This window comes from Vicugna pacos, chromosome 12 (genome assembly GCF_048564905.1).
Source record: "Vicugna pacos chromosome 12, VicPac4, whole genome shotgun sequence".
Lineage (NCBI taxonomy): Eukaryota > Metazoa > Chordata > Mammalia > Artiodactyla > Camelidae > Vicugna > Vicugna pacos.
This window is the reverse complement of record NC_132998.1, coordinates 27195414-27321307: the sequence shown is the minus strand read 5'-3', so window position 1 is coordinate 27321307 and position 125894 is coordinate 27195414. Positions and strand designations below refer to the sequence as shown.

Here is a 125894-nt window from a genome sequence, read left to right as displayed (position 1 = left end):
GATACAGAGTAATAGAATAGAGTCCTCTGCCCTCAGGAAGTTTCTAATACCTTCCACTGGTATCTTGCTTTACAGTTTACACAATGCCTTCACACAAAAGGTTTCTTTTCATTCTCATAATGATGTTTTACTTGGGACTAGAGATTTTTATTTTCCCCACCTTTCATTCGATGTCCTAAGAGATTGAGTACTTTATCTAAGCTCTCACGGCTCACAGTCAGGGAGCCAGGACTCAAGCTCAGGTATTCTGGCTACACCGCGGCTAGTATCCAAGCAACGTCACATCGCGCAAACAGCAGTTCTATAAAAGTCACAAAGTCAGCTCACTGAAAGATAAAGGCCATTTGACTGCATGTCTTATGGCTCCAAAAAGAATTGCATGTTATGTATGGGGAGGAGCAAGACTGACTCTCCCCAGCAAGACAGAAGGGGGCATCTGGGAAACTTCCAGAAATTTGGATGAGTTGGGAGCCTCGCCAAATCTGTCCATGGCTTCTCCCATGCAAGCATCCCACTCAGGATTCCTGAAACCCCTGAACTCAGAGCCCCAAGTGCCGAAATTACCAGAACGTGGACAAATGCACACGCATTTGGAGGAAACACACGCACAGCTATGAGCCACACCTCTTCTCCCCCAACCCCGAAGCGCCATTTCTCCCTTTAAACCTGAAGTTCTCTGGGAGAAACTTCCAGGTGGCTTTATGAGAAAAAGCCTTTTCTCACAGCACCACCAAGTGGCTGATTCTGTGCCCACTGAAATCTCTGTGAAACAGGCATAAGAATCTAGTCCCCTTCCAAGCGAGCCAAGGCACAAAATATCTGATGACCAGGACTGAGAGGAAAAAAATGGCAAAAATGGAAGCGGCGTGGAGAAATTCGAGGAAGATCCAAGGACATGGATGTCCTCAGGACCAGGAGGAGGCAGGCAGTCAAAGCTCTTTATCAAGAAGCAGGTTAGCAGAAATTCATGGGGAGGGCTGCAAGTGGCCAACCCTTCCTTTGTTACAGAAGGGGAAACTGAAGCCCAGGGAAGGCCAGACTCTTCCAGCCTGATGTAAGGGTGATGTTGTCGTCTGTGCACAGCGCATTACCTGTATGACATCATTTAATCCACTCCAAGTCTCAGAGGCATGACTTCTCCCCAGTTTTACAAACAAAGTAGAGCAGGGGCCCGAACACTGTGGCCTACCACTTGTTTTTGTGCCTTACACAAGCTAAGACTGGTTTCCATGTTATTAAGTAATTGGGAAAATCAAGTAAGAATAATATTTTATGATATCTGCAACTTATATGGAATTCTGATAAATGCCATAAAGACTAATTGAAACACAGCCATGCCCATTTATTTATGTATGTGTGTGGCTGCTTTTGAGCTACAAGAGCAGAACTGAGTAATTTTAACAGAGACCATATGATCATCAAAGCCTAAAATATTTACTGTCTGGCAGGAAAAATGACCAGCTCCTAAGAAAAGAGACTCGGAGAACTTGAGGAACCCAGGGAGAAGTGATGTGATGGGTAGAGAATAGAACACAGAGTCAGGGGACCAGGTCTGTCACTAACTGTGTGATCTGTAAAATGGGAGATAACAATACTCTTTATCATATATACATTGTCAAAATAGAAAAAAAAAAAAGGCCAAGGGGGAGGCAAGTTTGTGAAAGCCACTTGTAAAATACTTCCTATATGGTCAGTTGCAGGGTCTTGAGGTCCTTTTTTATAATGGGATGGACTGTGCAGAGCTTTCAGCCTCCAGATTGGAGTAGAAGGAGCCAGAGAAAGGACAGGACCAGGAACCCGGGTCTGGCTTCAGCTTGACCTCCTGCTCTTTCGAGAAGAGCAGCCACCTTGATGTTCTTATAAAAGGGCCGCTGACTGGATTCTCTGCATCTTCATTGTGCTGGAAGGGCATTTAGGGAAATTAATATGTCCCTGGGGTGTTTTCACCCAGCAGTCAGCCCCCCTTCCAGCCTCGCCCTCTGCTTCTCACCAGCCTTCTCCCATAACAGCGGGCTTTCTCTTCGGCGGCAGAGCCAGCCTCTCCCATCAGGCATGGTGGGTAATGAGTGGACTCTGGCCCAAGGGACTTGTCCCCACACTGACAAAGAATGGACCGTGGGCAGTCCCCCAGGCCGTTAGGGAAGAGAGACAAGGTCTGCTGCGAGGCAGGAGCCGGTGAGCTGCCTGCTCCACCTACAAGCACCCACAGCAAGATATAGCAATTATCCAGAGAGTCTGGATCTCCAATACCTTTGCCTAAAATGTCCCAGCAGCTCTCACCAAATTACTTGGGTCCTGGACCTTTCTGCTGGCTCAGCACTTCATTTCACTGTGTAGCTCCTTAGTAGCCAGCTGCATCTACCTAAAACAAGCCCAGCCAAAGTCAAAGGGAACAAAGCACAGAGGAAGTCCAACATAGCAGAAGCCACATATATGGAGAGCTAAAGCTCTGCATTTGAGTTAAATCCCAGCTCCCTCTGTTGCTAGTTGTGTGACCTTGGACAAACTGCTTGACTTCTCTGGGCCTCAGTTTCTGCATCTAGAAAATGGGAACAATACCTAAAAAATAAAACTTGGGGAGGATTATATTGAAGTATGTCTTGCATCTGACACATAACAAGGGCTCAATTAAAGGGAGGTATTTTTACATTTTACTGTTGGAGTAGTAATTTCTCCTCATACATCTTGGTAGCCCCTTGCCCTTCAGATGAGAACTATGAAGAACCACTTGCTAAATGTGAGTGAAGTAACTAACAAGCAAAGAGCAGCGTGCTTCATACAGTCTTCCTGAAAACATCCGAGAGGTGCTATTGCAATATTTTGTCAGTTTTCACATGAGCAGCGTGAGACCCAAGAGCCCACATCACCCGTAGAAATCTGGAGTTTAAGCCAAGGGTTTAAATTTTGGCTTCTGTTTGGGCCTCTGTTTCCTCATCAATTAAACAGCTATAATCATCAAACCTGTCTCACTGGGTTACCAAGGGCAGCCAGTCAGAGGAAGGAATATGAGAACATCACTTTTGCGGCCAGTAAGTGTAAAGGTTCACTCTCCAAGGAAAATATTTAACAAGGCACAAATTGTTTGACTTTCGTCAAAAGGATGAAACTCTAATTATAGAATTTCAAGCACACCCGAATGAGCTTAAGAAACATCAGTGCACGTGAAGGACTTCCCATCACTTTCACAAATGCGTGCCATGTGGCGATGTTGGGGGGGTGAGCTCGTGCTCTAAGGGTGTCTTCCTGGATTTGTAGAGCCCAGCCTTCACCGTGGTTCTGGCCTCCTGCGTGAAACCTACAGACAGCAGAGTTGCAGAGACAGTGGACCCCACAAAATCCATCCGCATTGCTTTAGCAGTATCCGGAATAGTCCCCGTTAACAAGCACCCTGTCAGAGTTACCTGTTTATCTGTTTGTTCTCGCCTCTAGACTGGGCCGGGTCTGGGCCTCCTTTTCACTGTGCGTCACTAGTGCTATTACTGTGCTTGATGCAGTTGGTGCTAAGTAAATATTGAACTAAGCTGAGCTGAAGCCCAGGTGTGTAACTATAAAGGAATGAGACTATTTTTTAATACCTTAAAACACATAAATCCAAAATAAATCGTGTTTATTTCCGAGTAGTCACCATAAGAGGGGGTATGCTTTCTGGACCTTTTTTGGGGAAGAATGTGGCACATTCTTTTGACCGGCCTCAGTGCTAGTGCACCTTCCTTTTGTAACGGGAGGGTTTATATGAGGACGCTTTTAACAACAAGGAACAAAACAACCAAGTAAAAGTGACAAACAATAAAGACATGTAATTCTCTTGCATGACAAGAAGGCTGCAGGTACATTGTTCCAGGGTTGGCTCAGCAGTTCAACAAAGACATCAAGGACACAGGCTCTTTCTATTCTTCTACCATTCTTAGTTTATTGGCTTTTTTTTTTATTTCCTGGGCTATTACCTGATAGACATAGATGGCTGCCATAGTTCCGGACATCATATTCTCACACTATTGCTTTCAAAGTAAGTTAGAAGGGTTGGGGTGGAGTGAGCTCCTTCATATGTCTTTCTCCCCCTTTTATGAGAGATGAAAATAATTCTCAGCCCAGCCCCTCCACCAGAACTTGGTCACATAGTTACATACAGCTGCAAAGCAGGCGGGGAAAGCAAATGCCGGACATTTGCAGGATCCATAGAGGGAGGCAGGGAAGGAGAAAGAAAATTGGAGAAGCAAGCAAGAAGGGTTCTCAGAAGTTTGATTTCCATTAGATTCGAAATTCACTTAGAGCCCAATCTGAGGAATCAAGTAGCTAATTTCAAGGTGGAACCATAAATAATGATAACTTGTTGAACACTAACCATATGCTAGCTTTGTAGTAAGGAGCAGGAGGACCACATCATCCTCAAAGCCAAGCGGAGACCTCTAGTCCACCTCTACCAGTATAAAACTGATCCTCTCACCTCTGAGTCCTGTGTTCATTTCTCAGTTGATCCACGAGTAAAGGAGAAGAGAATGGAGTAGGATCTCACCAAACCCCCAACAGCTAGAACGCGCTGACCCCTCCCCAGCCCCTATCTGGCTAACACTTACTAATTCTTAATAATAATAATAGCTAACACTCATACAATGTTTATTATATGTTAGTCACTGTTATAAGTACTTTGCAAATATTAGTTCAAAACTCATGCAAACACTGTGAGATGGGCACTACTTTTAACATCCACGTTAAAGATGAGGGACCGGAAGTGTAGAGAGGACAAGTGACTTGCCCAGGGCCATACCTCGCATCAGAGCTGGATTTCAACTTGGGCAACATGACTGGAAACTATGTCCTAAACCACTGTACTTTCCTGCCTTTGGCTTCCCTACACTCCACCCCACTCCTAGGCTGGACGAGGGGAGTCCGTGTCTTCTTAGTGTCTGCAATACTCCATCTAAACTGCTAAGGCCACCCTCACCATGCTGTATTAGGGTGATCTGCTTATGCATCTGTCTTCCCTCTTGGCACTGAGATTCTTGAGGATGAGGACTGCATCTTATTGTTACTTTTATGTTCCCTGCCTAATAAAATGCTTTTATTTATTTATTCAACATTTCCTGAGCATGACTGATGGCAAGCACTGTACTATGTGCTGTTTCTTTATTTCTCCCATTCACACGATGTCCCAGATGATAGCAAACTTGTAAAGTTAGAATGATAGGTTGTGCAAAAAACGGCCTAACATCATTCTCCTCCTTGTATCAGTTTCCCCAATCTTTGAACCTGGGCTCAGTGTGACCAATAAAATGCAGTGGAAGTGACATCCAGCCAGTTCCAAGTCTGAACCTCAATGGACCTTTATCTACTTCTACTCTGTCTCTTGAGGCCTTGGACAGTTGCCACAGAACAAGCCTAGACTGGGTCAGCCTGTTGGAGGGTGGGAGGCCACATGGAGCAGAGATAAGCCAACCCACGTGAGGCCATCCTAGACCAGCCAGCCCCCCAGCCATCTTGCAGCTGACCACAGATGCATGAATCCAGTAGGCATAAGTCATACCTGGTCCAGATCAGAGAAACAGCCAGTCACACACAGTGTAATGAGCTAAATAAATGGCTGTTGTTTTAAGGCACTAAGTTTTAGAGTCATTTGTTACACAGCAAAGGCTAACTAATATAATTGGCAACACTGACATGCATAGGATGGTAGTGAAAGTTGCAAGAACCATGCACAGACCCTCATAAGAATAGAGTGAGGCAACAACCTCATTAATTAAGTCAAAGACCCCAGTACTGCCTTTTCCTTTTTGTTCTCATGCCAAAGACCTGTCATGTGGTCTGCAAGATGAGAAGAGATCACAATGGCTCCAAATACTTTATGAAAATAAGCCAAATAGGCAAACAGGTATTTCATTCCAGTCTCCCAGGGATTTAACCTACTAGCTCTCAAACCCTGAGATAAATCATGCTCTGCCAAGAAATGACTACTGTGTATCCCCCAAATTAGAACGTTTCAAGGAAGTGCTCAATGAATACAACAAAGTGCCAGGGAAGCCTCTTATTCCTCTTGAGGGAATGAAGCCAGTCTCTTTGGAAGTGACTTGAATCTTGGCAAGGATACTTGTCTGTTTTTCTGGTTAGTGATTAAGGACTCAGCATTTCTAGAAGGGAATGAGAACCTTGCTGTTGTCTCATCAAGTCTTGACTCCATTGGTGAGAAGGCAGAGCCGATGAGGGCGGGGAGATATACCTGAGTCAAGGCTTCCTCTCTTTCCCCTGAAATCACACTAGCAAGAGGGGGGCCTCCCCCACCTTTGCAAAGACACTTCCTCAAGCCCTCTCACGGCCGTCAGGGAGCTCTGAACCCACCCCTGCTTTCCCACCAAGGCTACTATGAGGCCATGAGCACAGTAAAGGCCCTTAAGAGCCCTTCTATGCCCCCAAAATGGCCAGAAGCACCAGGTAGCCCTCTGCCAGGGCCCTTGCCCCACCAAGTAGCCCTTGAGCTCAGGTGTGGTGCCCCCCCCCAAATCTCCTGCTCCCCATCTGTGAGAAGAGTCAAAGAGGGACCCAATTCTGAGGACAGCCCAGACTTCTCAGGCAACCTAGGAGTCAGGTCAAGATCTTCGGGCAAGAAGGGCAAATGCCAGGCAGGGGCTGCGCCCACAGAGCCCACCAGCCCTCCCTGGAGTCATGCAGTGAGAAAAAGGAGTTCCCTATGACCTGGGTCCTCACTTCCGTATTCTCCCTGCCACCCCACCCCCACCCTACATGTGTCCAGTTCAGTCCCCTCTCTCAGGACCTGCTCTGACATCGGAGGTGCTCTCTGGCAACAATAGCAAGTCAGATGTAGAAAAGTGTTGCCGCTCCCAGGGGTATTTACATTCCAAATAGAGGCATCGTAGAAAGGCAGCCCCAAAGAGCGCCTTTTAATGACATGTCAGGCAGCGAGTGTCACCCTGCCCTTGCACTAGACCATAATCAACTTTCTTCTGCATGTCAAAGTAGGGTCAGCCAGGGCCTGTCAGGTCACTGCCCATGGCTGCTTCTGAGAAGCCAATCTAACAAGGATCTAGCAACACTCAGAGGGAGGAACCAGCTATTAGATGGGAAATTGGGTCCCAGCAAATGAGCCCACCCTCCACCCCACTCCCCAAGTCTGCTGAACCTTCCAGGAAGCAGCAGTCAACAGACTCTGTGGGTGGTAAACAGCCCCAGGCTTGGAAGTTTAAAATCCTGTGTTCTGCACCCAGCTGTCTCCTAATTTGCTGTGTGATGTTAGGCAAGACAAATCTCTCTGAGCCTTGTGTCATAACTGGCAATAGGAAGAGGCTGGATTAGATGGCTCCAAGTTCCCCTCCAGCTCCAGTGTGCTGTGATCTCCCTCTCCCTTCCCTCCCTTCCCCTCCCCCTGTCCTTCACACACCCCTGCCCCAAAAGAATACAAATCAAGACAGAGGCAGAGAGGCTTCTGGGAACTGCAGAAAGCCTGCAGCTCACATTTGGTGAGCCCTGGCCAGCTGTCTTAGGGACTAAAAGAGCTTCTCTTCCTGGGTCACCCAAAGGTCCAGGCTGAGATAAAGGGCCTGCCCCACACTCAGCGTTGCAGCCCATCTCCAGGATTAAGCAGGGCTCCTCTCTGGCTCTCTGGTTTCAAAACAAAACTTTTGAAAGAGAACTGCATTCAGTGGAAAATCCCCCAGTAACAAGGCTCCTGGGAGCATTATGGGAACACCATCTGTCAAGCACTGGTTCACACAACCTGTGACCAAAAACAGACTTTTAGTGTCAATACCAATCAAGATCATCGCACCTTGCATATTTAGACAGCACTACTGACCTTTCGAAGCCCTTCATCTGGGTTCAATTTGACCTCACGCAACTTTTGAAAGTAGGCAGAGCAAGGGGCTTGCAAACAACTCAGTCCTGTGTTACAGCAGAGAAATTGAAGCCCAAAAAACAACAGAGCTGGGAAAAGAGACATTCAGAGCTGGAACTAAGTCCCCTAAGCAAAGCTCAGTGAATTTCCCCCACTCTAGTGCCTCCCAAATGCCATTTGCAGACGGCTGCCCATCTGGGCCCCACCACGAAGACCTTAGAGGTCCTGGATGTAACCCCAAACAAGTATTTTTTTAGTTTCCCTAGTGATGCACAGACTTGGGGGACCACTGCCGCAGACACTATGCAGTGTTCACAGAATCTGGGGATCCTGGAAACCCCAGGCTGGAGAGATTGTCAGAGCTCCTTGAACATAAATACCAGCTCAGTGCAAAACCCCCTCCACCTCAACACGTGCTCAGGAGACAGCTTCTGCTGCAGTGAGAGAGACCACAAATAGCATGGGCTTGAGTGGAGGGGGGGCTTCTTTCTCAGGTCACAGTAAACAAAAGAGGGCTGAGAGGGCAGCTCCCTGGGGTCAGGGACACAGGATTCTTCTCTGCTTTGGGTTCTTTAGGGTGTGTGGCAGTTTGGACCTCCCTGGAAAGAGACTCAGAAATGGAGGTAAGCAGGCAGGATGACACTTGTGGAAAAGGGTACACGCTCAGCTGGGCAGAGGGAGGAGTTAGGCTGTGATGCAGTCACAGCCAAGGCCTCAGCCAACGCCTTGTGGTGCCCTGTAGCTGCGATGGCTTTTCGGAGTTGTCCAAATTGAGGTCATGGAGTTGGGCCTTTAGACACACACACACACACACACACACACACACACACACACACAGACTGGTCATCGGATATGATCTGTGCGTCCCACCCCTCCATCCCTGGAAGGCGTGTGACTTTGAAGCAGAAGACTCTCTTCAGCTGAGGGCAAGTCACTGCAAGGGGCTGATAGCTGAGGGCTGGCAGCTATGAGAATAAGCCCCTCGGTCCTGAAAAGATAATCACAGCACAGCATCCACTATGAGGTGGTTATGTGTTGAATTGTGCCCCCCTTCCCCCAACTCCACAAATTCATATGTGGAAGTCCTAACCCCCAGTACCTCAGGATGTGACTTTATTTGAAAATAGCGTCATTGCAGATGTAATCTGTTAAGTTTAGATGAGGTCATCCTGAAGCAGAGTGGGCCCCTAATCCAGCATAACTGGTGTCCTTATAAAAAGGGGAAATTTGGACCCAGAAATGCACACAAGGAGAACACCACTAAGGCAAAGACTGGGGCAATGCTTCTAAAGCCAAGGAATGCCGAAGACTGCCAGCAAACCATCAGAAGCCAGGCTGGAGGCACGGAGCAGATCCTCTCTCATACCCCCAGGATAGACTAACTCTGCTGACACCTTGATTTTGGACTTCTAGCCTCCAGAATAGCAAGGCAGTAAATTTCGGTTTTTCAAGCCACTAAGTTTGTGGTACCTTGTTATGGCAGCCCCAGAAAACTAACATGGAGTTGTTGCCTTCATCTACATGGTCCAAAATGGTTTACCGCCATGTCTACATTTCAGCCAGTGGAAAGGATAAAGAGGAAGGGGAAGGCAGGCTGACCTCCTCCGTCATATCCCGTCACATCCCATTGGTCATAACTGGATCACATGGCTACATTTGCTGCAGGGAAAGCTGGGAAATGAAGTCTTTATTCTGGACAGCCAAGTGCCAGGTAAAAACTCTATTAAAAGAAGAATGAGACCACAAATAAAGTGAAGTTAATCCCTTCAAGGAGCTCAAGTGAGCTTAGGGAGCCATACATAAAAACAAACACTTCACTTTGACTGCCTTACCAAGAGGTCTCCAAGAAAGGAAAGAACAACGGACAGTGGGAGCACAGGAGCAATTTGGCCTCACTCTGCCTGAGAGCTGGGCAGGCTTCCTGAAGGAGCTGGCACAGGAGCTGGGCCCTGAGGGACAGAGAAGACATTCACATAGTGTAGCCAGAAGAGAAGGGGATTGCAGGAAAGATGAAAGCATGCTCAGCAGGCAGTGTACGAGGAACTGTACATCCATTACTTCATTTCATCCTCAAAACAACCCTGCAAAGCAGCCTCTCTTCTCTCCATGTCACAGAGGAGGAATCTGAGAGCCTAAATAGAGAGGTCTCTTGGCAAAGGTCACACAACTAGTGTGACTAGCAGAGCAGGGACACAAACCTAGGTCTTCCAATTCCAAGCAATGGCTTTATTTGTAACCCAGGACGTGAACTGGGGCCCCAACCCTTGAGCTCTATATAGGGCTGCTGTTGGGAGGCACAGACACAGCTAAGAACACTAATCCTGTCCAAATTGTGGGCACATTCCCAGGGATTCATTCATCCATGGTCTCCTGTCTCTGCCCCAGAAGTCCTGGGCCTTTGTGGGTGGTCTTGACCCATCCTGGCATCAAAATGGACTTAAACCCTTCACCTGTTTCCTTCATAAACAAGTAAAATGTTCAGCTTGGAGAAGCTGGGGGTAAGGGACAAACCACTTCTCCATGACCATCTCTTAGTTTTCCCCAATGTTCTCACCACCTAGCTCTCTTTCAAGTTCCACCACTTTCTTTGAAGCTCTGGTGAGCCAGTAAACCCCTGTTCAAATCTCCCATTGACAGGGCAGGCCCACAATTTAGTGTCTGATTCTCAGCCTTGCAGCTCTCTATTCTGTACACCTGGAGTGAGATGTTTGCAAACTACATTTCCCAGGCCTCTTTGCCAGATGGCTTCCTGCTCAGCTCCACCAATAGGAGGTGCTGGTGGGAAATAAGAGGGCAGGTGGGAGGAACTGAGAAGTTTCAGGCTCTGGCACTCAGACGGGTGGAATTGCTGGGGCCTGCTGCGGGGACAGCAGCGGTTAGGTGATCTGGACTCCAGCCCCTCTGGCAGAAGCAGCTCTATTTCAGCAGTCCCAGCCCAGACTGAGGTGGCACTTCATAAAGTGACTCATATCTCACCACAACAACCTCCCCAACAGTGCAGTGGCTCCTGCCAGAGGTGCCAGCAACTCGGGGTGCCCAGCTGTCTTCCCTTTTGTTCTCCCCCCTACCTCCGCCTTCTCATTTTTGTTTTTCAAGCCCTTTCTAGATCTTTACAACAATGCCCTGCATTAAATTCCCTCTATTAGAAATACCTAATTTAAAAAAAAAATTTCCTGATTGAACCTCTTCAAGCTCAACATACATTTTAAGATTTTTTTCCCTTTATCTTTTGGGGGAAAAAATGAAAATATATTTGACTATTTCCCTTTGCCTCCAGTGAGTCACACTAAGATCTGCGTACATGTTTCTCAGAAAGATTTGTATTGTTAAAACAAATGGAACATAAACTACTTGGAACATTCCTATAAGTAATAGTCATCCAATAATGGGGCCATTCTTGTTTAATATTAATTTTAAAAACTTCAGAGAGACCCATTAGAGCTACCTCAGTTGAAGTTTTAGAGTTATGATCTGATGGCATCCCTCCAATAGTATTTTCCCCAGGAGGTTTATAAAAATGTCATCTCCCTCTTTGAAGCAGATACCCATCTGCGGACAAAACTCTCTAGCTACGCCCCCACCTAAGGTGGGAGATCCCTTCAGACAGACCGAAAAGGAATACGTGTCCCAAGCTGAGGACAGACATGGCGTGGTAATAGCTGAATATTGGTCCCGTTAATACTAAAAGGCTGGAAAACTGTCTTTGAGTGGTTGTTACATCTCCTAGTGTCCAGAAGCTTCTCTGTTGCTTATTTGAAAAGATCAAAAAGTCGTGCCAAGCCTAGAAAAGGGAGCCACCCTTAAGTCTGGTGAATTTCTAATATTCTTGGTATGAGATCCAAGGGGTCTCACCCCCATCAGTTTCATCAGTTCTCACAAATAAACAGGTTCTCCTCCCAAAAGGAATTCTTCTCCTGTCAGTCACTAGGACAACAGTTTTCTCCAGGTTTTATTACCATTTTAACTAGGTCACCTCCACTGCCCTAAGCAAAGTTCCATAAAGGGGGCTGTGTCATGAACACCCAGGCCTGTCTAGACTGCCCTGTGGTCAGGGAACAGCTGTCTCACCTGAAGACTCCCCATCATACAAGGGTCTGGAAAAGGCACAATCCTGTTTGATGAGTCTGATCTTGCCGATTCTCTTGTACTGAGAGGCATAAAGACACAAGTTGGAACTTCAGTGCAGGCTGGAGGGCAGGGTGCATTTGGGGGTGAAGGGGTTTGGCTGTCATTTGAATTGGGGCTGGGATTGAACGAAGAGAGAGTTGGAGAACCAACAGATGAAGTTCCAAGACAGGCTCAAAAAGTGCTTTAAAGTGGGACCCAAGAATGACCCTTATGAAAACCAGAGCATTCTAGCCCCCGTAAAAGCTGGGGAAGGAAACATAACCTTCCCCTCTTCTCATACATCTTTCAAATAACAGTGATTGAGTCACTCATTCCTTCATCCATTCCTTAATATTCAGAGAGGCAACAAATGTCTTACAGGCAATAGTGCCTAGTGGTTACACTTGCCTACTCTGGGTCAGCTAGACCGGAGTCTGATCTCGGCCCTGGCTCTTATCACTAATGTCTTGAGGAAATGGTTTAATCTCTCTAAGCCTCAGTCTCCTCATATTTAAAAAATGGGGGTAATAATGCCTCCTTCAAAGGGTTGCTGTGAAGATGAAATGAAATGAGTGCCAGGCACAGTGGCACAGATCATGGCAGTAAGCACACTGCCTGTACTTAAGGGATTATTAAATGCGATTGACTGCTTTACCTGTGGGCCCCATGATCTCTCTCCAAAAACCCTGACCCAAGCAAAGCCAACTGGATTTTGTCTTTTTAAAATTTGTAAGTGGTACTCAGAAATTCGGGTCCTTCTCTGTTGGTGTTTGAACTAAGAAGACAGGTAAGAGCTGAGGCAGCCCCTGTACATCCCGTGTCCAGAGAAGCCGAGAATGTCTATGGGAAGAGGGAAAGAAGAAAAGATTCAGCAGAGGGAGAAGCAGAGACTAGACGCCATTGAGAGGGTAGGGGTGGGGGTTTGGGGAAAATCAAAGGAGGAGTGCGGAGAGAAAGAGAGCACATACTTGGTTTTCATGAGACACTCCAGAATCCTTCCACCGAACATCCCTTTTGCTTAGACTTCTTGGTGAGCCTGATCTAAGACATCTTCTTTCAAGTCTCCCCTTAGCTCACCGACTCTTCTCCCATCCCTCTGGTTATAGGCATCCTAGGTCTTCCTTCTACAGGTGAAGACGTGAAGTTTAGAGCACACATCTCGTAAGCATAAGAGTCAGGACTCAGCCCTGACCACTCTGTCTCCCTGGGGAATGAGCATGGCTCCAGGAGTCAGGGGACCTTGGGTGGAAGGGTAGTTCAGCCCCTCACCAGCCACAAGACCTAATCCAGCCACTCAGTCTCTGAGCATCCCACCTGCCTGTTCTCTGAAATGGGAATAGCAATGTCTCCTCCTCAGCCCTCCAGGGCTGTGCATGAAATACTCTACGTGAACACACTTTTTAAACTGCAAAGCACTGCAAAATACTAGCCACTTATTTATTCACATATTTTCTGTATCTGTGCCTATCTTAGGAGATTTTTAACTCGAAGATCCCATGTCTACTTGAATGCCCCCAAAAGCACCTGGAAGTCTGCTGGTTCTCGGAAAATGTTAACTCCAAGTTGAGAAATCACAAACGTTTATTTTTCTAAAGCAGAGGATACAGATTTCATAAGGAAAGTAAATATGCTAAGAAATTACTCAATTTCTTCACTCACGTTCCCAGATGTTCTTTGGAAACACTGTGGATGGCATTTGGGGTGATTAACAAAGGAGAAATAATTTATGTGACTGTCTATGTGTTGTTTCTTAAAGTAGCTATTAAAAACACAAGTGAATAGCATGTGTTTTTCCATTCTCTGGAAAGCAAGAAATACAGAGCTGTTTTTGCTCAAATTTTTCCAAAACAAATCACCTTTTGTGATGGAAAGTGTTGCCCTAAGGAGAGAAATTTTCAGAAAAATTCTGAGTGAGTAAAAGGAAACAGCACCAAGTGGGAGTTCGATCTCATGAGAACAAGAACCCGGGCCAGTCGGCCTGAGTCCGTTTGCAGCCCGTGTCACTCAGCGGTCATCTGTGTGGGCGCTGAAGGCAGACAGACCTGGGTTCAGATCCAGCTGTGCTTGCTAACAGAGCAGTCTGGAATATCTCGTCACTTCTATAAGCCTCAGCTTCCTCTTCTGTAAAATGGGGATGAAATACTTTCCTCACAGTCTTCTGGAAAGATTGAATGAGTTTGTGTATATAAAGTACCCACCCTGTTGCAAACTTTGAATATGTCATCATTTCTCGGGTTGCACTGGACACGTTTAATCCCATGGAACATATCACACTGCCCCATGCAGCATCTTCTAGTCTAAGAAACCTGCTCCTCCAAGTGATGCCTGCTAGGATAGTTTGGTCCCCAAAACTGACATTTTAGGCCTCTCATCCTGATATCTAACAGAACAAGGATTGGACGTAGAAAAGTAAAATGATTTTTTCTCATTTTTATTTATTGTTGAAAATGACATTGCCCTATAAGCAAGACAAAAAGAGAACCTACAGAATGGGAGAAAATATTTGCAAATGATGAGACAGACAAGAGCTTGATTTCCAGAGTATATGGACAGCTCAGACAACTTAATAACAAAAAAACCAAACAACCCAATCCAAAAATGGGCAGAAGAAATAAACAAGCAATTCTCCAGTGAAGACATGCAAATGGCCTCATTTCAGCACTTACTTCTGAATCCTTAGAATAAGGATGGCTTGTGCTTTCTAATCCTTATTGTAGAGGTGAGAAACCAAAGTGCTGAGGGGGGTGAGATTTGTCCAGTCACCCAGCTACTAAGAGGTGGAACTGGGGTACGGCCCCAGTTGTCTGACTCAGAGATCTATCATTTTGTCCACTAACTATAGTCAACTGCTTCCAAATTCTAGAGACCTAGACTAAGAAGATAATCTCAAACTTGGAAAAAAATTTATTACATACAAAATTGTTCACCCCAGAACTAGGTACACTATTAGAGAAATGAGCACAACCTAAGTGTCTAATGGATCACATCGTGCCTCACCCAGCCTAAACCCTAAACAAACATCTTTCAAATGAACAAAAGGAAATAGTTAAAGAAATTATGGGGGACCCTTCTTGACAGAGTATTAGATGCCCTTTACTAAGTGCATTTAAGGAGAGTTTGTGATAATAGCTTAAGTGCTTATTATAAGGTTATAGGAAAAATAAGGGTACACAATTATATGTTCTATGATCCAAATTATGTTCAAACACATTTCATGTAGACAAAAAGAACATGAGAAAATATGGTATTACAGCCACTGTACTTGGCTGTTAGTTTTAGACTAGTGAAGATTTAATTTTTTCTTCTTTCCTCATTTTCCAGATGATCAGTTAAAAATTTAATTGCTTTTATAAAAAAGAGGAAACACTTTGTTTTATTTTTTGTTATTTTTAACAGCTTTATTGAAATATAATTGACAAAATTATATAGATTCAAGGTGTACATCTTGATTTTTTAGGACCTTACTTAATTTTCCCCCCTCAAGATCTATTAAGGTACAACTTACAAATAAAAATTGCATATATTTAAGGCATACCACACTTTATTTTATTTAAAGAAAACCTGACTTTCAGAATTCCAGTCTCAGACAATGAGGACATGGAAATGGAGCACACTGGGAAAACTGGAAAAGGGGCCCAGCCGAATGGCCAGGCCAAGAGGCAGGTGCTGGTGATGGGAGGGGGGGCAGGGGGAGCTGCTCTGGGACAAAGGCTCCAAGGGAAAAGCACAGCGGACAACACAGGCAGCAGCAAGGGAGAAGGCTGTTTTTCTGGGGAATGCGGTACAGAAAGGACTGCAGGTTAAACAGGAACGGGCAGCTGCACTAACCACACAGAGTAAGCAGACAAGCGTGAACTGGGCACCTACCTCGTGCTACTGTTCTCTTATCAAGCATTTACTATGTACAGGGCATAATTCACATTACCTCTTAACCCTCACTGCCAGGCTGTAAGTTTTATTATTTCCATGAAAAAAAAATAGCTGATTGGAAACCATTTTAGAGGTGGAAAATACCAAAGAGTTGATTGGCACTAGGGATTTCCAGTCCTAACTGTATATTACAAACTCTGGGATACTTTTTTAAAGTATGGTGACATCACTTGACCGGCTCACTCAGCTAGCAAAGTGGCCAGGCTGATTCAAACCTTGTACCACTAAGCCACACGGTCTTCTCAAGGTATGGCACAGCATCCGGAGTTGGGGCAGCACCTCTAATTCTCTAGGTTGATGGAGAAGAGCTTGCTTTCCCACAGACCCCCACCCCTAGTGACCCCAGACCCAGCACCCCAAGTCTACTCTCACCAGCAGTCCTGAATTTGTATTGTGTATTTATTTACCCCATGCACACACAGTAAACTCATAGTTACGGAATATTAGAGTCAAAAGGCGTCTTAGAGAGGACCTGATTCAGCTCTCTCCTTGACGAATGAGGAAACTGATACCCAGAGAAGTAAAAGGACTTTCCCAGGGTCACACAGCTACATGGTGCCTCTAGTCCTAACTCTGACTTAGCTCTGCTAGAGCTAGAACCCAAATGCTTTGGCTTCCTGTCCCCTTTCCATTTTTCCTCTCTAGGCTTAAGTCTCCCAAGTTCCATTTCATTCTTCCAAGAAGAAGAAGAATTAGTCCCACATGGGAAAGAAGGCAAGCTTTTTTGTTCCCAAAAGATTTTATTTCCAGTATTCAAGGGATTATTGCAAATGACAATAAGTAATATCAAGTTATTAAAGCAACCCCATGAAAAACAAAAATGTCATCTCTCAGAAACTGGCTCCAAAGTCATCTTTCAGAAATTTGATGGGGTAGGGAGGGGAGACAAGAACTGGGCAGGAAAATCACAATTGATCCAAACTGAACACATGAAAGTCCAGCACTCAGCCAAAAGAGGCAGAAATAGCCAATTTCTTTCAATTACCCCCATTTTCCATCCCCTAAAGTAGGAGACTGTCATTTTATTGGCTTGTCAACCTTTGGGAAACTTGACCTTGTTCTTTATTCAATTATCTCCCCAGCCTCAGCACTTAGCCAGAGAAAAGCACGTGGTCCAGCTAACTTATTTTCCCCCTGGGGTTCCTCTATTTACACTTCATTGCCCAAGGAGCTTCTCCTTTCTCTATTTGGTTACTTTTTATTTCCTGAAATCCCTGAATTCTGTGCTCATGCCACCACGCCAAGCGTGTGGACTTTGGAGTCAGCCTGAAGTTGGGTTTTAGGCCCAGCTGAGTCATAAATTCTACAGGTTGCCTGGAATATTTGAGGTCTCTGAGCCTCAGTTTCCCAGTCTATAAAATGAGGATAATAAAATTACACATGACTTTTGTGAGAAATAAATAAGATTATGCATATAAAGTGACCGGCATATAGTAAGCCCTCACTCAGTAAATGCTGGTTTTAGCCCACATGACACATGGCATGACACATGTATCAATCATCCTTTAGCTCAGGATACCCGACTAGTTAACATTCAGAGTACCGTAAAAGATGCCAGGTACGCTAAGACTTAGAGGACACAAAGGAGAATTAGTTATCAAAAAATAAATAGGAAAGTCATCTTCCTTTTTAAAAAAATCAGAATTGGTAATCCTCAGAAACAGAAATGGAGAGAGTTGGATAAGAACTCAAGGCACTGAGAAGTCCTGTAGAAAGAAATCTGTGTCCCTTGCTTAACTAAGCATTTTCTTACTTATTTGGCCAAGAAGCTTTTGTCAAGTAATACCTGTTATTTCTCTCACCCCACCCCCTAAAACCCTGTATTTTCTTAACACATTTTTGGAATTGTTGTGAACTATTTTAAGAGTATTAATGGGTATCACTGGTCAAGTTGACCCCTATACGTTACGTGTTTCAATGACTTCGCGCTCACACGTACCTAAGAGCCACTGTTGTCCATGTGAGGCAGCAGTCTCTAAGGAGTTGCCCAGCATTACAGAGGCAATATAGGAAGAATGTGCACCCAAGTCTGCCCAATGCTGAAGTCCGTGGCCTTTCCCCGTTTCCATACGCCCTCCCACCTCTAACTGATTTCTACCTCTTTCTTCCCAACCCGAGCTGCAGCTAGCCCTTCTCTCTCTTTAAGTTCTGCTAAATCAAACATTTTACCAAAACTCCATGATCAAGCAATGGAAAGAGTTTGCCTTTGGTAAACAAATATACACTGCCCAGATTTCACCTACCTCTGGATCCTTCTTTCACAGAACATCTCATAGTTCATGCTTCCAGAAATATTTCATTGGAGCCTCTGTTAGAAGTCACAGTGGAGAGGGAATTCTGGTTGTTTTAGCACAGTTGAGTCCTGAAATTTTTTAAACATGTGATTGAAGTAGAAGTCAGGGACTAGGTTCTTACCCAGCTCCATCTCCAGTCATGGGTATGACCTTGAGCAAATCCTCAAGACTATCCTCTCTAGATTTCTGATGTACTGGCTATGCAATGAACAGGGTATACCCTCCTGCCAGCTAATCTTTGAGTCTCTCAACATGCACATGAGATAATCTGGGTTTATTATTTTGTAAAGACTTAGATTCTGAAGTCCACCTGCTTGGGTTGGAATCTTGCTATACCGCTTACTGTGTGACCTTGAGCAAGTTACTTAACCTCTCTGTTCCTCAGTACCCGCATCTGTCAAATGGTATTAAATCAGAGAGCTGCTTTGAAGGGTAAAGTGATTAGAAAAATATCATGCACATTTTAAGCCCTTGGTAAATGTTAGCTATTATTCTTAGCATTAGTCTTGTTGCAAAGTGCTGCCCAAGAGCTTACAAATCCCCCAATTCCCTGGTTTCTAGACAGAGCTGACTTCTCACCCACCAAGGTCATTCCCTCCTCCCCTTCTCTCCTTCCTACTCCTGACTCCCTCCAACTCCACCTCCACCCCCTTCTCAGCCTTAGAGTCTGAATCCCTCAAAGAGGAGTCTCCAATAAGCCTAAATGGACACCACCCTGCCTGAGGGTAGAGAGGTTGACCTCTCACAGCAGGACCAGGCTCACAGTGACCAGTGGAGCCACGCAAGGTCGGGGGCTGCAGCAGGGTCAGCAGAGAGATTGTCCGGGTCGCCAACGCATTCACTAACACCTGGCGCCTGCCTGTCCGCCAGCCTCGGGGGCTCCAGGGCTATTGGGAGAGAGGAGCCCTCCTGCTCTGCGAGGCTCAGCCACCTGGACCCCACAAAGGCGCTGGCCGCCCAGAGCTGCCTCCAGAAGGAACTCACACCAACGGGCGGGGGCAGGGAGGGAGGATTTCACTGCTGCAGCTGGACCAGGGAGAAGCTGGCGGGGGGGGGGGGGGGGGGGGACAGAGATGGGGGTGGGGAAGTGGGCAACAGTTAAACACGCTGGGATTTTCACCAGGAGCTGGGGCTTTTTACATGACAGGTAAGAGCGAGGGCTGGGAAGCAGGTGAGCTCAAACACAGCTGCACTGCTGTGCCAGCTTACTGCGTCCCCATGTCACCCAGATGCTCCGTGCCTCAGCTCACTGAAAGGACTAAGTAAAAGGACACATGGAAAACACTTAGCAGACATGGCAATAAACTCGCAATAAATCTCAACTGTTACTATCAGCAATTCTTCATTTATGCCTCACAATCCTCTGAGAGAGAAATTATTACCATTTCCATTTTCACAGAGCACATAAGTTTTGGAGCCTGAGTTCAGATGCAGCTCTGTCCCCAGCGTCCACGCTGTTGCAAAGTCACCTTCTGCCCTGGGGTTTCAGACTGCCCCTCTTTAGCACATTCTTCTCGGGTAGAGACAAAAGCTGTAAAGTTTGTCCACTCGGGCGGTATCTGGGATGTGCCAGGCACTGATTACAGGGTTCTGGATGCAGTGGGCAGCAGAAGAAGTCACATCTACCCTTGTGGAGCTCTTGGTCTGTGACTGAGACATACAGATCAAGCCAGCAGGGGTGGGAGAGTGTAATTTCTACATGAGGTGAACACTCCAAAGCTGTGCTGTCCAAAATGGTAGCCACTTGCCACATGTGGCTATTTTAATTCAATTTTGAATTAATTAAAATTAAATAAGATGAATAATTCAGTTCCTCAGTCACATCAGCCAAGTGCCCAGCAACTGGTGGGGCTAGTGGCCACCCTCCCGCTCAGCACAAATACAGAGCATTTCCATCATCACAGAAGCTTCTACTGGAGAGCCCTGCTCTAGAGGAAAGGAAACAGAACTATGGGTTGCAGGGGTTAGGACACCAAGAGGTTTCCCTGAAGAAGGGGCATTTGAGCTGAAACCAAAGGATGAAAAAAAATCCAGTGGTAAAGAAGGCTAGGGAAAGGCAGGAAAGAACACCCAGCAGGGGAACCAGACCCTTAAAAGCCTGTGATGGGAGGGAACCCTGTGACTAGAATGCAAAGAGATGGAGTGGTTAGGAGTGGAATCTCTGAGGAGCCGGCTGCCTGGGTCTGAATCCCAGCTGTGTGCTATTAGACAAGTTACTGGACTTCTCTGTGCCTCACCTTCCTCACCTGTAAAGTGAGGATAATAGTACCTTCCTCCCAGGGTTGAGTATCAGCAGAGCCTGGCACAAGTTGCGCCCTGTATGGACGTTTGCTGTTCCTGCTCCTGGCATAAGATGAAGATGGAGAGGCAGGCGGGAGTCAGACTCTGCATGCCTGGTGGGCCATGGAAAGAATGTTGGTCTGTAACCCAAGAGCTATGGGAAGCCTGAAGGGTTTTAAACACGGAGGGCAGAGGGTGACTGGGCAGTAGAGCATCCCAGCCATCCGAAGGCAGCAGCCACTACTACTCAACACCATCCAGGCTGTGGAATTTGGGACAGTAAGTCCAGTATCGCCAGGCCTTCCAATTTTCCAAAAGAGACAGGAAATTCAGATTTTTTTTAATGAAAATCTTCTAACTTATAAAACTAGGCCTCTTATTCCCAAACATTTTAATATCTTGAGGGCCAACCCAAGCACCTGCCAGGACTTCTGGAATACCCCACAATCTGTGGCTCCCCAAACTTCCATAAACCAAAGTCTGTAACTAAAGCCACCTCACCTGGTGAGCCAGGGGGCTCCAGGAAAAAATCAATGTATTTCCTAGAACCAAAGTGGCACATCAGGAGTCACCAAATTAAATCTGATCCAAATGGCTACACAAGCAGGCTAGAGGCCCTCAGGGCCTGAGTAAAAGGGCCCAGTGATAAAAGTATGTGCAAGCTGCACCACCCTTTTATTTTTCTTTTTTTTTGGTGGTAAGAAAAAATACATATGAAAACCAACATTCTCTTCACTCTGAGGTTGTTAAATGAATGTTTTCTCAGCCCCTCCACAGAGTCCGTCAGTCTTTTCAGCCCAAAAATATAAGGAACAGGTGTTCGTTTGGGGGAGGGGGGTCCTGTGGTTCCTGTCATTTCCTGGTGCCAGGTTATAAAGCAAAACCACTAAATTAGGACACAGCATTGGGTGGACGAGCAGGAGAGGACATGAAGAGGAAAGACTGGTTTGATGAATAAAAACACGGGAATGAAAACCTTACAACTGAGCGAGAATCGGGTATTTGAGGTTCTCATTCTTGAGATTGTAACCTTCATTAACCATTGTTTTTTCATAGAAATTTTTCTTCTAAAAATATCGAATGTATACTAAGAACTGGGACACAGAGCCCTGGGCCTTATCCTCAGGTAACTTAGTCAAGCAGTTGGTTATTACTGTACCTTCAGATTAAGCGAGAGATGCAGCAAAGCCCTTGCTCTATGTGGTAAAACATGTGTTACAAAGACAATAAAGAAAAATCTGACTGGCTTGGCATCTTATTAACCACCCACCTTCCCTATCCACTCCCCTAGTCGGGAAGGAAAGGTGGGCCTTGGGTTCCTTAGGGAAGATTTTATGAATACCAGGAAAGTAGAGACATTGTCTCTTGAGACAGGCTTCTAGCCCTTCCTCCGAGGGTCAAGGGTCAAGCTCAAAAACCTGTACTTTAGAAACACTAGATTGCTCTCTAAGAAGGAAGGGGACTTATCAGGTGAAGTATGCCAGTTTGGGCTGGCACTGAAGGAGCTAGAGGCTGGAACTGAGGCTGAGGGCTGCCAGCAGAGGTCCAACCTCCTTTCCACATTCCCCCATTGCCCCCATCCCTTCTGTAAGTAGATGATGGAAGGCCAGGATGTGGGCTGGCTGAGGTTGCCCACGTGTCTCAGTCCAGCTTGGAGAGCAGAAGATACAGAGACATGATACAGAGACAGAGACAAAATGCTTCCCGAGCTTAGGTCAGGGCCATCTAAATCAAACAAGGGCAGAGTTATTAACTTGCAGTCAATAGATCAACTCTTCTAAGGGCTCCCTGAACTTGGACAAGAAATAATTTTATCTTAATTTTCACCAACCTCTAACTGAAATGAAGAAGGCCCTTCTATGAGGAGTGAAGGCAACAAACCCCAGGGGCATGAATGGTACCTCTGATTTTGCCACAAATTATGACCATAGATATTCTCATATCACATTTCATTTGTGGCGGAAACCTTGAAAGAACATTTACACGCATCATGGCATCAGAGCCATGGTAGTTATTAGACTCGCTGCTGGATCCTGTTATCTAAGGCATTAATAAAGAAGCACGTACAGTACTTTACCATTAACTCATTTTTTTCAGTGGGGTCCAAGGCATAAAAAGATGAATGGCCCCTGGACTAGGGGATACAAGTGTGACCTGTTGCTTAAATTTAAAGGGCATGTTTAAAGTAGGCCAAGAAAAGGGGCAGGGGAAAGGCATTTCAGACTGGGGAACAGCATTTGGAAAATTGTATGCTTTTCAGGCACTGTAACTGTTAGGTGAGGCTGCAGAGGGTGTCTTAAACTGGGGACAACTGAGGGGGTTCAAAGGTTGGAAATGAATCTGGAAGTCTGTTCACCTTGGGCCTCCCCATTACAGAGGGCCCCAGATTCAGGCTTCTGATCCAAATCATCAGATGAGATTGTATCACCACTGAACTTTTCATGTATGTGTTGAAAAGTGTTAGTTAACCAAAACATTTTTTAAAACCCCAATTTCCCTTACCCTATTTTGATGTCCTCATTTTGCTTCAAGGCACCTCTGTGAAGTGAATCTGGCCACGAGGAAAGGATTTACTGGAGGTGGAGAAGGAGACGCGGTCGGTGAAGTGAACAAGGGCCAGATCAGAGTTGTGACTTGATCCTGAAAATTAAGGGATTTTTTTTTTTGAAGGTTTTTTTTTCACTGTCATGCAAGTGACCTAGTCAGTATAATGCTCATTTGCTAATTTCCCTGCCAACAGACACCCCCTTTCTCCCAGCAATGGCAGCTCAGGTTTCTTTTGGAGAACCACCTCTGTACATCTCGTGAGACAGGGGTAGGAAGTATGGCCCTCACCCAGTCAGTCAGGGCACAGAATTCCCCCAGCCCACAGTGACTGATTTAGAAGTAAGCCTATCACAGTAACTCTATCCTTCTGACTTCACAGGGATTGTTTCAGGAATGGATGTTCACCCAAGTTGGTCCAATCACAGTGACTCTTGGGATTTTTGTAAGCACTGTTGGTAAAAGAGGGTCTTTTTTAGGCTAGATTGGACCTAGAAGGGTTTAAGCCTAGAGAAGATGGCTAAAATAGCCATATAAAGCCTGAGAATAATGCAAAAAAAAATGGGAAAGCAAGAAAGCAGTGTCAAGAGATGGAGAGAGATAGAGCCCTGATGATAACACTTTACCTCTGGGGAAAGCTGGACCAAATTTATCCTGGACTTTTCAGTTAAACTATTAAGCTGCCCCCCACCATTTTTTTTTTTTTTGATCTTGCATTTGTTGAGTTGGGTTTTCTGAAACTTGCAACCAAGAGAGCCCTAGTGGATACGATCAGATCCGGCTTTAGGATGGGCATGCCATCTGCTGGGAGGGGCATGGTCAAGGGGATCCTGCACTGGAGGCAGGAAGCCCCAGAACTTCAGAGTTGGAGACTGGACTAACCCACCTTCCATAAGTAGGACTGCAATAACGGACAGCCACACGCTGCCAGTGGCCAACAGCAACGATTCATTTCTCACTCCCACTGCTTGTTGGCTGCAGGTTAGCTCTGGCTCTGTGGCTCCACTCCAAATGTCTTCCCCATTCCAGGACCCAGGCTGAGGAGCTGCTCCTTAGTCTCATGGCAGAAAGTAACAGAGCAGGAACTGAACTGCACAGGGGCTCTTAAAGCTTCTGCACAATGGTGGCTCTGTCACATCTGCCCACATTCCATTTGCCAAAGCAAGTTATTGGCCAAGCCCAACATCGATGGAAATATCGAAAGCCATGTGGCAATGAGCAGGCATATATAATCTTCTCATGAGAAAGGCAGTGACTAATCAGAACGATAACAGGATCCACTGCCAAGACTTTGGAGGTGATCTGGTTCAAGCACTTCATTTAACAGATGGAGAAACTGAGTCCTGGTTAAAGGAACTTGCTCACAGTCACATAGGTCATCAGTGGCAGGGAGAGGGCAAGGACCCAGGTTTCCTGGCACCCAGTTCAGAGTTCTTCCTGTGCCCCAGCTGGTCCCCTGAAGTTGCACTTTGGCAGGTGAGGAGAGATGTTCACGGTCCTCTGTTTTTCCTCTTCCAATTACTCACACAGTATGTCTCCCACACTGATTGCTGGATGATGTTCAGGGCAAAAGAGAGAATTCTCCAGAATCGTTATTTGAGCTGGTTTCTCCCAGTAAGAACAGAAAGCCAGTTAGGGGTGCTCAAACAGAGCCTAAGGAAATACAATTCTGCAGCATTTTTGGACTTTAAAATGCATTTAGATTTGGAATTGGGGGCCTGGGGCTCCTTCCTTTTATTCTGATTTGGATTTTTTTTTTTACCACTTTTTCATCCTGCAGAGTAGAAGAAAAAGTGATGACTCTTGACCATGTAGAAGGTGTCAGACACTGAGAGACTGGATATATATGTAACCTTTATTACATGAGTTTCCTTGGGTCATTAGAAATTTTTAAAAATATTTCTCAAGTGACGTGTCTCTCTCCTCTCCCTACCCTCTTTTTGTAGCACTCCTGAGGATACACAAAATAAAAGAGAAGGCTTGTCATCACATGGTACAAACATTCAACATAACATATTTCAAACACCTAAGTGTATAAACTGACTGTAGACATTAAGAGCTTGGAGAAGTCACAGTCTGAAACACCCATTAACCTCAGTGCCACCAGGACTGGCCTTCCAGGTCTGGGCAGGGCATTTGGGTTTGTGCCGAGACTTCCATGCCCTGGGATTCTATTGGCCCCGAAACCACTTCCAGCAGAGATGCCCTTAGCAGAGCTGAGGAGCCCTTGTACCCCAGACTGAATACTAGAGCCAGGCAGGAACCTTCTCCAGCCTCCCTAGCTGGACCTCTAACTCTCCAACCGGGAAAGAGAGAGGGGACTAGGCAGCCAGTAATGGTTACTAGTTAAGGGAAATGGATACATTCTGTACCCTTCACTGGCCCTCAGCATACCTTTGCCTCTCTTCCCAGTATCTCCTCTACAGTTCTGTTGTCTCATTTTAATTTCTCCCAGAGTCACCATCGATTCTCTGAGGGTCTCTCTTTACTGAATTTTTTCATCAACTAGTACATTAGCTCATCGAACCCTCAAGATAAGCTCAGTGTGATTGATACTATTATCTCCACTATGCAGATGAGGAAGTGAGGCTCAGAAAGGAAACTGATCGATTTGGGTCACATGGTTGTGGAGCCAGCATTTGAAACCACATCTGGCAGAACCCAAAGCCATAGCTGCTGAAATTCATTCATTCACAAATAGGATAGCGTGTCTACCATCTCCAAGTCCTGTGTGAAACTGGAAATAAATGGTAGACAAGACCCCATCCTCATGTAGTTTATTCCAAATTCACTCAAATGATATTGTCTGAGCTCCCACCAAGTGCCTGGGCCATAATGGTTTATAAACTACTAGCAAATGTGGATAATTCCCAAGCAACTAACAGTGCAACTGGCTAAGTGCTGCCATGATGGTAAATCAAGGGGTAGTGAGTGAGCATCACCTTCTCTACCACTTGCTTCGTACTGGGTTTGACAAACCTTGGAATAAGCCTACTCACCCCACTCTCTGTAATTCTAATCATCCCCTTACTTAACAGCTCATCAAAAGCAAGGACCTGCAAGGGTTTAGGATATACTGGCCTTTGGCCTATCCTTTGAGCTATAGAAAAATGTACTGGAGCAGTGCCTTAGGAGAGAATTAATTTCCCTCCACGAAGCCAGGCCATATACTTACAGCTCAGTAACAGGAGGGTGTGAGGAGAAAGCCTGAGATGGGTCTGGAGAAATCTGGAGACGGCTCTGCAGTCAATTACTGATGGTGAGTGAAAAATGAGGTCAGCTCCCTGACAGCAGGACCAAGAGAAGCAGCGAAATACCACAGAACTCCCATTCTCTGTGGCCCCGAGAATACAGCATCTAAAAATAGATACACAATACCACTGGATCTGCTGTGGATTTCACAACTGCTGGCCCAGCACAAAATATCTGGCTTGGGCCAAGTCAAGATGCAATGAAAACCAGCCGGGAAGCTGAGCATGACCAAGATCAACATTCACCAGGACGACAGCAACCCCTCTGTCCATCAGGCCTTGACCGTGAAAGCTAAGTTAGCCAGTGCCCCAAGTTCTTGTTCAACTTGCTCTGCAACTTACAGAAAACTTGCCTTGCAGGGCAGGGACTTTCTAAGACATTACTTCTCAGGGACACTGGGGTGGAGGTACTGGTGGACGTTTGCCCCGAGAACTGGAAAATTCGTTAAGAAATGTCCATGATTTCAGTGTAAGGAGAAACACAGCTACAGGCGTGGGTTGTGGGTGGATGGGATAAGAAAATATTTTAAAAAGAAAATAATTACAAACACATGAGAAGGAGAAAGGGTATGGCCCAGGCTAGAAATGTGTAAGGAAAGAAAACGAAAACAAGAAAAAATTTGACATTAGATTTGTGGGTTTAAAACCAGTTTTGAGGTTGACAGTTCTTCTCTACTGGCAAATATCGAGTTTACAATTTAGGAGATAGTATTTACCAAGTAGGTACCATGTGCCAGAAGCTGCTCTCAACCCTACGTACTAGCTCATCTAATCCTCACACCCACCTATGGGGCAGGCACTAAGAATATGCTTTGTTTTTTTAGATAAGGAAAGCAATTCGTGCCTGTTAAAGCTTGAGCAGGCCTTACAATCATCTTAACCAGTGGTTCCTAGGCTGATTTGTACATCGGAATTATCTAGGAAACTCCAAGAATCTGGGGCCTTATTCACCACCCGCAATCAGAACAGGGAGAGGAGGGGGCCCAGGAATCTGTGTTTACAGAGCCCCCCAGATGATCCTCATGTACAGCCAAACCGAGACCAGAACGCTGGGCTCGCGATACAGCCACCCGATCACACACTCCTCACGGGCTCCTGAACGCAGGGAAGGTGGTTTCTTTCTCTCCCACTAAATCACCAGATTTAGCATCACATTCACCCAACTCTTGCCCAAACCCTTCAGCCTGACTCAGTGCCATTAAATAAAATTTTGCTGAACACCTGCTGTGAGCTACACGCTGTACTTGGTGCTAGGAATCCCACGGCAAGCAAGGCTAACACGCACTCTTGCGCTCTTAAGAGCTTCAAGTGCAGCAGAAAGGAACCATCTTTTAAAACGTAACCAGCTCCTGAATGAACTGGAATCAGTAGCAATTTTCTTTTCTCACTGCTGCTTCTTCAGACCTGCTCTATCTTCCTATCCTTTGGAAGGCTTAGGTATCTTAGATGGATCCTCTGTTTATTCTGGCCACACTTAGGTATTAAAGAATAACCTCACCTTTCTATCCCTTCCATCAATACCATTCCAAAGGTAATTTGTAAAGACCCATTTAGTCTAATGGCAAAGTGCCAGTCTTTCATCCAGTTACAAAGTTCTCCCCCAGCCTCGTCTTGGGACTGGCTCAGATTCGGAGGCTGCAGTGGAGAAAGGGATTGTATGGGCTTCTTTGCTGATTCCTGCGCTTCTCCCCCACCCACTGCTTCATTAGCAGGAAGGAGAGATGGCCGAGGTAAAGAAGGTGAGAAGGTCTTATGGAGCCAGGGTCTTCTGCACTAGCTGAGCGTCCTCACTAACGCAGATGTTCAAACGCGGCTTCTTTCTCCCCTGGGGACTTCCTCTCTACTCCCTTCTGCCAGAGATGGAAATGGCCTCCTGTCATTCCCTGATAAGGGCCATGCCTCCCGCGGTGACCTCTCAACCCCTCGCTTCCAGCCTTCTATTCTATTCAGACAGTCACCTTGTGCCTCACAAGGTATCTCTTGGATGAGGACCCCTCTCAAAATGACTCAAGTCTGGCTTCTCCTTCTAGGGGGACCATATCCAGGCTCCCATTGCCATTGGGAAGAACTTTCAGACCAGCATGGTCCTTCCTCTCTTTCTCATCAGGGCAATTCCAGTCTGACTCTTTTTAGAGTCCTCCAGGGTACTTGTGCAGCAGTCACTGAGTCCCTTCGATGCCAGGGATTTTTCCAAGTGATTCTCGGAAGCCCTCCTCATCTGATTTGGAGGAAGGAGAGAGGAGCACGCCCCTCCCTTTCCCAACTTTGGCTACTCACTCTCCAGTCTCTCTAGATTGCTCCCCACTCCCACTCCACTGTTTGTCCCCCATGTGTCTTAGCTTATGTGGGTGATGAGCTAAGAGTTTTTTTAAATAAAAACTGGATTTCACAATCTCTTAGCGTGTACTACACAGATGGTCTCAACCCTTGAGTACTTGGCCAAAAAACCAAAAGTCGAATTTAACATCCTGTTACACGAGAAATTGCAAATTCAAAGTGCCAAGGGGGCATACAGCAAGGATGTTTGGGGCCAGCTCACTTTAGTTTATTGCGATCTTTCCCTCACAGCCCTCAGCTAAGGTACCAAGTCCCTCCTTCTCTAGGCCTCAATAGAGACTGGCTTTCCAGAGAACAAATGAGTAGGTCTTTGCTATAGTTCATGATTCATCCATTTCACTCCCCAAAATAACCACTGCTATGCATTTAACTTTATACACACATGGACTCTATGTACTTCTGTCCCTATCTTTAAAATCATGGATGGTAAACTTCTGAGTTTTACCTATGAGATAGTCTAGGATATCTCTAGAATAATGATGATGATGATGACAACAGTGACATTGATTATGTCCTTTAACAATGATGATAATGATTAGGGGTGAAGGAGCAAAGAGAAATGATTGGCTCATATCTTCTATCTTTTCTAACTATTCATATATTTTCTAGCCTTCTAGTTGTAACCCAAAAATCAATCCCTTCCATCAACACCGTTCCGAAAATGTAAAATATTTTATTGAGTACTCTCTGTGTGTTAAAGAGTACATTGTAGTAGCCAGCCTACAAGACAGTCCCCAGTGACCTTCATCTTCTGGTATTCACACCTTTGTGCAGTTCCCATCCATGTCCACCCTGAGTGGGGCTGCCCTATGTTACCAAAAGAACATTGTGGAAATGATGTGTGACTTTTGAGGCTAAGTCATCTTTTTAAACTGCAGTTTCTGCCTTGATCTCTCTTTGAACATTCACTCAATAGAAAGTCAGCTACCATGTTGTGAGGACCCTCAAGCAGCATATGGGAGAGGTCCACAAGGCAAGGAACTAAGGCCTCTTGCCAACAGCCAGCACCAACTTGTCAGCCATGTTCTCAGACCATCTGAGAATTGAGTTGTCCAGCTTCCAGGAAGGCTTCAGATGAGTGCAGCCCCAGCTGAAATTTTCACTTTGACCTTATGAGAGACCTTTAGCACCCTGAACTCCTTACTTATAGAAACTGTGTGAGATAATAAATATTTATTATCATTTTAAGCTGAAAAGTTTTGGGGTAATTTGTGACACAGCAATAGATAACTAAAATATTATGGTGGTTAAAACTCAGTGTCTGGGTTCAAATCTCATCTCTATCACTGATCACTGTGTGATCTTGGACAAATAATTTAATGTCTCTGAACCTCAGTTTCCACCTCTGAAAGAGGAGGAAACAAGAACACTTGCTTCATACACTTGGCAAAGACTAAGTTAAATGTGATGAGCCAGTAATGCACTTAGCATAGGATCTGGCAAATAGAATCAGGGTGTGTGTACGTGCACATGTGTCAGTGCACGGACAGACACACACACACATACACATACACAATGCTGAAGAACAGAGTGAAACAGAGTGAAAACACAGCAGAGAGGGTCCAGGGCGATGGGCCAGTGTTCTGGGGGAAGGTTGATTCTGAGCATTAGCTTCTATTCCCAAACCATCTCTGACTCATGCCTGAGCCCCAGAAACAAGGGGGCTGCATTGAAAGTCATTAAAGGAGCTGTTTTACTGAAATAATTGCAAGACTCTGAGAGTCCACAGTGGCATTGACGCAGCAGCTCAGACTGAAGCAGACAAGCCACCGAGAATGGAGAGAAAAGCAGAACATGGGGAACATCTGTGGGCAGCTAGCTGCAAGGACTGCATGAACACAGGCTTGATTTGGGGGGAGCTATTCAGAAACCATTGTGGATAACTCAGAACTGGTCTGTGGTTCCACAAAATACAAGGGGGAAGGAGTAGACAGATATCCTTTGGGACAATTTGGTGACATCGTTTTTCTCCTGCATTGAAATGGCTTGGAACACATGGGTTTTACAACCCAGGCAGAAGAATTACCCTTTTGCAGGGACCCCAAAAGTTTCAGTCACTTAACCAAAGGCATCAAGGTGGTAAATGGCAGAACTGGGATTTGAACGCAGGTCTGCCTGGCTCCAGAGTGCACATTATTTCCTCCAAGCTGGTCCTGTCTCCCCTCCTATCACTGCTTCTCAAGTATTCTTGATCTTCTTGATCACATCTTGAGTTCCCAAACATCTGTGTCTTTGTTCATGTTGTTCCCTTTGCTGAGTGTCCCTCCCGACTCCCTCCTACTCCTGACTCCCGCCCCTGAAAAATCCCTTTCACATGAAACTTCTTCTTGCTCCATCAGAAAAACTGATTGTTCTCTTCTCTATGTTTTCATAACCCTTCATTCATGATAGATCATATCACCTTGTGAGATTTGACATTTGTCTCCCTGACTAGATAAATGATAGCATTTACTACCAATAATTATAGCTAATACATACTGAACACTTACTGGATACTACTCCACAGACCTAACATTTAGGTCATTTCATAACAATAACCTGTAGCAAAGGTATTATTATTCTTATCGCTGTTTTACAGACATAGAAACTAAAACACAGAATTGGATCAACTTGCCCAAGGTCACCCAGCTACTAGAGGGCAGGTCTAGGATTTGAACTCCCCAGCTCAGGTTTTTAAGCCTAGCTTGCAAGGCAGAGATTGTGCCTTATCGGTCTCTGCCTTCCCAGCACCTAACCCAGGGTCTGGACCTCAGTGTATACCCAGTAAATAGTCACTGCATGAATGATGGGAGAAATACCTCATCTCTCTCTGTGCACTGCTGCATCCCCAGTTCCAGGTCTGGTGCCTGGACAAATGGAAGATGCCCATTTATATTTGTTTTTTGGTTAACTGACTTAATCATTTCATTTTCGGCTCTGATGCCCTGTGATGATGGGGCAGGAACACAGAAATGAAATCGTCCTCCCAGATAAGAGTTGCCACAGCTTTTGATTCCGAAACCTCTATTCTTTTCTGGGGCCATCACCACCAACAACGATTTTGAAAAGCCTAACGGGACCCAAACCCTGCCAAGTGCTCGGACTGGCTCCCCGGCACCCTGGGGAGCCCAGTGAGCGAATCCAGGAGGAACTGAGCAATGTAGCCTGTGAAGTTCATGCTGAAATTATTTTCCAAGGCAGCCCCAGGGGCCTGGTCTTGAAACGAGCCAATGTTTACAAAGAGCAGACTTAGCATTCTTGAGCCACGACTTCAATAAAACAATAATAATAGTGAGTTGAGAGAATAAGTGCTTCTAAGCCATTATGTGTGAACCCTGTGGCCAGCCAGGCAGCTTCAGTGTAAAACCCAGCCGTCGCAAGTGACGAGGAAAGATGAAGTGTGAGTACGGACGAAAAAGGAGGCCCGCTCGGCTCTCTCGGTGTTGGCCTTTTCTGGTTTTGCTGGAGGTGCTGGTCCCAGCCAGACCCACATAACAGCCCATTTTTCCTAACCTGGCTTTAATCGACGACCGCGGTCCCAGGAGCACTTTTTTACCTGCCAGGTGTGCTGCTAGAGGGGACAGAGAGAAGAAAGGGGAGACTCGGAGGAAAAAGAATGGCGGGGTATGCAAGTTGGGATTATTTTGAAATAAAACAACATAGACCATAAAGTTAAATTAAATAATAGGCCCAGCCCAGGGCTGGTACTAGATGGAATTCTTAGTAGGTGTGAGTTACGCCTTCCTTCAGCTAATTACAGAGACATCAGCCCTGGTGATGGCTGTTCCCGGAAAGTGTGGAATACGCTGCAAAAGGAAAAGTCTAAGATTCTCAAAGGCTGCACTTGGTGTCCCACTCAGGGCTAATACTCAGCTAAATGTCCCATAAGACTGTACTTGCTGTTTACAGTAAGCATCCATCCCAGCCGGATCCCGCCTCTGCCTTCCAGTTATGACATATTTTGAATACTGTATTTGGTTCTAAATATTCATTTATTTAAGATGTATGTGTTGAGTACCTACTAAACCCCAACAGGCATGTGGCATGAGGACAAATAAGACTCCGTTGGTTAAACCACTGAGATTAGCAGCTTGTTTGTTACTTCAGCATAACTAACCCACCCCAACTGGTAATGAGGGTGCTATCACAGGAGAGATCTGTGGAGATAAATGAGTAAGCTTTCTGGAAACCTGGGGGAAGAACAACCTAGAGGCAGAAAACGCAAAGGCCCTAAACCAAGGCAGGTGCGTGAGGTGTGAGGAGCCGTATCTTAGGATGGAACCTCCAGAAGCACACCCTGAGGCAAGGATTCGAATGGAAGCGATTTATTTGGCCGTCAACTCCAGAAACACTGGAGTGAGGAAGTGAGACTGGGAAAGGGAGGGTTCCTTCATGAGAAGGTTACCCCTGGGGCTTGGTCCCACTGCGGACGTCAGGAGACGGTGTGGGATCGGCCTCGGAGCTGTTCCCCTGGGTGCAGGGAGGCTGGGGTGCCTGCCCTCCAGCACTGGCTACTGGCTGATGCTGCTTCCTGGGTGTGAACCCCCAGGCAAGCCAAGAGCTGTGGGTGCCTGTCCCTGCCGGGTGCCCCAGGCGTGAAGTGGGATGCGGAGGTACAGGAGCTATGGGAGGGCATGAACAGCATCTGCTACAAAGAGCAAGGAGACCAGTGGGGCTGGAGAGCCACATGTCTACACGTATACGTGTATGTATTACAGGAACCACCCTCCAAACCACTGGCAGCATCCCCAGATGTGAGTCAGGTTCTTACCCCCTCATCTGGACTATGCAACTCCCTCCTACTCTGTTATCCCAGCTCCAGCCTCGCCCTGATCTAACCCATTCTTCCCACTCAACCAAAGTGGGAAATAAAACACGAGACCCCAGCAGTGACACATCCCTGCCTAAACTCCTTCCACAGTTTCCATCTCTGTCAGGATAAGCCCTGGGCTCTCTGGGTTGGCAGGCTCACAGGACTCTGTGAGCTGGCCCTGCCTGACTCAACAACCATCTCCTCCACCCTCCGTCTCAGCAGTGATGGTCCGGCCACAGCAGGTGGCTGACCACCCTCGCCGCCCGCTGCTCCCTCAAAGCCCTCTGCCTTTGCAAACACTGTTCCCTTGGCCTAGAATTCTAGTTATGTCTCCCCTCCATCTTTGTTCACTTTGTCAACTTTTATTTGTCATTCAACAAATATTCGCTCGGGGCATACCCTGTGTCAGCTGTGAGTAATCAGACCAGCCCTCCTGCACTCGGTGAAGCTTACTGGGAGGACAGGAATAAAGACCAATAATAAAAACTAAGCAGGAAAATCAAGCTGCAGTAAATGCAGGGAAGCAAAAATAACAGTGTGACATGACAGAGAGCGATGATTACAGGTGGGAAGTAGTGTGATAATTTTGATTGGGTAGTCAGGGAGGACCTCCTGAGGAGGTGCTGTTTGAGGTGCCTGGTTTGAATGTCAAGAGACTGTCAGCCATGTATGAACAGAGGCAGTGTGTTCTAGGCAGAGGGGTAACAAGTGCAAAGGCCTTGAGGTAGGAAGGAATTTGGAGTGTTGGCACAACTGAAAGAAGGCCAGTGTGGTGGGACGTAGCAAGCTGGAGAGAAAGGTAGGAGATGTGCTCAGCAGGTAGGGGCCAGGTCATCATGGAGGGCTTTGTTGGTGGTGGGGATGGTGATGAACTTTATCCTACTATCTTCAGTTCGGGTGACACCTGTCTGTGTGTCCTTCTCTAACCTCCAGAGAAGACTGAGGGATGGAGAAGCCAGTTCTCGTATGCCCCTTTCATACCACAAATAATCCTCGACACAGAGGACCCCACAGATGCTTCAGGCATCTATTCTTGGCCTTGTCTCTGCCTGGCTGTGTGACTTTAGACAAGTTATTCACCTCTCTGTGCCTAGATTTTCTTCATAAATGTCTATTCTATCCTCTGAGTGGTACTGAATTAACAGCCTCACAGGCAAATTAGGAGGGACAGTTCAAATCTCTCCCTCCAGGAGAGTGTTTCATAAGTCCTCACTTTGAACCACAGTCACTGAGAACCTGGGTTCTAAAGGCAGACAGGCCTGACACTGCATCCTGGCTTCATTGCTTTCTTGAGCAAATTACTTAATCTCCTTTAGCCTTGGTCTTCTTGGTTGCAGAATGGAGCTAATAATTGTCCCTACTGCAACGCGTTTTGTCAATGATTTTGGTGAAATAAGGCCTTTAATCACTTACTATAATCTTTGCTCAAAGTGGAGCCCAATATATAATCTCTAAAACTTTTCAACCAATCCTTCCAAGGCCATCTGGGCCTTCTCATTGCTTCCTCTCCATGATGACTAAGATTTGCATCACAAGAATCCCCATCCACCCTCAAAAGTTCACACCAAGTGCTGTGAAAAGACAGGAGGTCCTAAACTAGGACACAAGTCCATCTCAGTCGATGACAGGCTCTCTTACTTAAAGCAAGTCCCCTCTGTCCTCTGGGTCTTACCACAGGACTTGAGGCAACTGCCTATCCAAAAGGCCTGTGGCAGACAGAATAACAATCCCCCAGAGATATCCACATCCTAATCCGTGAAGCCTGCGAATGTGTTACCTGACATGGCAAAAAGGCTCTGCAGATGTGATTGAGTTGAAGACCTTGAGCTGGGGAGATTATTCTGGATTATCTCAGTGAGTCCAGCATAATTACAGGGGTCCTTAAAAGAGTTCAAGATGCACTGATGAAGCAGAGTGTCAGAGTGAGGCTGTTAGATTCTGAGATGCTACTCTGCTGGCTTTGAAGAGGGATGGCAGGCCCAGGAGCCTCTTGAAGCTGGAAAAGGCGAGGAAACAGATGCTCCTCCAGAGCCTCCAGAAGGAACACAGCCCTGCTGACACCCTGATTTAGCCCAGTGAGACCAACCCCAGAGAGCATAGATCTGTGTTGTTTTGAGGCACTGCGTCTGTGGTCATTTGTTACAGCAGCCGTTGGGAACCAAGACAAGGTTCCTCTGGGCACATTCCCCGAAAGCAGTTCTCTGCCTGCCTGCCCCCCTGCCCCTAACACACGACCCTGAGCTGGCACCGAAGGTGAGGGACCTGGCAGGTAGTTCAAGCTCTCGCAAAGGGGAGAAGCACGAACACAGAGCTTTATTACCCAGAAGCCAGGGGTCACTGAACCTTCATTAGACCAGAGCCAGATGGCACTGAAACCAAACCAGAAGCTTCAGAATCGCAGCTCCCCCGGGAGCCCCAGAGCCTGGAGAAGGTCAAGGAATTTATGATCTTTCCAACAAACACTTATTATGCTTTCCACCCTTACTCAGAACCAAAAGATTTTGTCCCAACCAGATCCATCCTGGCAAACACGAGACCGTCCACAGGAATTCACCAGAGCCGTGGCTCTTTCGCCTCCAACGTGAAAAGTGCTAAAGAAAAAAAAGACGACAGCCTCCTTTCACCATCACTAATAGCGCTTCCCTCATCCTCTGTCGTTACCCTGCTGTTATTGTTGGTTTCACGTGTTTTTCCCTTTTTCTCCATAAACAATGTAATTTGCCTTTGCTTTTGAAAAATTTCCTTGGAGAAAGTGCAAAAAAAAAAAAAAGCTGTTTTTTGGGATCCCTTCCCGTGGTTTAAAACTGCCAGGCGCCAGATTTTTCTGGGGAAAAGTTCCATAAACATTCTGCCACGCGGAGAGCTCTCGCCTGGCACCAGGAGCGTTGTTTTTGGCAGCCAGACGGGTCGCCAGGGGCACACCTGCTAAGGCAGTTCTCCCCCATGCTCAGCAAGAGCTGAAGCTGATGGAGAGAGAGGAGCTGGCCATGGCAGGTGGGCAGGGCGGAAATGAGAGCTGGGGGCTGGGCTGGGCTGGGGGCTCCCTGGGCTTAATGGGACACACCTGCTGGAAATAGCCTTGCGAGGGAGCTCTGGAATCAGCCGGGCACTTTATAAGAAAGAATACGTGCTTTGAAACCACAGACCAAGAAACAGTGATAATCAAGAAAAGGAGTCTTGTGTGAGAAGGGAGGGTGGAAGTGGGTGGACCAGGAAAGGAATGGGAAAGAGAGACCTTGGAAGGAAGGAAGAGAGAGAGGGGATGGCTGGAGGGAGGGAGAGAAGGACGAGAGAGAAACCATCAATGTTGGGATATACATATTATTTTCAGAATTTATGACCAGGAAAAAGATTTCACACACAAACACACCACCCCCAAACTCTGACACATTTTGAGAGATCCAGTGGTCCGTGTAGCTCACTTCAGTTCAAGAGCTTCTCTTTTCTGGGACACCTGAGATGCAGTGGTGGGCGGGGGAGAGGAGGGCAGCCAGTCCCCCTCTTCCTGGCTCACCCCTCATTGTGGAGGCCCCGGAATCTGTTGGGAGCTGCTGCAATGGAGCAGGGAAGCAACTCTCAGCCTCCGAGTTTGCCTTCTCTTCGCAGGGCTTGCAGGGGATGGGGGCTCAGGAGAAATGCTGCCCTGAAAAACTAAAACCCAAGTCCCAGACATGCCCCTAACTACCAACATGTGCCCACAAGAATAGGCTAAACAGACCTCATCTAGAAAGCTGCTAGGTGAACTGCTGGTGTTAAATGCCCAGCAGAGCATTCGGGACCTCACTAAAGTGTTTGGGAAGCTGGGGAGAGATGCTCATTTAAGGTAATGAAGCTGGCGAGCCTTGGCTGGGTGGATTACTGGGAAGATAAAGGAGAAAGTATGGAGAATGGGAGAATTCTGTGATTTTTCACAAGAAGAGAGATACAGAGGTTTACTAAAACAGATTTCATTGCCTTCATCTTTCCCAAAAGCAGAAGTCAAGATAATAGGGTTATTTTATTTTCTTCTGGGATCATTTTATTTGCATATATTAGTCTCTAACATATACATTGATGTTTATATTCGACAAATCTTTATTCAGTGCCTACTATGTGCCAGGTACTACAGTAGGGTTGGGGACACAGTACTTATCAAGACAGACATGACTTGCAGACCACGAGATACATCAGGCAAACCAATAACTACATAATTACTGTAGTTCATTGTATCTACGATGGCATTGCTTGTAAGTGGCACCATTGTTTTACATACCATTAAAAAAAACTACCAATGATACTTCTGAGACGCATTTAGTTGTAACATACATCCTGATTTCAGAGATGTTAAAGTGTTTAGAAACACATAGAGAGAATATCAAAGAAATAGAGTCATGATTCATTACAATGATGGGAAGAGCTGAGACAGAGAAATCCAGGATGCCAGAAGACTTTGTATCAGAAGAATCTGCCTTATCCTAGAGAATCAAGGAAGATGTCCATGAGGATGTAGTGCTTGAACTGAGGTCAAAAAGATGAGTGAGTGTTGGCCTGGTGAAGGGGACGGTGGGAAGATTATTCTAGGCAGAGGGACCAGACTGTGCCAAGTTGCTGAGGTGGTGAGGAGTTCTGCATTGGCAGGAAACTGAAAGGTTAGTGTGCTTCTAGTGTGACCCTAGAAATGCCAGTGTGATTTTGGATTGTACCCTCAGGGCAACTCAAGGTACTGTAGGTTTTGAGCAAAGGAGTGATAAAATTAGATGTGTCTTGTTAAAACATCACTCTGCCTTCTGAGGGGAAGTGAGGACATCAGGCAGGAGGCAATTACAAGGGCAAGCAAGGATGGTGGTTTGGACCACAGTCACAGCACTGGAAGGTAGGAAAAGTTCTTGAGAAATATTTAGAAAGATGCATTAGTGAGATCTGGTGACTGGATGTAGACAGTGAGGGAGAGGGAAGTGTAAGACTCATGTTTCTGTCATGAGAAACTGGATAGATGGAGAAGCCATTTACTCTGCTACAGTTCACTGGAGGAGGAGAGGGATTCAGAGGGGTAGATAATGAGCTCATTTGGGGGCACAATGAATTTAACAAGTTTGTACCTTTCATGGGTCTTGGCTGCAGTCAGCACAAAACAACTCTGGGTTGGAAAGGTATCTGGTGGTTCACTGGTTCATCAGAAAGGCTAGAGACCCAGTCACTGAAAATATTCAGACTGGAAGGAAGCAAAGTTCAAGTGAAAACAGCATGTTGGGGATGCTGCCAGGGGCACCGCCACCCCTGGACACTTGCCATCTCAATCCTGGACAGTCAATTTCTTCAATATCACTGTAAATAACTTCTGATTTTCTCTGAACCTCAAAGACTCAGAGCTCTAGGCTGAGAGTTTGTGACTGGCTGAGAACTAAAAGAAAGAATATCTGTGCTTCTTCCCCCAAATAGAAAGTGCTTTCCAAAGACAGACAGCCTGCTGTGAGATCTTTAGACATCCAGAAAAAAATGCCAAATATGCATGTAACTAGAGCTAGTCCAGAACCCAGGACAGAGGTCTGGGCTGGAGATGAAACCTTGGTGTTCTCAGCCTATGCAGGTGACATGCTGAGCCCAGGAACAGATGGCATCACCCAGGAAGAGAACATAGAACAAGGAGAAAGGACCACCCATGACCAAGCCCTTAGGTCTGGTCGAGGAAGGGAAGCCCACACAGACCCCAAGAGGGAGTGGCCAAGGATGTGAGAAGAAACGTGGACACCAAGGAAGGGCGTGGACACCTGTCATGAGCACAGCTGTGAGATCAAGGGAGATGAGGATGGGGAGATCTTAGAGTTGGAAACCATTGGTGACTCCTGCAGGAACCATGTGCACAGAGTGGAATTCAGATAGAGGGGACTGAAGGAAGATAAGGAAACAAGCTTGGGTAACTCCTTCAAGAAGTTTGCCTGTGGGTGGAGGCAAGAGTTGGGATGGGCACTGGAAGTTTTCTTTTCTTGTCTCTTCTTTTCTCTGTTTTTCCTGAGTAGAAGAGAGGGGAACATGTTCAAGGTTTGACTAGACAGAGCCAGGGAAGGAGAGGCTGAAGATACAGGAGAGGAGGAGGATGAACAGCGTCTCATGTTGGGCGGTTGGGATCATTTACTCAACAAATACCACTGAATATTTCGCTACACATTCAGACATGACAGCCCAGTGGTCCAGAACACAACCGATAGAACATTCAGATCTTGATTCTGCCCCTGACTGACTAGCTAAGTGACCAGATTTTATACTTTTGCAGTTGGCTTCTGGGTGAGTCTGGCAGAATTAGGGGCCAATGGAGATGCATGGACGCTGAACCACCGGAAATGCCCATTTGTCTCCTAATGACGCGCAAGATCCTTAGCGCTCTCTTAAGATACAACCTCATTGTCCCTGACTTCTGGGACACCCGATCAAGTGACTTCAATGGCAAAAGACCCTGCCCCAAATCAGCAGGGGCCCCCAAGACTCCAAAGGGGTTTCTAAAGCATAGCAAGGCACGTTCAGTGGCGCGGCTGAGCCAGAAAGGGATTTGCCTGCTCACTTCACTTTCCACCTCTGCCAAGGGGCACCCCGAGGCCACCACAGGCTCTGCGTCAAGTCATTTCTGGAAGGAATTTCCAAAAAGAAAAAGGCTCTGCCACTGCACAAGGCAGAGATGGGCAAACCACCAGTGTGTGGCTTTAAGTGTTTCTTCAGAATTAAGCACTCGGCCCAACAAGAGCAGGAGCTGGCTATGACGCTGGATTCCAAACTACTTGGCGTGGTTTGACATGCTGCCCACTGCAAGCACGTGACCCTAAAAGAGCTGTTTCAAGGCTTTTTCCTCCCGCTGGATTCATTTAGAGTTGGTTTGAGCCCCCACAAAAGAAACTTGTCAGCTGCACACACCACACCACCCCGTTCTCACTCATTCTCCTACCTCACCCCCTATTTCTGATTTCTTACTTACAGAAGCCTACTGGGAGTTCTTGGCTAGTTCATTCCAATTCTCTCCTGACAGGGGCTCGCAGAACCTTAGAGCCAGAGGGGGGGCATCAGGAAAAATGGGGCCGAGTCTATTGTGCAGATCACGGCTACCTCCAAGTAGACTCTGGACTAGAACCTACAGCTTCCTAGACCAATCCCCCTCTGTCCTCTGCACTGCACTGCCCTCTTCTGGCAGTGGAAGGAAACTGCCTTTCTGGTCTGCGTCTATTCAAGACTCCTTGTGGCTCTGACACCACTTCAGAGCAGACTTCTCTGCAGAGACTCCAGGAAATGGGGCTGGCAAATCTCACTTGCTCTCTCTTGCACCTGTTCTTACCTTAGGGAGCCTAGCTCCTCCCTGGGAAGGACAGGAGGCAGGTCGACAGCTGTGGAAGAAGGTAACGTCGAGCTGGAGCTGGCCCTAGTTCTTAGCTAGCAGAGCCCCTGTTCTTGGCGGGGGAAACCACGTTGCTCGATGAGAGAACCCAAAGATCTTCTCTGATATGAAATGCTGTGAAGTTGCAGGCCTTAAAAGAGATTTACAAGGAGCCCAAAATTTCCATTTCTGAGCATGACAGTTTCCATTAATTCATCTCGTACATGGCAAGGGTCAAAATCCCAAATGCCTTTGACAGCCAGACAAGAGTTCCAAGTGGATGGAGAAGTAGAAGTGGGTGAATGATGGGAGCTGAGAGACTCTAGAGGACACAGGCCCACCCGAAGATGCTCAGACTCAAAATTCTAAAGCTGCGTTTTGCTGACCAACTGCAGGCAGGGTCATCTCACAAGACTCAAATTTTCAACTCCCTGCTGTAAGGTTAATTTTTAAATATTTTCTGAGCACCTTATTGTGTGATTGGCACTGTCCTCAGCACCTTAGATGTGGTAACTCTGTTAAGGATCACACAAGTAGGTTTTATTAGCATCATCCCCATTTATAATGGGAAACTGAGGTGTGGAGCCCTTCAGTAGGTTTCCCTATGTCAGACAGACAGTGGTATGGCTAGGATTTGAACTCAGAGAGTCTGGCTCCAGAACCCAGCTTATTAACCATCAGTATTATACACACAGTACAAGTATGTAAAGTTGTATCCTGGCTGTATCGCTATGGCAAAGAGAATGTGATTTTTAGTGGACAGAGAACAGTCATTTGAGACAGACAAATGTGTCTGGATCCTGGCCTTAACAATTACTGTAGGATATCAGGGCAAATTAATGAAGCTTTCTCAGCTGCAGTGACTGACCAGCAAATCAGATACCGCCATTCTTACTCCCTGGGATAATCGCCAGGATTAAGTAAGACAACAAATGTGTAAAACACAACACAAGACATAAAACACAGAGACACAGTTATGGGTGGCTGCTACTTACGCTAATGTCTAAGCAGCGTAGGACTGAGCAGCTCTAGGGGTCAGTATTTGCCCTTCTGAAATAGCTAGACATGGGAAGGGTAAGGCCCTTAGGACTCTCTAGGCTTCTAATAACAAAAGATTCCTACTAACAAAAGATTCCTATGAACAAAGAGAATGATTCCTTTATCATCTAAGTTTTCAGAAGGAGCTAATGGAGGGGAGGAGTATACATATTACAAAAGTGCTCATGTCACATAAAAATACACTCATAGGTCTTTTAAATAGTGGATTTTCTCGGTTTATTTCAATGGTCCAGCTGGGTTTATGCCTCCTTTCTGAAACACCATACCTCAAAATGAAGAAATCATTCCTGTGATCCCCAACATAGGCACTAGATGGCGCAAACTTCTCACTTCAAGCGGCATCTCTGGTTCCTACAGCCACCAACCAGTCCTACAGATTTGGGGCTACACCCCAGCTGAAAGTTCAAGAGTTTGAGCTACTTAAGATTTGTTACTGGTGTATCTAGGCATCTTCTGAAAGTAAAGAGACTTCGGATGAGGTTATACAAGATGTCAGCCTAGCCTGGCAGCTAGCTATCCTCAGTAACAAATCTAACGAATTACTGGCCCCAGCCCAATAAGAAAGAAAAGATTCGAGTGCCTACTGTATGACAGACACTGATGGGAGCTAGGAAGACAGCCGTGGCTAAGACAGAAGTCGCCGCTGCCCCCCAGGGATTTGCCCACCCTCTAGTCCTTTTCCCCTTAGGCCTCCTACTGCCCACAGGATGCTCCCAAAGATTCATATATGATGATAAAGTCGAGGAAAGTTGGAGCTGGAAGAGAAACTGGAGACCATTTTAGCACCCACCCCACCCCAATCCCCCTCACTTTACAGATAGGAGGACATACACTTTACAGATAGGGGCCCAGAGAGAGAAGATAAATTATCCAAAGCAACACAAGCCAGTAAACCAGAACTAAGAGCAGCTTTTCGATCCCAGGTCCTTTTCTGCCCTGCCTCTAATCCCTAAAACTCCAGCTGGGGACATCCCCCAAGGAGAGTAAACCAGGACAATACCAGTTAATGAGACAGACCTATGTTCCTAAAAGAGACTGTGGGACTGTAAGCATCTTAACACTGGGCAGCTACACCCGATTGGTAATAGGCATTTCAACAGAACGTTATCAGGTGTTTAAACACAGATAGGCTGAGGTTTCCTCACAGCTCGTTGCCCAACAGGTTTGTTCCTCGCTGCTCATGACCAGCATGCTCAGCCTGGCCAAGGGGCCACTCTCCCTCCCAACCACAATGCAGTTCACTGCCTGCAGGAACACATCTGCCTTGATTGCTTCTGGGCACTTCAGAAATTTGCTTAGCGCTGGGGTGGAGCCAAAACAAATAGTGGGAGAGAAGAGAAGGAAAGAGGCTCTGCATCCTTAACAGCTAGTTTGTGAGCTTGGGGGAGCAACTCCCTCTCTCTGAGACTCAGTCCCCCATCTGTAAATCAAAGGTGGTAGACTGGAATCCCTCTTCAGTCTTAGCTCTGTAAGGCCCGCCAAATGGCTAGTTAGCTATCACTATAATGAAAAGTACTGAATTGTGTGTAAATATGGTACTTCGTGAAGTATAGGGGATCATCATTTGTTTTTTGATCTGTGCTATTTTAAACAATAAAAGTTTGAGTTTACCACCTCACACCTGTCAAAATGGTTGCTATCAAAGACAAGAAATGAGTATTGGTGAGGATGTAGCCAAAAAGCCCTCATGCACTGTTAGTGGAAATATACAGTGGTGCAGCCACTATAGAGAACAGAACGGAGGTTCCTCAAGAAACCAAAAGTAGAAATACCATATAATCCAATAATTCCACTTCTGGGTATTTATCTGAAGAAAACAAAACACTAACCTGAAAAGATAAACACACCCTACGTTCATTATAGCACCATTTATAATAGCCAAGATATGGGATAGCCAAGATGTCCATTGATAGATGACTGGATAAAGACAATGTGGCATATATATATAATATATATACAATGAAATATTACTCAGCTATAAAGAAGAATGAAATATTGTCATTTGTGGCAAGACAAACATGGGTAAACCTGGAGGGCATTATGCTAAGTGAAATAAGTCAGACAGAGAAAGACAAATACTATATGATCTCACTTATATGTGGAATCTAAAAAACAAAACAAATGAACAAACAAAATAAAACAGAAACAGAGTCATAGAACAAACTGGTGGTTGCCGAAGGATGAGGGTGCAGGGAAAAGATGAAATAGATGAAGGGGATTAAGAGGTATAAACTTCTATTTGTAAAATAAATAAGTCATGGGGATGCAATGTACAGCACAGTAATATAGTCAATAATATTATAACAACTTTGGATGGTGACAGGTTTACTAAACTTATCGTGGTGCTCATTTCATAATGTTTAAGAGTATCAAATCACTGTGTTACACATTTGAACCTAATATAATATTTTATGTCAATTATAATTTAAATTTTTTCAAGTATGAGTTTTTCCTATGTGTTACTTTTGTCCCGAAAAAAATTTAATTACAAAATATTTCTGATATGCAAAAAAGCATCAAGAATATGGAGAAATGGTTATATGATAAGCAAACATAGCCAAGTATTTATTGTAGTATCTGGTAAATCCGAGTGTTCACTGAATAATTTTTTCAATTTTTCTGTTTGAACTTTCATAATAAAATGTCAAGGACAACAAAGGTATTAAGAGTAATATAATGAATGCCCACATAACCCACTTAGCCTAAGAAATCAAATAACCTGAATTTGGATATTCAGTCTCCTAGCCATTTCTTGATACTTTTACTACAATATATAGTATTATTTTGCATGGTTTCTTAATTTCATATGTAAGTTTTCATACTATGCATTTTCTTTGGCTGCTTGTTTTTTTTTTTTTCACTCAGTCTTTTAGTTGAGAGATCCATCCACACGAATACATAGGATTCTGATTTATTCATTTTTATCATTGTTTTGTGGTCCATTGTATGAACAAGTGACAAAGTAGTTATTGATTGGGTTGCTAGATTTTGTAGGTGTTTCCAATTTTTTCAGTCATAAGCAGTGCTGCTTGCCCATCCTTTACATGATTCCATGTCACCCTGTGTACATATGAAAGGTGGCATGGTAGTGTTAGAGTCTATGTGGTAAGAATGGCCTCTAGAGCTTCAGGCATAGCTGGATCCAGGTGCTTATTCTGTGTCATCAGGAACCTGTCTAGTGCCATCTATTGGCTTTGTTTTCCTCTGTGCTGGCTTTAGTCTCAAAAATCTCTCCATATATGGTGGCCCCTAGCAGCTCTGAGCTTATATCCTGCCAGTGGACAAAGGCACCACTTTCTAGAAAGTTCCAGCTGCAGTCAATGGACCAGATTGGGACATTTGTTCATCTCTCACAAGTCAGACCAGGAGAATGGGATTCCTCACTGACCAATCCTGGGTCAAATGCTTATCCCAGTCAGTCTCATCAATGCCCAATGGACTGAGAGTGAGGAAGGGGTGATTCTCTGAAGAAAAATGGAGGAGTTTTTGCCAAACAAGAAAGGACTGGATGGTGGCCAGGCAAAAACAGAGCTCCAGGACCTTGTCAGTCCCTCCTATATGCACCCCTTTACTGATGCACATGTCAGACTGCATGTGATTATGTGCCATTTACCTCTCTGTATTCCCTCTTTAGCTGGGAATCTCCCAAGGAAAGGAGACCTCAGTCTTCCATCTCATCTCCCAGAGTGAATGCAACTCAGTGGCCAATTCATAGTAAATAGCTGTTTGTGGAATCCATCCCTTGACCAAACAGCCTGAGGAGGGGGAAGGGCAGTTGAACCCCCTACCTCTGTGGTTTTTACCTCACCCCCTGGGGTAGCCAGCCACAGGGGCAAGAGGAAGAATGCTTCCACCATGCCTGACCCTCCTTTTTCCTCTCAGAGTCACTGACCGGCAGGATGGAGGCCCCAAAATGCGCTGTCCAGTTCGAAATCCATATGCACACAAACAAGCGCTGAACACCTACTATGTGTCACATATTTTTATGTGACAGGGGCAAGATTTTTCAAGATAGGAATGTGTCCAGCTTTCTGTAAATATACTGCAAACAATTGTACGTTTTAATAGAGTGGATTTCATGGTATGGGGATTATATCTCAATAAAGCTGTTGGTTTTTTTTTTTAAGGAACACCAGGTCTTACATGGTATGATCCAATCTATACAAAATTCAAAGACAGGCAAAAGTAATCTGTGGCAATGGCAGTCAGAAGAGTGGTTACCTTAGGGGGTTATTGACTATGGCGTATAGGAAGCCTCTGGGGTGCTGGAAATGTTGTATATCTTGATCTAGTGGTTAGTATGTGGTGAGTTACGTGAAGATATTCATTCGGCTGTGTACTTCAGACGCATATGCCTTAAAGCATGGAAGTTATACTTCAATAAAAAAAAAAAGTAACCCAAAAAGTACTAGGTGTTTTTAAGTGAAGAAAAGAAATCATAAGAAATCACATCTTGCTGGTTTAAATTATAAGAGGAGATATTACAGGCTTAAAAGAGGAAGATAAACTGATATTAGCCAGTGAAGTGGCAAAGTAGGATCTCGTCCCAGGTACACTGGAATTGAGAAGCACCAGCACTGCTGTCTCTGATATTGCTGCTGCGTCTGGTGTTTTCATACAAGGAAACAATTTGTTAAAACATTAATTCAAAAAGATATATACATCCCAATGTTCATAACTGAATTATGTATCATAACCAAGATATGGAAGCAACCCAAGTGTCCATCACAGATGAATGGAAAAAAGAAGTTGTGGCATATATATATATTACAATGGACTATTAGCTATAGAAAGAATGAAATTCTGCCAGTTGCAACAACCTGGGTGGACCTAGAGAGTATTATGCTTAGTGAATAAGTCAGATGGAGAAAGACAAATACTACATGCTATCCACTTACATGTGGAATCTAAAAAATAAAACAAAGGAATGCATATAGCAAAAACAGAAACAGACTCACAGATACAGAAAACAAACTAATGGTTACCAGAGAGGGGAGGGAAAAAGGGAGGGGCAAGTAAGGGGTATACGATTAAGAAGTACAAAGTACTGCATATAAAATAGATAAGCAGGGGGCGGGGGGTGGGAAGATATAGACGGGATTTCAAAACTGTAGAAAAGATAAACAAGATTATACTGTATAGCACAAGATTATACTGTATACACACAAGATCTTATGGTAGCTCACAGAGAAAAAGAATGTGACAGTGAATATATATATATGTTCATGTATAACTGAAAAATTGTGCTCTACACTGGAATTTGACACAACACTGTAAAATGATTATAAATCAATAAAAAATGTTAAAAAATAGATAAGCAACAAGAATTTATTGTACAGCACAGGGAAATACAGCCATTATTTTATAGTAACCTTAGATAGAGTACAAAAATCTACAAAATTACTGAATCACGAGGCTGTACACCTGAAACTAATGTAATACTATAGGTCAACTATACTTCAGTACAAAAAACAGGAGACACGGCCTACAATTTCTGCATCTACTGCCAGTCTCCTCCCAGCTGGACCATGAGCATCAAGAAGGCAGGAACCATATCTATCTTGTTTTGGTCATCTCCTCCATGTCTGACTAAGAGCTGTGCTTTCTGAGTATTGATTTTTTTTCCTTACAAATGAATGTTTCACTAAATAAAATAAAATTTTCATCTTCTGCCATCCAGGCTGCCACAGAGTGAGGTGGGAAGTGGGTCCAGGGTGCAGGGCTCAAGTCCCTTCACTGCCCCTTCCCCAGCTGCCCATGGATGGCCCTGAGAGGCCAGCAGTCAGCCTTCCGGAGGGGACATTTTCCGCAAATATTGTTGAATGAGTATTGAGTGCACAAACCACATTTCTGTGTTAACAGGTAGGGGGAGCAGTGAGGGGCTGCTGCTGCTGGAATTCCGGCCCCATCTGCGATGGGGTGGAGAGGAGGCTGGGAGAAGTGGGATACGAGAGACTGTGTCAGGGCTTCAACCTGAGTGGATGTGGAGAGACAGGAAAGGCGAGAGGTGGGGAGACGGGGGTGACTCCTGAGCTTCTGGCTCAAGCATTGAGGGAGCAGTGGTTCCACTTACCCCAGGGGGAAATGACTTCGTTTATCCAACCCTCTAAAGTGTTGAGGGCCAGGGATCAGCATGTCCAGATGTTACTGGAAAAACAGATCAGTAGCTCAGAATCATGCTTTGAGGAAGACATAGGGTGATTTTAAAATATTTAACCATGGTAAAGCGTGGGTGCCCACGCATCAGATCTAATGCTGGCCACGAGGCTGGAGCAAGGTCCTAGAGGCCCTACTACACCAGGGTTTTAGCCCGTTAGTTGCTGGACTGTAAGGAGGTGTGTGGTCCTGAGGGAGGGCACTCAGGGGCTCAGGGCTGCACCTATTTACCAAGCAGCACAGAAGTAGTTCAGTCTTTTATTCTCTGGCATGACTGCATATGAATGAGCCCTGGGGCTCTTAGTACATGCCAGATGCTGTGTTAAGCTAAACCCTCTCCACCCATGGCCTCATTCAACCTTCACAACCATTCTGTGAGGTATCATCACAATCTTCATCACCACCCTCCCCATCATCTCTGTTCTACGTAAGATTGGAAGTGGTGGAGCAGTCTCCTTACCACTGTGCTGACAGTCTTGCCTGGGGAATTTCACTGCAACCTATAATCCATACTGATATTTAGTCAATATCTTCAATAACTCATGCCTAGCCTCTGTTCAAAGAGCAGGGCAACCTCACATTTCCTGAGGGCTCCCATCACTCATGGACACATTCCAAGAGACTTCCCACAGGCCTTTGTAAACCTGTTCTAACCAGCCGAGCCCAATCCTAACAGAACTGGCCACTCCCTCCTCTGTGCCCTATTACACCTGGTTGTAACACCTGCAATAATTTATAACATCTACCAGCTTATATGGTTGTCACCCCTACTTGGTTACAGGCCCTTGGAGGACAAGGATCCTGTCAAGTGCATCTTGAATTCATTGATACTTAGCAAAATGCCTGGCTATGGGCTCAATAAATGTGTGTGGAAATGAGTGAGTGAGCAGACACATAAACCAGACTGAAATGTGATTGTTATTTGGGATAAGAGCTACCATAATTCATTCTTTTTCTTTTCACCACTTGAATTTATATCTAATTACTTCTCTGACCCATGCAGGTATTTCCAACTATTAATGTTAAATGTTAAGCCACTCCATAGTCTGAGATCAAAGACTGCAGAAATGATGGTAAAAGGAAGAGTAAGAATATGCCTGATGCAACCAACTGACCTAAGAAGGAACCAGGAGAACTTAATTTGCTCCACATACGGGAGTTTGTGCTGCTCAGTTCCCTCCCCAAAAGTGGGAAAAACAAGTTATTAAAACATACATATCAACTCTTTGACTTTAAAATAAAAATACAATTTATAATACTTATAAAGGGCCCATCCTGATTTGCAAACTGCTTTGGGAAAAACAGCTGTGAAGCCTTAGAGATGCTGCCTCAAGGACGCAGAATGACTGACAGAGAACTTCAGATGAGGGGCCTTCCAGCCAGAAATGAGGCATGAAGCTGCATATGCAACTCAGGTCTTGGCCTTCCCCAACTTCCCAGGTGAGAGAGAAAAGAGCCCCTGCAGCCTCTGGCTCTGCAACAAGGGACAGGGGTGCCACACAAATCAATGTGGCCCTGCACTTGTGCTGGTGGAAGGCGGAAGATGTCACAGTTAAGAGCAGGACCTGGGTTCAAACCTCAGCCCTGCCACTTCCTAGCTAATGATTGTACAGGACGCCTCTCAGCTTGGTGCCCCTCTGTAAAGAGGGGAATGAGACTGCTGATCTCTGAGGAATATTAGGAGGACTAAATAGAAGCCTATGAAGTACTAATAAGCATCATGCCTGGCACACAGGTACTCAATTCAATAAACAGTGTCCCTTATTAAGTGGCATGTGAATGGCAACCTGGAAAGTAAAGGAAATATGCCCAGGTTTACATAGAGGTCAACGGCCACCGAATGGCCCAAGATAGTGGTTATCAAACTTGGCTGCACATTAGAATCAGCTAGGGAGCCTTTGCAATGCTAGTGCCAGCCCTCTTTACACTCACTGAAACCAAATCCATGGGGATGCGCCCCAGCAATTTTTAAAAGCTCCTAAGAGATTCTAATAGGTAGCCAGGGTTGAGACCCTCTGCTGTAGCTAAGAGCTGGAGTCAGGCAATGACCTATAAATGGGCCTGCTAATTGTCAATCAAAGGTATAGCCCCAGGCCTAAGAGGGAGGCCATCTTGGTTTCAGAATTGAAGAAAAAGTGTCTTAAAATTGAAAACTTACCCATCTTTCTAATCCTGTATACTGCACATTAATAAAGTATATCGTTAAAACTTACTAAATTCTCAGAAAGCAACCACTCTGGAAAAGTCATAACAAAGCTCAAGTGTTTATTAAGAATTAAAAATACTGTAAATAAGCCATACAGTTCATTTCACAGTAAACTAAACAAACCTTTTTTTTCCTTTTTCTTTTCATTTTTTACTTTTTCTCTTTTTTTTCTTTTTTTAAAGGGCAAGACAGCCATTAAAGAACAGTACAGCTCAAAGGGAAAGGGAAACAGCAAACAGCTACAGAAAATGCACACGTTCCTCACTGACAGATGGGGCCTGCTGTGACAGCAAACCCCATCATGGACATCATGGCAACATAAAGACGCAGCCTCCATTCCCCAGGGAGGTGGCCCAAGCCTTTATGAGCAGCTCTCGTAATACATTTCCTGAAAGAATCCAAGGACTCCCCTTTCAGGGAGTCTAAACCCTTATTCTAAATGCATTATTTGGGGTCCTTACCGAGAGGTGACACAGGGCAGCCACAGGGAACTGTGGGGTGTTGGGCCTTCACATTCAGAACCGCCTGGATTCTTTGCATAGTTACCTTTGAGATCACGAGAGGATTCAGGAATGGAAAAGACACCCACACCACAGGTGACCCTCAAGCAGCTGATTCTTTTCAACTAAAAACGGAGGGGCCTGTCCCCCTCCCGATTCAGAGCTGACATTTATGAGGTGTAACCAGTTTAAAGTGGAAGACAAGAAGTGAGTGACATCTCATGAAAACTTCAGCCAGAAGTAGTAAAAAAAAAAAAAAAAGTAAAATGAATTTTCCTTAAAGACAATTAGAAAGAAAAGTGCCTCCTCCCCACCACTTTTTTTTTAACTTGAAATCTGCCAGCCAGCCAGGGGTTTTTGAGGTTAATCTGCTTCTGCTAATCCTCGCTTGCAGCCACTATAGTTCTTCCCTGACACCAGACAGAGATCCCTTCTAGAAGGCATCTCTGATTCACAGGGGCCAGGTCTCCAGGAAACCCACCCAAAGCAGAAGCAGAGAACTTGAGCAACCCACGGCGTGTGGTAACAACTGTAAATAAATTAACCGGGCATTGAAACACAAATGGCCCTGGTGGTCCGGGTGGTGGAGCAGGGCCGGCTCCTCGGGAGGGGCCGCACCGCGGGGGGAGAGGCGCGGGGTCGGACAACACGTTTTTGGTCAAGAGAAACTGGCGGGGCCGTCCGCGCCCTGCACACACAATCCATTTAGACCTTCTCGTGAATCTTTTCCACTTTCACGAACAACCTATCCAAGTCATTCCTCAGGTCCTCTAGCAAACCCTTGGCCGACTCCAAGTTGTTCTCATTGGTCTCGATCTTCACTGAGTATGCGACCAAACTGTCCACGGCAGTCCTGAGCATTTTCAAGTCCGACTCCACCTGGCCCACGGAGGCTCTGAGGTTGTCTAGAGAGGAGAGTCTGTCCAGCAGGTCCTGCGGGGGCGCGGCGGCGGCGTCGCGGCCGAGCAGCGCGTGGACCTGCTCTTGCACCTTCTGCAGCGCCTCCACGGCGCCAGGGAGCTCGGCCACGCGGCGCTTCAGCTCCTCCACGTCGCCGGACAGCGAGAGCTGGGCCTGGCCCAGGCCTCGCACCGCGCCGGCCAGGCCGTCGGCCTCCGCCTCGTCGGGGCCGGGGCCCAGGCCGGCCACGCGCTCCTGCAGCTCCGCCAGGCGCCGCGCCTGCTCCTCGCCCTGGGCGCGCAGAGCCTCCAGGCCCTCACCCTGGCGCTCCCAGGCCGCGCGTGCCGCCTGCACGCCGTCTTCCACGCTCTGCAGCCGCGAGTCCAAGCCCTGGCTCTCCTTCTGGAGCGTCTCGAAGGCCTCAGAGGCTCTAAAGGCCCCGTCTTCTTCCGGCCCGAGGGCTGCGGCCTTCAGCTGGCGGAGTTCCTCCTCGAGTCTCCGGATCTCCTCGGGAAGGCGGGAGGCCGTCTCCTCCGCCTGCAGGATCTTCTCCGTGAGCGCCTGCAAGGTGAGATGCTCCGAATCGGCCGCCTCCTTGAACCTCTGCTGCTCCTGTTTGAGGCTCACCAGCTCTTTGACCTCCGTGTAGACATCAGACTCCATGGTCTGCACGGTGCTTCTCAGGGCCTCAATGTCCTTCTCTCTGGACTTCACCGAGGTTTGTATTTCCTCCACAACCTCCTTCAGGGCTCTCAAATCCTGCTTGTACCCCTTTGAGTCCTCCAGAGAGGCCACCTTGGTCTTGACGTCGTTTATTTCCTTCTGGCTCCTCTTCTGGACCTCGGTAAAGATGGCGATGTTGTCGTTAATGGACTTGGTGAGCTCGGTCAGCCTCTCCTCCACTGTGTTCTCCAGGGATGTGAAGTCCCGCTCCCGGGCGTCCTTTACCACGTGGATCCCATCAGAGAGGTCTTTCAGGATCTCATTCTGGAGTTTTTGTAGAACTTCACTGATGCGGTTGATCTCACTCTCCCCTTGCTTCACGGCTTTCTCTGTGAGATCTTGTTTATGTTGGGAGCTTCTCACTATGGACTCAAAAGTCCCAAAAGTGGCTTGCAGAGACTGCACCTGAAATCAAAATCTCGATGTTAATCACAAAGAGCCGGCAGGTTTTATGCAATTCAGCTATATTGCTTTTTGTCTGCCCAGCTTCCAGGTCCCTCCTCCTCCAGAACAGCACCATAATTTTCCTTTGGAGAACCATCCCTGCACACAGTCCATGTGGTTTGGGGGACCAATTGGAAGGCCCCCTCCAAGTGCTCCAGGGTTGGTCTGTAACCCAGGCCTGACCAATCAGTGCTTCCCATCCACCTACCCACCCCCACCTCCTGGAGCCACAGTGATTAGCCCAGGGACCGTCATGTGGCCAAAGCCAATTCCAAAACTTCTCTTAAAACTACTGGGAAAGAAATCCTCTTTCTACTGGGACTGCTAGCTATAGGATGAGGGAAGCCTGGCACAGCTCAGATCAGCACATAACCACTACCAGTCTACAAATCAAGCCAGCACAGAGGGAAGCATAACTGGGAGATGGTAAGATTAAGTTCTGAAGACATAATCTAAATCCCTGGATAGAGCTATACCTGAAGAAATCTACTCTTGAACTTTTTAGTTTGAGCCAATAAATTCCCCCTCCTTTCCTCCATCTCTCTTTAAGCTAGCTTAAGCTGAGGTTCTAGCTCTTGCAACTCTGAGTCTCACAAGTTTTCATAGGAGAAAAGCAGAGGCACATGGGAGACACCAGGCTGGAAGGCAAGAGACAAGGTTCAGATCTGTGCTCACCACTTTTAGCTGTGTGACCCGGAACAAGTCACTGTCCTCACCTTAAAATATGACCAGTAGACCAGTGATCCCTTAGCATTTTCTGGCTTTGTGAACACATTATGATCCTGTTTACCACTACACACTCATTCTAAATAAATTCTACCCTAAACAGGGTCTGACCTGGGAACCACCTTGGGGAGCGGGTTTAATGTACTGAGAGGCTGGGCACATGATGATTAATGGCCTGATGTAGCTTCATCCTGATGTGGCACATGGTACCACATCATGTGCCAAATGCTTTCTTGCAAAGAGAAAGACGGAGAGGGAAAGGGGGAGGGAGAGGGAAGGGAAGGGTAGGATCTGAATCTATCAATCAATTCACCACCAATTCACAGAAAACATACGAGAGAAACATGCCATGAGAATACAATCAGCCAAATCCACAATGTGGAAAATTCTACAGGACAGTAATCAGGATCTTCAACAATTCAACAATGGTATACTTAAAGAGGGAAATACAGGAAACCATTATAGATTAAAAGAAACTGAAGAGATTTCTTAATTAAATGTAATGTGAGGACTTATATGGATCCTGATTCAAATGAACTATAAAAGACATATTTTTGAAAGAGTCGGGGAAATCTGAGTTTGGACTGGGTATTAGAAGATAATCAAGAATTAATGAAATAAATAAAATACATTCCAAAGGGAAAAAAAAAATAAAGAACTAATGGTAACTTTGTTAGGTGTAATAAACTGCATTTTGCCAAAAGAAACAAGGAGAGAAGAAAGGGAAAGAAAGGAAAGGAACTCTTTGTTAGAAATAAATCCCAAAATACTTTGGGTGAACTCATGTGTCAGTCAAAATTAAAATTAGATCCTAGTTCACTATCCACTGGGTTTGCCAGGGCAACAAGGGCCCTTCAGAGGGTTTAGAATTGAACTGCCACCATTAAATATTAGCTTGATTCCACTACTTAATTAAAAGAAAGGTCACTATTTCAGTGGTTTACAGCCAGGTCACTTCCTAAAAATCTGGACTGTGTAGATGGGAAAACTGAGCCCCAAAGAGTAAAGTACTGTACACAGCCGTGATGGAGGAGTGGGAACCAGAAAGGAGAGAATAAGGGAGGAGCAGGGAGAAAGCAGAGAGAAGCAAGCCCAATTTCTTCCACCTGGATTCAAGACCTCCACCATCGGGGCCTCAACGTCACCCTCCCCTCTCATGACTTCCTAAATGTTACTCTGCCACAGGCAGAACAGCCACCTGCTGACCCCCAAATTGCCTGTGTGTTCTTCACTCCTTCTCTTCACAGTTCACCACCATCTAGATCAAGACTGGCACTACCCTGGGCCACCAGAGTACAGGCCAAGGCAAACTCCACACTCTGTCTTCTGAACTCGCACAGCAGTTACCCTCAACTGAAACCTACCTATGTGCTGCTTCACAAATAGGATTTGGGTCTTTTGCACCTTTGCACCCTCCACCAGGCCTATGCAGAGCCACATGACTAGCAGACTTCACTAAATATTATGACTGATTGGTAAGTGGGTAGATGAAAGACAGGAAACTGAGAGGCTAGTGATTATACTCCAGCAGTATGTCTATGTTTTAAGAATGATTTGACATTCAGAATAGGCAAAGCAGCACTGCCTGCTTAATTCCCTTCAAAAAGTCACCTCCTTGGCCTGCAGCATGGAGCAAGATGACTCACTCCAGTTCCTCTGCCAGTCTTAAGAGGAAATTCCTAGTCCTGCATACTCCACACAAGTCAATAGAAACTTGGCAGGGCAGGCAGCATGCTGGGAAAAGGAGGCAGCAGTTCCGGGCTGAGAAGTGGTGGCGGGATTTTTTGTTTCCATCGTGCAACCAACTTTCATTGAGCAATGACATTAGTGCAGGATGGAGGAGGAAGAATGAGACAGAAGGAGCTGCATTTGGTGTGGAAAAAACACAGAAAGGGTGGAACTTAAGCAACTTTGTGTTGAAAGTTGGGTCCATCCATACCTGAAATAGGCCCCTATGGACCCTGAACTGGGCCGTGGCCTGGACAGTGTCATGCAGTCCTGCCACTCACCAGCTGGGGTCTTTTATCAATACACTTAATCTCTAAACCTCAATTTTCTGGCATGGAAAATGGAGTCAAAACTGCCAGACTTCCCTCCCAGAGTTGCTATGAGTATCAGATAGTGAGCAAGCCCTCATATAAATGTGCCTCCTGGTATTAGTCACCAGCAAGACCTAGTATTTTTGGCCTTTCCTTTCCTCTAAAGCTGAAATATGCTTCTTCCAAGGCCTATGCAGCCACACTGGTCCAATAAAGGACAAGGGGCCTAAAGATATTAAATATTTCATTAGAACTTCTCAAACGAGTAAGATTACTAGCTTTTCCCTCCCCAGGTTCCGGGTCTATTAAAAACTGGCTCAAATGTCTCCCACTGGGAGAGCGGAGGTGCGGCCTTGCCCGAGGCTTCCAGGGATGAGCTGGCTTCCCTTCCAACCTCCTCTTCAGACAACTCTGCCCATTCAGCGGTTCCTAATCCAAAAAGAAAGGACTCCCCAGAGCATGCCGGCTTCCTTACAGGTCACCGCTAATGTCCTGTGACAGGCCCTTGGCCCACCCTCCCGGGCTGGCCGGACCATCCTCGAAGCGGTCCATCCCTCGGAGCCGAGTCCTCCGCGGCCATTAACAAAGAGGGTCTGGGGACTGCCTCGCCACTATGGGGCCGGGGCGGGGGCAGCCCGCGCCGCCGGCGGAGGACACGGGGCCTGGGCCGGGCAAGGGGCCCGGCCAGGAGGGCACGAGGGAGCCCGGCTCGGGGTGCAGGGGTCGCAGCCGGGCCGCCGGGGTTGGGGGGCTGGGGTTACCCACCTTCTGCTCGACTCCCTGCAAGCCCTGACCCAGCTCCTCCCTCTGCCGGGAGAAGTCCTGGTGGCTGCGCCGGATCTGCTGGACCTCCTCCAGGACGTGGTGGACACACCAGCCGGAGAAGGCGGCCGCCGCCACCAGGGCGAGGTAGAAGAGAAAGTTGAGCGCCCGGCCGAGCCTGCGCGAGCAGGACGCCGAGGCTGAGGCGGCCGCGGCGGCGGCGGCGGAGGAGGACTTGCCGCCGCGGTGGCCGCCCTTGCCGTGCGCCTGGTTCTGCGGATGCTGCGGCGGGTGCTGCTGCGGGTGCGGCGCGGACGGCGGCGGCTGCTGCGGCGCCGGCGGCGGCTTCTTCGCCACGTCATCCGCGCCGCCCGACGGGTGGGCGCCCTTCTCCGAGGGGCTCGCGGCGCCGTGGCCGCCCTTGGAGCCCCTTTGTTTGGCCGAGGGCATGGCGGGTGCGTCGGCGGGTGAGGCCGCGGGCTGCGAGGCGAGCGAGCGGGGCGCGCGGCCCGGGAAACTTCCTCAGGCTCCCCCGGGGCTGGGCGAGCCGCACGCGGGCGCTGCTGGCGTCGGAGCGGCCGAGAGAGAGCGAGCGGGTGGGCTGGCGGGCGAGGAAGGAGGCCGGGCGAGGGAGGAAGGAGGAGGGGGCCTGCCTCCGCCGCCGCTGCCGCCGCCGCCGCGGCGCCGACCCCGCCTCCCGGGAAGGGAGGCCGGGAGAGCGGATCGGGGAGATCCTGCCACGCACGCGGGGACCGGCGGACGGCCCCTCCCCCTGCCGCCACGACCCCAAAGAGGGAGGGCCGAGCTGCGGGCCGCCCTGCGGGGTCTCTGCGGGCTAGGACAGCGCTGGCGGCGGCCGAGGGGGGAAGGTGGCGGCCCAGCGGGGTCTACGGGAGCCGGGGTGGGATGGGAGGCGGTGGAAAGGAGAGAGGCGGCCTAGCGGGATCTGCGGGGACCGGGGGGTGGGGCAGGAGCGGGGCGGGGAGAGTGTCCCAGCCGGGTCAACGGAGGTCGGGTCCAGCGTCTGAAGTGGCCAAGGTGGGAGGGGGCAGGAGGTGGCCGAGGTGGGGAGCGGTGGGCTGGGTCTACGGAGGCGGGAGCCGGCCGCCGAGGTGGCCAAAAGGAGGGGGCGGAGGCCTGAGTCGATTGGGACCGGGACTGGCGACTGAGCTGGGGCCATGGGGGCCCCAGGGATAGGTGGCCGTGATGGAGGTGGCCAGGCGGGTCGGAGGGAGGAGAGCCGCGGATGACCCGGTGCAGTGGGCCAAGTGAGAGCCCCTGTCCCTTCTGGACCTGTACTGAAAGAGGAAATGAAAGGGGGCGCCCCAGGAGTCCTGCCCCAGGGAGTGGGAGTAAAGGGGAGGGAACAGACCCCCCCAATTCCTTTCTGCTGGGAGTTGGGGAAATCCCCACCCACCCCCCACCCTGCCACCATCCCACCGTCCAAGCCCGCAGAGGGTTGGATCTTTCTGTTTACTGGGGTTTGAAGGCGGAGGCAGAAAGGGCTTTCTACAAGCCAGTCGGCTCCAGAGGCATGCTTAGGGAGGGTGAGCAAAGATTCTTGGACTGCGTGAAGACGGTTCGAGGGAACAGACTTGAGCGTCCCACTTAGCCCAGTCAGTCCGATGTTGACGCTATTTTTTACCCAAGCCCTTTCAACTCCATTTTCTCCTTGGGCGCCCGCACTCTGTCCGCAGCCCCTGCTACGGACAGGCTCTGTGCTGCGTGCTGGGAAACCAGCAGTGGCAGCAGTGAGAGGGAGGCAGATCAGGGGTGTCACCCCTACTTTGGTAGAAGGAAGTGTAATAATGCCAGGCTCTGTGCATAGCACCTTACGTATATGTGCTCAAAACCTCACAAAAACCTTCTAAGGTAGGAATTATTTGACCCCCTTTATAGGAGGGAAGAGGAGGCTAAGCCTCCATCCCAACCCATTGACTCCAGGTCACGCACAGCTATGATTTGAACATCGGCCTGCTTCTTTCAGAGCCTGTGCTGCATAATGGGCCCCAGGGAAATGAAGCAATTTGTCCACTCTTGATAGGCTAGTTGGTGCTGGGGCAGGGACAGAGCTCCACTCTACAACTTGTCTGGTGTGTGCCTGTGCAGTAGGAATGCTGTTTCTTCTGCCTCGGAACTTCCCCCAATTCTATCTTGAAAAAAACATTCCCTATCCTTAAGGCCTAGTTCAAATACCCCCTCTTTCATGATGCCTTCCCTGTAACACCACATGATACCTCTCATGGGGCTTAGAGACAGCAAGTAATTACAATGTGAGGCAGCATGTATGTCAGCTCAACATAGCAAACCTTTGTCGAGGGGCTGCTGCGTACCAGACAGATTAGTACAAACTAGTTTCCTCTCTTTGAGGACAGGAAGCAACCATTGCTTATATTTCTCTCTGTATCTCACTTTATAAGATACTTTTAAAAATCTCTAGTGAATGAATGAACACGTGTGCCTACCCTTGAAGAGCCTGCATTACATTTGGAGAAATGTGCAGAAACATTTGAGGGCTAAATTATGAAGTTGAGAATATAAATGCAAAGGGAACTTGGAAAGCAAACCCCTGGGCTGCTCATGGGGAAGTTTGCTGAGGCAGAAGTTTCTTGAGCAAAGCCTTGAAAAATGGATTTGCATAGGAGTAGAGCAGGGAGGATATTTCTGTGGCGGAAATGGGGTGAGCCCAGGACACCTGTCTGACATGAAGGGTGTGAACTGCGATTAGAAAGGAGAGACATGAGCTGGGTGGAGTGGGTCCAGATTGCAGAGGTCTGTAGAAGCCAGCCAGGCAGGCAAAAGAGTCGCTGTTAGCTTGGGAGGCCAGAGTAGGTTATAGCAGGTTCCGGACTAGCAATGTAATCATTCGCCCCAGACAGAGAGGAACGTTCCCCACTCCAGATGAATACCAGGAGCTCTGGTAGAAAACTCCTAGTTCAACAGGGCATACAACTCTGACCTAGGAGCAGGGGAAAGGTGATGGCAGAGGAAAGCAGAAGACTAACTCATTAGAAGGTGCTGGAAGATCCTTGTTTAAAAACGTCAGCTAAGTTCAGATTGTGTTTCAGATCTCTAGTGCACAAAAAAATAATCATCCTCCTTCAAGCAGTCATCTGTGTGAGGTTAGAGGTAGTAATAATTTGCAAAGCAGCTTTGGGGGCCCAGCCAAGTTCTGGCCTGGGAGGCAGGAGCCCTGTTTTTTAGCCTTAGTTCTGCCACCAAACTAACTTTATGACCTTGAGAAGTATACGTAAAACCTCTTCTCTGGATTTTAAGGTCACCACTTCTGCATCTCTAAAGGCCCTTCTTGTTATTTTATTTCTTAGATAAAATAGAAATCTGATTATTATGAGAAATAATTTAATTCTTAAAATTTGATTCAGAATATACCTCAGATATAAGAATGGAAGGTTTCTCAACTTTCTGCCTCTACTGAGAGCTGGAAGAATGGAGGGAGCGGGCAGAGCACAGTGACTATTTCTAGTGTTTCCCTCTTGCCCTGTTCCTTTAGGAGGTAGTGAAATATAATGGTTAAGACACAGGCTTTGGGATAGACTGACTTGGGTTCAAATTCAGCTCCATGACTCACTGGGGAATGTGACCTCTCTGAACCTCTGTGTCTTCATCTGTGGGATGAGGGTAATAAGAACTGCTCCACTGAGTTGCTGTGAGGGTTAAATGAGGGACACCCAAGGATACTGGGCATGTAGCAAGGCTCAGTGAATAAAGAGTAGCTGCTACAATTTGTAGAGTCGCTGAGTGAAAGTATAGTTGCACAGAGCTTCTATGTCTAGATTTCAACGATTTTCTTTCATCATTATTTCCTCGAGCTCCCAGCACCTTATGTGGCTTATAGACCACAAGCTCTGATGTGTTTAACTTGAAAAGGCAGCAGTGTTTCCATGGAAGTGTTTGGCTACACCCAGAGGAGGAGGTTAGTAAGTCATGGTGAAAATATATCTTCCAGGGCAGGATGGCACCAGTAGTTCTTCTTGGAGATTTTCATTCTTCTGCCCCATTTTCTAAGTCAGCACAATAAGCATTTAGAGAAAGTTGCCCTTCTTTCCTCCTGATTTCTTCTCCTCTATCCCATTTCCTCTTTATCTGCCCTAAAGTGTATTGCATGGTCAGGAATGTGGGTAGAGGAAAGAAAGAGCCAGAGATATTTCTTCCTCTCCCTGAGCTTGTGCAAAGATGCTTCTGAACGCTGGACTACATGGACCTTAAATTACAAGGTAGAACTTTGTAAGCCAGCCCTCTTGGTTTTCTGCATTTCAGTGTCCAAATAGAAAGCCCCTATTACTGTTGATTGCTTCTTCTCTCTTCCAGGCTGGCAAGACCCCCAGAGGCCAAGGCATGAGCCTGAGTGCCCCGCAAACAGGGTGTGTGTTAGAGGTGGGGACCTCCTTGATAGTTTGGTTCTGGAGAGCTAGGACCACCTCTCCCAGTCCCAGGAGCTCCCCAGCTCCAAACCCTATAGCTCCGTGCAGTAGGGGAATTCTTTCTTGGTACTACCAGCACTATGTGTGGCTTCTAGACCACAGGCTTTAACTGAGTCCCAGTTTTTATGGAAGGTAACCATGGTACCTACCTTTTAGAGGCAATGTAAATATTCAGTTGATTTTCGCCTCCACTCAGTCTTCCTCATCCCACCACGTGCCAGTAACATCCATCCAGTTGCTCAGAAGTCATCTTTGCCTCCTCTCTTTCTGTCACCCATCCTCCACACCCAATGCATTATATTAGCAAATCTTGTTGGCTTTACCTTCAAAATATATCCAACATCTCCAACTTCTTGTGACCTGCACCGTTATCCCATAGATCCAAGTCACCACTAACTTACACTTGGGTTATTGAAATAAGCTCATACTGTCCTCCCTACTTAAGCACTTGCTGCCCTGTGGTCTTTTTTCAACACAAAAGCTGGAGTGCTCCCTGAAAATATGTCAGATTATGTCACACCTCTTTTCAAAACCCTCCAATAACTTTCCCAGATAGTCAGAATAAAAGGCAGTTTTCACAGTGACCTCCATGGTCCCTGAGTCCTACCCCCCTGCTGCCTCTCTGATCTCATTCCCTCTTACTCGCCCCCTTGATTATTGACATCCAGCCACACTGGGCTCCTGTTGCTCATCAGTTTGCCAGGTATGTTCCTACCTTGGGACCTTTGTAATTTTGTCCCCTATGCCTAGTGAACTTTACCCCCCAGTTATCCACGCGGTGGTGTTCTTCACTTCCTCAATTCAAATGTCAACTCTGGGCGAGCTTTTCCTTGACCATCCTCTATTATAGCTGCTCAACCTGAGACACAGTCCTTCCTTCTTTCCCCACTTTATTTTTCTCTGACATACCGTTTATTTGCTTGTTTAATTGTTGTTGCTGGTCTCTTCTCTTTAGACTGTAAATTCCATGAGTTTAGCTCACTCTTGTATTCCCAATACCTAAAACAATGTCTGGCTCATAGCAGGAGCTCCATGAATATTGTGAATCTCACATTATTTAAAATTTCTCTGCGTAAGACCTTCTCTTTCATAAGAGAGCCGCAGTGTCTTATGAAAGGAAGGATAGTGGAGGGGAGGAACCCAGTGAGAAATGACTTCCTAGAACTTCAATATCAAGATGATGGGAATGATGACTGTGACACGATGATGATGGCAACAGTGATGGGGATGGGGATGACAAAGACAGGAGGATTGCTAACACTGTGAGGCTGCAGAGGAGCTGCAGTATCACAGTAAGCCGACATTTACTGCTCGCCCACTCCAGGTACTACACTTTACTTCCTTTCATGCTTAGTGAGCCTTTGATGTACGCACCACAGTGGTACTGATCCAGTTTACAGATGAGGGGGAACAATTTACACAAGGTGACACAGCTTAAGAATGGTGGGAGTCAGGCTGGAATCCAAGCAGTTGATCCTGGAGCCCATACCCTCAGCCAACACATGAATGTGTAGACCAATAAGAAGGCAAAGCCTAGTGTGATGAAGTAATTTATCCAAGGCTAGTCAGCCTTCTGATGAAATCCAGACTCTTAATAAGCACCATGAATCTCAAACTGGGAAGGGCAGGGTAGGGCTGTATCTCAACCTGACACTGGCAATTCACCTCCCAGCTGCTGCTCCTCACTGTGCTGCTGATGGACATATTTTTCACCCCTCAGGAGTGTATAGGAAAAGAAAATTATGAGAACCAGTGCCTTAGCATGACATTAAAAAATCCTTGATAATCTGGCCCCTGCTCCTCTCTCTCTAGTCTCATTTCTTCCTCAAATCCCTTCCTACCCTATGTCTAGCCAGACTGAGCTTTCCGGTAGTTGCCCTAATTTGCCATATTCTCTCCGGAACTCAGCCTTCTTGACCTTTTTCCTACCCTTCCCCTAACCGGGATAAGATGTCCCTCCCTGGTGCTCTCCCAGCTCCCAGATGGATGATAGCACTTACCATGATGTATTATAATTGCCTATTTACTTACTGTCTTTCACACTGAAGCTTTCAGGGCAGAGACTGTCATCTGTTCTTTTTCTTATCCCTAGTGCCCGGCAGTTTGCCTGGATTGTAGGAGGTGTTCAATCCATGATGGATAGGTCACTGGTTGGATACGATAGTTTGTGACTTAGAATGCTAGACTTCTGATTCTCAGCACCCCCCTTTCAGGGCACCCACTCTTTAGGGGGTGGGGGTGTTGAGAAAGTCTCAAAGTTTTCAAAGTTTAGAAGTGGGTACTATGTGCAAAAGCAGTGTTTTATGTTAGTTTGAGATAATTTGCTAATTTAACTAAAAAAAGAGAAGAGGAATGTGGACATGGTAGATTCCTTGGTGAATGGGATGGAGAGGTAACAGCAAAAACTCTACTCTTCAGAGACCATTTTCATCCTGCCCCTGCCTTGCTCAGGAATCTCCCCTACCTCCTTATTAGAGTCAAACCACAATGGCCAGGAGTGTGTTGAGGGTATGGGGGTATGAGAAATATGCCTCTCCACCCATCTAGGATTCTACTCAACTGGCTTATCCCTGACCTACAGCTACCTGCAAGCCTTCATTCTTTGTTCAAGCTCTTCTCCCTAGTCCTTTGGCCTGGAAGTCCCAACTGCCTCCTCCTCTAGAAAAATGTAGTCCGTGACCACCTGCCCCCACCCCATTTGTCCCTCCATCATTTCGTTGCTCAGAATGAGGAATAGCGGTAAGAATGATTCACTTTGAAGCTATCTGGTTGTGTCCCTCTGGAAAGTTATTTACTTTCTCTAGTTATAGAGTAGGATGAATATGTTACAGGATTCATTTGAAAAGATACATGTACCCCAATGTTTATAGCAGCACTATTTACAATAGCCAAGACATGGAAGCAACCTACATGTCCTTTGACAGATGAATGGACAGCAAGTTGTGGTATATTTATACAATGGAATACTACTCAGCCATAAAAAAGAATAAAATAATGCCATTTGCAGCAACATGGTTGGACCTGGAGATTGTCATTCTAAGTGAAGTAAGCCAGAAAGAGAAAGAAAAAGCATATGATATCAATTCTATGAGGAATCTAAAAAAAGACACAAATGAACTTATTTACCAAACAGACTCACAGATATAGAAAACAAACTTATGGTTACTAGGGGGAAAGGGGAGGGTAGAGGGATAAATTGGGAGTTCAGGATTTGCAGATACTAACTACATAAAATATATATAAAAAATAAAGTTCTACTGTCTAGCACAGGAAACTATATTCAATATCTTGTAATAGCCTGTAATGAAAAAGAATATGAAAGGAATACATATCTATGTATAACTGAAACACCTATGCTGTACACCAGGAAATTAACACAGCATTGTAAACTGACCATACTCCAATTTTTAGAAAAAAAATTTACTCTTACAAGGAAAAAAAAATCAAGGTTTGAAACCACATGTGTCAGACTCCAAACCCCTCTCATTTTCCACCAGTCCTCACTGCCTTTTGGATGATTAGCACCCAATCCCAAAATAAATATTTGACCCAATTTGTAATGCAGGGAAGCATGGAAAACTGGTCTTAAATGAGTAGTATGGAGAGGCCAGTCCCAAAGCAGTTGTCAAACAGAAGTAATATCAATAAATATTTGTCAAATCACTGAATGAATGTCAATGAAATGAAGTTAAGACAGGTGGATGTTTTGAGAAGAAATAGCATTTTCCATCCTTGAAAAAGGAGATTCTTTGCACTGTCAACAGATTTGCATGGGAATTTTTTTTTTTATAAAAATGACTACGCCTGTGTTATTTTCACAACAGCTGCCCTTGGTTTACAGGCTAAGCTGCCCAGGGGCTGGGATTATCTGTGCTACTGAGCGGGAGTAGCCTGTAGTGGAGCCAGATTTTGCTTTTGCTGAGTTTATGAAGGCAAGTTCTTTGTGAAGTTCAAAGCATCTCTCTATTTCTCTAAGGAGGAAGGGTTCCTCTCCTAAAAGGAACAGCCTCTGAAGGTTTCTGAAACCAGCGGGATTAAAGGACAGCCTGGACCTCTTCGTGTTTCTCATCCTGACATGTATTTGCATGTTTTCTCTAGAAATGTCTTACATCAGTTCATCCTGAAGCAGGCCCAGCGTGAGCCAAAGATTTATTCAAGAGGACGAGGGTAGAATTAATTCATGTGTCAGGTGCTGATCTAGGCATTTTATACTTAATTTCCCACTGAATCATCACAAACCTATTAGGTAAATATTATGAAGTCTGTTTAGGACAGAAAAATAAGACTCAGTGAGGACCAGTGACCTTGCCCAGATAACATAGCCTTCAAGTGGCAAAAATGGAATTGAAACCTACATGTGCCTGAGTCCAAAATCCACACTCTTTCTACTCTCGCCCCAGAGGCTTCCTGGACCTTCAATTGAACTCAATTTGGCATTGACAACTCTCTCAGTCTGCTCCCTACTTATCTGACTAGCTTCATTCTCCACAATTTGCTACCTCAGCAGTGCCCAGGGAGTTTTTAAGAAACACGTGAACACTGACCCCATATCAAAACTGCTAATGGCTGGCACCTTGATCTTGGACTTCCCAGCCTCCAGAACTGTGAGGAACTTCTGTTTATGAGACACTCAGATTATGGTATTCTGTTATAGCACCCTGAATGGACTAAGGCACTCTTCATAGTCTTCCTCAATTTTCACAAAGAGAAACTACTTATTATTTGAAGGCAGATTTACTCCAAATGTGCAGATATACATTAAGATGTGGTTACTAGGCAGAGGATTTGATTTTTTTCCAAGTCCAGGGCACAAAAAGCTACTCCTTTCCTACTGCATCAACTTGCTCCCAAAGAACAGCCTTTCAGCCTGCAAGATTCAAGATTTCAGGTCAAATAGCCAGATTCAGAAACTCTAACTTTTGCTCAAAAATACTTGAGTGTTGGTATATTAAGCATGACATTTTCAAGGGGCTACTGTAGATATGTGAATTATCCAATGAAGTTTGTCACTGTAAAGTAAGAGTTGGGATTGGCATGGTTTAGGATTTGGCATGACATATTGGATATATGATAGAGTTAAAATCTTTGGGCAGTGCATTTTGAATTATCACAGTAGAAGAGAAAAATACTGACCTTGTTGAAGAGTAGTAAGAATTTTTTTTTAATGTTTACATTTCTTATTTTCTTAAAAAAAAAAGTGCTAATGGTAGGGCCCAGGCATGAGTACTTCTTTAAATCTCCCCAGGCAACAGATATGTCCACCTCTGGTTAAGAATCACTACAATTGATGGACCCTTTATTCCAGACAATCCTCCCATTAATGCCTTATATTTCCCCTTTTCCTCACCGTTTCTCATAATTCCCTAAACTGAGCAATCCCAGTTACCCTTCAACAACCCCCTACCTCACTTCTCTGTCAATCACAGTTCTGTCCATCACTTTTACAAATCAACAAAGAAGAAAAACTTTAGTAAGTGTTAAATGTTTGGAAAAAATGGCCAGTTTCGAAGCTCAGCTCACCCACACACTATGACGAGTTACAAATCAATTAAATCATTGAATACAAAAGTTTCAACCTTAGGCAAATAGAAAATAAAGAGAATCATATCTTTAAATGTGGGTGGGGAAATGGAATTTAAACAAGGAAGAAAAAGCTTTTATTAAAAGGAAAGTAGATCAGATTTAATTACATTAAAATGTAAAACTACTATATTAAAAATCAGGAAAAAATACAAGAAAAATGTTTGTTATAAATATAGCAAGCAAATGTTAGTATATTATTATCTAAAAAGGCCATACAAATAGGGTGCTCTGAAGACTGGAACTCTATCTTGTTTGCTGTTGTATTTCCAAAGTCTGCAGATACTTGGACTATAATAACAGATGAGTAAATATTTGTTGAATGAAGAGATTTTCTAAAGACCTTAAAGCCCCAGGAGATAAGTGAGAAAAAGATACGAAAATAATTCACAGAAGAGGAAATACAATTATTCAACACATAGAAGCATATTGCTAACCTTACTTGTGATATAAGAAAAGGAAATATTTAAAATACCAATGGTTAATTTTTTTTTTGCCTATGAAATTAGCTGAGTTTTGTTTTTCTTTTTAAACAGCTATGAAATGTAATGCCAAGGAAGGTAGGATGAAACAGCTCCTTCATGATGTCATTGATTCGGCCACTTTGCAGACTAGTAGAAATGAGAACCGGGTCCTGATGGCTCTGAGATAGTCACTGTAATGGGAATTACTGGTTCTATCTGACCAGCAACTCTCTGTGCCCGACTCTGGGAGACCCCATGATGCTCAGGCAGTGCGCATACATTCTGAACCAAGGGGAAAGGACAAGATTAAAGGCTGGTCAACCCTTCATTGGAATTTTCAAACCAGCACTGGTTGGAGGTGAGCCCTTCTTTTTCTCTGGTTGTGATTCAGGAGGATGTGACTCTGGAAACTGCCAATAGTCATGTCTCTTGAAACATACAGACAGTATATCTGTAGTGGAAAAAAAATAGGTTGGTTTACAGGGAGAATCCTGTTGGCATTAGATTCCCTGTTTCCCACCATTTCCGAGGTCATTTTCTTCCTTTTTTAAAATTGAAGTATAGTTAATTTAAAATGTTGTGTTAGTTTCAAGTGTACAGCAGAGTGATTCAGTTTTATATGTATACATTTTTCAGATTCTTTTCCATTAAAGATTATTACAAGATACTGAATACAGTTCCCTGTGCTATACAGTAGGTCCTTGCTGTTTATCTATTTTATATATAGTAGTGTGTATCTGTTAATCCCAAACTCCTAATTTATTCCTCCCCACCCCCTTTTCCCTTTGGTGACCATAAGTTTGTTTTCTATGTCTGTGAGTCTCTTTCTATTTTGTAAATCTGTTAATTTGTATCATTTTTTTTTTAGATTCCACACATAAGTTGTATCATGTGATATTTGTCTTTCTCTGTCTGACTTACTTCACTTAGCATGATAATCTCTAGGTCCATCCATGTTGCTGCAAATGACATTGTTTCATTCTTTTTATGGCTGAGTAGTATTCCATTGTATATAAATATACCACAACTTCTTTGTCCATTTATCTGTCAATGGACACTTAACTTGCTTCCATGTCTTGGCTACTGTAAACAATGCTGCTATGAACATTGGGGTGCATGTATCTTTTCAAGTTGGAGTTTTCATCTTTTCTGGATGTATGCCCAGGAGTGGGATTGCTGGATCATATGGCAACTCTAATTTTAGTCTTTTAAGGAATCTTCATACGGTTCTCCATGGAGGCTGCACCAATTTACATTCCCACCAGCAGTGTAAAAGGGTTTCCTTTTCTCCACACCCTCTCCAGCAATTATCTTTTGTGGACTTTTTAATGACGGCCATTCTAGCTGGTGTGAGGTGATATCTGAGGTCATTTTCTGTGTCCCTTCTCCCCTACATGTTGATAATGTGAGTATCACCCACCTCCCTTAGTGTATACCTGAGTGGGCTCCTTCTGGCTTGCAAGAGCATATTGTTAAATTTTTAGGAATTTTGTGAACTGATTGTTAAACAGAATTTGAAATCAGCCCTGTTAGAACTATTTACTCTACAGCCACAGGGGATTTTCTAGCCCATGGAAATCTGCAAACACTGCAAATCAAGGCTTTCTTTTCTTTTCTTTTCTTTTTTCTGGAGAGCCAGTTTTTAAACATTTACCAGCACACCACTTTCTGTATACTACCTGGGCTGGATTTCTCTAGCGATCCAGAGAACTTCGGGCAGTGCGGCCAGAGATACTGACAGCACTCAAATCCCACTTGAAACTTTTATTATCCCCACTTTACGAATGAAGAAACTTCCCCAGGTGGTCCCCAAGGGAGGCAAAACCCTAAGGGGGAGTTTTATTTTTAGCTGGGTTTTAGGCTCTGCACCTCAAAGCAGAGCTCTAACGTATGAAACTGTTCCTCCAGGTCATTGCTAGACACCTAAAGGGGCAGACTTCTACCCAGACCTGAGTATTGGGTCAGCCACTTGCAAGGAAGGATGTAGTACACATGCATCAGTGCTGGGTGAGATGGAACCACAGAGAAGAGATCTCAAGAGAAAGTACATTTGACTCTGAGCCTATAAAGGAGCCCCGGCAAAGTCAGGGCGGGCCCCAGGCCTGCCTGCCACATGGGAGTTTTGAGAACAAAGGGAATGTCCAAGTGTCCTCTGGGAGTTCATGCTCTGAGCCACCTTATCTCTCAGACTGCTTTCAACAGATTGCCAGAAAAAAGAAACTACCATCTCCAGACTTCCTTCTGCCTAGTGATTCTGCCAGCTGGCAAAGATGACCCAGTGAGTGCCTGGGCATCTGGTTAATCACATCCCTCTTCTTCCTCCTCCTCTTGGAAAAGAGGCAAAAAGAGGACTATAAGGGAAGAATCCGGAGATAGGGACCCCGCCTCTAGACGCCTTCAGAATTCTCTTGACAAGTAGGAGCATTAAAACTATTCATACCTTCTACAGCAGTGATTTCACTTCTAGGAATCATTTCTAAAGAAACAATACAAAATAAAGGAAAAGGTTTATGCACAGACTTGTCTATTATTGAGTCATTTTGAATTGGAAAAAAACCTGGGATCCACACAAATGTCTAACAATAGAAGAATGATTAAATAAATTATAATACATCAATTCAATTTAATGTATCACAATCATTAAAAATGTTTTGAAGAGAGTATAATAAGATGGTAAAAATTCTTATGTTAACTACATAAAAATTAGGATTTAAATTTTATATTCAGGATGACTGGCAATACAAAAAGAAAAAACGGCAAAGTAAGATATACATTAACTGAAAACTGGAAAGGTATACTCCAAAATGTTAACTGTGGTTTTCTCCTTTACATGGTGGAAACATTGATGGTTTCAGTTCTGTTTTTCTCTGTATTTTTCAAATTCCATTCAATAAATGTACATAAAAATGGATACCATATACTGAGTATCACTTAGTATTTATCTTGTGCCAGGCCCTACACTAAGTACTTTTCATAGATTATTTTATTTAAATCTCCCAGCAAGCCCAAGAGGTGGGTACTTTTAGTGTCTCCAGTTTACAAATGAAGAAACTGAGGCTCAGAGAACTTAAGTAACTCACCCAGAGTCACACAGCTGATAGCCAGGATTTAGAGCCTGGCCTGGTCGCTTTCAGAACCAAAGCCCACTGGGCACTTGCCCCCCTCCCCAATAAGAAAAGAAAATAGAGAAATAATTTACATTTAACTATAAAAATAAAATAAGCTTCTTTTAAAAGGAGGCCCACCCTTGAAAGCTAGTTCAGAGCTTACCTCTTTTGTGAGAACTTCTGCTTTTGCCCCTAACTCTTGCACTGATGTTTTCTCCCCTCTTTGACTCACGTTATTGGCTATCTTTTCTTCTTCTCATTCTTATTCTTTCCTTCTTTTCTTCCTCTCCTTCCTTTTGCATCCTAGATATCAGCTGCAATCTCTCTGCACCATAGGATAAAATGAGCAAGAAACTCCCAAATTCATGTCCTAAGGGAAGTGTAAAAGCTTTATCCAAGATATCTGCAAATTCTCTGCGAGCCTACTTTCTTAAGGCTGTTTCTGCCTCCAACTCCTGACTCCCCTGAACTAGTTCATTCAGGAAATGGTCTCACCTTTCTGTCCCTGACCCAGATGGAAACTCAGCTCCTTCCTCGGTTTCTACAGAAAACTCACTCTACAAGGTGATCTGAACATGCAGACTTTATCAGACGTATTGGAGGGCAGGGAGAAGTTTACACTGCTGAAACTCAAACAACTGCAACGAGCATGTTAAACATCCCTGTGAAAACAAAACAAAACAGAACTAAGCAAAGCCCTTTGGCTATCTGTCCCTGGAGATACATTATTTATTGGCTGCTTTGCTCTATGAGTACCTCACAGGACCCTCTCTCCCTCTCTCCCTCCCTTCCCCACCCTCACCCCTGACGAAGCTCCAAACTGTTCTCTCCAGTACACTCAGCTCCTCAGCTCACTCAAGCCCCAACTTCCAGATGCAGCTCCTGACCTTCCAGGTGCCCAGCTGAACAAAAGGACCTTTCATCGAAGCCATTCCACTCTTCTTACAGGGCAGTTGTATTGGTGGATAGCAAACCCTTTAACGCTTCTTCTGCTCCTCTTAAATATATAAATATAATTGAGAACCTGTTTGGTGCCAGATGCTGGAGGTAGACAATATCAGAAAAATACACAAGCCACAATTCTTAAGAATTTAATCATTAAGTTCCTTAAAACTCACGGCTTATTGAACAGATAATCCCCATGCCAGGTTATTGGTGCTATAAAAAGGTGGGGGCGAAGTGCCATGGGACTCAAGGAGATGGAGCAGCCTGGAGATTGGGGCCCCTTAGAGAGTCAAGGGCCAGACACACAGGAGTCCTGAGTTCCGGGCTCCTTTCATGGCTTCAGCTGGTGTTCCTTATATTTCCCTTCTAAAAGCTTCTCTTTGGCTGTGGCTTCCAAGGTTCTTCCCATTGCATTACACAATATTCAGCATTTGTGACTGACACTAACCCCAATAACCCGAACGTGACAATAACCCCAATTTGAAATGTGTGAAACAATAGTTTCGCACTGCACCACTCTGCAGGGTAATGTGAGCATCTGCAAGACTATTCGGTAGATTGAGCAACAGAGGATATTGAGGGCTCTCCAAAGAAACTCAACATGTGCTAAGATACTCAAAAAAAAGTCCATTTTCAACCTAAGTTTCCTGTTTTTTCCCCCCGTTTCAAAACCAAGTGCAAACCAGAGCTCTTTTGTCAGATTCTTTAAAAATAAATGAGGGTGAGGGAGGGCTGGTGATCTCTGTTTTCACAAAGGATGTTTCCTATCTTGACATTGATTTCAACAGTTCCTTTACAAAATACTGTGACTGTGCTTTATTTAGTCTTAGCTTGAATTTTGAGCATGGAACCATTGCTTGTTAAGACACTCACACTGCTTGTCATAGAAGTTCTAATATTTGTGGAACACGTTACATGCTAGTTATTGTGCTAAATATAACAAAATATTAAATTTAATACCCCAAATGAGCCTGTGAAGTAAAGGATATATCAGATATATATACAAAAAAAGAAGATTAAAGCTCTGAGAATTTGCCCAAGATCACACAGCTAATAAGTAGAAGAGTTGGAGTTTGAAGCCAGGTTCATTTGAGTCTCAACCATGGTATCTCTCAAATGCAATAATCTATAGAAATAAAAATCATATTAGATTTGAAGTCATTTCCTAGTAATCTGAGATTAGAAACCAAATATTTTACCTCTTAAAGATATAATCAGGATTTGCCTTCAGCATCATAATATACTATTAGGTTTAAAGTTGAAATTATAATTATTATTGTGCTCTGGATTGAAATTTTTAAATTAGCTTTATTATAAACAAGATATATAGTCACTAAAAATTTTAAACATTATGAAATAAAAAGAAAAATATAAATGCCATTGGCTGACAAAAATTTGAATAGGCACTGTACCAAAAGAGATTTACAGATGGCAAATAAGTATATGAAAAATGTACATCATTAATCATTAAAGAAATGAAATTTTAAACCACACATTAGAAGACCTAAAGTGAAAAGTCTGTTCATGCCAGATACTGGCAAAGATACAGAGAAACTGGAACATTCACATAGTGCTGTTGAGGTGTAGAATGGTGCAACCACTTTGAAAACCAATTTTGCAGTTTCTTAAAAAGTTAACCATACCAATTATACCTAAGTAAAACTGTTACACAGCTACACACACACACACACACACACACACACACACAGTCAACAGGCCGCAAACCCTCTCTTAAAGTTATCATCTTTCTAGGCATTTGCACAACAGGGATCATGTTGTACACTATTTTACGACGCATTTTTCACTTGGAAATTTTTCCATGTGGGTATACACAAATCTACCTCATTCCTTTAAGTGGCTTACTGGTAACCCAGTATGTGAAAGTTTTGTGATATTTAACATGTCCTCCATTTTTGAACATTTAAGTGACTTCCAGTTTTTGCTGGAGGATTTTTTTTTCCAACCACCACAGTTATTTCCAGCCTTGTGGGCACCTGACTAAGAAGCTTCCTTCTCAGGAGAGCAGTCCCTTGCCGGTGGTTTCTCCTGTTCTTTGTCCACACGCCCCAGCCAGCAACCCAGCCATTCTGGCCTACTTCCTCCACCTGGTGGGAAGTGTGGGAAACTGCCAAGCTTTATTATTTTTCTGAAGAGAGTGGGTCTTCTTGACTCCTGTTCACCAGTCTCAAATCCGTCTTGTCCCTGGGTGTCAGAGTGATCTTTCTCAATACAAATCTGACCCACTCACTCTCTGATGAAAACTCATCACCTAAAATAAGCCCCTTATCAGAGCATTCAAAGTATTCACACTCTGGCCCTTGCCCAGCTCTCCAACCCCAATTCTGGTAATTCCACTCCTGCCACTCTACTCCAGAAGTTTAATTGTAGTTCTCTAAACACCCAGTGCTGCTTCATGCATCCATATCTTTGTATATTCTATTTGCCCTCTCTGGAGTGTCACTCTCCCTGTCCTATTCCATGTTTGCCTTGTAAACTCCTACTCAGCCTTCACAACCCTACAGAAGAGTCCCCTCCTCTCTGCAACGGTGTTTGGTTTGCAGTTTACAGTCTCGTCCCTTTGGAGGCCACAGGGGAACCATTCCGGCAAATGGAGAGTTTCCAGACTCTTTTTCTACTTTCTCAGGTGAGAAATTAAGGAGCCATCGTGACTCTCCTTTTGCCTCACTTGGGATCCAAAGGAAGAGAATTCATCCTTTTACTCATTCACTCAGCAAATATTTATTTGTTGCATTGTTTCAGGCACCAATTTAGGCACTTAGGAGCTTAACAATAATAAGGAAAAAAGATACTAATTAATGTAAGTAAGTACAGTTTGTAGCATGCTAGGAGATGTCAGGGAAAAAAGAAAATGCTGAGAAGTTCAGAGGATTCTATCTATAAAGATATGCATGTCAAAATACGCATACAAACCGAATACTGCTAGACTTCCTGCTGTGGGAGATGATTTCCCCACTGTTTAAGCCAGTTTGAATTGAATTTCTGTTCCTCAAAGCTGAAAGCATCCGAACTAAACTGGGGCAGCCGCCTTGGCATGCCTTCCTTAAGAGCAATGGTTGACATCCACTAGTTCCATTTGTTCTTTGGCAAGGAAAAATGAATCACCAGGAGATGCTGTCATCTCAGATTCCATTGGAGGATTTTCCTGTGGGCCTTTGATGACACTATATTCTCACTCACGTACTATTCAATTGTTTTGGTCCTGGGTAAGCTCCTTTTTACTGTCAGACATGGAATTAAGAAAGCTGCACCTCAAAGTGAACCCCCGGGTCAGAATTCCAAAGAAGTACAGCCAACTACTATCCATAGTTGGAACCTGTGCAAGGAACAAGGCTACCAGCACAACCCCAGGACAACCATCTCCAGCCTCCCAACTACCACAGCCTCCCAGAGTTAATTTCAATCTCCCACCTCTTTTCTCTTAGTCAGTACACTCCAGCCACACTTGCTTCCTGGCTATCTTTTCAGTATGCCAATGTGCTCCCATGCCAGACCCTTTGCATTTTTTTTTCCCTAACATCTTTTCTTTTTCCTTCATTTTGCATAGGATTGAAAAAAAGTAGATTGATGAGTCTTAAATAAAGAGAAATCAGCTAAATAATGTGGAACGTAGCCTTTGGACTTGCTTCTTAAGTCTGTACACATTCCTATTTCTCACCTCTGCCTTTTGTCTTGCTGTCCTCTTACTTAGAACACTGACTCCCTTTCCCCTTCTGGCTAACTCACTAACCCATTCCTCAAGACAGCCTTAGGGTAGCTTGTTCATTCATTCATTCACAAAATATTTATGCAGAATGGAATAATGCACCAGACACTATCCCAGGCGCTGAAGAGACAGTTATGAAGACTGGTGCAGCCCCTACCTTCATGCGGTCCAGTGGAAGGAACAGATTTAACAGGATATTTAATGGACAGCGATGGTTTCAGTTTCATCTGCAGCCCCAAGAAAGTGGCTGACAACTACTCCCAGGTTCCTAAGAGAGATGTCAGACTACTTAGATAGGAATTACAAATGAGGTGGTCAAAAACAAGTTTTGTGATTCATGGCTCCTCATTCACTCAAAGGGAGAAGAAGTTAGAGAGTCCAGGAGAGATGCAGCACATACATAGTTTGGGAAGTCATGGAAGGGGACAAGGGTACCCATGGAGGAGATGTGGGTAGATTGAGAACAAGAGGGACAAGTCATTTAGAGGGCTTGTCAGGGGAAGAAGAACCTGCAAAGACTGAGAAGGAATAGCAAGAAGTAGGAGAGTCTGATGTACAGACACAAAGCAACCAATGCTCGCTCCGAAGACAGAGTGTTTAAATCGTGACATCCACTCCCCTCCTCCATCACGTTCAGTCCTCTTTGTGGGCATTATTTTTTCCATAGCACTTACTGCTACCTAAAATCATCCTATGTATTTGTGAATTATTATCTGTCTTCCTTCCTAAATTGTAAGCTCTCAGAAGCCTGGGGCCCTTCCTTGACTATCTTGTATCTCTAATGCCTACAACAGAGCTTGACCCAGGGTAACTGCTCAATAAAAGCATGCTATATATTGATCACATATTTGTTCTATATGTCATGTATGTTAGTAATAAAAATTACATATACCAAATAAAAGTATATAATTTAGTTATCCTAATATATATGATATATTTTCATTATATATCATATAATCAATGAAAATGTTATCTATTTACTTTATATATTATATATAGAATAAATTAAGTTATATATAATTATATTATTATATGATATTATTATATACATATGTTATATAATTGCACATACATATGTATATATACACACACACTAAATGAATATAAAACCAAATATTCCAAATCTAAATGACAGCTTACTTCTTTCCCTCATAAAGTCCAAATGGGTTTTCCTGACCGACAGGCATCCAGGGACCCAGGTTCCTTCCATCCTCTGACTTCTGTCTTCTAGGGCTTCCACATTATCTGGCACACAATCCCTGGATGGGGAGAATGGTGTTTAAGGGCCAGCCTGGAAAGTGGCACCCATCTGTCTCCTCCCACTCCATTGGCCAGACCTCAGTCACATGTTAACACCTAATCTCTGGGAGGCAGTGCACCAGAAGGAAAAGGAAACACAGATATATGAGTGGCTAGCCAGTCTCAGAGCATATTCATATATACCTACATTCCATTTTGTTTTTGTGAGATTTCCACGTAGTTGGGTATTATTCTTCCCATTTTGTAGATAGAACTGTTCAGACTCTGTAAGTTTAAGCCACTTGTCTAAAATTATATAGCTAATAGATGGTAAGGCTGCAATTCAAATCTAGATTTATTTTTTATAAACCTACCCTCTTTTATGCTAATTTAATTTATAGTAATTTCTTCCCCCACCCCAAGCTACTATCCCCAAAAGAAAAGGCTTACATTGTTGTGTCTTTATAAGTCATTTTAATTGTTTAAAACACTGCTTAATCAAACACCGATTTTCACAAAATTCTGGGTAGTCCTAACTGATCTTTAATCATTCTTGGTTTGCCTGGGGTTTATTTCAGCTTATCCTAGCTCCAGAAGATCTATCTACATTTGCCTCAAGAACCTCTGTGGTCAGCTCCCACATAGTTTTGATCTTACTTAAAGGGACAGTGAGCTCTGTTTCCAATTTAAACAGAGATGAGGGAATATATCTCCTTCCTAATTTTCACAATTAGCTCTCTGATCCCTCTAACTACTTTGTATATTTCTTAGTTTTCAACCAAATCAAAAAGAAAAGGAGAAAAAAGAAATTATATTTAAAATTGTCTGAGTTAATTTTCTCTTGCCTTTCCTTCCCCTGCTCTGCTCTGGGTCCTTGGGGGTTGATCCCTGGAGATTACATTTCCCATTCCCCCCTTGCCAACTGGCTTCAGGGTTCAGCTAATGGGTGGCTCTGGAGGCACATAGAAGGATGGAAAGAGGGGAGGAGCCCCCACTCCTGTCCCTCCTTCTCCTCCCCACACCCACCCTACCACCTTTAGAAAACCTTCAGTAGGGGCTTATCTTCTCTATCGTTCTACCTCATCATCAGTCCCTCCTTCTGTGGGCTCACCTCCCACTGGGCAGTCCTGATGCCTGAGCTCTGCTTTTGTCCTTTTATTCCTTTAGCTCTAGGGATGGAAGTAGTTTTTCACTGATTCTATTATCTGGATCGTTTCACCAGCCCGTAATAGGACTTTCAGCTCTTCCTTCCTGTATATAATTTCTTCTCCCAATTGAATTCTGTCTATTGAACTATGTGGAACAGACTCTTGCTTTCCCAAATGGCTCCTGAGTGACTGGCCTAATGGGTATTCTCACTGATATGTCAATACTGGGTGGTATGTTAGGCTCATTTATTAGCTAAGTTAAATGGCTTCTGGACCACCAACGTATTGTTTTCAAATTTGTCTTCAGCAGAATTTTAAATTATCACATGGACCTTTATTTAAGTGGCTCAGGAAACTGTTGCCCAGTTGAAACTGTAAATATTGGATTCATAAATAACAAGAGTATAATAATATTATCTATAGTTTATTGATCCATACAATGTACCTGGTGCTCTGCTCAACTCCTTACATACATTCTCTCTTCTAATTCTCCAACAAACTGTGGGCTTCTTGTTCCAGTCAACATTCTCAGTGGCAAATTATAGACACCTACTCTGAGCAGACATATCAGGATGCTCTTGGGTGGTTCATGGAATTGAGAGGAAGGCTGAAGAACCAGGCTGTGGAAAGAACTAAAGGAAGTCGGGCAGAGCTAAGACCATGTCACATGAATGATCTGCTACGGACACTATTCATTGGATCCACCACTGCAGGCTCTGAAGCATCCCTACCTGTCTGTGGTGGGCAGCATCCACTAGGACCTGTTTAGGTCCCATGCCCATGGTCCAGCTGGCAGGGTGTGGGAAGAAAGAAAGTCTTTCCCCCTTTCAGTTTCAATAGTAAAATATTAATGGAATTACCATATCACTTCCCACCTTTGGCTTCCGTAGTAAATAGTAATAATGGGATTACCATTTGGGAAGCTGGACCAAAACGACAAATGGCCCCCCAACATCATTATCCCCATTTTACACCTATGAAGAGAAGAGAAGGACATATGTATAATGCATGGTATACATGAGCCCTCTGACATGTGTGAATCTGAAGCACTACCTCTTTCTACCAGAATACATTTGTTCTTTATATACAGTTCATTTATGCCTGAACTGATTTGCTTTTTGAAAACTTTGATCTTCATATGCTTGTAAATTTTTTAAAATTTACAAATATAATCACAATAGCCTTCTTTTAAATAAAGAGTTCAGTTTGAGCATTAAAATTCATTTGTCCACAATTATGTTGTATCCTGATTTTCAGGATTTGCTGACTATATACATAGAGGTGTACCCATAACATGAACAATGTCATGGCCAGGAATCCCTATCAGGGAATTGGCCAAAAATGCTTTGTTTTTGCTCTTTACTCCAGATTTTCTTGCAACAGAAGTTACTTCTTTTTTTTTTTTTTCTGACTGCTTCACATATACATATGAGAGAAGCATAAACAGTTCTGTATTTTAGGAGACTTGGCACCATTTCATTCTTACTATCTGGAAGGCACAGCCACACCAGTAGTTGGTCCAAGCACCCTTCTAGAGTAATGGAATGTGATTATAAATACTTTGGGCACTTAGTTGATATAGTGCTGGTATGCTTGTTGGCATGTTGTTATGGAGGTTAGATAAATACGCCAATAAGTAATAACTTTGCATGTGACACTCCATGTGTCTCTGTGTGTGTAGAGAAGCCATGAAATTAGTTTTGGTTTCTATTCTTGACCATCCAATTTAGTGAGTCACTGAATATCTCTTTGGTCAGTCATAAACTCTCAGTTCCCTAATATAATATCTTCCTATAGAACCCCAGGAACTCAGGTAAAACCTACTATACAGACAACTGAGTGTTCAGGGCTCTCAATTTTTTGTCCTCAAAAAGTAGTATAATTATTTAAGTCCCACCACTTTGGTTTATCATCAAAGGAAAGAAATTCTTAGAGGTTGCAGGTGGGGAAAAACATGTTTTTAAAATGAAAGTAAACTCTATGCATTTTGACTACCTAAGAATTGGGCTTGAAGGGAACAACTTAAAAAGTAAAGATTAGTATTCCACCCCCTCACCCCAGCATAAATAATTTTGACATACCAGAGTGAAGGGCTTTTTGCAAATTGATTCCTTTCCACAGTTTACATAAAAGCTCCTTTTGTTATCATGACTTTTAAAAATATAAATACAAAGGAGATGGGAAAGCTATTGTGTAGTGTTAATAGCCCACCACCAATGAGGTATATTTAGGAGGGCATACAAATATAAGAATAGTATTTTATGACAGTGTGAAATTACATTAATAATGTATGAATGAATACATTCTCACTGTAAAAAAAAAATAAGCAATTTGTATGTCTGTAGAGTAAATCAGAAACATCCCCCAATCTTGCCTCTCAAACAGTTTGGAGGATAACTTTTCAGTCTATTTCTATGCATTTTATATATACAAAATACAAACTTGCACTCTACTGCCAGCTCTCTCTCTCAAGCGTAAGTGTTATCACCGCATAATGATTGTTATATAACTCGTGTTTTTAAGTTGAACACTTTATCTGAAGAGTCACATTTCTTAATCTTTTCCTTTTTGGCTTCTGAGTTTTGCTTCTTACTTTAGAAGCTCTTGCCCCAACACACTGGGTATTCCAATTGATTTTTAAAGTGAGGACCTAAATGTTCATCCATGGTTGAAAGGACTATGAAGACATTTAGAAAACAACTGCCTGCTGACCCAGAGGTGGAGTAGAGAGCTGGCTGTCTTGGCTGAGCTCTGAGCCATCACCTCTTTGGCCTCTCATAGGTGCTCCTTTGAGCTTCAACTCTGCTTGACCCCTCCCACTTCCTGCCCAGAGCCATCTTCATTGCTGGTCCTCACTCTTTTCTGCTTTCCAAGAGAAAACAGTGGTTTCCAGGTAAGTGAAGGGGGCCCACTGAGGGTGAAGGTGGGGGGCAGGAGGGGTTACTAATTAAGAATGGTTTCCTTTTTACTCTGCTAGGTGTGAGGGTAAAGGCAACTGGAATGATTGGCACCAATTCAGTTCAGTGGAGTCAGGGGAAAAAAACTGGTTTGGGTGCATCAACATTTTGATTCACTTCCAAAGCTGGTCAGTGATCTAAATCTGCCTTCTATTCAAGATTAAAAAAAAAAAAAGACAAAATTTGCCAAGAAGATGTGATTAAATTTTGAACATTCAGTGACCAATTATCTAGTTTGTACCTTAGCCAAATTATTTTTCTTTCTCCTACTTTTTATTGCCTTTTTTGCCCTTTACTGCTTTTTTAGCTCTTCCTAGAACCTTAAGATGGTTAGAGGAGAGAAACAGAAATAGGTTCCATTTAATCAATTTTCTACTTACTGTGGAGTCATATCTTATATGAGGGGTTAGGTTCCACAGAGAGAACATAAGGACAAAATCATATGCAGTCAAATTTATCCATGAAATTTCCTTAAATGGGCCATAAGGCCTGGAAAACACCCAGGGTTTTTTGTTTGTTTGTTTTGCCTACAGCATTGAAACAGATATGTCTTTCTTCAGCTGAGTACTAGATAAAATAACTGATTTATATTTGGGGACAGATTAAGGAAAAATAAATACCTTCAAATGCCAGACATATTCTGTGTGGTGAGATCAGGACCAGCTACATAATTTTTGAGGTCCCATGCAAAAGGAAAATGCAGAGCTCCTGGTTTGAAAAATATTGAGAATTTCAAGTTGGCAGCAGTAGAACATTAAGCCAAGTGTGGGCCTCTTCCAAGTGTAGGGCCTTGAGCCACTGCTTGCGCATGAAGCCAGCCATGGATAAGAAGCTTAGAAAGTAAGAAAAAGCTTGGAAACTGACATCGACTCAGGAAGAGAAGCCTCATAATTCCCATGGAGCGAGGGGGTTAAAATCACTGCCAGGATCCCAATCATGCTGTTGTGCTCCCCACCCCATGTCCCATCTTAGTCTGCCTAGTTGAACTTGCCTGATGCTAGATCAGCACAAGATGCAGCTCCACGATAAAAGTTAAATGGTTGTGAGTTTGCAAATCCATATTAAAATTACATTTTTTGGTTTTCTGATTTATTTCAAGGATTCACTGTAATTTAAAACTCAGATTTAAGATGTGTCAAAAGAAAATTAGTATTTATATTTCTTTACAGAGCATAAATTTTGATCTGCCCTTAGTCGTTTGCCAAAGGAATAGATCAGATGTAGTCTGTTGTGTAATTTATAGAGAAAAATAAATTGCTTTATCATGAGTTCTCTAAGTGATTAAAAAAAGGAAAGTTAGAAAAATTAGGTGTGATAGTATGCCTTCTTCAAATAAAAGGCTAATTATTTTACTTACTAAAGAGGTTGCCTTTTAAGACTTTTTTCAGAAGGTCATGAACATAATCTGAGCAAGGAGGATTTTATTCTATGACTGCCTGAGCTCTCTGAGCAAGAATATGATACAAGGCTCTCTTTTTGAAGGAAACTCTCTAATACTTTACAGTACTATATTTCTTCAAAGTACTTTTATATACAAGCCCAGCTACAGGAAGTTGGTCAGGTAATTGATGAAAAGGTTTCCAGATAGCTACTTATTTAATGTTGATGTAATAGAAGATTGTTTTTCCAGGGTATTTTCTTTCTCTGGCAAGGGTCTCTGATGTTACCCTTCCTCTTCCCCTTCAAGGTTCTCACCTCAGCACATGCTGAAACTTGACTCACCTGCTTTGACAAAAATTGCTTCCTTGTAGCTTTGAGAGATACCTATTTGAGCTTTAAAAAAGTGCCATGCCCAGGGTCAGGCAGCTGGTGACCCAGGTAAACTGGACAACTCTCCTGACTCATGCTTACCTGCTTCACATTATGTAATACAGCAAAACAATACTTAACAAACTCCTACAAAGCCAACAAAGGAAACAAAGCCACAATATGTCATTGTCACAGTGTTCAGAAGTTTGATGGATATTTTTAGTTAATCTTTCTATTGTAGAGTTTTTAGCGTGGTGATGGCAGTTATGTGGTGTTTGTTCTTTGGCAAGAATTGAAATTAGAGGCTTCTGTCAACCTGACTGCTAATTCCATCAAATGACATAAACAAGGTTCATAGGAAAGAACATGGGTGGCCATAGCATTTTCTCTTTAATCTCTTGATTTGTGTCAAGTTGTGTATTTTAGGAGAAAGGAGGAGAGAGTGGCATAAGAAGACACAAATACAAATTAATAAATATCACTAGTTAAGGTTGTTCAGAGGGGTTTGCCAAAATAGTTTCAACTAACACTGATTGCTTACTGTGTACAACTCTAAGCACTTCACATGCTTTATCTCATTTCGTCCTCACAATAACCCCTTGAGATAGTTATCATGTTATTCCCATTGACCAAGATCTCATAGCAGTAAATGTCAGAGCCAGGGTTTGAACGCAAGCGGAGCCCCTGTTGTAAAACTGAATGATTCCACCTAGGTTAACTGACTTTCTACCCACCCTTAAAATGTTCCTGGTTTGTTTGTTTTTTTCCTACAACCAATTTTGCCTCCACAATCCAGACATGATTTCAAAACTAAATGGAAATACTCGAGCCTATACAAAAGTCACTTACATTCTCACAAGAAACTATCTCCCAAATAACATCAATTTACACCCAGCAGAAGATACAGGGGTTTTCATGTTTGCGGTAGGGGGACGGGTGTTTATGTACATCCCAAAGCACACCCACAACAGGGCTGAACAGTAGGCCTGACCGCACAGAGGTCCTCTGGGACTGCTTATTACATTAACCTCTGTCGAAACTTCTCTCAGAGATAGGTGCTGCCTTGAACCCTAGGGGAAGTAAGACGCTTTATCTTTTGCATGCTCACGAAGTTTGTCTTCAGAGATCCTGAGTGGGTGAATCCCAGGAGATAATCGCTCTGTCCAGCCATAAGCAAATCTGGGCTCCTGTTTCTGTGGAGGTGCAGACATAAACATAAGTGACAAGTTGGTGGCAGACGTGCGTGGGCAGGCACTTGTCCCGTTGTGGGTTGGGTGGTCTCTGTGTAGACGGTGTGATAGAGGGCACTCAATTTGGATCGCCCGGTCTAGATGAGGGGTGTTAGGGCAGTAAAAGTTCCACTCGCGGCCGGGGAGCTTGCAGCATTGTCTAAGGTGGTGCGCCCCGGGAGCCCAGAGGTGTCAGTCCAGCGCTCCACAGGAGAATCACCAAGCAGCTTCGCCCCGCTCCTAGCGCCCCGACAGGCCCCGCCTCCAACACCCGGGGCTTGGGAAGGCACCGCTGCCCCAGTTCCGTAAACACTTCTCTCCCCGCCCCTAGCAGTTCTCGGACTGAACCATCGCAGCCTACGGGGGGGGCACCGTTCAGCTCGCATCCCAAACACCCCTAATCCAAGCTCGTCTTGGCCTCTTTCATCCGAACACTGAGGTAAATTGCCTGTATTAGGTCAGGTCTGTCAGAACTCTGCTGTCGAAACTGAAGTGCCCGAGACTTCCCCCTATCCCGATTACTGTCTTTCCCCCGCTCTCCCGTTACGGGGTGGCCACGCCGTGGATGCCTCCCTGGAGTCCCTCCCGCCCCTTTAAATGCCGCGTAGGGGACCGGGGAGGCTGAGGGCTGTTGGACTCGTGAGTTTCTGAGGTGTTTGTGCCCTGTTCGGTGAGGGGACACTCAGAGACCCCTGACCCGGGGTCACTCAGTCGCCTTTCTCCTCCGCCTGTCTCCGCGCCGGACCCGGTGTGTACCATCCCAGGGGAGGGGGCCACCGGCTCTGAGGTAATGAGCCCAGGCCAGCGAAGGGAGACGTCTCGCCCCAGGGCAACCCGAGGGCCTCCCCGACCCCATCTCAGAGCTCCGTCCTGGGACGCTGGGGCGAGGGGCTGTAAAGCCCCGCTTCTTGCTCCCTACCCCGCCCCCCTACATCCCCTTGTTTGACCTCGAACCGCCGTCCCGCGTGGGAGCGGGGCGCGGGCACCTAGTGGCCACGGCCAGTGTTGGCGTGGTGTCGCGCTATGGGCCCTGGAGGCGCCGCGGTCGGGGCCGCTTGGCCTCTGTTTACATCGCATTGGGACCGTGCCAGCGAGCGCGCCGCAGGCGGCTTCCCACCATCCGGGCTCCGGGAGGGGGCACCCTGTCGCCTGCGATCTGGGCCGGCTGTGGTGGGCGAACTGAGCTGCGGTTGGGGGCCGGGCGGGGCTCCAAGCGTGTGTTTGGGGTTTGTTGCCGGGGTTTCCTCGGTACGGCTAAGCCTCCGCCGTCTCCTTCCCCAAGGGTTTGTTTTGACAGGAAACGTGCCGCTGGAGGGGAGGGGCGGCCGGAGGACGTGGGCGAGGGGTATGCAGACTCCCAACCCGTCCCCTTGACCGCCCCCTCAAACGCGGAAGAGGCGGGAAATGCCCGTCAGGCCCGGGCTCAGACCCCAGGGCTCTCAGGGATGGCTTGTGCTTCCCACAGCTGCCCCTCTGGGTGGCACCACTTGAGGTAACAACGATGATTTGAGGTGGCACGTGGACGAATATGGTTGTTTTCCTTAGTATTAAGAAAAACTGTTCCATCATACCGAGCGATTTCACAATGATATAAAGTTTCTTTTCATAATAAATGTATTTTAAATGCAAAAATCTAGTCCAGATAAAGAGAGGTGTTTGATAGAGCACAGGTGAGGATGGAAATGTGGTAACAGGCGTGAAGAGTCTTACTCAAAGGGGAAATATTGTCCTCGATGGTTGTCCTGTTACTTTCACCTTGAAGAAACTAGCCAAGTTGTCCTTGTCTCCACTGGGCCCCTAGGCCGGTGATTCCCGTGGTCCCATGGCCTCCAGCCCAGTCAGAGACCTTGCTCTGTCCTACCTACCAAACTTAATGAGGTTATGGCAGTGGTTCCCTCTTTAGGAGGCACCCTGCCTGTCATTTCCTCTTGCCTCCAGGGATTTCATACATCAGTCTGGCAGCCCATGGAGATTGCCTGACTTGAAGCGGCCCAAGGCTGAAGATACCCAGTCATGTATGGAAGCAGCTTCAGTGCCGTTTTGTTGGGGGGTTGAGGGCCCAGAAGGGGAAACAGGTACTAAAACAGGCCAGCCAGGGGTGGGAGGAGAAGTGTTTTCTAGTGTGAAAAGTGCCTAGAAATCCTTCTCCCTGATGCTGTAATGTTTTGTGTAGCGTAAACATCTGCTTTTTTAGACAATGGCTGGCTTTGTTGGCTTTTATCTAGCTCTTTGTTGGCTCTAATTTGATGAAGACCGGTATTCTCTAGCTGAATGGAGCAGGCACCTTCCTCCCTGCTTTGTGGTTTTTGCTTTGCTGTGTGTGAATAGCTTTTTAGTGCTGCTGTTTAGGACTCGTTCTAAAGCAGTATTTTGCAGAAGATGAAGATTTTCCATGTCATCTGCAGTTTTTTTCCTTCAGAGCCCAGTCTTACTCCCCTGCCCTTTACTACAAGTATGTGAATACTTGCCCTTGCACCTGACCTTGATCTGGTCTTGAAGGCTGATGCCCACTAGATGTTTCTTGAAATTTTCTCTTTTCCATGATTTAACCTGAATTGGATGGGTTCCATTCCTCAGGGCCCTGCTGGATAAACTGAATTCACTTCAAAATGCTTTTGACTCATACTAGCTGTAAGCAAATAACCCTTTTGATAATATTTGGATTTTAAGGAGGGATTTTGCAGTGCATAAAGAATGGCTCCCTGATGGGGGATTTTCACTCTAGCAGGGTAATTGAGAATGATTTTGGACAGTAGACTCTTTCAGTGATGCCCTTTATGGTTTAGCTCTTGAGCAGCCACCCCAGGGGTAAGGTCAGCTTGCTACCACATATGCAAGTGTTCACGTGGTGATGGGTAGATCGATTTGGCAGAGTGGGAGTGAAAAGAATGAGTGATACACCAGATTTTCTCCAGCTGTCCTAGAGTGGTAAACAGCACAAACTTTTGGATTTGAGTTGTGCGTCTGCCACTGCCGTGAACCCTCAAGCAAATAATTTAACCTGTCTGTGCCCTAGGTTCTTATATATAAAACAGAGATAATGATAACTTAGCTAACAAGGTTATAATGAGGATTCAAGGAGATAATACATTTTAAGCGCTGATATCATAGGGGCCAAGTCATAGTAAGTAATAACTATTAGCTTCAATTGTTATTATTTACTATCAGTTAACATTAGGAGGGTGGAAAGGCACAATGTAAAAGCTTTTTTAAGCTCTAGGATTGTGAGTCTTTGCTAATTTGAATTATGGATGCCTTGGAAATTTGTTGAGATAGGCACTGGAAATTGGACAAGGGAGACATAGCTTCTTCCCTCAAGGAGCTTAAAATTTAGTGGGGAGGCAGATTTGCAGACAGCTATTGTACTTTAAGTGACTGCATAATACAAATATGAGCAGTGTGAGTGAGGCAGAGAAGGGCAGCCCAAGTTGTCTTGTGAATAGTGTGGCTTAATTTGTTCATCAGTGATGCTCCTTGAGCTCCCCTTCTATTCCAGGCAGTGTTCTGAGATGACTAACTTAAATAGAATGAGTGAGGATGTCAAGGAAGTTCACTTAGAAGTTGTAATGTCTGCTTTCAAATCTGAATGATGACAGGGATCCAGCCACACAGAGATCAGGGAGTAGAACATCCCACTGGGAGAGAATAGCAGGTGTAAGCGCTCCAAAGGAGGAAGTTTAGTATGTCTGAGGAACCCAAAGAAGGCCATTGTGTCTGGAGCACTAAGGGTTAGTGGGAGTATGGTACAGGATGAAATGGGCAGGGTCCCAATCACAGAAGGATTATAAACCACTGCCAAGAGACTTCTTGGGAAAACGGAACCCACCTGGAGAAGAACTCTTGAAAGGGATGATTTCTGCCACCTCTTCTGAAGGAAGGGCTCTGGAAGATTTCTGGAAGATTTCCTGTTTTATTCACTAGGCACTGTTCAAGAAGGACACTGGGATGAGTCTGATTGTCTGGAAGACCTTTCATAATAGAGTGGTATCTAAGCTGTTGCAGTGGTGGGAACAATCAGGACCTAAAAACTGCAGGGGACTGGGCTGTTCTGAATTAGGCTTGAGCTTTTGGTTCAGTACTTCTTCCTCTCTTTTAACCTTTTGCTTGGAAATAATTTCAAACTTACAGAAAAAGTTGCAAGAATGGTACCAAGAACTCTCTATGTCTACCTTCGACTCATACTCACCTGTTAACATTTTGCTCCATAAGCTTTATTGTTTTCTCTTTTTCTCTCTCATTTGAATCATTGGATAGAAAGTTTTATATATTACAGGCCTTTATTCCTAAATGCATAATCACAGTACATTTATCAACTTCAGTAAATTTAACATTGTAATACAGACAGTAGATTCATGTATTGTAACCATGTTGTCAAGTGGCCCAAAAGTGTCCGTTTATAGCATTTTCCCCTCTTCCTGTATGGGATCCAATTTAGGATCATCTCTTGCACTCAGGTATCAAGTCTCCTTTCATCTGGAACATAGCCTTAGCCTTTCTTTGTTTTTTATGACATTGACACTTTTAAAATTCATAATTTATTCTAATAAGAATAAAATAATAGTTGATATCTATTAAGGACCTATGAGGAGCTGAATATTTGACATAGACTATTTCAATTATTCTTCACAACAATTCTAGAGGTAGATACTACTGTTGTTCCCATTTTGTAAATGGTTAAGTTTCCTGTCTCCAGTCAGTAAATACCGAGAGTCGGGATCAAGAACCAGTCCACCTGGCTCCAGAGCCAGTGCTCTTACTGCTTCTGTGCCATGTGCATTGTCACTGGTGGATCTTCGCAATCCTGAACCAGCACAGGATCATCTCCAGATAGAGTCTGCTGCAGAAAGGAAATAAGGAAGTAAAGTAATCTGGACGAAGACTGAGGATTCACTGACAACTTAAAAACTGATCTCCCCTCCAGCTGTGGTGAAACAGAGGACTATCTCCTTCAGGTCTCTGTACTTGCCCCCTCCACTCTAAAATGTTAGTGGTCGTACTGCCATTCATTCATCCATTCATTCAACAGTAAATATTTAAGTGCCTGCTTTCTCTCAATTATTGTTGTTGGAAGGAATGATATAATATTGCCATTAACATTATAAAATGTGGAATAGTACAATGAAAACCGATTATTCTTTTTGAATAGTGACACACTATAGTGTTGGAGGCTTTTTTTGGAGTTAGTGTCTGTCTTCAAATTGACTTTACCTTTGGCCAGTGAATAAATCCTCCCAGGCAGGATGAGATGCAGTGTTCCTGAGAAGTTGTTCGGTTGGTTGGTGAGTTGCAATGATGAAGGTTAAGTAGATCTAAGTTTGTCGGTATGAGAAGCATTACCTTTCTTAAAGAAACAACCTGTTTTCATTATTACTATTCTGAGAGAATCCAAAATAGCTTTAAAAGCAGTCTAATTACCCTCGAGCCTTTCAGTCAAGTAGCTTTGTCCCAAGATGACCTATATGGAAACCCAAGACCAAGAAAGGTAAGAGCAAGTGTGAATGAACTTCCAAAAGACCACTTACACCATGATGAGCCATTTGCTTTTTATTTAATTGAGTTATAGTCAGTTTACAATGTTACTTTTGATTTTTGTAATTCAAACGAATGCAAGACTTCTGTCTTAGATTAACTGCCTGTCTTTGTTGTCTGTAGGAAAACATGCTTTTATCATCATGGAATAAAATTATTTTTCCTTTCAGAGTTTAATGCCTAAAATAATGATGATAACAACTATAAAAGCAAATAATACTAACAATAGCAAACATCTGTGTCCTGTTCACTCTGTCAGACACTATTCCAAGCACTCTACATATATTGACTGAATAAAATCTTACACCAACCCTATGAGTTAGGTACTATTAATATGAGGAAGCAGGCAATTTCTTGATAGAGTAATAGTGGGCATTTTAGCCTCAAACAAAAGTTTCTGCTTGGATCCACTAAAACCCAGTTGTGATATGAAGGCTTCTACCAACTAAACAAGAATTTCTAAACATTTTGAAGCTTTTAAATTTTCTGTTACATCCCCTCTACAAGAAGCTCTCCCTCTAGTAGACTGTTGGAAGAAAGCGTAGTTGCGCATGTTATTAAGCATGTCTGCCATGAGCACATTTAATTTCTCAGAACTTCTAGTGATGCCTCATGGAAATTTGGGTTTATTGCATTTTACCAATTCCTCACTAAAAGGCACCTGATAGCTGGCCCACTGCCCGCCCCCCTCAGAAAAATGAGGTGAAGAGAGCAGATGTGATAAAGTCATGCGGCAAATCAACAATAGACTGGGCCTCACACCTGGACCTCTACCTCCTAACCTAGAGCTTTTTATTTTTTAAATCTTCGTACTTAGCTGCCTTGTTAAACACAATTAAGAAACCTGCAAAGTGTGCTGTTCAGCTGGAGTAGAAAATGAAATGGACAGTTATAGCTATTAACCTAGTTCATAAATTCCAATGGATAAAAGCTTTTATTCACCTTTACTTGGAAAAATAGCCAAAGTGAAGAGAAATTGGGAGCAGAACATACATAGCACAGTTATTACAGTGGAATGACTGGAAAAAATAATCAAGTGGAAATAGTAAGAGCATGACAGGGCCAGGGAATATTGAGTCTTAAGCCTAATAAGGTAGATATAGGTGGTAGGTTCTCTGCTGCAGGCCTCGGACTTTGGCAGTGCCAGGCCAGTAAATGTGTGGTGATATCAGTTTGTAAATGTTCTGGTTGCAGCTGTACTAAATGGGATTCAATGGTTCCGATTCAGCTGACACCGAATGAACACTTGTCGCATACTTGACACTGATGGTGGACAAGACATGGTTCCTGCCTTGTTAAGGAGAGTTGGAAGTAACCTTGAGAGGAAAATAACTACAAGGGACTAAGCGTTATTGTGCGGATACAGGAGATGTGCTGCAGGTGTACAGAGTGCCCTTAGCTCTGGCCACCGTGTAGAGGGAAGGCTTCCTGGAGAAGGTAGCATTTGCAAGAAATACCATCAATGAGAAATAAAATGTTGGCAAAGAGACAGAGAAAGCTTGAGGAAAGGACACACACTTCACTTGGGATTTGGGGTTTGGTGCAAGTGAAAGGGTTAAAGCAGACTCTTTCCTTCTGTCCTCTATCACCACCCCCACCCTCACCTCCTTCAGCAGTTGGGAGTTAAAGCTCTAGGAGAATATAGTTTGCCTGGGGTAAAGGAGGTGAATTCACCACTGAGGATGCAATGGTTCAGGTCCTTTTATATCCTGTATCCGAGGTGGTTGGTTTGGGAACTCTAGGAAAAGGTAAATGTGTCTATGTGGGGGCTTCCTGGCAGCTCCACCTCATTCCATGCCCTTCGGTCTGCAGGGATAACCTCCTCAGAGTTGGTGATTTTCTGTTTGCAAAAGTGGTGTGCTGAGCAAGTGTGCATTTCTACAAGTGCCAGGACTGGAGAAGGTTGTTTAGGTGCGGCCAGGGGCAAATGCCTTTGGGATTTTCACCTTTAATAAGTCCTTCCCAGGTTCATCCATTTTTCTGTCATCACCTAAGGGATAAAAAAATAGCAGTATTTCTTAGGGAAGGGAAATAGCTCAGTGATAGAGCACATGCTTAGCACGTACAAATGAGGTCCTGGATTCAATCCCCAGTACCTCCATTAAAAAAACAAAAAAAATCCATCATTTCTCTCAGCTCAATCCCCCTTGGTCCTAACCCTGCCGCTCCTTTCTCATGTTCCTCAGCAATGCCTTGGCTTCCCTTTTCTTGTCCTCCAGCATCTCACACACAGTTTTAGGCAACTGATCTTGAAAGCCACGAGAGGATGGTCCTGCATAATTTCACCATTACTTTTCCCAGTGCCTGGTACATAGTAGGCACTTAATACATATGAAAGGAATCATTGGAGAAACTGTGTAGGCATTTCCAGGCAGTCTACAGGTAGTTACGGTTTCACATTCTGACAGCTTTAAAAGATCTGAGCACCTCATTGCATGGGCCAGTTCAGGTTTAAAGAGCCTCAGTGAGCCCTTACTATCATTACTGTCCGTTCAGGAATTGAGGTGCCTTTTTCCTCAGGCCCGGATTTCCCCTCAGTGTCAGCTAACACCACACTCATATCAGGGCCAGCCCCTTCATGGGCCTGGCTGAGGTTCCTGCGCTCAGTTCTGAGCATCCCATGTGCCCTGGATCTCCTTTTCAGGGGTGTCTGGGCCCAACTGCCCTTCCCTGAGAAGCAGTCTGATGTCCCCAAAACAGCCCTGGATGTAGAGTCAAGGGACTGGTTTTACAGTAAGTCTCCAGAGTCTGTTCTTTCCCAGCCTGTGAATCAGGATCTTTTGTGCCTGTTTGTTCATTGGGTGGCCGTGGGTACTTTGTAAATTGTCAAGTACCAACCAAATATCAAGCCTTACTCTTCATAGCATAGCAGTTCATGGGAAAATGGAGAAGAAAACCCTATAGACTTGCCAGCCAGAGATTTTCATTAGTCTTCCTCTTTCCCCAAGAGGCTCACAGATAACTAAAGATGATTTCAAAAGTATTTTATTTAAAACAAAGACAGAGGGACAATAACAATAGCTGATATTTGAATGCTGTGTTAAGCACTTGGATAAAGATTAATCGTATTTCATCCTTAAGCAACCTTATGAGGTTAGTCTTTCAGCCCAGTTTTACTGATGAGGTAGGGAGATAAGTGACTTCTCCAAGGTCACATGGCAAAAGACAGAACAAGCTTCTAAAATCCAGGTAGTCTGACCCCAGAACTCTACACTCTTACTCTTACCCTCCCATGCTTTAGCGACCCCAGGAGAAGAGCGTGTGTGTTCTGTGCACTGTTTTTGATGACCTATCATTGCTGAGAGCAGCTCCCTGTTCACACTAGGTATTTCCTGTGTGAGCACACACCTATGGCTGTGGAATCCCTTTCTGGAAGGCAGTCTTGCAGGCCCCATCATAGCTGGCTGGGGTGCCATGGAAAGGATGAAGTCATCTTCTGGGGGCCTTTCCAGTGCTGTGACACATGCCACAGGGCTGTCAGTGCTGGAAGAAGCACGGGCACCACTGGTGGAGGTACCGTGGAATGCTGACGCAGGGTCTGTTTGTCTGTGCAGGTGCTCTCTCTTTCCCCACACTCCAGTGACACAAGATGCCCTTCAATGGCGAGAAGCACTGTGTGGGCGAGGACCAGCCAAGCGATTCAGACTCTTCCCGGTTTTCCGAAAGCATGGCTTCACTCAGTGATTGTGAGTGCTCCAGGCAGAGCTTTACAAGCGACTCCTCCAGCAAATCCAGCTCTCCTGCTTGTAAGTCAACAGGGAGCAGGGGCTGGGAGTGGTGGGAATGGTTCTAGACATATGTGTTGGATTTTAAAACTCAGAAATGAGTGAGAGCAAAGTACCGACTTGCCCTCCTTTCTTGATGTACTGGAATAGCATTGCTAGGGCACTGCAACTATCTTGTACACACCCTCAGCAATAAAGAGACCCAAACTTTACAACCTATCCATTTTTATTTTCATCACTCTGATCTGCTTTGCCTTGACTCTGAATTAGTTCTCCCAACCCCACCTGTCTTATCTCTCAAATAGTGGAAAGCTACTCCATGAGATCATTTTTTGAGCCACATTCAAGGATATATTCAAATTATTCCTTTCTGATTTACATAGAAGGAAACTTGCCACAACTCAAGGGTCAGGCAGGAAGTGAAATAGTCTAAAGGATTTCCTGTGGATTTCAAAATCTATTGTGCAAACCACTCCAGAAAAGTGCCCACAAGGAGAATGACTACACGAGGGGTGTGAGAAGGAATTAAAAGAGTAGCCCCAGTGAAGGGAGACGTCTTTTTCCTTTTTTGTGTGTGGAAACTAGAGAGGTGTGAAGCAGATGTTTGTCTTTTTTTTTCTTAGCTTTTTAATTGGCATTTCGTATTAGGCAATATAACCCTTTAAGCTGCCAAAACCAATGCAGAAAGAAGCAACTAATGTTTAATGTGATCAAATGCCCACTTCAAAAAGAAGTTGTTCATTTTTATTTATTTTAAATTTGTACATTCTCATTAAAAAACGGGACGCTCCTGGGCTCAGATCTGATCATCTCATGTGCCCAGAATCTCCTTTCCAGGGGATAGTTGAGCCCACCTGCCCCCAGATAAGTAGAGAGAAAAGAAAATATTGCCTATAATGTCACCCAGAGATGACAGCTGGCAGTGCTCTGTCACATCTTCATTCGCCACATAGACATATATGTGTGTGTGTATGTGTGTGTGGACTTGTTTCACTGTTCTAACTAAAACATTTGCTCATGATAATGTATTTTTAAAACATTGTTTTTATTACTACTTACCACTTTCATCAAGTGAATATACCATCAATTTATTTAACCACTGATATATCGTTGGACATTTAATTCATTTCCATTTTTTTGCCATTATAAATAGTGCTTTGTGAACATCTTGGTACATAAAGCCTTTCTAGGAATTCCTTTGGATATAATTGGATTGCTGGACCAAAGGATACAGACATTTCTAAGGAGAACCATAATGGGACAAAGAATTGGCAAAAGAATTTATTAGCAGCCACCCAGATTTCAGTGCTTTTTCTCACTCTTTATGCTACAAATGGATTGATGCCTCTAGCAGGGTCCCTAGGCGTCCTGAAGAAGGTTTTGCTAATTGTATATCATAATTCCCTCCTCCCCCTCCTCTTCTTTCTAGAATTGCTTTAGATAGCAAAGTATTGCCAGTCAGTACTGTTGTTTGAGATAATGATTTTTAGTGAACAGAAGCTGAGAGTTCCAACAGTGGTTTCAAAGACATGATTTATTAGAATAATTTTTGAATAATCTTCACAAATAACTGGAATAATTCTTTATTCACTACTTCCTGCTGAGAAGTAGATGATCCAGCTTACCAGATTTATCTTATTTTAATTTATTGAGTTCTTACCATGTTCTTTTTTACTTAAATTACCTTGTTTAATCACTTCAGGACAGCCCTATGAGGAGGTAAGTTATGCTTCAGTGAAGTCAAATGGTAACTACCAACCAGCAAACCTTAGAATTGAACCTAAGCCTTATGCTATACTGCCTATAGTTTTAGAAGTTATGGGGTTGTTTTTAAATCAATTATTTCATATTGAATATGCTTAAATTAATGAGAGTTATGAATTAGAGAATAAAAAGTAGTCATATATATATATATTATGGAATATGACTCAGCCATAAAAAAGAATAAAATAATGCCATTTGCAGCAGCATATATGGACCTGGAGATCATCATACTAAGTGAAGTAAGCCAGAAAGAGAAAGAAAAATACCATCTGTTATCACTTATATGTGGAATCAAAAAAAAAAAAGACACAAATGAACTTATTTACAAAGCAGAAACAGACTCACAGACATAGAAAATAAGCTTATGGTTACCAGAGAGGGAAATGGGTGGGAAGGGATAAATTGGGAGTTCGAGATTTGCAGATACTAACTACTATATATAAAATAGATAACAAGTTTCTACTGTACAGCACAGGGAACTATATTCAATATCTTGTAGTAACCTATAATGAAAAAGAATATGAAAAGGAATACATGTATGTATATATATGAAACACTATGCTGTACACCAGAAATTGATACAACATTGTAAACTGACTATACTTAAATTAAAAAAAAAGTAGTCATCAATTTCCTATGTAGTTCATGTAATAAATGCAGATATCAATGGGCACTAAAGAATGAGGTCATTTAATTTTTAAAAGTAACATAATAGCCTATATTAATAAAGTTTTTTAAAAAACATTTGAGAATTTATTATCAGTACAGTAACTGAAGCTATCAAAGGAGTTCTTAAATTTTTGAAGTATTAAGTATTAATTAGGGGAATCCACAGATTTTTACATTCTTCTTACTTGTAAAATCCTGAGAATATATAATGGCTTAACTTAAACCTTGTCTGCATGAGGAGAATTCATTGGATGACAGCTTCTCTTCCACAGCTTAACTAGTTTTTGTTTTCGTTTCAGCAACAAGCCCTCCCAGGGTGGTAACATTTGACGAAGTGATGGCTGCAACAAAGAACTTATCAAACATGACTCTTGCCCATGAAATTGCTGTAAATGAGAACTTCCAATTGAAACAAGATGCCCTCCCTGAGAGCAGGTAACCCTGAGGCATCTGTTGTTCATAAACTATGCTGCAGACGCTGTGTGTGTGTGTGTGTGTGTGTGTGTGTGTCTGTGTGTATACAGTGAACACAAATATTCACACTGATTCCTTGAAGGTCTCATATAATATCCACTGGGAGTAAGTAGTATTAAGAGTATATAGAGAGTGTATTAAGTTAGTTTTCTAATAAGTTCTTATATTTGTTTTTAAAACCATTCCTCTAGAATATATGTTACTCATAATCTTTTGAATTCAGCTTATATGCCACTTCTGAGGGAAGCTTTTCCTGACATTCCTGAGCCCACTAGACTACATTAAATCCCCTTCTAAAGACTGTGATAGTCCCCTATCTCCCCCCTTGTTAAGATGTCTTATAATTTTATGTTCAGTGTCTTGTCTTTACCACTTAACCAAAAGCACCATTAGTGGAGAAACTGTGTCCATATTGTTTGCTGTGTCCCTGTTACCAAGCAGAGTGCCTAACATGTAGGACATGCTCAAGAAATATTTGTAGACTGACTTATTAAAAACTGATACTCAGGTTGTGAAAGATAAATGAGTGCAGCTGAACTGCAAAGTGCTAAGAGTAGGTGATCCAGAAGCCTCTGAGGTAGGAGCCACAGCACCCCTGGTTAACCTCACCGCCGCAAAGAACCTCTAGGTAGAGCCATGCCCTTGTACCCTACCTCGGTCTTTCTGGCTTCAGTGGCTCACAAATCCCCTGGGACAAAGAGGAGAAAAGGCTTGCAGCCATTACTGCAGGTAAATCATCTTTAGAGGCAAAGTTCGCTCTTGGATAACAGCACTGAATCTTCAGCCTCACAGTGCCATGTATAAATCTATCAACCAAGACAACATATAGCATTTGATTCCATTCAGAACTTTATTGTTTGTTTTAAACTGGAAAATAATAAACATAATAATTTTCCTTCTTTAAAATGTGGCTCATGGTCCTCCTGCTCCTGGAGGTGTTGTTCATAATAGTCATAACTGTTTTTTTTTTTTTTTAAATCACTGGCCAGAGTAGGTGTATCTGTTTGGTTTTCTGTGGTGACTGCATTTCACCATGATCCTCCATACCAGCTCTGCTGCTGCACCCCCAGGCCAGGCCACTGTCATCTCTGACTTAGACTCTTTCAGTTCTAACTGGTTGCCCAGTCTCCATCGTTAGCTCCCCATACTCCATCCTCCACGGGTAACCATAGTGATCTTTCTAAAAGGTAAATCAGATTAGATCATGTCTTTGCTTAAAACCCTTCAGTGATTCTTTTACACTTAGAATAAAAACTCAAAAACTCTTCAGTATGACCAGCCCCCTTTGCTGACCGAGTCTCTCACTCCTTTCCCTCCTGCTTGTTGTGCTTCAGCCACACTGGCTTCCTTGCTGATCTGGGAGTTCACCAGCTTCATCCTGCCCCGGGGACTTTGTCCTTCTGCCTTCTTTTTCAGTGTTCTGCTCGTAGATCTTCACCAGCTGCTTCCTTTTCCCCATTCAAGTCTCAGCTCAAAGCTCACTGTCTTAGAGAAGCTTTCTTCAACCACCCAGTCAGGTGGGCACCCTCTTCATCACTAACTACCACATTGTCTTCCTCTGTCTTCCTCTTGGCTCTGAAATTGTCTTACTCACTTTTAATGTGTTTTTTGTCTTTCTGTCCCTGCTAAAATACAAGCTTTTTGAGAGCAGAGACCTTCTTTTCACTACACCTCAGCATCTAAAATAGGGCCCACCACATATTGAATGTTAAATAAACATTTATTGACAGACTGATAAAAATGAATTTTTGAAGTTAAAATTAGAATGTTGTATGAAGTACAGCAGAAGACACTTTGGGAGTATTTGTGCTTTCAATTTAAAAGTTGCAAATACAGGCCTAGCGAAGGCCTTCTAGGATCAGAGACACATTGGGGTTTGAATCCTGGCTCTGCTAAGACCGTATCTGAGCCTCACATTCACCAGGTATGAGAGGGGGACCACAATACTCACTTCATATGCATGCTTCTGGGCATACAAGTGCCTTGCATGTAAGTACTCTGATACTCTGGAAGGTGTGAATTCCCCTTCTCTTCGTATAATGCTACGGCTAGAAAATGTGAGCAAGGGAAACAACATGCAGAGTTGGGACATACTACCTTTGTTTAAAAGTGAAATAGCATATCATTAGCTGTTGCTTTTTCTAATGATTCTCCACAATGGCCAGGTTGTTACTTTGTAAATTATGGCTAACTCTCATATTTTACTAAATATTTTCTTGGGGGCAAACACTTGATAAATTAAGTCAGATTTCTGATACCCAGTAGGAATGCTTATAAATGATTTGATTGATCTCATCTCCACCCCTCCCTCCCCACCTCTTCTGCCTCCCAAAATTAAAGAGCTAAAAAGTACCTGGTAGCCTTTTGCAAAACTTAAACCCTCACATCCCTCAAGGAGCTATAAAGTTGTTTTAGCTCATTCCTGGTTGGTCCATTCTAGCCAGGTACATGAGGCTTGTGAAGTCGAGAACAACAATCCATCCCAGCGATGTCTGCCTTTCTAATTGTTCTATAATTGCTCAAGAGAGTCTAAAACATTGGACATGGCATTTATGTTGAATAAATCTAGTCAGGCAGCTAGAATAAGTTTTAATATGTGAAGTAGCTGAGTATAATATAGTGTTTGCAGTTATATAAACAATTTTAACTCAGTCTCCTCAGAAAGCTAATTTCACTTCTTACAGTGTTAGTGTATACTTAGCTATTTATACTTTAAAAAGAAAAATTAGGAGATAATGTTTAACCAGCAAATTATTCATTCATTCACCTAAATATTCAGTGAACATTCAGTAAATGCCAGTGCTGTGTTAGGTACAGTGGCAAGTCCCTAGAAGTTGTGGCCTCTACCTGGGAGAGGCATATATCCCTGTGGGGAATAGAGACTTGTAAGTAATTACAGTTCAAAGAAATATGTGCTTTTCCAAAAACTGTTACAAAATGCTGTGGGAGTTCAGTAGGGCTATGTGTTTTGATGTGCACCTACTTTAGGACATTGACATGCAGAATAAAGCAGGATGGCCACCTATTCTATTGTGAGCCTTTCCTAGGAAGTCTCCTCTTTCAGCAGTTTGGTCTGGCTAACTTTAAATGGGACATCTAAGTTGAAGTTGGCAGGCATTCAAATGCATGTCTCCTTGGGGCCAATCTGTTCTATTCCATGCCACGAAACTTCAGCTGTTAAGGAAAGAGCAACTGTCATCTCATCCCCAGATCTAGAACAAGTCTAAAGATCTGTGTATAAGAGTAGCTAGTAAATTACAGTATCTTCTTAGGACAGAATTTTATAAGCTTACTGAAAGCTATAGGAAGGAAGCATTTTAAAAATCTAGGGGAAACACTTAAGACAGAATATTAAGTGCAATAAATAAATAATATTGTACAGACCCAGTATTAAAACAGTTGTAGTAAAACAGTTCCTTCACTGAACATATGTCAGATATGTCAAAAGATTAATAAGGGGATTATGAGCAATCTTTATTCTGGATTTCTGTGTTTTCTAAGATTTCTACCATTGGCATATTTCTTTTATAATCAGGAAAAATAGTTCTTATTTTAAAAAAACAATCCATTTCATTTCTATAGTTTGGCAGGTCGAGTAAGGCACATTGTCCACCAGGCCTTCTGGGACGTCTTGGAGTCAGAGCTGAATGCTGAGCCTCCCGAGTATGAACATGCCATCAAACTGTTTGAAGAAATCAGGGAGGCAAGTTGATGTTGTCTGTGTTAATTAATGATTTTCCCCCCAAAGACTGTTTTCATGTCTTCCAAAGAGTATTGGAGACTCTTTTTGAAAAACAGAGCCAGTTCAGTCACTGGAAGGGTTTTTTTTTCCTGCACCTTCTGGAGCCAGGTGGAGGCTGGGAAAACAGGAGGCCAATGCTTAGCAGGTAGGGCAGTGGTTGTGGTGCTTCAGAGCACAGACTCTCGAGTTAGCTAGACCTGGTTTAGTGACAGGCTCTGTCTCCCTTTAAGTCTCTGTTTCCTGAGTAGTTGTAAGAATTGTATCAGATAACAGTTATAGCTAACATTTACAGGACACTTGCTCTATTCCAAGCACTAGATTATTCATTTATCCTTACAATGCTGTGAGGTAATTATGCCTGTTATTATTTTATATAAAGAAACGAAATTCCCTGACTCATCCAGGGTCACACAGCTTTGAGGGGTTTGAACCCTGGCTCTCAGGCTCAGAGCCTGTGCTCCTAACCACATGCTGTGTATATAAGTATAGTGCCTGCTGTGTAGTGAATACTCAATATAAGTTGCTTATATAATATATGATATATTTAAATATCATATATTTTACTATTGGAGCCCATGGGTGTGTTACTGTTTGCCCTTCTGCGAAGGGTTCTTTGGAGCCATGATCTGCAACTTGTTCTTTCCTTGCATAGTTTACCTGTAAACTTTTTGAATTTCTTTCAATAATATTGCTTCTTTGCCAGTTATTTTTATCCTGATAGCCTTTGTAAGTTCCCATGGTGGGGCAGGTAGGGGGTGCTTTAATTCAGAAGATAGAGCTTTTTTTTTTTAGAGTCAGGACACTGGAGTGCTCCTCTGATCCACCACACAGCCTGTGCAAACTTTTGTGGCATCCAGGGTATTAAAATATGGACAGGGCGCTTGGTCATCTAGACATTGAAATAGAAAGTGATAACCTTTATTCATTAATGATGCTGTCATTGATTCTTTCCTTCCCCTGTGTAGATCCTTCTCTCTTTTCTGACTCCTGGTGGCAACCGGCTACGCAACCAGATCTGTGAAGTTTTGGACACAGACCTCATTAGGCAGCAGGCTGAACACAGTACTGTCGACATCCAAGGCCTTTCCAACTATGTCATCAGTACTATGGGAAAGCTTTGTGCTCCTGTGAGAGATGATGATATCAGAGCGTTAAAGGCCACTGGCAATGTTGTGGAGGTGCTGAGGTGAGTGCATTTTTTTGGAAGTACAGGAATAATAAGCAAGGGGCAAATCAATCATTTATTGTGTACATGGAGTTCTCACATAGAATGACTTAACATGGTTGTTAGTTGGCATGTGCTGGGCCCTAGGGACGCAGTGATGAAAAAGGCAGATACAGTCTCTGACCCCAGAGAGTTTATAGTCTAATGGCGAGATAGCCCTTGAACAAGGAATTACAGTTGTGATGAAGTGCTATCAAAGGGGAATATGAAGGGATGAATGGAGCCTCCATCAGGGGACCTAATCTAGTCAAGGATCCAGGAAGATGTCTTTATTAGTTAGAGTAATGCTAGCTGCTATGACACGTAAACCCTGAATTCTCAGTGCTTTAACCAATAACAGTTTGTTTCTCACTCATATAAAAGTCTGAGTCAGGGATTCTTGGTCAGGCAGCCTTTCATGAGTTGTTCAGGGACCCAGGCTCCTTGTCTTCCCTGACTCCACCCTTGCCCAGGTCCTTGGAGTCCTTTACATTCAGCAGGTGAATGGGAAAGAGATCATGGGGAAGGCATACCCAGTGCTTAATAAACAACCTTGGCCCAGAAGTGACATTCCATTGGCTATACCTAGTCTCATGATCCCACCTAGACTGTTTGCTGTCCGGAAACACATTGCCCAGCCACAAATCCACACTGCAGATAGGGAGTGCGGACCTTTTGTGATCAGCTAGCCATCTCTGCCACAGCTCCCCTGAGGAAATGAGGTGTACAATAAATCATGAGATTCTAATGTGACTGTGTAGACAATAACTTCTTTGTGATCCCAGAGAAAAGAGGATTCTGCAATACTTTCTGCCATGGAAGGGAACTCTTCTCCCTTTTATTTTTTATTTTTTATTTTTTTGTGAATATAGTCACATTGAAAATTAAATTTCATATAATAGTATTGAAAAGGTAGAGGAAGGAAACTGGTTTGCATATAGCGGGTAACTTACTTTGTTACTTTGGGAAGGTTGATAACCTCTCGAAATCACGCTTTCCCCATCTGTAAAATGGGCTATATCCTTAGAATTGAATCAGCTCTGGCAGTTTATGATTCTCCATTTGTGAAATACTTACTTTGAGTTATCTTATTACCAGTGTGTAATACCAAATCTGTGGTGTTCATCTTGGTCACATATTATTTGCCTGAATTTTATATTTATTATCTCATTGGCTTTTCACAACATTCCTCCAAGGTTAATCTTGTCCCTTTCTTTCATAGATGAGGAAACTAAGGCTCAGAAAGATTGAGTAATTTGTGCCTGACCAGAGCTGGTCAGTTGCAAAGTTGCATTTAAGCCCAGGGCTGCCCAACTCTAAAATGAAGTGGTTTTCCCCTGTGTTTCACTGCCCTGTTCTTTCTTTTATTTCCTTTTTTTCCTTCTTATTCTGTTAGAAATAGAAATCACATACACTATGTTCAGACTCCTTAAAATTTCAGGGACTTTCAAATGAAAATTCCTTCTTGAATCTTTTTTGTCTCAGTGTTAAGACTCATTGTTTATGCTGCTTAGTGTTTTTCTATCAGTTTATGGCTGGATGTAATGGCTTAGCCAGAGGTACTGTGTTTCTAAAGCAAATACTGTTGAGATCTGTGGAAGAATATATTTGGACTGTCTTCTGTGAAAAGTGACCTTGCCAATGGCAGTTGGAAACTCAGAAACATTTTAGGGATGTTTATCTTTTCCAGCCTGTAAAATAGATAATAGTAACTGAATTTCAGCTTAATTTCTTAATCACCTCTCTATTTTAACTCTAAAATTTTTAGACAGATATTTCATGTCCTGGACCTCATGAAAATGGATATGGTCAATTTTACAATTAGGAGTCTGAGACCATATCTTCAACGCCAGTTGGTGGATTATGAGAGAACCAAGTTCCAAGAAATTTTAGAAGAAACTCCAAGTAAGTACAATATAAGTGTGTGTGTGTGTGTGTGTGTGTGTGTGTATAAAAATTGGGTGAAAATATGATATTTTAATTTTTGACATCTTAAGTAGTATCACTAAAGATTTTTGCATTTCCATTAAATATTTTTTTTTAACTTCTGTAACTGACACCACAAACTTAGGGCTGTTTACTCTGACCCAGGAACTGTGCTAAGCACTATTTACTCCTTCATGAAGTAAAAAATTTTTATTGAGCATCTGCTGTGTCCCAGACACTGCTTAGGTGCTGTGGATAGTCCAGGGAACAAAACAGAATAAAGTTGTGACCCCCAAGGAACTGACATTCTAGTAGGCATAACAAACAAACATATATTGTCAGATGTGTTACTAAGTGCTACGAAGACAAACAGGACAAAGGGACAGAGAGTAGTAATGAAGCGGGAGTGAGGGTAGTGGGTGTTTTTTAGATGAGGTGGGCTGGGAAGGCCTCTCTAAGGAGCAACATTTGAGCAGAGTTTGCAGGCCAATGAGGAAGGGGCATGTGAAGAGGCAAGAACATTCCAGCCAGAGGGAGCTACAAGTACAAGGGCCTTAAAGCAGAAGCTTGCTTGCGAAGTTGGACAACCCAAGGCAGACAGTGTGGTTGGAGTAGAGTAGGCAAGGAAAGGGTGGTAGGGGAGGCAGCCGAGAGGTAGACGAGAGGTAGATAAGAGGTAAGTGGCTCATATACAGCCTTGTTAGGAAATGAGAGGGATTCAGATTTCATTCCAAGTGTGATAGGAAGTCATTGGAGAGTTTTGAGCAGGGGAGCAACATCTGATTTTCTTTTTTAAAGTATGCTCTGGCTCCTGGGCAGAGAATAGATTGTACAGGAGCAAGGAGGGTAACAAGGGTACTGATTAGGTGGTATTGCAAATGGTGGCCTGGTCCACGTCGTAGTGTCAAAGAATAAGAAGAGGTCAGATTTGGGGTGCATTTTGAAAGTGGAATAAAAGGATTTACTGAAATGTGGATGAGGAGAAAAAGAGGAGTTGAGGATGACTCAGAGTTTCTGCCCGAACAGCTAGGTGAATAGTGATGCACATTAGTAGTTGGGATAGACTAGGGAAAGAAGGTTGGGAGATGGTACAGAATCAGAGATCAGTCTTAAATATGTGAATTTTGAGACCTTGATTGGCATCAACATGAAAAGATCAAGTAGGCAGGTAGAGAGATACAAGAGACTAGAGTTCAGGGGAATGGTGGGAACTGGGGATGTACATCCGGAAATTATCAGTATGTTTGTTGGTAGAAAAAGCCATGGAGCTGGATAGTAGCTAACTGTATAGAATACTTATCACATGCTAAGCGCTTTACATATTTCAACTGATTTAATCTTTATAAAAACTTAAGGAAATTACTCTCCATTTTATGGATGAGGAAACTGAGGCACAGAGAGGTTAAATCACTTGGCTCCACAGCACAACTCGTACAGCGTAGAGCTGGGACTCACGGTCCCTGCTCTTACCCACGGTATTATACTGGGTGAGACTATCTAGAGAGTGAGTGTATATGCCGGCAGGGCCTGACATGGTCTCTGCCCTAAAGCATGTGCATTCAACCACTATGCAATATTGCCTCTCTTCAAACAAGATGTCAGTTATCTTGGGGGAATTTTCAGAGAGAGCTCTAGCATCAGGTGGCAGATATGACTAGATGACTTCTAAGGATCCTTCTGAACAAAAGTTCTTTGACTTCAGGGCTATATTGTTTTAGCTCCAAAGGCAGAGAGAGGGATTATGGGAAATAGAACCTTACCTAGAACCTGGATCTGAACTACAGTAGCTGTGTTCTTAGCAGTATTTTCCTGAGACTCTTTGGTTGGTTTCATCTTTGTGCATGTATATGTGTACTTGCACACATGTAAATATCTCCATGTCTTCAATCAAGTTAGCTTGTAATCTTAAGCAGATTTCTTAATATAAGGTTAAATTATGGCTTTGTTCATCTCAAGTGATTTGTTTCTCTCCTTAAAACTCAGGCTTCATGATTTGCACCTTTCACATGGACTTAGATATTTCCAGAGATTTAAGAATAGAATAAATCCAGCTGTGCATGTAGGTCATTATTGCCGAGCTCTAAATATGTTCCCAGAGAAATCAGGAGTCCAGGAAGCAGAGTGTATGTCAGCTGTTAATTATATCCTCAAGTCACTCTGCCAGAAGTCAGCCACTGTGCCCTTGTATCAAAATAAGAGCCTCCGTATTGCACAGAGGGACAAAAGTGCTAAATTTTTGTGTGTACATGATTTTTATAAATAATTATTGGAAAATTAATACAGAGAAGTACTCTGGGTTTCTGAATTGACTCCTAAAAGGATTGTATTTTGTTGACAGAGAGATTTTATATAATTGCCCTATTTAAAATATACCCAAGAAAGCCTTAGGCAGTGATTGGGTGCATGTATTAAATGTCAGCAAGTAACCACATTAGATCCAACAACTAAATTATCTGTGGAAAGATTGGCACATTACCCCTGGAGGCCAGGCCACAAGTCATTTTGCAGATACTCAGAAAGAAAAGGTTTTATTTATTTAGATAATGTCTTATATCTGGTAAAATGTTCTCAGGAACGTCATCTTTTGTGATTCAGAAATCCTGTGGGACATAAATATTTTTCAAAAATATATGAAACTGCATTATGATTGTCTTTGCCTGGCACTCAGGGCATTCAGGAAATACTGATGGAACATTTTAGAGATGAGCAGACTGGTGCTCAGCAACAACCTGCCCGAAGACAGAGCCGCACAGCTGATTAGTAGCAGAGCTGGGACTGGAAGCCAGGTCTCCCACAACCAAGCCAGGATTAAACCAAACTGCTGCTTTGGTTTCTTTCTTTGGATTTTTCAATTTTGTGTTATATTGCAAGTACCAGAAGCCATAGAAGGAGGAGGCCAGTTCATAGAAAAGCTAAAATACCTGAGTGTGAGCAAAGCCAGAAACCAGGAAGGCATCAAGAATCTAGGGAGGAAAAAACAAGGGAAAGTTCCTGCTTCTGTTGTCAGGATGGTTAATGTGTACTTCAACATGGGCCGTCCTTGAACACCGTAGCCACCATTCAGAGCCCCAGGAAAGAGTCTGGTGGGCATATGACTCAGCTAAGCCAACCCCTGGAGGTTGCCTGGTCATGATATTCATAAAAAGAAAGCATGGAGTGAGGGAAAATGACTTCTCAAAATCAGTACCAAAAAAAGGGAAGGTGAGGTGTTGCTAGGCATAAAAGAGCAGATGTCATGGATAAGGGAACTGCATTCTTCTAACTGAAAATTGGGGTATTTCGTTTGAATATTTTCCAGAATATTGAAAATAGGGGCCATCTAAAGCCTTGCACAACTTCAGGGGCTCCCATTCATATATTCTGTACCACTCTTCTAGTTTATTAAATGGTGCCTATTCAGAATTACACAGACTCTAAGAGCTAGCCTGGCCATCCCCCAAATCCAGGATGGGGATCACTCAGGTTTCATGCTTAGGTACCAGATTTCATGCTTAAGTACCATATTAGAAGTCAGCAGAGATGGGAATCGTATTCCTTGATGAATCCATACAGGGATACCCTTGATGCATTCATCTTGAAAAGCTCAAATACTAAACTCATACCAAACTGGCATCTTATACAGGGCATTCCCCAGAACTCTTTGAACTTTTTGTAGCACTAAATAGCACAGTGGCTTTTACATAAATATTTATGTGTGTGTTCTGTGTTGATAAAGCTTTATGTGACTTCAGCTTGAGTTTACTAGGTTTTTGCCTTAGATTCAAGGACTTAGTTTCTTTTTTTAAATTTTATTGAAGTATGCTATAGATACAGTAAAATGCGCCTACTCTAAGTGTATACTTCTGTGAATTTTGACTAAATACTATGCCCATGTAACCAGCAGTACAAATAAGATACAAAGCATTTCTATCACTTGGGAAAGAATCCTCATGCCCCTTGCTGTCAGTCTCCCCTGATCAAAGTAAACATGGATATAATTTTTATTGCTGTAGATCAGTTTTGCTTGAACTTCATATTAAATGAAATCATACTGTGTTCACTTTTCTGTCTAACTTCTTTCATTCAACATAAGGTTTTTGCTATTCATCCATGTTTTCATATGTATCAATAGTTTATATTAGTGAAAAGTATCCTATTGTATGATTACATACTTCATTTATCCATTTACTTGTTGATGGACATCTGTTTCTGGTTTGGGGTGACTATGAGTAAAGCTGCTGTGAACATTTGTGTACCAATCTTTGTGTGGGCATATGTTTTCATTTTCTTGGGTCAACACCTAGGAGTGGAATGGCTGGGTCATATGGTAAACATATGATTAATTTTAGAAGAAATGGCCAATTATTTTCCAATGTAGTTGTGCTGTTTTATACTCACTATCAATGTATGAGAGTTCCAATTGCTTTACATTTTCACCAACACAAGGTATTATCAGTCTTTTAAATTTTACCCTATATTTACAGAGGATGTGAAAGTAGTATCTCATGTGATTTTAATATACATTTCCATGATGACTAATGATGTTTGGCATCTTTTTATGTGCTGAATGGCCATTTATTTATCTTGTGTGAAGTGTCTATTCAAATCTTTTGCCCATTTTAAAATTGGATTATCTTATTGATTTGAAATATGTATTCTGGAAGCAAGTCCCTTGTCAGACTTTTGTGTGTGCAACTTTCTTCCCATCTGTGGCTTTCATTTTTCATTCTCTTAATACTATCCTGTGAAGAGATGTTTTTGATTTTGATGAGGTCCAGATTATCAAATATTTCTTTTATGGTTTGTGCATTTAGTGAATTGTTTACAAAATCTTTGCATATCCCAAGGTCATGAAGATTTTTGTGGATGTTTTCTTCTAGAAATTTTATAGTTTTAGGCTTATGAACCATTTCAAGGGAATACATTTCAAGGTTCTAATTTTTTCCTACGTATGTCCAATTTTGGCATTATTTGCTGAAAAAGGCTACCTTTTCTCCTTCTAATTGTTTTGGCATTTTTGTTGAAAATCAATTGGCCATACACTTGTGAGTCTGTTTCTGAACTTTGTATTCTTTTTTTTTTCATTGAGATAATTTATACCCATAAAATTAATTTTTAAAAGTGTATAATCTAGTGGTTTTTAGTATATTCACAAAGTTATGCAACCATCACCAATACTTTATTCCATAAGATTTTCATACCCCAAAAAGAAACCCGACACTCATTGGCAGTATCTCCCCATTCCTCCCTTCCCTTAGCCCTTGACAGCCACAGTTCTACTTTCTGTCTCTATGGATGTGACAGTTCTGGACATTTCATATAAATGAAATCATACAACTGGCTTTTTGTGTCTGGCTTCTTCCACTAAGTATTATGTTTTAAAGATTTACCGATTATCAGTATCAGTACTTCATTCCTTTTTATAGGACTCTTTTTTCTTTTCCATTGATCTGTATGTCTACTCTTAGCCAATACCATACTATCCTGATTACTGAAGCTAAGTCTTGAAGTGAGATAGTGCTAGTCTTCCAACTGTATTCTTTTTCAAAAAAAGCTTTGTCTATTTTAGGTTTTTTGAATGCCCATATGCATTTTAATTAACTTACCAGTTTCTGCAAAAAAAAAAAAAGCTGTCTTGGATGGTCATTGGAGTTATGTTGAATTGACAATTTAATAATATTGAGTCTACTCATCTGTGGACTCAGTATCCCTCTTTAAATCTTCTTTAATTTATTTCAGCAATTTTTTTTTTTTGGTTTTGGTGTACTGGTCTTGTAATTATTTAGTTAAATTTAATATCATTTTATGTTTTTCTGGTGTTATTATAAATGCTATTTTGTAAAAATTTTTTATTTTCTAGTATATAGAAATATAATTAATGTTTGAGCATTAATTTGCATCCTGAGGCCTTGCTAAATTAACTTATTAATTCCAGTAGCTTTTTGGAGTATTCCTTAGGTTTTTCTGTAGTATATATGATCATGTTACCTGTAAATAAAGACAGCTTTTACTGGGGAGAAGGTGTGGCTCAGTGGTAGAGCACATGCTTAGCATGCACAGAGTCCTGGGTTCAGTCCCCAATACCTCTATTAAAACACACATGCACACACACACAAACCACAAACAAACAAAAAAACAGTTTTTTTACTTCTTTTATTTAAAAAAACAATCTGTGTGCCTTTTATTTTTTTGTCTTGTTGTATTGCAGTGACTAGGACCTCCAATCAAATGTTGTATAGAAGTCATGAGAGAGGGCATCCTTGCTTTTTAGGAGAAGAATGTTTATTGTTTGCCCATTAAGTATGATGTTAGCTGCAGCTTCTCATAGCTATCCTTTTTTGGGGTTGACGAAGTTTTCTTCTTTTTCTAGTTTGCTGACAATTTTTATCTAAATAGGTCACATGTTAAATTCATCCACATGCTTTAGTATCTACTAAAGTGGTTATATTTTTCTTCTCCTTTATTGTGTTAATGTAGGGAATTTCAGTGATTCATTTTTTTCTATTGTTAAACTACCCTTGCAATCCTGAGATGTTTATCCCACCGCTTGGCCCTCGTATATTTATCTTACTGCCTTTATAATGCTTCCTTAAGGATTTTTGCATCTGTATGAAAGATGTCCTGTAATTTTTTTTCTTATAATGCCTTTGCCTGATTTTGGTATCGGGCCTCATAAGATGAATTGGAAGTGTTCCCTCCTCTGCTTTCTGAAAGAATTTGCAAAAAAACACTCTGTGTCTTTTAGTTTGATTAGCATGTGCTGTGTATATTAGTAAACGTTTTACTGGGTGACAGTTGCAACAGAGATATCTTCAGACATATAGGACCAAATCAGTTTGTCAGTCTAAAGGAGACTATTTCGATTGTTACACCTATAGTTACCTCCAGAAATGGTGAATTAACTTGGAAACCTACCAGATCTCTCATGCCATATACAGAGAGTGAGGCTTTTTGAGAACCTACTAAGTGAGAAGTAACACTGGAAAACATTTGATTGGTTTCCAAAGCAAATGGGTCTGCCAAGACTGAACCAGATTTTTCACACACCTTTTAAGCTGTGCTATGAGCTAAATTAAGAGAAAGTGAAATAAAAAATAAAGGTCGTAGCATTGGACTCTCAGAGTCTTATTTTTCATATCGCTAATGAGATCAAAGACACATGAGATATTTAATGATAATTTTTAAGAAATAGAGAAGTTGTTTTTCAGGTCAGCTGTTCAAGAGAAATGACAGCCAGATCAAACATTCAAAGGCAGGTGTGCTTCAAGAAAGGAGATACAAGGATTGGGTCCATGCAATCAAGAAAGGCTTCCCAGAGGAAAAGGCATTTGGGCTGGACCGCTAAAGCCTGCCTGGCAGGATTTGGATTTAGAGAACCAGAGATAGTTTTGGGGAGTTAGGCCAAGCCTCCCTGGCAGGAAATCAAGAGCATGTATTGGTGGGGAAGTTCTCTTGGGCCACCACTGCTTCTGGGAAATTCTTAGGTAAATACATACGTAAAGCCATTGCATTTTCTTCTATTTCTCTCTCCCGGTACATAAGAAGTTTTCTGAGTGCAGGGACCATGTTTACTCATCTGTGAATCCCCTACACTTGGTACAGTAGCTGGTATGTAGTAGGTGCTCAGCTGTCATTGAAGAAACGAATAGAGAGGCTCTTTTCCCCATGAAACACAAGGGTACCAGTGCCTTGTGGGGTTGACCTTGCTTTTGGAGCCACATAGAGCAGTCAATGTACTAGCTTGTAGGAATGAAATCTCAGCAGATCCCTTAGAGAAAAGCCCATGTTTCCCTCTAAACTTGTGCTCTTTCTACTTTACCAGTCCTACTCAGTGCTGGCTACATATTAGGATCACCTGGGGCGTTTAAACACCGATTTCAGACTGATTAAATCTAAGTCTCCAAGAGCTGGTGCCCAAGTTTGTTGTTGTTGTTGTTGTTGTTGTTTCTTTTTCTTTTTAAAGCTCCCCAGGTGATTCTACATTCAGCCGGGATTGAGAATCTCTATGCTGTACTGTTGCTTTTGTTTGAGATAACTAAATGGGCTTTTAAATGTGTCAACTGTAAATGATTAAACCTGCAGTATAAATGCTTATTACTGCCACATTGTAATTATATCCATGATGGTTTCCACTCTCTCTTTCACTGTTGGATATCTTTTAAATAAAAGACTGCAAGTCTTTTACATCTTTAGAAACAGAGCTGGGAAAACCAAGAACAACATTTGCCAACTGAGGAGATACAAAGTTGTGAAATTCTGGGGGTGGTGTTGCTTTAGTGTGGCAAACAGAGCTGCTCACAAGTTCCCCTGTTTAAGTGCTAGGTCTGAGGAAGAATTTCAGGGTGACTATTCTTTATTTTGCTCTCCAGTTCTTCTTTTTTTTTTTTAATCTACACCTGTGTTCAGTCTGCATTTTTTAAAGCAATTACCACCTTATAAATTCTACCAGATACATGATTTTATAAGAAATATGGTATAAAAAGAGATTTGTTTCTATGTGAAAACCTCAGAACTGGGTCTAAAGTAAAACAAGGTGTGAATACCAGTGTGCACGTGCATTTTGGGGAAGGCATAATTCTCATCACTCAGAGGAGTCCCCAAATCAAAAATGTTTAATAGTCAATGCCTTTAAATAACTTCTCTGCATGAAACTCAAGGTGTGCGTGAGCTGGCCTGTCTACCCATCTGGTGCCATCTGCTACCTCTCTCTCCCTTAGTTCTTGATGGGCCAGCAGTACAGATTTCCTTGTAGCATCCAGAATGTGCCAATTCTCTCACTATTCCAGGGCTTTGTGTGGGCTATTCTCCTGGCCTGGAGTGACAGCCCTTTTCTCTGTCTGCCTTGTATCATCAAGTATCACTCATGGAGTTCTTCCTCTTAGACTCTGCCCTGGAAGCCTCTGCTCACTGCACTCCCACTTGTACCTTCTAGTATTCACTGTATTCATTCTGCTGTAATTGTTAGCTTACGTGTCTGCCTGCCCATCTGACTATACGCTCTTTGAGGGGCGTGGCTGACTTGTCATTTATGCCCAGAACCTAAGATGTGTCCATCGTGTAGGATGCACACATAAGGGATCTTTCAGCTGTAGAACAAATATGTGGCCTTTTCACTTGTAGATGCTCTTGATCAAACTACAGAATGGATACAAGAATCTGTAAATGAAGAATTACTTTCTCTTTCCGAGACCACTTTAACACCTGGGGCCGAAAACAGCTCCAAGCCATGCCTGAGCCCTACACTGGTGCTAAATAACAGTTATTTGAAATTGTTACAGTGGGATTATCAGAAAAAAGAATTACCAGAGGTGAGTGATTGTGATTTTTTTCTTCCCTCAAGTTTTCTGATATTCTAATTCTTTAAAATTCTGTGAATCGGCTGGACTGTCTGTGTTGCATGTGGTTTAGTGATTTCATTAAAATCAGATAAAAATGGGCATTTGGGTGTAACATTGCTATTTTACATGTTCATGGTATTGCATTTCCCTTTCTTTTTATGTTTTAAATAAATATTCTAGACACTCATGACAGATGGAACACGACTTCAGGAACTGACAGAAAAGCTGAATCAGTTGAAAATTATTGCCTGCCTGTCTGTAATTACCAACAACATGGTGGGAGCTATTACAGAAGGCCTACCTGAGCTTGCAGTCAGGCTGAAAAGGATTTCAGCTGTTCTACTTGAGGGCCTGAACAAAGAGTAAGTTCCCAGTGTTTTTATCTGCTCGGCCTCATATTAAGGCTCTGTATGTATTTCAGAGAATGTGAATAACCTTGGACATCTGAATGTGATATTCAGGACTGTGCTTTAGAGAAGCTTAGCTTATACCTTCTTTTTCTAGAATTTCTTTTAATATCTCTGAAGGCTTAGATGTCCCAGCATAGTAAGGGAAAGGTCTTTTCCGTGACAAGTATCAGGGTTAGTATAGTATTGCCACTTAGGATGGGTGTGTGCAAAAGCTCTTCTTTGACGGTGCTGTGGAAAATAACGAACAAAACCCAGAAATCCACTAAGCTAAGTGTTTAGAAAGCCCTGTCAGAGAGGCTTTCCTACTCAATTGTTCCGACCCCATCTTTTTTTTTTTTTTTTCAATGAAATATTTACCAGCTTCACTGATCCAGCCTCTGAAGACTTCAGAAGTGGTGACATCTCTGTCCTTCAGAGATGTTATACAAGTCAAGTGAAGGTTGTGTTTTTGCCAAGTTCATTTCCCAGTATCACACCTCTGTTGAATACTAGGGTCCTGTTTCAGTTTTGCATTCAAACCATCCTACTGGCAATGCTGTCCAAGGCAGAAAATTCTTAATCTTACTCAGTGACCAGGTGTTTTCATGGATCTCATACAGGCCAGCTCTTCCTGATGGTTCCCCTTGTAGGTGTTTTCAGAGACTTGTCCTGTTCATTCCTCTCTTTGAAGGGAGATACACCTATCCTCTCACCCTCCTGCCCATTACTCAAAGAGCACATAAATTGATGTGATAAAATCCTAGAATATTAACAGCCAAAAGAAGCCTGAGTGGTTGCAGCATCCAAAGTTCTCATTTTGAGCTAAAGCTCAGAGAGAGAACAGGCTCTGCCTTGGGCTGCACACCAAGAAGAGGGCAAACCAAGGCCTGAGCCCTGGCCTGACTGCATCAAGGCCCTGCCCTTTCTACTGACTCGGTGCTAACCTGCCAGGCTCTTTTAGTTCACATTCCAGGACCCAAGACCTATAATGAAAAGAAGCCTCTCTGGTTTTGCAGTCATCTTAGCATTTTCCCACACTGAGTAACCATTACTTTCCAGAAATTTTTATTAAGCCTTTAGCAAACCCTCAATGCTGCTTAAGAATTAATATAAATCACATAGCAAAGTGGTTACTAAGAGGACAGGCTTTTGGGTCAGACAGACCAAATCCTGGCTATGATACTCACTTGTATTGTACCCTTGAACAAGATCCTAAATCACTCTGAGTCTCACTTTCAAAATTATAAAAGAGGAATAATAATTATACCTCCCCTGGAGCTGTGGGAACTTAAGAGGACTCATGTGAAACATTAGTACAGGTGTCTGGCACATGATAAGCACTTGATAAATGTTAACTTTTAGTAACTACTTAGTTGTTAAATCGTCTTCTTTATAGTTGTTCTGCCTATCTGGTTGTTTTGTTGTTTTATTTAATTCCCCCTCCACCCCACTCCTCTTACCCTTTAATTCCCATTTTGCACAAAGTTATCTTAAAGACCCTTTCTGGATAGTGAGATGCAATTTTCAATCATTTCCACTAGTATGGACCCAACAGATGCTATTTCTAATTGCCTCTTTCTCCTTACCTATTAAATCACCCACTGCTAATTACTTTCTACATTTTCTAGACTCTGTATATTTAGGGTTGATCAGTTAACTTGAAAGTAACAATGGAAAAAAAAAGAAAAAAAAAGAAAGTAACAATGGGAAGGAGCTTCTTATTTATGATTATGATAGGTCAAGAGTTTTAGGTAATTTGTCTTTATGGTATTGACCTCTGAAGAGATCCATTTCTTGTTTTTGGTTGCTGTTAGAGATTTACCGCTCAGGCATGGGTAAAGGAATTGATTCTACCTCATTTTCCAAGAAAATTGAAAAAAAAAATCTATGAATGAACCCACTCAGACCAAAGGGTTTATTTTAAGAAGTAAATAGGTATTGTCTTTCCTCTTTTGATAGCTCTGCCTAAAAAGGGGGTTGCAGACTTATTTTCAGGGACCACATTTTCCTATTTAAACACTACCTACAGAATTGAGTGGTTTCAAGCATTTAAAATTCTGCTGCATATAAAGGTTTGTGGTTGGGAGGAATTGCTATTTTCTAAGGTTGTTCTGGTAGAGGTAATTCTTAGCTGTATAAGAGAAAATTAGTAGACATTTGAAACAAGTTGATATATTTTTAAAAAGACAAAAAAACCTGCTGAATAATAACTATCCCTGATGGGATTTTGTTTCATATTTTGTAGGACCTGTAACTTGAAGGAAGTCCTGAATTCTATCGGTGTTCAGACTTGTGTTGAGGTTAATAAGACCCTGATGGAGAGAGGTTTACCTGCTTTAAATGCTGAGGTTCAAGCTAATCTTATAGGTCAATTCTCAAGCATCGAAGAGGAGGACAATCCTATCTGGTCCTTGATTGGTGGGTCCTCATGTTTTTATTGGCTTTTCTGCTTCCATTTCAATTTGCTTTACCTTGCTGGCTTTGACTTATGTCCCTCAAATTTTAGTCTCAGATTACCTGCTCTTTTGGTGAATAAGAGTATTTGAAAATATGAAGAAAGTAGGAATATGCAAAGGTTTGGGACTCACTGCTGCTTCTGTGTGTATATGTAGCAGAGTAGGGTGGGGGGATGTTTCAGAGCCCTCTGTCTTACTACCCAGCCAACAGGTTTTCATGAAGAAAGTAATATAATGCAGCCAGTAATGTTAAATCACTAGATCAGCACAACAATCCAAAGCAGCTGGCAGTGTGTTCACAGTAAGTCCATATGGACTCTGCTGTGAGCTAACCTTTGTGGGCCCAGGCCCCTTTCTTGGCTGGACTTGAAGGGACGAAGAGTGGAAAGGCCATTTAACTGAGAGGCATAGTAGGTGGGCTTTTCTTGCACTTGATTGCTAAGAAAGTATCTCACGGTCAAATTGTGTTGGTGAGTTGGGAGAATGGAGAATGGATCAGTTAGGACTTTTTCTTTTACCCGTGACAGAGAACCTAAACTTCTAAAGTAACTTAAGCAAAAAGGGAGTGCATTTGCTCATGTCACAGAAGAGAGCAGGGTGGGGTTGGCTGCTGGTACAGCTTAGTCAGAGTTCAGACCGTGTCCCCAGTACAGTTTCCTCACTTTGGTCCCTCAGTACTGCCTTCCTCTGGGCTGGCTTTCTCCACAGATAGTCCCTTCCCAACATAGCGAGATGACTTCAGCTCCAGCCTACATCTTTCCATGTTTAAGTCAAGCCAAAAAAAAAAAAAGAGGGGGTAGTCAGCTTCCCTCTCCTCATAGCTCTAACAGTGACCACAGAATTGAGTCTCTTTTGGCTCCAGTTGGTGGTCATGTCCCATTCTTGACTCTGTCATGGTGGCCAGAGCAGAAGGAACTTAAACCCAAACCAGTTCCCAGAGCCAAGGTGAATCAGCTTTACCTGTAATACCTGGTCTAAAACTAGGGAAGAGATCATTTCCCCTAAACAAAATCAGGATGCCGTGGCCATGAGAAGGGGGAGAGTGTGGTGTGGGACACAAAGTGTCCACTACAGAGGGTGAGGAATGGACCAGAAGGAGGAAGAGAGTGTGGAATTAGAATGTACTGACATACCAGGACTAACCTGCAAGTTTTCAAAGTACAGCACCGACTTCTCTAAAAATCCAAATACTTATTTAGTTGAGGCTCTCAAATAATTTCTTTCATTCTTATCCCTGAGGACATGGGATGCTGGCAATCTAGGCCACCCAGGCCACCTAATAGCTCAAGACTTCAGCCCTTCCCCAGAAAAGAGCTGTCTGGCATGCAGCACGTGGGCTGCTAAGAGGTGACAGGTGATAACAGTAACACACACAGTGGAACCGCAGCTGTCCGTGGCTGAGCCCTTCCCTGCATGACCTTCCCTGCTGCCATGCACCTCTTCTCATAGCCGGTAGTCTCCAGCTGTACAACTAATGCCTGGGAGATTGTATTCCTCGGAGGAAGAGGGGCAGACTGTCTGCAGTCTCTGCCACATATCCAGAGACCCCTACTAGTGCACAGGCCTCAGGAGGACAGTGTGCATATTTGTTCACTGCTAGTTCCCCATACCATGCTGAGCCCAGAGAAGACCTTTCAAAAATATTTGTGGAATGGGTGAATGCATCAGAGACTTAGAGCAGTTAAGTAGATCTCACCCGAGATCACATAACTAGCAGTTTGCAGAGTAGGGATTCTTCTCGAGCCTGTCTGACTGATATTCTTAACTGCTCTCATGGGCACTGCTGTTAGAGCTGGAGCCCTGCTGCTTGTTGGCAGGGTGGCCAGAGCATCTGGGTGTCCTCTGTGCCTTTGCTGTAGATCAGAGAAGTGCTTGCAGTGTCAGAAGGGAGAGGGAAGGTGGGGGTCAGGAGATGCCCCACCCTAGGTGGCCTCTTAAAATCTGGTCAAGCAACTTTTTTCCACCCAGCTCTCCCCAGTCCAAGTTTCCTGTTCTTTTGCAAATTGAAACTATTTTTTAACCTCATTCAAAGTATTGTTGCCTAGCAACTTGAATGACTCGCTTGAGCATCTCTTGCTGGGCTCTGGAAGCCAAGGGCATGTCTTTGGCAGGGGCTGGGTTTGGCTGTTCCTAAATGGACAGACGCTTCTGTCACTTTAGTCTTGGCCTAGAAACTGACTCGTCCACAGAGGAGACAGAACCACTTGTCAGCATAATAACAGTTGTGAAAGAGTTTCATTCTTTAAACAGTCTTGCGGAAATGTTTTTGGGCAACATCTATGATGAAAATAGACCTGGGCCCCTGAGAGTCAAGAAATCAGCCTAAAGGGAAATTTAGTAGACAGTTTGCTCTTAATTCTTTGCCTGTGGAGGAGTTTGAATACATGAAGCATTTAGAGGGATCCCTGGGGGAGAAGGACTCCAGCTTAGCCCTGGCTTTTCTCCCCTGTTATTCATGGTACCCATAGTCTGCCTTCTTTTGTTCTTAGTTGATGTGCTATTTATTTACGGTGGCGTTACAACTCCCACTGTGTTCCTAGCCTTTTAAAAAGATAATTAGAAAGGGAGTTTTCTTTCAAACCAATTTTTTTCAAATGTATACCAACACCAGGTAAAAATTATTTATGGATTACCTGCTGTGTAAATTATTTGGAGGCTGATAGCCACCTACGTTTTTAAAAAGTAATTTTCAATTGAACAAGTGATACATCCATGAATAATTTCCTCTTGTTGACAAATTTTGGATAAAGTCCAGATTATCTTTGACTACCTTCTCCAGCCCCCATTCCTCCCTGGCTCCCATTGTTTTCAGTTTGGGGTTTGTCTTTAGAGACCTTTTTCATTCCCTTCCCACTTCCATCAGCATTTACCATGTGCCAGCCACATGCCAGACCATTTTAAAGATTAAAAAAAAAATACCCCTCACCTCGGGGAGCCCCCTATCTAAGATGGGAAAGAGAGAAATTCTCAAGCAACAGTAATGTGGGGTGATAGTCTAACAGATGCTAGGGAGAGCCACAGAAAGGAGGTGAGTTTAGCATCCACACTGAAGGAGATGAGGTGAGATGGAAGGGCATTCTAGTAAGTGAAAATAATTTGGGCTAAGTTATGGACATGGGACACTGGGGCTCTGAGTTCTAGGTCAGGTCTGCCTGGAACGTGTGATTTTGGGGAGTATTTGGAGGTAAGAGTTTGACAAATATCATAGTTGTCCATATTTGATGGAGTGTGTTCTCCTTAGTAAACTTTCTTATTTGAGAGATTTCTGTTTCCAAAGCCAGAGAACATCCCTGAAGCAGCATGGGCTGAGCAGGTCTGGCTTGTCCAGTACTATTTGTCCAATACCTGCAGCTTACCTTATTTATGCACTTGCATGCTTTTGGGAAATAGTCTCAAATGCAGATACACTGAAACAATGAAGCAGGAAGAATAGAGAAGGTTGCATTCTCCGTTGGGGTGGCCCTTCCTCAGTGCCTCCAGATTGTTGGCCACATGGGGGTGTGTTGACCGTATCATTTATTGTCCAACCCAGGACACTTTTGAGAGTACTCTTTTTAATTAGGCTAGGACAACAGGTATGAACTTTGACTGTCCTGGGAAAACCCAGATGTGTGCTCACCCTTGCCATGGGGCAATTTGGGCCCCCAAGTTTCTATTTTTTCAAAACACTGTATGGGCCAAACTGGCGTTGCCAGCTTACAGACTCAGCTTTAGTATACATAACTAAAATTATGGACATTGAGTTTTTGTAAGAGTCCCCAGCCCTCCGAAAGTGCTATACCTGTTGTATTAGTTAGCTCTTGCTGCATAACAAATCACCCTAAAACTCCATCTATCATTACTCACACATCCATGGGGCAACTGGGTAGCTCATTTGGTCTTACTGAACTTACACATGCATTTGTGGTCAGCTGTGACGTGAGTAGGGAGTTCTGCTGATCTTGCCTGGACTCTCTCAAGTGTGTGGGAGTTGACTGGCTACAGGTTGGTCTAGAATGGCCTCAGATAGAACAGCTGGGTTTCCCTCGATGTGGCCTTTCATCAGGCTTAGGCTAGTTCACATGGTGGTGGTAGGCAGAGCGAGCAGATTCAAACTGTGCCTCATGAGCATGGAACTAGCACACCAGCACCTCTGCTGCATTCTGCATTGGCCGAAGGAAGTTGTAAGGCCATCCCCAATTCAAGGCAGGGGGAAACAGACACCAGTCTTTGATGGGAAGTGCTGCAAGGCTACCATGTAAAGGGCATGGGTATAGGGATGGGTAAAGAATTTAGAATGCTATTGCAATCCATCTTCCACAATTACTGTTCTCATTTTTTAAAATTATATGCTTTAATAATGGGATGGATAAAGATTTCTTCTTTTTCCCCAGAAAAACGAATCCAGCTGTACATGAAAAGCCTACTTTGTCTGCCAAGCCCTCAAAAATGCATGCCTCCTGTGCCAGGAGGCCTTACTGTCATTCAGCAGGAGCTGGAAGTGCTAGGCTGTCAATATGCAAACATTGTGAATCTCAACAAACAAGTGTATGGACCATTTTATGCGAATATACTTCGAAAGCTGCTCTTTGGAGTGGAAGCCCTAGGGAAGGCGGAAGCTTCATCTTCTACAAATTAAAGAGGAACTGACATTGGATAAGAGATTGAAAAACCCAGCAGTTAGGTACCAAGTCTGTTTCCATCGATGGCATTACACATGCGGCACATTCTCAGTCCTGTCCAGGGTGCAATGTTAGCCTGAACCTGTGTAATCCAGTAACATTAGCACTGCAGGAGACATGCACATCATATAGACTGTGTGCACCCTTTTCAAATTCAAAAGAGATGTTTTTAATGAACAGAATGCAATTTGTAATTATATTGCCTGTATGATACTTGTAAATGTTTTCTTAAACGTTTATATTTGGCTTATTCATTCAACCCTTAAGGAGTTTTATTTTCTCACTTGTCACTATCAAATCTAATGGTTTTTAAATTTTGGTACAGCTTCTTAAGGGTTGAAATTTGTGAAAATAACCAAGGGGACTGATGTTCTGAATAAATGATGTTAAGTAAAGATAATTGTATTTGAAATGTACAATTAAATTTTATTAATGTGTAATAGCAATTTACACAGTAGGTCCTCAAATTCTGCAGATGTATAAGTCACATTTTGTAATATCAATTGTCAGTATTTTTTAGAATTTAAATGTATTAAATACAGTTTAAAGCTATGTACGAATTTTAGATAAAACATCCCTTGTTCGTTTAGTGAAAACAGAAACAAATCCCTTCTAAAATTTTATTCTAGAGGGTGGATTCTTCTTGCAAATTATCCTGCTCTCTGAGAGAAGCCATTTTGCACACATCTCTTCATGAATGTCCTTGCATTTCTCAGGCCATTGGTAAGGTTTATATAAGATTTTAATATTTTTACATAAGGCAGGAGTGGTTTGAATTGGTTTACTTTTAAGAAGAAGAAGAGAAGTTGATAAAACGAGATCTCCATTCTCAGTGAAATTCAGATCTGGAAAAGAAACAGTTTAACTTTGGATTTTTAAATCATATAACGTACTAGCAAATGCCTTCTCTGCTGTTTAAATTCTTACCCTACTATGACAAGGATACTTTTCTAAGTATCATCATCATTTGTCATTTTCTTATGCATTAAATCAGACTTTGCCAAGCTGGCACTAGTTGTCAGGATTCTAGAGAGAGCTGCTTGTCCTGGAATTACATACTGCCTCTGAAGTGTTAAGGGAAACACTACCATTTGGGCAGACTCAGTCTGGAGAGACTTTACTTGCATAAAACACATTTTAATTGTGTAGTTTTCTGAGGAGTGTTGAACCTTAGTAATTTGGTGGGGAAGAGTGGGAAGAAAGTAAGAAATAGTACTCTTTTCTTCCTCACTATGACCTCCACCATTAATTATTCGATAAAGTTCTAGGAGATGATTATGTGAATAAATTATCTACAATTTTTACATTTTGGAGGCATCTGTCAAAATTGGAGGAAAACTTGAAAGTCAATGTTTTTTTCTCACAATGACCAATGCATAAATTAGCCGTTCTATCCATTTAAGTGGTTGTACGTAAGTGGAATTTTACTGAAGAGCACGTCATTGGTCTTACCCATGTTTTCTTTCTTTCTATATTTCCATTCTGCTCCTGTTTTCCTATCTTAGAAACCATATGGTGCTGTAGATTTTTTGTTTTCATTGTATCTTAAGTTGAAGTCGTTTTCGGCTGTGTTCACTTTGGGGCCTGCACGGCAGGGAGGGTCTGACATAGAAAGGTAATGTGTAGCGTGACTTTCTGTTGCTTTCTGAGGTGAACTGTGTACTTAACAGTGAGACCAGGTGGTGCACTTATTTATTTTCAGATTGGAATCCAGCTGGTATTCTTATATACTTGATTTTACTGCAGTTGCCAGCAGGAAAACAATGTGCAAACGTTTTTTAAAAAAATGAATTTAAAATTAAGGGCATTCTTTTTTTTTTTTAAGTGTCAAAGTAAATCTCAATGTCTCAAGTCTGGCTTTAGGTAACTACATTCATTAGCATTTTAAAATCATATCCCTTAGCATGTTGTTTATTTGGTTTATACTTAAGTGTTTACTTCTGCTTTTGAGAATTTTCTTAACATGGTCTTATTTTGTAAGGTCAATTTTATTACACACCATACACATATTTTCATTCTTTCCTGCTAAGACATGTATTGTGTACACTAGTTAAATTTTAAAACATTAAAAATTATTTCAAGATAGCTGGTGTCTCTGTTTTCTAAACCACCTTGGGTAGCTGAGGGCTAGAGTATTGCAGTCTTTACTGCAGTTGTTCTAGGACTCTTCTGCTGATTGTCAGAGCCTCACAGACATCAGGTCACGTTCATTCATTCAGTCAACAAATACCTATTCAGTGTCTACTATGTGCTACAAAGTATCCTAGGTGTTGTGATGCATAGATGACTAGCAGACACTGTCCTGAAGAAGTTTATAACCTAATAGGAAGGATGAACTTGTGAACAGTTATAATAAAGTACAATTTGAGCTATAAAACAAATTAATATACACAGTGTGAGGAAAAATTGCGTGACTCTGTTTCGTGGAGATAGATCATCCTTGAGCTAAAATGAAAGATAGGCAGGAACTTACCAAGAGGCCAAGAAAGGGAAAGGCACAGGTCAAGTGCACAGTGAGTGCAGTGGTGTGGAGAAATGGTGGGCCCAGGGACCAGCCGACAGAAGAGTGAAAGTGGTAAGAGGGGTACAGAAAGGTAAAAGGCTTCGGGAAGGTCTTGCTCAAATATGTGGGGTTTGTCCTGAAAGAAAGAAAGAGTCATCAAATCTTTTGAAATAGGAGAAGGTCACAAACAATTTGTGTTTTGGAAAGATTGTCCTGGCAAAGGCCACTTGCTATTGCTAGAATATTCTATGTTGTGTGCATGTGCATACATGCACTCACACAGGAACCCAAGGCACAAGCAGTAGAAATGGACTCTGGCTAACAGAAGCAGGGAGACCGTTTATTGGGGAGGTATTAAGTGTCTTACAGAATCTATTTAATCTGGGGAGTTAGTCTTGGAAAATGGATAGAAATCAAGGCAATGCAAGTGGCAAGACTCCAGCCAAGCTGGATTCAGTGCGGTGGCTTCAGAGGTTGATTTCTCAACTGTCCTTGCTGCTTTGCCTCATTTGCTGAATACTTAAAGTCCTGGATATCAACATTCATTCAGAAGAATCTCTGTCAAGGGCTCCACGCTCTCACTTGCAGGAGATGGAATGAGAGAGTAGCTGACTCTTAGACTCCCCTGGATCCACCAAGGTCACCCAACCAGAGATTTCTCCCAAATAGGAAGGGCACGCTGAGGAGCAGAAAGAGCAAAACAAATCTACTATCATGTACATTGATGAGGTCTTTAAAATTTGAATGGGAGAAATGTGTGAGACCATTCAGTCCAGTGTCACTTCTGAGAATGACACCAACAGGCGATTCCAGGAAGGGCAAAGTCAATGAAGTCAATGTTTATTTGTGTGTGTAGATGAACAGATAGCTCCCAGGTCACCGTGGCCTCAGTATATGGCCTTATTTCTCAACTGTAGTTCAAAGTGTAGGGTAGGTTGGTGTGTGTGGCAGGAGGCTCTACTCCATTCAGCCACTCAGGGACTCAAATTCCATCTATCTTGTAACTCAGCAGTTCCCTAGATCTTCAGTCTCATTAATCTCTCAGAAGATAGAGAAAGAAAAGGATTGTCTACTTCCAGTCATGGTGCATTGGCCAGACCTCAATCACATGGCCCCCTCTCACTGCAAGGGAGTCAGAAAAATGTGCTGAGGAGAAGGAGGCTGGCACAGGTACTGGGTATTGGTATTGGTAAGCATCAGCATTCTCTACCTCAAATCCCTCCAGTTTCCTTGAATAAGTCCTATGAATCCTCTTTTCCTGAAAATGAGTTTAAAATCATGTGTCTGCTCTGATCTTTTAGTGGTAGCTCCCCAGAGCACTGTGTTGAGAGGATTTTGAAGCCAAATCCAGGATAAGCAGTGAAGAATTCTGTGGCTGATTGGCAAAGTATGCCCTGGGCATGGGGCGTTCCACCTTGTTGTGCAACGTATATTTTTTTTCACTTGAATCCTTCTTGAAACTAAAATTCAGCCTATTCTACCTCTGGACATGTTAAATACCAACATTTTCCACTCATTATTCAGTATAAGTAGCATGGGACTGAGACTCGTAAGACCTGAGTTTGAATTCACTTCTACTTAATAGCTATATGACCTCAAGCCAGTCTTTTCATCTCCCTGAATATCCATTTCCTCCCCTACCTGCCTGCCTCACAGAGCTATTGTGAGAATCAAATGAGATAATGTATTTGAAATTGTCTGCAAACTCTAAAGCATAATGTGGCCAGAATACATTACAATAACTAATTTATTAGTCCTAAACCTCTTTCAAGCTTCAAGAGGTTTTAGTATGGTGAGATATGATGATTGAGTACTTAAGTACATAAGACCAAAAATTGTCAAATGTCATCAGAACCATGGTTCATTAAGCCCCGTATTGTCATTGGCAGAGAAACTCAAGGGTACGTAGAAGGCTGCAGTTATTGTCCTTAATGTTGACTTCCAAGGATAGTGACACAACCCAACCTGTTCTAATTTCGTTTAGTAATCATGTATGACTTTATCCTCCATGATTTAATCTAACCTTTTAGAAAGTACATTTGTTTTACCAACTATTTTTGAAGTGAAGCTTTATCTTTTTATGTCGAAGCTCAGTGTGCTAGCCTCTTTCAATTTTCAAGAGAAAGGGATCTAGGTATTTCCTGTAAGGCTTTAAGAAGAAAGGAAACCCAAGAATCTGTCCCAGCAGCTGCACTTGCAGGAGTGGGAGAGAACCTGAATATAATTTTTTTCCTTTCAGAATATAGTAAAATAATAATAGCCACTGAGCATTTACCATATGACAAGGACTACCCTAAGCACTTTATATAAATGATCTCATGTAACGGCACAACACGCTGCAAGGCAGGCTCTGTCATTAGTTCCATATGTGCAAAATGAGACTCAGAGAGGTTAATGAAGTTGTCCAAGGTCACAGAGCTGGTAAGTGAATTTGAACCCAAAGAGCCAACCCTGGAACATGTGCTGTTAACTACTTGCTATATTGGTTTCCTTAGGCCATCCAATCAGTAACATTTTTTGCTGTCCCAGTGCTACCAAATGCTGACTTGGGATTTAATTGTCTGTTTTTGTTTCCCTCCCTTTTGGTGTGTCTTAATTGAAAACTTCCCCGGAAAGAGAATATGATTGGGTCTACTTGCCACTAGTCAGTATGGACAACCCCTCCCCGACTCTTCTGCCTTGGGCAAGGGTCTCATGACAAGCCACTTGGGCTCCTTTACATGGTTGTCTTTAGCAGGTTGCTGGCCCTATCTGTTTGACAGGTTGATAAGGTACCATGACACAAAGCAAGGATTTTCAGAGAAAGGCCTGTGGGCCCGGCAGGCAGCTGGAGGTTTTTGGACCATCCAGTCTTGCTCAAAGTGCAGAATGTTCTCTGATTACAGTAGAGGCTTCTGTCCCTGCTTCTCCTCACCTCTCTGTATGTGAAGTGACAGACTTCAAGGACTGCCCTTTGCCCTTGCCTTTTCAGACTGAAGAGCCCTTATTCTTTCTCCAACATTGTTCTGCTCTCTAGTTCTGCTATGAATTTATTCAGGTGTAGAAATCAGGGCCACATATTTTTTCACAGTCTGAATGCACCAAGGTTTTGAAGAAGAGAGGATCATCTTTTTTCCCCTTTGTTTCTAGTATCTTCAAGTTGAAGCCTCTCAGAATACAGTCTAATCTCTTTAACATGATATAAAGGACCATAATAGTCTGGCCTCAGTGGCTCTTTCTAGTGTCATCTATAGACACTTTCCTCAGCAAGTCCTGTCAGAGAACCACACTTGACTCTAAAGCCTCCAGGCCTCTGCTCAGGCTGTTTTTCTCTGCTTGATGTCTCCTGACCCCCATCCCTTCAGTGTTGTGTTATGATAAAGTAGTTAAAAGCGTGGGCTCTGGGGTCAGATAAGTATGGATTCAAATTCCAACTCCACTTGGCAAATCTCTTAAACCCTACAAACCTTAGTCTTCTCACCCGTCAAGTGGGGATTACCATCCTTATTCCCCTTGGTCAGTAAATCAGAGAGTGCACATCAAATAGTTATTCCAATGCCTGGCAAAGAGTAAACAGTCAACAGAAGTGCTCCCTAATGTTCCAGGGCCCAGCCTGGACACTCCTGCTTTTCCTTTTCCCTTGTTCTCCTCTAACCAATGCCCACTGATCTCCTCCCTGGACCCATGGCTTCGGCCACTTGCTCATCTGGCTACCACAACACTTTATACCTAGTGATGAGGTAGTATTCCAAGACATTAACCATCTTTCCTTCTGCAATTTCCTTTCCCTGACTGCCCAGCCCTTTATTCAAACCGCCAAGTCTTTTCGTACTAATATCTCAGGAAAAGAACGTGACAGAAGAATCAGAAGATTGTTCTTCGCTTTTTAGTTTCAAAGATCCAGCCCCTTAGGGGTTCAGAAAGGCATCATGGATTTGATCTGGGGTGCAAATGCCGATACGCTGGGGGGCTAGGTAGCTGTAATGAGAAAAGGATTGTGGCAGCTGTGGTATAAGGGTGGACACTACTCAGTGTCAGCCAGTTGTTCCTGTGGAGGACTCTGGGACTGCTGCTACCAGATCCTGCTCTTTTCAAGAGAAACCAAAAGAAAAAAAAATCAGAATTTGAAAAATCATGAAATGTAATATTGAATTTATTATCATTCATTGCATGTTTTTCTTTTAAGTCATTTATTCAACATAACTTTATTCAGGAACAAACAATGAGTTAGAACCTGAGAATACAAAAACAAGCAAGATGTTCCTGTTCCAGGACCTCCCATCTGAAGGAGAGTTAGACACATAAATAGAGGATATGGCATTGAGTGATAAATCTTATGTTAGAGATTGATTCCCAAATTGTGATCACTGGGTCAGCAGTATCAGCATCATCAACTGGGAACTTATTAGAAATGCAAATTTGCAGGCCCCAGACCAAACCTACGGAATCAGGAAGTTGAGGTTGTTTTAGCAAGCTCTCCAGGTGATTGAGAGGCATGCCATAGTTGGAGCACTACTCTGAGAGTGGAAAGCAAAGATGACTTTGGAGCAGAAAGTCCATACATCTAGGCCAAATTTGAGATCTCCTACATCAAAATCACTCTGCTGTCCCTTCCAGGCTAGATTCTAAATATGTTGCTCTCTGGTAGTTCACAAGAATAATTCAAAAGTGTATCTGTGTCTTACATGCACCCCAATGTTCACAGCAGCACTATATACAATAGCCAAGACATAGAAGCAACCTAAA

The 125894-nt window shown here is 43.6% G+C and overlaps 2 protein-coding genes and 1 long non-coding RNA gene across 6 annotated transcripts; 1 reads left to right on the top strand and 2 right to left on the bottom strand.

Annotated features, from left to right (window-relative positions):
• Positions 1–50171: 50171 nt before the first annotated feature.
• CKAP4 (cytoskeleton associated protein 4) lies at positions 50172–56867 on the bottom strand. The gene is made up of 2 exons (XM_072973066.1): positions 56230–56867; positions 50172–52660 (listed from the first exon to the last, which is right to left on the bottom strand). Exons 1-2 carry the CDS (start codon positions 56674–56676, stop codon positions 51338–51340), a joined length of 1770 nt encoding a protein of 589 aa, XP_072829167.1. The 5' UTR covers positions 56677–56867; the 3' UTR covers positions 50172–51337.
• Positions 56868–66395: 9528 nt separating this feature from the next.
• LOC140700171 (uncharacterized) lies at positions 66396–75752 on the bottom strand. 2 transcript variants are annotated; one of them, XR_012078448.1, is made up of 5 exons: positions 75629–75752; positions 74646–74756; positions 70707–70816; positions 70315–70481; positions 66396–67163 (listed from the first exon to the last, which is right to left on the bottom strand). It is a non-coding gene; the product is annotated as an uncharacterized lncRNA (long non-coding RNA). The 2 variants fall into 2 exon arrangements; XR_012078450.1 differs by lacking the exon at positions 70707–70816.
• A 3920-nt stretch (positions 75753–79672) lies between these two features.
• Positions 79673–120751, top strand: TCP11L2 (t-complex 11 like 2). 3 transcript variants are annotated; one of them, XM_015240630.3, is made up of 10 exons: positions 79673–79768; positions 91894–92085; positions 94797–94932; positions 98554–98674; positions 99679–99899; positions 101686–101822; positions 110943–111130; positions 111341–111522; positions 113795–113967; positions 118379–120751. In XM_015240630.3, the coding sequence occupies exons 2-10, from the start codon at positions 91929–91931 to the stop codon at positions 118621–118623; spliced, it is 1560 nt and encodes a 519-aa protein (XP_015096116.1). In that variant the 5' UTR covers positions 79673–79768; positions 91894–91928; the 3' UTR covers positions 118624–120751. The 3 variants fall into 3 exon arrangements, with proteins under 3 accessions (XP_015096116.1, XP_015096114.1, XP_006205935.1); XM_015240628.3 differs by lacking the exon at positions 79673–79768 and adding an exon at positions 83388–83597; XM_006205873.4 differs by lacking the exon at positions 79673–79768 and adding an exon at positions 83391–83558.
• The last annotated feature ends 5143 nt before the right edge of the window (positions 120752–125894 follow it).

Bases quoted from the DNA above. Each gene is read 5' to 3' on its own strand.
- TCP11L2 (XM_015240630.3), top strand. From the start codon at position 91,929: ATGCCCTTCAATGGCGAGAAGCACTGTGTGGGCGAGGACCAGCCAAGC. The intron at 94,933-98,553 runs GTAACCCTGAGG...TCATTTCTATAG, and splicing joins GATGCCCTCCCTGAGAGCAG to TTTGGCAGGTCGAGTAAGGC. The intron at 111,523-113,794 runs GTAAGTTCCCAG...CATATTTTGTAG, and splicing joins CTTGAGGGCCTGAACAAAGA to GACCTGTAACTTGAAGGAAG.
- CKAP4 (XM_072973066.1), bottom strand. From the start codon at position 56,676: ATGCCCTCGGCCAAACAAAGGGGCTCCAAGGGCGGCCACGGCGCCGCG. The intron at 52,661-56,229 runs GTGGGTAACCCC...TTTTGATTTCAG, and splicing joins TGCAGGGAGTCGAGCAGAAG to GTGCAGTCTCTGCAAGCCAC.